Source organism: Aquarana catesbeiana, linkage group LG07 (assembly GCF_042186555.1).
Source record: "Aquarana catesbeiana isolate 2022-GZ linkage group LG07, ASM4218655v1, whole genome shotgun sequence".
In the NCBI taxonomy this organism is placed as follows: Eukaryota; Metazoa; Chordata; class Amphibia; order Anura; family Ranidae; genus Aquarana; species Aquarana catesbeiana.
This window is the reverse complement of record NC_133330.1, coordinates 262,183,037-262,327,215: the sequence shown is the minus strand read 5'-3', so window position 1 is coordinate 262,327,215 and position 144,179 is coordinate 262,183,037.

Genomic DNA, 144,179 nt, shown 5'->3' with positions numbered 1-144,179 from the left:
CCTGATTGTATGCTGTATTCTACCTTTTGAAAAAAAGTTAATGAGCAAGGCTGTAGACAATAGCACACCTACATTTCTCCACCAAGAAGGAAGATGACAAACCCTTCACTCCCCTACAGTCACTCCCTGTCCATAACCTCACAATCCTATAGGGTTTTAGGGATAGATAGCGCCTGACTGCACCTCTCCAGCTGTATCGAGGAGGGAAGTGAACAGTTGCTGCCCAATTCTATATACAGCCTAAAAGAGTTGCTGAGGAGAAGGGCCAGGCCAAAGTGGGACCTTTAGTATTAGGGACAGAAAAGAGAAAATAGTCATTTTAGGGGGGATTGTGAAGGAATGTGATGTAAATAATAATAATAATCTGAAAATGTCTATTTTCTTATGTGTATACATATTTTTCTCCTTACTCATTATATAAGTATACAGGTTTCCTCTGTTCCTATATTTTCTCAAGATGGCGGGTACCCCCTACATCCCACACATCAGAAGAACGCGGAACTGAAGATAAAACCAAGGACAGCCAAACCTCGTTATGAAGATTCTCCATCTTCTTTTCTATCCTAACCAATGAGATTTACCTATTAGACTAACATAGCAATGACGTATTTGTGTGTATAAAACATTAGCACCGCCTTGAATAAATTAGAAGTGTAAGAAGTAACGGTGCTGAGCGTGTCTCAGAGTGTTTACTTTATATGCATGCATATCCACACTTTTCAATTAGAGACAGCAGCAGATAACCTTGGGGTCGATTGGAGCTCTTAATCATTTCCATAACATTACTAGTAAAAAAATAAAAAAAAATAAAAATGTTATAAAACTATATCCTATTTTGTAGACGCTATAACTTTTGCGCAAACCAATCTATATACGCTTATTGCGATTTTTTTTTACCAAAAATATGTACAAGAATACATATTGGCCTAAACTGAGAAAAAATTTGTTTTAAAGAAAAAAAAATTGGATATTTTTTTAAAACTTGTCACTCTTCTTTTGTTTATAGCGCAAAATATAAAAACCGCAGAGGTGATCAAATACCACTAAAAGAAAGCTCTATTTGTGGGGAAAAAATGATAACAATTTCATTTGGGTCGAGTGTTGTATGACCGCGAAATTGTCATTCAAAGTGCGACAGCGCTGAAAGCTGAAAAATGGCTTGGGCACGAAGGGGGCGAAAATGCACTGTATTGAGGTGGTTAAAGATATTTAATTTTATTTTGTTAGTAAAAAGGAATCACACAAACACTACATTATTAGCAGAGCAGCGCCACATCCACTACTCCTTAATCATTTAATAAACATTACCAAAAGTTGAGTATCACCTTCATGGGTGTGGTTTAATGTGATACAAGCGGGTTGATTTACTAAAGGCAAAAAGTCTGTGCACTTTGCAAAGTGTAGTTGCACTCTACAAGCGCAGTTGTTCCAGATCTTAGTAAATGAGCAGAAGCTCTGCTGACTTCTATCATCCAATCATGTGCAAGTAAAAATGCTGTTTTTTTTTATTTTTCCTTTCACGTGATTGGGTACTCTTTGCAGATTGAAGCCTAACCTCATTTACTGAGCTCTGGAGCAACTGCACTTGCAAAGGGCACAAAGTGCCCCTAGCAAATCAACCCCAATGTTCTGTTTTATATGCTACAAGGGGATTGTGAAGGATAAAGTACTTTATGAGCTGAACATGATGACTGCTCTTCTGTGAAAATGACAGGGGCTCACCTAACTAAAATAATAAAAAAACTACTATAACCTCATCACAAAGCATTCTCACATTTCATCTTCATTTAACAAATAACACATCTCTCAGTATTGTCATTTTTACATTGACAAAACTTGTTAGACTCTCTGATGAGCAAAGAATGGCAGAAAGCACAGTTGGTGTAACTAATTCAACAACCAATTCAGAAAAGCAGCAAATGCTTGTTGCATTGCGTAAAGCACAACATATTTGGAATATATATATAGCCCTATTACATACCACTTCAGACAGAACAAAATGTCATACTTACTACACAATTTTTATTCATTGACCACTACATACAGCTCTTTAAGCATATTTGAAACCCACACTGTAATGCAAAAAACTATTAGTGCACCACAGCATAATGCACTCACACGAGCTGAATAATATATGACATTTACAAATACTATCAGCAAGAACACTTGGCTGTGTTTAATAAGATTCCTCAATTTGCCCCTAAGTGTCATTTACTGTAGCTGGAGTTTATGTTGGTATTTTCTTCTGTCTTATGCTCCCATAGGATGTAAAGAGATCCATCCAATCCCTCTGTTTTGTGGATATGTTCCATATGACCTTGTATTTGGTCTTTTTGTATCAACACTCCTATTTTACCTATACTAATATTGATCCCTGTAACCCCTGATGTTTGTCCATTTCAACATAAGGTTCAGTAATTTTTGTTTCCATAGTTCCTGGTGTTGGTGTTTTTCCTGTTAGTATTCCCCTGCTATCTAGGTATATAGGTATATAGGCATAGGATTTGGGGGAAAGTGGTAGAATTGCTCCTGTGGTCCACCAGAAGGTGATGCCAAATCAGCTCTTTATAATAACCTACGTTGACATATGTAACTCAATGTCAGCACTGAATATTTTCTCAAAGTATCCAACTCCTGCCACCCTAGAAGGAAGCAATTGTTCAAAGGAAACCCTACACGTCACTGATTCACCACGATATCCCCATATTATGCCTATAAAAATTACACATGGTGGAGGTGACAGAATTCTCCCCACAATCATGAGCATGCTGAAGAGTTGTAGAACTTTTGAATGCCATTATAGCAAATAACATTTACATTAATTAATCAATTAACTAAGGGAAAGAGATAGCTCTTAATTCAGTTTCATCCTAAATTCAATATTAAAATGTCATCTTAACATTCACTTTTCTCAGGTTTCTGCTTAGAACAGTCTTTTATTGGAATGGTCCTCATAATTACTAAACTTATGTTCTTTACAGTCAACAAATTTCTTTGTAATAGTCGCTTTTTCTCTGTTTATCACAGTGTAGGCAAAATCATTAGGCCACCTTGGGGACAAATAAACCAGGACATCCACGGCTTTTTCAAAACCCACTCATGACAGAACTGAAGGTAATGCCAATAATTTGGTTATTGCTTTTCTGCTCTGTTAGGCCCATTTTATGTCTCATGAATACCACATTTTTCAATTTGACAGATTATCAATTCTGTATTTTAAGAGACTATACTATTACACCTTTGACATGTACAGAATTATTTTTTTGTAAATACCTCCACAAATGAGATCTTGAACATAAACTATTTAAATTATTCCTGAAGATTTCACCAGGTGTTCATTCCAATTCTAGCTGCTGTACTTTGGCTGCATGTTGCACACATCTACTGAACCCAACCAAAAAAGTCAATGGGCTGATACTTTGTTCTTTCTAGGCTTGGAACTCATTAGATGTTTGCCTAACCCATGGATTTATCTAGCAGTAGTTAGTCACATTCAAACTAACTTGTTCAACAATGTTGAAGATGTTTAATTGCTTATCCAAGCAGCTTCCACAGCTCCAATGAGTGTCAGGACATACCCCAGCATTTACAGCCATATTGGTAACTCAATCACCTATTACCATGGAATATGCAAAGGTAGACATTGATTGTCTAGGAATATAATAGGAAATTTAAAAGTTTGTGAGATCACTTTCTTCTAATTGCTTAATTTAATTCCACGGTGCCATGATGTCTGGTACATGTGTTAGTTGTTTAAGATATGTGGCCGAAGGTGTGAATTGTTGTGGAATGCCCTGCATGGAGAAGTTAAAATGCCATTATATGTGGGTGAAATCCGTGTATCGCCTACGGCAAGATCCAAAACGAGGTCCAAGATTCTGTGCACTAACTCACCATTTAAGGCATAGATTAATGCACCTGAGAAAACACTAAAGTTATAAAAAAGGGGACAAAGTCCCCTAAAAATTCCGGTACTTAGCTAATTCCAGGTAGTATTTAAAACCCAGGCTCAGCACTCATTAGTTCGGACCCTGGGTTTTGAATTGATTGACAATGTTGTCAGTTTTTTATGTGTGTGGGGTGGAGGTTAGTATGAATTTTGTTAGTGGTGTTTGTTCCACAGCTTTTTTTCTTGCATTAAAGTGTTACTAAACCTACAACAGTAAAATCAGTCTGTATATGCAGTAAAACATGCTTGTTATACTCACCGTGGAATCTAAGGGGTTATTCCTTTGCATTGTGCAAAAAAGACTGTGTGATCCTGTCTCTCTGATCCTCCTCTTCTTCCATTGACTTCAGTCCATTTTCTGATAGAACAGAGCATGCTCATTTAGGTGTGTAATTTTATAGAGTTTTTTTTTTTCTTGGGAGAGTGCAGGTGATCAGCACAGGGCCAATCGACACTGTCCAGACAGAGGATAAGGGCACTACTGTCTTTTAGGACAATCAGGGGAAAATGAAACCTCCTCCTACAAGCTTTACCCATACACTAATAGAATTTACAAGACTGCTCTAGCTGCTGATGAAAAAAGGTTAGCAGTTTATATTTACTAAAATAATTGCATTTCCATGTTCTGTGTACTGTGGGAGACCGGATATAGTGAATGCAGGGTCTTGGATTAGTAACACTTTAAGTCCTAATAAAGGTATTTTTCTATTTACATAATTTATTTTTCTATTTGTCAAACTACTTGGATTTAGCTAAGCACCAGCTTTTTGGGGGACTGTATGCCCTTTTTTTTATTATATGTGGGTGACAGATGGGGCTTAGAGCCTCCACCTCTGTTATTGTATGGCTGATTCAGTTTATGTAGAAGGCCTTTTTCCTACCTCTTGAAAGCCAGTTATCTTCAATGTTGAAAATGTATCTAACTATACTTGAAATGAGATCTTTTGTAATATACTTATCTACCCAAATGACTAATAAAGCTGGGGTATGCTCTTGAAACTCATTAGCAGTGAAGAAGATGCTTGGACAAGCAGCAAACGTTATGTAACAAGTCCAGAGGAATGTGAATAACTACGCCATGATTTGAATTAATCAGAAAGTTCACAATCAGCCCACAGATATGTACTTGCAATAAAATATCTCATCTTAACAAAGCATATCTTAGTATGTGCAATGCTTTCTCTGGGTAATTGGATCATCAAAGGTTTACATCCATCTTGCATAAAGCTTTATTTCAACTACAGACTCAGATAGTTTTGGCTTTGATTTGTGAGTGAATGGTTATCTTAGTCATACATTTTCCAGATAGTTTCTTGTCTACTCCCATAAGCTTAGTCTTTTAGGGCATGAAATTGGATGTATAAAAACATAAATCTGCAACTCTCTGTGTATTGATTTCTGTTTTTGTGTTTGTCCCTGTAATGCCTGCAGGTCTACAGTATTTTGGAAGCACAGCCTTTCCTTGAACCTCTCTGACTCTATCTCTAACAAGCCTCACTGTGAAAACTTGTTCTCCAGCCTCCCTTTCAAGCCAAGAGCAGGCCTTGCTATCCTCTGGTAAAGCATGCAAAGGTATGGGAGCCGTTACTTGGTTACCAAATGTCAGTATGTGTTTAGGCCTTTGCTTCATGCACAAATGTCACCCTGCCATGAATCATTAAATTCCATTTTCTGAAGATATTTTTTGCAGAGTGGGCTCTGCCAGCGAGGATGAAGGAGGTTAAAAATAACATTAAGTGAGGGCCCATTCTCTGGTCACAGGTGCCATCACAAATATTGTTAACAAGCATAGTGACAGCAATATTTAACTATTATCTTGCTGCACAGTTTTTCCTTCTAACAGCTGTGCACTTGAAAGGGGGCAGTGGTATACTATTTCTACCATTTCACTTGTCTATGCCACCATTCCTGTTTATTACTGAACTATAGAATTTGTGTTCACTCAAAGGTTTTACATTTACCTAAAGTATAATCATAGACAATGTTAAAAAATGACACGAAAAAATGATAATAAAAAATAGTAAACAGCATTGATATTTTTACTTTTCAACTGATTACACATACCCGGTGATCTTGACAGTGCCTGGGATTTCCTTCAACAGGAGGACAATGCAGAATTCCTTTATTATGAAATCACTGCAGTATTGTCACCCTGGTGAGTGCTTGTAAGAAACCTGGATTAGACAGCGGTTCCTGCCAAGTTGGCCCAGGTCCCACCCAGCTTCTTCTCAAGATGGTTGAGGAACGTGGAAAGATAGCGCTGGACCCATAGGCTTATTTTACTGGTATTGTTATCTTAAGGTATTACAGTTGGTGTAAATGATCTGGTTCCTAGGCAGGTGACTTCTACACCCCAGAGGATTTCCACGGTCTCCTTGGCTTGTAGTGTGATTTAAAAAGGACTGAAATCTAAGGACCACGCTACTGCTAAGGGGTCCAGATACACATTTATTCCATTTAAGGTAAGGAGTACATTTCAAAAATTAGCCACAGCATTTTAGGGGTCAGAGTGTCCTCTTTATCAGGGCTTGACTGGCAACAAAGTAAACAAACCAGAAGAAGACTGGCCCTACAATGGTATTTTTTGAATCCATGCCGGAAAAAATACTATTGGTTTGTTCACTTTTTTGCCAGTCGAGCCCTGATGAAGGGGACACTTGGACCCCTGAAACACATTGACTACTTTTTGAATTGTACCACCGACCTTTAATAATATAACCTCTTATATATAACAGACCTCTTAGCAGTGGTGTGGCACTTTAATTTAAAACCTTTTTACATCTTCTCAAGGTGGGATAGTCATACACCTGCCTTTTTAAAGATACACTTTTCTATCTTGTGTCACTCACTTTCCTGGCCTGAGGCCTGCCTTCCTACATATTCCCAATCTGAGGCCTGTTATCTGGAATAAAGAATGTCCATTCCAGATGCTTTTCAATGCTTTACTGCATCGATTTAGGCACACACAGCAACACATCTAAAAAATACACGATCTCAGTGAAAAACACTCAGTAGTAGTACATATCATCCAGCCATCTCTCCGGCTGTTTCCAATAAGTCCCTCAAAAGTGGTTCCACACACAAGGCATTCCTCGGTCTAAAGGCCCTGAGGCTATCTTAAACCGAGCCAAAGAATTGCTAGACGAAGGTCAGGAGTGGCAAGTCTCTTCCACCTTCTCCCTTGAGTGTTCTTATCTAATACTCCTGGCAGTCTTGCTCTGAAGAGGACTCTCTCCCATTTATGCACAGACCTACATGGTGTTGGTTGGGGTGACCTTTTTCAACTCCCAAATTGCCAGGCCCCACCAACAATTGGTATAAAAAAGGGCACTGACCCCACCCACTACCTTACCAGGTGAGTGTCAACTAATTAAGTACACTACACCTGACAACACACTGCGCCATCACTAAGGTAGAAGTGTCAGTAAGACCTGGCCATGCAGGTCTCCTCCCTTAAATGTTGTGATTGGCGCTATATTGCTTCTTGGGGGCAAGAGTAAGGGAACTGATGCGCAGTGCCCTCCTACTCCTCTCCTGTGGCCAAGAGATCATGAAAGCCCCTCTGTGGTGACATTGGTGCTATAAAGAGGGTTTCCAGCATTCCTGGGCCAGGTAAGTAAAAAAAAATTGCTTCAGGTGTGTAATAAAAAAAAATAAAAAGGCTGCAGGTAAGTAAAAATAGAATGCTACAGGCATCAAAATGAGCAGGAGGCGCTGATACACCTATCTAATTTTATAAATATATTTGCAAACATAGTGGGGGTGGTTTACTATGAGTTTTCACAATAGAATTGCTTACCTTGATTGGCATTGGAATATTAAATTGCAAACATATATTGTACACTGGAATACACACAGACGCTGATTGATAAATACTGCAGACATAAAATGAACACAAAGTGGAATAGCTGCTCACAGAAACCCATCAGAATTCTTGTTTTTAAAAAGAAGGGTAAAACTTCATTGATTGCTATTGGCAATACAATACCTCTGTTTTTGTGCTCTATTTTATTCTCTCCGGTTTCAGTAAATCAGCCTGCAAGTATTATGTGTGCAGTTACACTGGCTAGAGAACACAGTAATGTGTAGAGATGAGAAAATCATGTATTTTGCACAGAAGTCTTAATAAACATCCCTGCTGTAATCTGAACCGTTCTTATCTGTTTAATGTCCACTTGCTAATTAATCTGACTGGCCACCAATATAATGAATCCAAAAGCTTATAAGCATTCTGGGCGGCATGGGTTCTGGATTTATGATATCCATGGCCAAGGGAATTACTTGGTGTTCAAACATTAAAGTGGATTGGCACAGTGTGAATCGCAGAAGCAATGAAAGACTGGCTGGCCTTTCTGTGATCTAGAAGAATGTTTGCTCATATGCACATGTGTGTATGTGTTGTGTGTATGATACTATTTTACATTATTGTCATTATACACAGTAATGCTTTACATGGCAGCAAGCAAGAAGCATTGTGAGTGGAAAAGAAGAGAGAGTGGGAACTGGGTCTGAAAATCAGTTGAATTTACCCTTTGGACATGGTTTGCAGCTTTGGAACTTTGCTAAATGGCGTGTAGGGGGAACAGACCCCGGAAGCGTGAGCACCTGTGAGCTGAAGCTGAGGACTGCAAAGGTCTTAGGAGTGGCTTCATCTTTTGTGACTAATATGATTAACAATCATGAGAATCTAGCTGTTGAAACCCTCTACAACTCCAGTTTTATTATATTTTCTGAATTTAGGCCAGGTTAATAGAAATTTTTGTAGGTATCCCAACAGAGGCGGTTCTCTAATTAGGCAAATTAGGTGGCCGCCTAAGGCCCCGCACTCACAGGGGCCTCGCAGCCGCCTAATTTGCTTGTGCTCAATCACTGATGCCGGCGGCTCCAGCTACCCCCGCTTGGGCTTTGTAGCTCAGGGGCTGACTGACAAATCGGGTACTGCCTGAGGAATAGCGGTCCCAGCAGGGAGCGGTTGCATCCCGGTCCGGTGTCTGCAGGTGCGGGGAGCGGGACAGTTAAGGCCTCTAGGTGGCGGCAGCGGCCGGATGACAGGTGCCATCTCTACAAGGCATGTGTGCGGGCGGCGGCATGTCCATGTGGGTGCTGCAGCTGGGCTGCTCCTTCAGCCTGCGCTCACCCAACCTCTGCCTCCAGCTGAGCTGCCCCGTGACTGAAGATGAAGGAGCTCATCCTCCAATCTCCTGATGCTGCCTGACCGATCAGAGAGAAGGTGAGTGCCCGTGTAGCCTTCCTGTGTGCCTGGATAGGAGGAGCGGTGGGCGGCGGCATATAGTGTAATTGATCTTTCTATATTCCTCCTGCAGCCGCTGAAACATCTGCAGGAAGGAGAGGAGAAGTGAGCATTCAGCGGCTGCAGGAGGAATATAAAAAGTTCAATTCCACTTTATGCAGCCACCCACCGCTCCTCCTATCTAACTTCTTCTGCACCCCCTGTGCTCTCCTCCCCTCCTTGTGCTCCCTGGCTTCCCCCCATGCTCTCTAGCCCCTCATTGTGCTCCCTGGCTCCTCCCCCAGTGCTCTCCACCACCCTGCTCTCTAGCTCCCCCTGCTTTCCATTCGCATTCTTTCTGACTCTCCTCCTCTCAAGCTCCCCCGTGCTCTCCAGCCCCCACCCCTCCTATGCTCTCCACCTTCCCCAGTGCTTTCTGCCCCCACACCCCCAGTGCTCTCCAGCTCCTCCCTGTTCTTTGCCCCCCCTCTCCTGCTCCTGCCCAGTGCTCTCACATGGGACATGGAACACAGGAGGGTCTGCAGACAGGTACAGGGCTAGGGAACTCTTTCACCCCCCCTCTTTATCAACCTTCACCTATCTCTCTCTCCCCCCTCCCTCTTTATGTCACCCCTCGTCTCTCTCCCTTGCACTGCCCCTCTCTTTCTCACCTCCCTCCTCTGTGTCACCTCCAGTCTCTCTCACCCCCACTCACCCCTTCCCACCACTCACTCCCTCTCTCTCTCTCTCTCTCTCTTTCCCCCCTCACTCTCCCTCTCTCTCTCCCTCTCCCCCTCTCTACCCCCCTCTCTCTCTCCCCCTTCTCCCTCTCTCTCTCCAACTCTCTACCCCCTCTCTGTCCCCCTCTCTTCCCTTCTCCCCACCTCTCGTCTCTTTCTCTTTCGCACCACCCCTCTCTTCCACAACCCTTCTCTCTCTCCCTCACCCCCTCTCTTTCTCACCTCCCTCCTCTGTGTCACCCCCAGTCTCTCTCACCCCCACTCACCCCTTCCCACCACTCACTCCCTCTCTCTCTCCCCCCTCTCTCTCCCTCCCTCTCTCTCTCTCTCCCTCCCTCTCCTCTCTCTCCCCCCTCTCTCCCCTTCCCCCGCCTTTCTCCCTCCCTCTCTCTCTGCCTTCTCTCTCTCCCTCTCTCCCCCTTTCTCTCTCCCCCTCTCTCCCCCCTCTCTTCCCTTCTCTCCCACCCCTCGTCTCTTTCTCTCTCGCACCACCCCTCTCTTCCACAAACCTTCTCTCTCTCCCTCACCCCCTCTCTTTCTCACCTCCCTCCTCTGTGTCACCCCCAGTCTCTCTCACCCCCACTCACCCCTTCCCACCACTCACTCCCTCTCTCCCTCCCTCTCTCCCCCCTCTCTCTCCCCTCTCTCTCTCCCCCCTCTCTCCCCCCGTCTCTCCCCCCTCTCCCCCCCTCTCTCCCTCCTGTCCCTCTCTCTCGCTCTCTCTCCCCCTCCCTCCCGTCCCTCTCTCTCTCCCCCCTCTCTCTCCCACTCTCCCTCTCCCCCTTCTCTCTCTCCCTCTTTCTCCCCCTTCTATCTCTCCCTCTCTCCACCTTCTCTCTCCCCCTCTCTCCACCTTCTCTCTCCCCCTTTCTCCCCTTCTCTCCCACCCCTCGTCTCTTTCTCTCTCGAACCACCCCTCTCTTCCACAATTCTTCTCTCTCCCCTTAACCCCTCCCTTTCTCACCTCCCTCCTCTGTGTCACCCCCAGTCTCTCCCACCCCTACTCACTCCCTCCCTCTCTCCCCACTTTCTCTCTCCCCCATCCCTCTCCCCCCTCTCTTCTTCTCCTCCTCTCTCTCCCCTCTCTCTCTCTCCCCCCTCTCCATCCCCCCTGCTCTCTCGCCCCCCTCCCCCTCTCTCTCTCCCTCCCTCTCCTCCCTTCTCTCTCTCCCCCTTCTCTCTCAGCCTCTCTCCCCCCTTCTCTCCCTCCTCTCTCTCCCCCCTCTCTTCCCTTCTTTCCCACCCCTCCCCCTTTCTCTCTCTATCCCCGTCTCTCTCCCTCCCTCCTCCTTCTCTCTCTCTCTCTGCACTGTGTTGGGATTCCCCCACTCTCCTTCCTCCCAAGGCATGGGAAATTCTTAGAGGGGTAGGTTGCCACCTTGCTTGGTCCCAGATGTTTTTTTTATCTACGTATGTCTGATGGGGGAGGAGGGTGCCCTGGAAGTGGTGCTAATGAACTGTGTGCTAGATCCGTGCATCTTTCTGCAGCCATTTTTATTGCTTGAATTTTTTTTCCCATTATGGGCATGAGCGGGGCCTCATGTGTAAAATTTGCTTAAGGCCTCACAAAGCCTAGAGCCATCCTCTGTATCCCAAAGGATTGCAGGTCTTATCTCTAAGTGGTCGTGGAAAGCCTGTTGGGGCTTCAATATCCTTATGTTTTGCAGCATTCAAAATGCTTTCCTCTTCATGTATGCATAGCGCTACCCCCGCAATGGCCACTGGAAGTTGCTTGTCCCCAGTGGTTGCCCTGACCTTGCAAGCCCCCCGACACCTCTGACACTCTGGGTTCCGACATACTTCAAGCAGAAGATACAAATGCAAAGACACCAATAATTAGTAGGATTTGTAAGTCAACACTTTACTGTGAAATTAAGACAAGACTATAAAAGCTACAGGTATGACCCAACTCGTATAATATTGCAGTAAAACGAAATCACCAGGATACACAGTGAAATAACAATAGCAATAGGTTAAATGGCTTTAACCACTTATGGACCAGCTGTCGTCGTTATATGTCGGTACTTTGACGTGGAATACCGTTGTTATGGCAGCAGATAGCTGCCATAACCCTGGTATCCTCTTAAATGGCGGGCGGTCTGCTTTCAGATAAAGGTGGTCTCCGCAGCGGATTCGCTGCAAGATCACTTTTATCTATGGTGGGAGAGGTGCCCCCGCCACGCTCCGGTCGTCTCCGACACTTAGTCGCTGATAGCGGCCGAGACGATCCAATCCTATCCCTTCACAGGCCACTCAGCTCCATAACATTGAATGATGAAATTGACGTTAAGACCAATGGTCTTAGAGGGGAATTTTTCTTTTTTTGAAAAAAAAAAAAGACATTTATTTAATTTTTTTTTATTATTGCATTTAAGTGTATATGTGAGATCTGAGGTCTTTTTGAAACCAAATCTCACATTAAAGAGGTCCTGTCATGCTTTTTTTCTATTAGAAGGGATGTTTACATTCCTTGTAATAAGAAAAAAAGTGACCCATATTTTTTTTTTTAAAAAAGGACAGTGTAAAATTAAAAATAAAAAGTAAAATAAATAATAAAAAAATCTATTTAAAGCGCCCCGTCCCACCAAGCTTGTGCGCAGAAGCGAAAGCATACGTAAGTCAGGCCCGCGCATGAAACCGGTGTTTACACCACGCATGTGAGGTATCCCGCAATCGTTAGAGTGAGAGCAATCATTCTAGCACTAGATTTCCCCTGTAACTCAAAACTGGTAACCTGTAGAAATTTTTAAATGTCGCCAATGGAGGTTTTTAAGCGCCAAAGTTTGTCACCATTCCACAAGCGGGTGCAATTTTGAAGCATGACATGTTGGGTATTAATTTACTCGGCGTAACATTATCTTTCACAATATAGAAAAAATTGGGCTAACTTTTCTGTGTTATTTATTTTTAATTGAAAAAAGTGTATTTTTTCAAAAAAAATGCGCTTGTAATACCATGTGACATAAAGTATTGCAACGTGTGCCATTTTATTCTCTAGGGTGTCTGAAAAAAAAAAATGTTTGGAGTCATTTTCTAGCAAAAAAAAGCTGATTTTAACTTGTAAACAACAAATCTCAAAAAGAGGCTCAGTCAAACTTATGACCCCAGAAGCAAGAGGGGAAAGAGAAGACTGTTAGTCAGTCAGCTCTCTAGGCCCTGATGCCATAGGAAATATGAAGAAAACAACCAACCAAATACAATTTAGGTAGGAGTTTCCCTTTAATAAAACGGTTGTGTATTTATAAGAGGGTTTTAAACTCCCACAGGTTCTACAAGCAAAATTCTTAGATGACAAAGGATCCTTGTAACATGGGTATCCGATATCTTCAGCTAGTTATGGTGGGGCACATAGATGTTACTGTGCAGTATCAGGTCAATAAAGCTGAATGGAATATATGTTGTTAGAAGATAGAAAAGGAGAGCTGTGGGACTTTAAACAAGGCGACCGCCATGTCAGATATGGACAAAAACAACATAGAATTGAAGTTACAGTACATGATTTATTGTTACATTTAAGAAAAGTATTGTATCAAATAGATAGGTAGTCACATGGCTTACGTTAAATATGCTACTACATAGCATGCAATACAAATAGGAATTAGACATAATAAATGTACACGAGAGATAAATGGATTAGAAAACATATATTGTAAGAACAAGTAACTTTGGGCATCTAGTAGCACTCAACACGTTTCCTGGCATTACAGCCATTTATCAGGATGTTGTGAAATAATATACTGGAAAGGAAATAGACAGGGGTTAATAATAATGCCCTTAAAAGGGAGGACAGAAAGATTATATCCCAACAAGATGGAGATAAAATGGGATACTTACTAACAGCCTCAAGGCCAGGTCCAGTATCCGCCAAGGAAGACGGGGGTAACAGGCATGATGTCTCCCCTGGGGTTGAGACGGGGGAACCCTTCAAGGACGGAGAACAGCGCCCGGAGCCCAACACAGTGGTCACGGCATGATCCAATAGACTATGTGTGCACGAAAAGTGTATAGTGTTCCTAGAAAAAATGCATCAAAAAGGGATTGATTAAATGTGTAACCGTGTAAAAATAATGTGGCAAAATATCTATGTGTTCCCACAAGGGGACTACATGAGGGAATGTATTTGAAATAAAACCATGGTTTTATGGTCGCCTCATTTAAAGTCCCACAGCTCTCCTTTTCTATAAACTAATTTAGGGATGGAGGTCGCCATGTATGCTATAATGTCTGTGCCAGGTCACATCCAATTCACTGTTTGGAATATATGTTGTATTCCTTGCAGCAAAGACCCTCCAGCTGGTCAGGTGTAAAGGTGTCTGCATGCAGTGTCTTTAAGTGAAGTATCAGAGACAAGATGGGCTTTGGCCCGCTCACCGATCCTGCAGATACATGGGTCCTTGGAGACAGGATGTCCTTGCCAACTCTTGGATGTCTGAAACCAGGTGGGAGTTATGTGACTGGCAACCTGTAGGCCCAGAAGTTCAGTGATGACTGCGTGGGTGTGAGGTAGAGATAGACCGATCAGCAGTTCAGAAGATGCGACAACAACCCTGCACCCAGTGATGCAGCTCTCAGGGTGAGTGCACCCAGTGATGCAGCTCTCAGGGTGAGTGGTCCCTAGCTCTGCCTAGGCCGCAGTGCCTGCCAAACAGCACCCAGAGTGACAGCTTCTCACTCTTGCCTGCTCTGAATCCCATGTCCCAAGAGAGCAAGCCTGCCCAGGACAGTACAATTTATCTGCTCTTCCTCTGTTTCTCAGTGCACTGGAATTCGTCGTTTTTAACAGTATTAGGTCTATTATAACTGCAGGTTACAGGACTACATGTCCCACAATCTTCTGCTATCAGTACATGGCTTCTCCTCCGCAGTCAGGAAGTGATGATTATTCCTCATATTGGGCACTAGAGGGAAGGAGCTCCATGCATAGCCCACAAAGGAGTGTCCCTGAGTGAAGGTAACAGCACAGCCAGCACTTGGCTACATCTGTAAAGGATGCTGTCATGTACCTGGTAGGAAGAGCCTGGTATGCAGAGGAAGCCTTCTCTTACTCAAGGCCCCTGGTAGAGCAGACAAGTGGCGCAGGAGTGCACAGTCGCACATGGGTGAACAGTTGTGCTAGCTGCTGGGCTTCCAGTTGAGTGGTGTGCCAGATGACAGCGGAAGCACTTATGCTGTGGATGCAGGACAGCGGATGCAGGTAAGCTGTAGATGCAGGGCAGCGGATGCAGGTATGCTGTGGATGCAGGACAGCAGATGCAGGCAAGCTGTAGATACAGGACAGCGGATGCAGGTATGCTGTGGATGCAGGTCAGTGGCACCGGAGCTACACAGGCTGGAAGCAGAAGACTGGAGCAGGGTCGGACAAGCCGGGTCATACACAGTGTGGTCAGATAAGGTACAGATGCGGAGACTGGAGAATGGTCAAAGCTCAAGACCGGGGTCGATGCAGGTGGAGAGCAGGAATAGTCAAAGCAAGCCAGGTAAGTAACTGGAATCAGATGCAGATAAACAGGACACTCGCGGGAACGCTGTAGACAAGACAGCACTGGATCTGTGTACAGATCAGGTTTAAATAGACCATTTGGCGCCCTCATCTGTCACAGGATGTGCCGATTCTGGCTCATCTTCGTGCACATGTGCTAACGTACGTTAGCACGTGCTAACGCAGCTTCCCCAAGACAAGTTTGGGGAACAAGAGTTAGCCTGCAGGAAACATTTCTTCCTCTGGTAAGCCTTTCCTGACAGATGCAAAGAACACTGGATGGGAGATATGGGACTTTATAGGTGCATTTTGTACAAATCCATATAACACAATCAGTTAAAAAGGGAAATATTTATTAAATCACATTGAAAAAGATAAAACACTTCATACAGTGCATCAGTGTCCATTAACAATAAAGGGTCACTTGAACTCCTCTCTCATAAACTTTGGAATACATTTCTTTACCCATTATAAGGTAGAAACCAATCCTTAGGGAACTCTTCTCAAGGTTGGAGGGATGCATTTGAGCAGGGCTGATCCTGGGCGGGTGCATGAGGTGCATCGCGCCCCAGTGCTGTAGAAGAGGGGCACCGAAGCTGATTGCACTGGTTGCTCACTTCACTTGCTAGAATCGCCAGCCACCCTAGCTAGCAACCAGTGACGTCAGTCAGCAAAGCCGCAGCTGCCCCAGCATTCAGAGCGCGCCGCGGCCGCGGCCGGCCCAGCATTCTTTGCGCGCCGCCTCCACGGCTAGTGAACAAGCTCCGCCCACCTCTGCCATGTTCTTCAGACAGCGTGGCTCAGAGGGAGCAGAGTGGAGCGTGTCTCATCAGAAGTACTCCTGAAGCGAGAGAGCAGAGCTGCTCAGCTGCGGCTGCCTGCCTTGCTGTGAGTCAAAGTGATTGACTCCCACCTGTCCCTGCACTGCACCAGGCTGGTCAAGTAACTTGGAAGTAATTTGTTGTGCCCATTAAAAGTAGCCACTGTGCCCATCAAACGCCCACTGTACCCATGAAAGCTGCCACTGTGCCCATCAAATGCCCACTGTGCCCATCAAAAGCTGCCACTGTGCCCATCAAACGCAGTGCCACTGTGCCCATCAAAAGATGCCACTGTGCCCATCAAACGTCCACTGTGCCCATCAAAAGCTGCCACTGTGCCCATCAAACGCAGCCACTGTGCCCATCAAAAGCTGCCACTGTGCCCATCAACCACAGCCACTGTGCCCATCAAATGCTTCCACTGTGCCCATCAAACACAGCCACTGTGCCATCAAACGCAGCCACTGTGCCCATCAAATGCTGCCACTGCCCATCAAACGCAGCCACTGTGCCCAAACGCAGCCACTGTGCCATTCTAACGCAGCCACTGTGTCCATCAAACGCTGCCACTGTGCCCATCAAACGCAGCCACTGTGCCATAAAACACAGCCACTGTGCCCATCAAACGCTGCCACTGTTCCCATCAAACGCAGCCACTGTGCCATTAAACACAGCCACTGTGCCCATCAAACGCAGCCACTGTGCCATCAAACGCAGCCACTGTGCCCATCAAAAGCTGCCACTGTGCCCATTAAAAGCAGCTACTGTGCCCATCAAACATAGCCACTGGGCCCATCAAACGCAGCCACTGTGCCCCACCTAAAAGCAGCCACTGTGCCCATCAAACGCAGCCACTGTGCCCAAAGGCTGCCACTGTGCCCATCAAACACAGCCATTGTGCCCATCAAAAGCTGCCACTGTGCCCATCATATGCAGCCACTGTGCCCATCAAATGCAGCCACTGTGCCATCAAACACATCCACTGTGCCCATCAAATGCTGCCACTGTGCCCATCAAACGCAGCCACTGTGCCATCAAATGCTGCCACTGTGCCCATCAAATGCAGCCACTGTGCCATAAAACACAGCCACTGTGCCCATCAAACGCTGCCACTGTTCCCATCAAACGCAGCAACTGTGCCATTAAACACAGCCACTGTGCCCATCAAACGCAGCCACTGTGCCATCAAACGCAGCCACTGTGCCCATCAAACGCTGCCACTGTGCCCATTAAAAGCAGCTACTGTGCCCATCAAACATAGCCACTATGCCCATCACATGCAGCCACTGTGCCCCACCTAAAAGCAGCCACTGTGCCCATCAAACACAGCCACTGTGCCCATCAAAGGCTGCCACTGTGCCCATCAAACACAGCCACTGTGCCCATCAAAAGCTGTCACTGTGCCCATCAAAAGCTGTCACTGTGCCTATCAAACGCAGCCACTGTGCCCATCAAATGCAGCCACTGTGCCATAAAACGCAGCCACTGTATGACAAAACACAGCCACTGTACCCATCAAACGCAGCCACTGTGCCATCAAACACAGCCACTGTGCTCATCAAACGCAGCCACTGTGCCATCAAACGCTGTCACTGTGCCCATCAAATGCAGCCACTGTGCCTATTAAAAGCAGCTACCATGCCCAAACGCTGCCACTGTGCCCATCAAACGCAGCCACTGTGCCATCAAACGCTGCCACTGTGCCCATCAAACGCTGCCAGTGTGCCCATCAAACGCAGCCACTGTGCCATCAAATGCAGCCACTGTGCCCATCAAACGCAGCCTCTGTGCCATCAAACGCAGCCACTGTGCCCATAAAACGCAGCCACTGTGCCCATTAAAAGCAGTCACTGTGCCCATCAAATGCAGCCACTGTGCCCATCAAATGCAGCCACTGTGCCCATCAAACGCTGCCACTGTACCCATCAAACGCAGCCACTGTGCCCATCAAACGCTGCCACTGTGCCCATCAAATGCAGCCACTGTGCCCATCAAATGCAGCCACTGTGCCATCAAACGCAGACATAGTGCCCATCAAACGCAGACATAGTGCCCATCAAACACTGCCACTGTGCCCATCAAATCTTGCCACTATGACCGCCCACTCGCCGTCTGCCTGCCACTTACCCTGTGTCGGTGGTGGCGGGTGGCGACGGTGAGTGGTGGCAGTATGTCAGACAGTGGCTTCTGTGTCCTCCATGTGTCTCCTCCCCTCCTCCCGATAGGTGTCCAATCGTAGTGCCTGTCATTTCAGCCAATCAGGTGACAGGTAACAGACCCAAGCACCTGATTGTCTGAGAGGCAGTTCAGTGTTAGGAAAGCGAATATTCATTATAACACACCTGGGTGAACTGCTTTGCACTCGCAGTTCACCTTTTTTTGAAGCCTATTATAGCCTATTGCTCTAATCAGGTGCTTCAAAAACACCCCCCACCACTGTAATTCAGGAGCCCGTCATCCGAAAAGGGGCCAGGTGCCTGAATAGGGGGTGGATATTTATATTCCAAGTTTTTTTTCTGCTACACTATTTGATTTACATGCACTTGACACAGAATTGTCAATAAATAAAACATTTATTTTGACTTGTCAAATTCGTTAACTAAGTTATTGTCAAACAAAGTGGTGGGGCTTACAGATGGAGAGGTGGAGTTGTTGCCATAGAAACATTAGTAAAGGGGAGGAGTTATTAAGATGACCACGCCATGTGGGTGCGCCAGAAATATATCTGCCCCCAGGAGCCTGTGACCCTAGGATCGGCCCTGCATTTGAGTCTTTGTTTTTTTTTTGGTTTTTTTTTGTATTTTTTCTATTTAGTTTAAGATGTGTTTGTTATGTAATTGAAATCATATCTGTCTTTTTTTACATATGTTTGTGAAATAATTTCTAAAATAAATATTATCCAAGGGTGATATTCCCTCTATTTATTGCATATATGTCTTAACTTGTCTATTCCTATAGTTAGCTAGTCTATTAAAACTCTCTTGATAAGCACAATGATATAAGGTTAGCTATGAAAACAAACACACTGCTTAGTAAAATAACGTCTTATTTATTTCCCAAGAAAATAACAAAATGTTAACATGAAAATACTAAAGGAAAATATTATAGAGCATATAAAAAAAACGCTAGGCAGTCCTCTAGATATTATCTCGTCAGCTGGGCTCAAAAATGGTAACAGAGAAAGCCATGAGGCTCAAAGAGCCATCAGGCATGAGCCAAGAGCAGAAAAGGGATGATTTCCCTTCTGTGTGCACTTTTATCCTACAGTCAGACCCCTCATAACCACACCCCTAAAGCCTCCTGTCCAATGAGAAATTGCCAAGAGACAATCCTTTCAATACATTTATATTACTGTCCGTCCTGCTGTATTGGCCTCTAGGGGCAGTATTCGTCCATGGATCATCGCTATGTGACCTGGGTAATCTTCATTGACTGTTGGTTCTTTGATCTCCTGTAGCAGGACATTCATTAATCATCTCTCTTTGAAGTTTGCTTGCAGAATGCTAATTAAGGATTGCCATCACACCAATTGGTCAGGAGCCAAGTTTTTGTTCTACAAAGCTTTGATGTGCAACTTGTTACATTCCAGTCACCTGGAACCAGAAAGAGAAACTCCAGAAATATGATTCTAAACCATGTTGCCTTCCAACAGTTTGTTTACTCGTGCAGTAGTTATGACACCACACCTTTTCCTGAAGAAGCCTTACATCGAAATATGTTGAAATAAGAGCGTGAAAACGGCGGTGTATCTCAAAAATAGTGTCTTTTATTGTTAATGAACACTGGTGCATTGTATAAGGTGTTTTTATCTTTTTCTATGTGAGTTAATAAATATTTCCCTTTTTAACTGATTGTGTTATATGCATTTGTACAAAATGCACCTATAAAGTCCCATATCTCCCATCCAGTGTTCTTTGTATCAGCAATTAGGGGATGTTGGTGCCATATGTTGCATATATTTTAATCCTGGATTTGACCACATGCCTTACTATTATCTGTAACGGATCGTTCACATCTATGTGTCTTCCTAAGCAGTAGAAAGTGTAGTTCAATTTCTGCCCCATTTGGGAATGCAACCTTTTACAGTCAGTGCCTTCAAATTCCATTATGCAGTGGGTTGGGTGAGCTTTCCATAGGGTGCAGTGATAAATGTTCTTCAAAAATTTGATTCACGTTTTTTAAAAGCTGATATTGCTCAGTTTAAATAGAAATCTAAACTCACAGTGGTACTGTTGTCACCAGGACAGGAGGAAAGGTGAAATCTAAAATGTTAAAGTTGTCACAACAACGAAAGCAAAAGAGGACTTCTCAGTGGAAATACCTTTTCCACTGTCAGCTGTTAAAGATGAGATTTACCCTCACTATAGGGAGATTTTCTCTAAATCTCTGCCAAATCCAAAGCCCATTGAAGTTGACGGAAGCCGAATTTGTCAAAATACATTTTTCCATTTTTAAGGCTAATAACCAAGGGAGTGGTGAATTTATTAATGCTGAAAGTGCAACACTAAAAATGCACTATTTATTTAACCACTTCCCGACCAGTTTTACTGCAGCAGGTAGGCTTGGCTGGGCAAATTGATGTTACCTTATGTCGCTTCCCATAGTAGCCACTAGGGGGGCGCGCACGTGCTCGTGGCTCGCCGCCGATGCGAGTAACCGGCGGGTGCGATGAGCGCCGGGCATCCGCGATTGCTCGTGACAGAGCGAGAACTGGGATCTGTGTGTGTAAACACACAGATCCCGGTTCTTTTTTTTATTGGAGAAGAGACTGATCGTGTGTTCATACAACGTATGAACAACGATCTGTCATCTCCTCTAGTAAGACCCATCCCCCATTCAGTTAGAACACAGTGAGGGAACACAGTTAATCCCTTGATCACCCCCTAGTGTTAACCCCTTCCCTGCCAGTGACATTTTTACATTAATCAGTGCATTTTTATAGCACTGATCGCTGTATAATTGTCAATGGTTCCAAAAATGTGTCAAAAGTGTCCAATTTGTCCACCGCAATATCTCAGTCCCGATAAAAATCAAAGATCACAGCCATTACTAGTAAAAAAAAAAAATAATAATAATAATAAAAATGCCATAAATCTATCCCCTATTTTGTAGACGCTATAACTTTTGTGCATAAGTTATAAACCTGCCTGTGTAGTTGCGCATCTCTACCATGTAAACATAGTAATAGAGCAAAAGTTAAATTTTCAAAAGAAAAAATGCATTTTAAAATGGTGTCAATTCACATTTTCCTGCAAGCTTCCTTTAATATGTAAATAATGCAACATGGACCCCTCAAAACACATACCGGACCCTCGCCAGTAAAGATGGGAGTCTGGTATGTATTAGGGGAGTGTTCCCAGTGCATTATTTATAAAACAAAGGAAGCTAGCAGGGAAAAGTGAATTCATTGATTTCATATTCTATATGTTACTTTTGCTATGCATAAAAAAAGACCCCCCCCCCCTAAAAAAACAAACAAAACAAAACAATACCAGATCAGATTTTTTGGGGGAAAACTCACAACCCCCCCCCCCCCCCCAAAAAAAAAAAGCTAGCTTCCTCCTACGTCGGTCAGTGATGTCATTGGTTGTTAAGAACTTGAAGGTGCCTGCACCTATCAGCATCCTTAACAACCATTGACAGCAGGGAACATTCATGAATAATAGCAGTAGTAATATACCTATTATACATGATGTTTGGCTCCCAACGAATAGGTAAATGTTCAGGTGTTCCTTCCAATGCCCAAACAGCCTTTCTGTACTGTCCTTTCCATTCTGTACAAGCTTGTTTTGAACCCAACCTTAAGGACCTCCCTACTCTCCATTTGGGAGATTTTTTCACTTTCTACTCTGTCTGCTACCCAACAAATAGACAGCAAGTCAGAAGAAATCACCTTAACCAGCTCAGCTCTTTGGACGTCCAAAGAGTGAACTTTTAATCAAAAGCTGATAGCTGCGCCTCCCACCGGCGCACCCCCCCCCCCCTTTTACCGGAGCCCGGGAACACAACTGCTGGCTAAGGGAGAGAGATCGCTGTGAGACTGAGTCAAATCCATGCCTCGATCCCACATGCAAACAATGAAACCGGAAATGATGTCACTTCCGGTTTCAGATGCCCTATTTCCTGGCCAGTACAGCCAGGGGATACATCTAACCAAGCCAATTTGTGCTTGGTTAGATGGTGTGAAGGGCAGGGAAAACCCCTAATGTCTGCATAAAGAGTACCTGTCACCTGCCCAGTCCTATCACATAGGGGTTTATTAACCCCTTGTGATAGCAATCATGTAAAAATATATTAAAAAATAAAAGAAAAAAGATACAAAAAAAATAAAACTATAAGAAAAATATATTAGAATAAAAAAAATGCTGAAACCCCCGTTGCCCCGCACACATGCGCAAACGCAAGTCCAGGGTGTGCACTCATATGTAAACCGCGGTTGTACAACGCGTGTGACATATTCTTTCACAAGAGCTCCTAGTCAACTCTAAACTGATGAGCTGTAAAGGCTTTTAAAGCATCACCTATAGTGATGTTTGGGTACAATCGTTTTTGGCAATATCACCTGCACACGCAGTTTTAAGACATGGAATGTTTGGTATCTATTTACTCAATGCCACCCCATCTTTTATATTTTAACCAATAATTGGTATTATATGGTGTGTTTTTGTGCTAAAATTAATTTTATTATATTTTTTCCTGAAAATTTGCATTTAATAAACAGTTGCGCAAATATAACATAAAAGTTTGCAACTATCACCTTTTTATTCTACAGGGCCTCTGCTTTTAGAAAATATATAATGTTTTAGAGGTTTAAGTAATTTTATTGATAGAAATTATGATTTTTACATGTATGCAATGAATAAAAAAAGTTGCTCTGGAGCCGAACTGGTTATCTGGGACACAGATAGTGATTTAAGACTCTATTTAGATTTTACACTTTTCTCATTCCATCTAAAATTCAGAAAAGTGCTGCCTGTCACTAGGAAAAATGTATCCCTGGTTCACACACTGCAGCTTTGTAATCGTGCTACTTCAGCGCGACTTTGAAGCCAACTATCAGTGCAATTTCATGTGCTTGCTGACATCTGTGCAACAGATGTCAATGCAAGTCGCACTGAAATTGCGGAGAACTAGTACAGGAATGTTTTTCAAAGTTGCTGCGACTTGAGTCGTAGCCATTTGAATGGTTCCATTGCCTCAAATTGGGTGCGACTTGTTATGTGACGTTGAAATGTCAAGTCGCATGAAAAGTCGCACAAGTTGGACTTGGGGTTAGTTTTAAAGGGATCCATATGTATAATAAGTTTTCCATGACCAGATTCCAGTCAACACACAACATATTATCTATACTTTATATATTGAGATAACATAAGATATATTATAAGATATTATCCAATAAAATTATTATATTATTATTATTATAAAAATACTGTATTGGCGTATAACATCCACTTTTTAACCCTGAAAATCGGATGCAAATAGTGTGTGCGTGTTATATGCCGATACTGCCGATATTTCGGCTGCCTAGGAGGGAATGGGGAGGGGGAAGGGACGAGCGCCATCAGATTACATACAGTGAGAATCTCCTGTTCACTCATCGGCCTCTGTAATAGGAAGTCCCTTCTCCTGGGCCGGCATTGGACCAGTGTTCTGTCTATCATAGAAGCCGGTCCAGGAGGCGGGACTTTGTATTAAAGAGGCTGCCGAGTAAACAGGAGATTCTCGCTGTATGTAATCTGACGGCGCTCGCACCCCCCCCCCCCCCGTTCCCTCCGAGGCAGCAGTAATCTGAGGTGAGGCTGCAGATGGGCATTGATCAGGCTGCATTCATGGCAATGGTGAGGATGCATATGGGCATTGATTAGGCTGCAGATGGGCATTGATCAAGCTGCATTGATGGGCAATTGTGTGGCTGTAGATTGGCATTGATCAAGCTGCATTGATGGGCAATTGTGTGGCTGTAGATTGGCATTGATCAGGCTGCATTGATGGGCAATTGTGTGGCTGTAGATTGGCATTGATCAGGCTGCATTGATGGGCAATCGTGAGGCTGCAGATGGGCATTGATCAACCTGCAATGATGGGCAATTGTGAGGCTGCAGATGGCATTGATCAGACTGCAGATGGGTAATGGTGAGGCTGCATTGATGGGCACTGACCCTTATTTTTCTTCAAAGTACTTCCCTTCTAAAATGAAGGTGCATGTTATATGCCTGTGCGTGTTATATGCCGATAAAGACGGTAATACGTTTTAAATATATTATAACAATTAAATACAATTAGAATAATTAAATAAAATATAATAACAATATAAATATTATATTATTATATTTTATAGCAAACACTGGAGAAAAGTTTTGGCTAGAGTTTACTTTAATCTTGTGTTGACCACATATACATAGGCTTTTGCTATCTTCAACTATTACTCTTTTTGTTTTTCTTTAACAAATCTCCTGCTCACAAGTGCCATTAGGCAATGATGACCCGTGCGCTTTTCTAATCTCATTACATTTTTACCTTTCTTCCCTCGCCCCTCAAAGTTCAGCCCCGCTGCTTTCTAAACATGCAATATTTAGGACGCGCTTGACATCAACACAGTATTTAAAAATTATCTCTCCCAGCTGAGGGCATCGTGAAATTTTATGAACGCTCATGAAAAATTCATGCGACGTCATAAAGCTGCCATGATTATTTCATTTGTTCTCCAGCATTAAAACTGGAGCAACAGCCGCTGTGAGCTTAAACATCATGTGTCAGGGTGGCTGTTCCACATTCCTCTACATCACCGTGCTAAATGACAGGTAGATATCTGGTCTGGCTCCCCTCTGTCCTGCACAGGTGGCAAGGTTCCTATCTGCTTTTCACCGCACAAAACTCACAATGTGTAAATAATACATAATCTCCTGGAGTCTATCTGTGAAAGGGCTGCATTAACCCCACACAGAGTGACAGCTACAGTACTTCATCTTCTGCGTCAAAAGGCATGTGAGCTGTTTATTAAACCGTGAAACAAGATTCACCAGGCGGACATTTTTAAATATGTACTGACACCAGTGCTTCACGACAAAACAAATTGGAGAGTTTCAGCGTGAAGAAATATTTTATTGTGAAAGGAGCAACCATTTTTCAATTGTTATGGTTTCTTTCTTGCTGGCTGACACGCGCAACGGTGCCAGGTCCACCTCAGAGCCAGCCGATATGTATAGATCTCTTCTAAATTGCTTTTATTATGCTCATTTATTAAAATCAGACATATCTGAAACAATAAACGCGCGTAGGCCGGCACATTTCGGAGTCGCTGCATCATTACCGCGCAAAATGTAAAGAATTACTGAAGGAAGCAAAATGTCTGTGAGGGGATGAAGCAGTTAGTGCTGCTTCTTAGAAAGCAGAGGGTTATGGACTGTCCTGGTCAAGCATCACATTATGTGTGTGTCAGCCCTGCAGGTCCCAGCTCTCAGAGGTAATGGATGATCCTAGTCAGTCCCTTTCTGCAGGAGATGATACGATCGGACGTTATCTACTCCAAACCAATTCACAGGCCCACAGAAGCTGCCGCTCATTTATCATCCGTGAGGCAATGGATTCAGATGTGCCCGGCCATAGCGAAGTGACGCAGGGCAATTCAGGGGCTCTCCCGCCTATGCTGACAAGGACAGCCTGACACGATAACGCTCTATGTGACAAGTGACAGCGGCTGGCAGGAAAGGGAGGTGGACAAGGGCAGCAAAGCAGAGGAAAAATGTGTCTGTGCAGCAACAGTCCCTCGTGATAAACGGCGGGATAAGTGTGTGTGGCTAGCTTGGGGTATTTGCCTCATGGGAAAGTTGCTGTCACCCGGCAGTTGAAAACTGAGTGCTTTTATGTGTACTATTAACTATATATGTGCAGCTTCATGGTTTCTTTTAATTAAACCCGTGTCTTCATATTTCTTTCTGCAATAAGAAAGTGGGAAGTGATTGCTGTCTCCTTCTGTACATCCAGCTACTTCTCAGGCTTAAAACACAATTTGTATACTCCAAGGATTCTTTCCTAGGCTTGGGCTTGTGCCACATTTAAAGGCTTTGTACACTTGTAAATGTTTTTGTTGTTTTAACTGGATATTATTGTAGTTATATTCGCTGTGCTGCAGTGGCAGCCCGTCCATACAGGGCGCAAGAGGCGCCGCCCTCCTAACCCATGTGCCCGGCTGGAGGCATGAATTCCAATGGGGGCTTTTTAGAAGCACATGATTAGAGCCTGAAGCTCTAATTGGCTTAAAAAAAAGGATGGGCCCGAGCCCACTTAGTTGTGTGGCAATAGCGAATTAATATTCGCTATTGTCTTCCTGATTCTCCTCCCTGAGACCCATCACCCGATTGGCCAAAAGGAGAAGCAATCCTATTGGGTGCCGAGGAGGAGGAGGGAGGAAATGCAGGGGAAGCCGCTGTGAAGCCCAGGAGGAGATGCAGGATGAAGCCGCCGCCCGCCGAGCAGAGGAAGCGCTGCCCACCACCTAAATGGGGTAAGTGCGGGGCTGGTGACCGACCGAGTGGGTGGCTGTTACCTGACCAACCGGGGGGAGGGGGGTTGGCGATGGGTGGATTGTTTGCTGCCCCCTGCCAAAAAAGATACCACCAGCCGCCACTGCTGTGCTGTTTGTTTGCTTTACCTTGTAATGATGGGCTTATATGTTGTGGCTACACTTTTTAGCGCCATGGCTGATCGATTTTCTTATGTTCAAGTATTCATTCACCAAACTTGTCTCTATTCACTAAAGGGCCAGACAACTTCTTTTTCCAGGTCACAGTGTCCATCTATGCCTTGCCATTTCCTCTGTGTTGCATCACAAGTGTGAAAGTGTTAAAAGAGACGTATGTTTTTTTTTTTTTTCCAGAATCATACTTACCTAGGTGGATGCAGCTGCAGCATCGGTTCTGTCTCCTGCTGGCTCTATATCCCCATTCACACCTGCGCGTAGCGTTTTTAGGCAGAAAGTCGCGCGATTTTACAGCATTTTTTGCTGCGTTTTTACCGCGTTTTTTTACCGTGTTTTTGCTGCAATTTTGTACAGGTCAAAAGATCACCAATGTAAAAAGCAGAAAGATGCACAAATCTACCTAAAACAAAGTTCCAGAACTTGTTTGAGCTTCAGGCATTTTGGAGCTTCTGGCTTCAGGCGCTTTGTAGTGGAGATGTGAACCATATCCATAGAGAATAATTGATTTTTTCCCCTCCAGTGTTTTGTAGCTTGAGGCTTCAAGCTACAAAACGCTCAGGTGTGAATAGGGCCTATGAGTGAGAACTGAGGGATCAAACATGGCCGTACGCTCAGTTCTCAGGGCTCCCTGAGCAGAGATCTGGTGACTGTCAGTCTCTGCTCTGCCCCCCTCACTCACTGGAGTGCTGGGCTGTGGAGGGGGCGGGAGTGGCTGGCTCAGGCTCTCAACGGCTCACTGAGAGGCTGAGCCGGATGCCGGTCTAGGCATGTGGGCGGATACCAACTTCATTGTCACGATCTAGACCCAGCCTGGACCAGCTCTGTGAAGTCAGCCAACAGCGGGCTTCATCCTGCTGTCTGCTAAAAACGGGTCACAGGTGTGCAGAACGAACTACACTTCTGTGATTCACAGGAGAAGTACAGCCAAACAAGCTTTGGCTGTATTTCTCCTTTAATGTGATGAAAGACTGCATTATGATCTCTCTGTTGTTTGCTCTGACTGTTTGTGGCTGTATCAGATCTAATTACTGTTTGGCTCTCACATGCAGACAGAAAGCCAGGGATTGTGGAATATGTAGTTTCTTCACAGGAAATGTCAGTTCTTACATGACAAGAGTCATGCATTAACCTTTTACAGTGCCATGCTTCATGCCTCATGTTTGAACACAAACAGAAACTGCTAACAGCGGAATGTGAATTATTCTACCCATGCATAAAGAGCAACAAATAACACCAAATGAAACTACATTATCAATGCTCATCCTATGTAGGTGAAAATCACAAGGTGCAAGTAGGAAGATTTATAATGCCTTTAAAGAGACACTGCCACACTGCTCATTTAGGCATATGGCCAGCATCTGGGTAAACTACCAAATGACCACTTTGTTGCAGCTGCTACTAAAATGCCCATAGAGTTCAGAGAGAGTGGTGATGTCACCCCTTCTGTTATGCAACTGACCACAAGTCCCAAGTATGAATTCATGGAATATGGTCATGTGCTCCCCCATTCTGGAAAGTACAGGGTATATTGCAATGAAAGCCCAGAATAAAGTGCAGTGGTGGAACTCTGGATAGGTCCGGGGGGGGGGGGGGGGGCATTTCACAATTATTGTCACTTTGCTCTTAATGGGCAATGTGACAGAGCCCATTGAAAGGAAATATGTTATAGGAGAAACTGCCATTACAGAATTTGGTTTCAGTTCTTTCTGAATCAGGGACAGAGAACAAGTATTCAGGTCAGTGCTGCAAATATGGGCCAAATAGTTTAACCACCAAAGGACCCTTGCCTCTCTAATCTCCATCTGTTAGACAATTTCTCTAGAGATAAAAGTATTAGTTGTTTTAATGGCAATTGTATGGAGGTTTCCAAGCTTATACACATAACATATGCATTAATTTCATCCAAATGAATTTGTCAAATGCTGTTGGAGCCTGCATACATCAATAAATAGCCAGACTGCTGCAAGCTCCCATGCTTCAGGGCCCTATAGCAGTCATATGGTCTTCTAGGCTGTTATCAAGATCATGAAACTGTTGCCGCTATACAAATCCTGTATAATAATAATGAGTTCTGACTACTCTAGCTTTATGTGTTACATACTCATTTCAGTGACCTAGAAAGTTTAGGGGCCAGAGCCAGACAGACAACTAGCATTTCAGAGGAAGCCAGCAATCACAGTCTATGCTTTGGTTTTCTTGAATTAATGTAATGAAAATATAAAAATGTCACAGACAGTATAATGCGGCATAATACATATAATAAGACATCTTTTTTGTCACATAGGCAATATTAGATATAAATACTGAGAACACATGTTTTAGTAAATAAAGAGTAAGCAAGGCTTTCATTACATAGAATAACAAAATTTTTAGTTTTTCGGTTTTATTAACCCCTTGGCGCCGGTCCCAAGCAAATATGCGACCTCTCGGCGGGTGGGCCTTGGCACCGAGTGGCCACATGTTTTGTGTGAATTAGTGTAAATACAGCTGTGCTGAGAGCGCGCTCCCAGTGCAGTTAGTGGCAGCTAGCAGAAAGCTCCTGATAGATCAGGAGCTTTCCGATCGATCAGGAGCTTTCCGATCATGTGACCACTGTGACAGCCGATTACGGTCATAAACCCCGCTCCGCCTCCTGGAGTCTGGCACAAAAAGGTAAAGTATAACTAAAGGCTTTTTTAAATGTATTTTTTTTTTTAGTTTTGGAGTGAAGAGGGATTAGAACACTTGTCAATTTGAATTGCTGTCTGTGCTCCAGTTAGGCCTGGTTCACACCTATGCATTTTTTAGTGCATTTTCAGTTTTGCAGAAACACACTACTGTCCATTTAACATGGTTTCCTATGAGTCACATTCACATCTGTGCATTTTATGGAAAGGGCCAGGGACCAGCAGGTTGTGTTATTGGTTCAATAGACTTCGATCAAAAATGTGGATCAAAAAGAGCAAAATGCACCTGGAATATGCATTAACTGTGATCTGCATAGGTGTGACTGCATAGGTGTGATTTAAGGATATTCACCCTCTCTATGGGGTTGATTTACTAAAGGCAAAAATACTGTGCAAAATGAAAAAAATGTTTTGCCTATAGTTTTAGTTTAAATTACTTTACTAATGTGATTATCATCACAGGCCAAAGTCCAATACGTGCCTTCTGTTCCAATGACCCTGTTACTACAATAGATTTTTTTGCAGTCACAGTGTGATAGTGTCATTATACTGACTGCAATGATGTCATCTTGCATGCATGCTATCCTCTGATGGGAAACCTGGTTTGTTTACAAAGTACACAAACTAGAAAGCAATATAACATGCATATTATACAGCATGCATAAATAGTAATAACCAGCATAATTCAAGACTGTCCGACATAGGAAAAGTTGACCACTTTTAGCTCTAAGCACATCATAGTCGATTTCAACATTATTGACACTATATTCTGACAATTCTAATATTCACACATTACCGTAGCTCTCTGTTCATTAATAAATCAACATTTTTTTAAAGGCAATTGGTGTGTGTACCTGAATTTGACTTGACTTTAGTCTCATTCTCAAATCAGATCAACTCACTTGCAGCCGGGTACCCATTCCTGTATACAAAAAACACTCATCAGGAAAAACACATTGTTACAGGATTGCAAAATAAATATATTCTTCGTATTCGTACTATATGTGAAATAAGACCCGATATTTCACAGATACCAGGCCAACATATTCAAAACTAGGAGATTTCCTGCTCCTATAATAACCAGAGTTGGAATTTATACACCTCCCAAATTTTAATGAAATGTAACTTGGATAAGTAAAGAGGGGAGAAAAGAAAGGGACCTATATTGAGGAGCATAGCCCTGGATAGTGATGAAAAGGTAATTAGGCCGGGAATGAAAATAAAGCTGAGTTAGGAATAGGTGAGAGGGAAGAACCAGGGGGAAGGAAGACACAAAATCATAGGCAAACAAGTAAAAAAGGAATGGGGCGCCAGACCAAAGGATAAAAGAGTCCAAATGTATTTATTCGTTTGTACTAATAAATCAGAAGTATTAATCATGGTGTCCACTGCCAGGAGGTCACCTCTAAATTCTCCATGTCTACCCAATAGTCGTTGGGTGAAACATTTCTAGATATTCTGGGAAACATCCGTTCAAGGATAAAATGTTTTCTTGGAGTTCAGCCTAATAAAATCCATAGTTTTGATCTTAAAACAAAACTTTTAGAATTGGTTAATGAGCTCTGCATCTAGGGATATTTTACAGCATCTTCCCGGTATTGTACAACGAGTGCCACATACATCCTCCTAGCATGATTGTGTAGCAAAAGAGCCCTCACAACTATTGCCTTCTTATTGTTAAGTCTCTACTGTATACAATCCACTATAATTTATAGAACAAAAGACATTGCAGCATTATTCCCAGAGCCAGATTTATGCTTTCTGCCTCCATATGTCAGTTGTCTTGTCTCATTTTCCTTCCACCCCAATCGACTAGCCAGTCTTAATATCACACTAACAGCATCATATGTCTTCACAGAAAAAATCAGGCAGGGTGGGGGGAGGTGAGCTGAAAGTGACAGTAGGGCAAGCAGTTGTCCTACCCTACAACCAGTTTGGTTCTCGTTGTATGGGTCCATGGTGTACACAAGTACATTATACATCTAATAAAAATGCATAGATCTTTTAGCAGTCTTAATGAGAAACATGCCTGTCGGTTCTGAAAACCAGGTTAGCAGTCCTGAACCTTTTATTATTCAAAGGTATGTTAGAGTCTGCAGCCTATGTAGAAAAGAGGCCTTAGCCTTTCTAGATGTTTACCAGTACCATGTGATAGGTCTAGAAACCCAATGAGATACTTCCCCAGTCTTCATGCCCAGCCAGCAATATAAACATATAAAGGCAGGTGTTGTAGAATAGCACATTTAAAAGAAGAAACTCTATCTTATGGTTTGTGTACAAGGGTGTCAGAGTAAGAAGCAAGAATAGCATATGTATAATAATGCTTTTGCTTTCAGGAAAATATGGGCCATGTTTAATAAGCATCTGTAATGCATCGGCAAGATAAAATACACCAATGGTTTTGGGTTGATGAGTTCTTACTTCATACATAAAGTCAATCAAAGGCAACTGTGGCAGTTGCATGTCATACACACGGGCGGACTTTTTGACGGACTAGGTCCAGCGGACTTTTCGACTGACTTTCCGACGGACTTTCGAATGAACGGACTTACCTACACACGGTCGAATTGTCCGATGGGGTCCGGTCCGCCGAACCTAGTCCGTCGAAAAGTCTGCTCGTGTCTACGCGGCATTACACATTTTTAATACATGTGTCATGATTGCTGATTTACAATGCAAGCGATACAAGAAAAAACAAACAAACAGATGAAATGCAAATTTATAGGACATCTTGGGGTTGATTTACTAAAACTAGAGAGTGCAAAATTTGGTGCAGCTGTACATTGTAGCCAATCAGCTTGTTTAAGTAAGTTATGGCATAAAAACTGGAAGCTGATTGGTTTCTATGCACAGCTGCACCAGATTTTGCACTCTCCAGTTTTAGAAAATCAACCCCCTTGTGTCTTTGCGGCTTGCCTATATACTGTAAGATTTACTTTATTTTCAACTATAATGCTCAAGACTCTTTGAAAATACTTCCAAAAGACAATTAAGCCCAACCCCTTCTGTAAACAAGTCCTTTTTGGAACAACGATTATATAGAAATGAGAGTTTGGAATGTTGGTTCAATATGGCAGAGAGTTGCACAAACATTGCACAATACCAACCATACAATTCTAATGTTCTCTCAAATTCAGATATCACAATATAGTCCAAGGTTTGCACAAAGTGCAATGCAGCAACCAATAGCATGCCTAATATTGGGTTTCTGCAATCAAAAAATGAAAAGATGTTAAATCCGATTATTTGCAATGGGTTACTGCCCTTTGAACATAGTAACTGCACTTTGCTCTCCCTTATCAAATTAATGTAAATAATTGGTCACATTCCTTGAATAGGTAGCACAGAATGACACTTAGGACAAATCCTATGTTTAGATCACCACGGACATGTGGCAAAATATAATAACCCTTTAGTTGATAGCATGGGAAGAGAATAGTTAATCTTAAAAAAGCTTGCACCATCCTTGACCTCTTCACACAAAAGCATCCCCAGTGCAGGTTCTTATTCAACTTCAGCCTGACAAAGTGTTTTTAATCTTTTCTTCCCATCCAGCTTGGAGATTGGGAAGTGAAAATCAATACTTGCTGGCAGCAGCTCAAGCCTCCCTATGACTAGTGGTCAGGGGGAGGGGGGCTCAGGTCGAGGGGCGAGTGTGAATTACAAGACTCCACATTTATTGGCCTTGAGCACCTAAGTAGAGGCACCAGTCTAGGACATACAGGTCATTGAATAGAAGCCTATCCGGTAGCTGGTCAACCAATACAATAAGCTCTTTCCCCAAATGCTTGTCGTATGGAGGAAAATAAATAAATGACACAATAATGTGTAATTTTTTTAAGCGGGAAACAAATGACATAGCGCAGCGGGACGATGCATACATAAAATGCATCTGCTCAGCATAGATACAGCCTGTTAACACAAACACATTACAGTAACCGGCTGTTCTAGTTTATTCCATAGCTGTAACCTCTACGCGCACAAGACACAAATATTACAGGCTTAGTATAAATGATCAAATACAAACCCTTTTACATCTATATCCCTTGCAATGTGCTTTGTTTGTTTTTAGGTATAAATACAGTCACCGTTGATCACTTGCCTTCTCATTTGTAATAGACTGAGGATGGAGAGGGAAGAAGCTTCCATGTCGTGAACAAAAGATAGGCTACAGTATTTGCTGCCTTCATTACAATAGAAAAAATGGGGATATGGGAATAATATGCTACAAGTTCGAAGAAAATACATAGTGGTTTTGTATATATTTTCTTTAATTCATATGGTTCATAAAGGCAAATATTTAAAGCTGTAATATGTTTTTTTTTTTTTTTTTAAGTTAGGTAAATATGTAAATTTACAGAAAAATATTTAGAATTTTCATTTTCAGCCAGCATGTGGAGCTCTGGGTGCCTTTTTATATGTTTTTCTATGTTGTCTTTGTTGTTGTGCTGTATACAAAGCTCAAGGCTGGGTTCACACCTAATACCATAGTAAACTATATATCCTAAAATATAAACTTGCGCTAAATGGTGAAAAAACAGTGAAAAAGAAAACTAAAGCAGCTGCCACACACAAAGTGCTACTCACTAGAAATTGTAAAATATGAAAATGTGGCACTCACAAATAGTAAACGTGCAAAACTAAATATAAGTAGGTGCAGATGTGAATAGACAAAGCAAAATCCATGTGAAGTGAAGTCCAAATAAAATATTCTAAATGTTCTAATCCACAATGGAAAAACTTTTCAGGTGCAGTAAACCACAGATGCTCCAGAACTTTTCAGGTGCAAACCAACACCCCCATATGTGTCCCCACTCACCAAATGACAATGACCCCCAGCTTTGCAGTCTGGGGGTCACTACAGGCTTAAATGATGATATCCAGAGAAGTTCAGGGGTAGTGATGTACACATCAGATCAAAGGATTCCTATTAGAATTTCTCAGCAGAATCGCCAGGTACCAAATCAATCTGGCTATTCACATCTGCACACATTTATATTTAGTTTTGCACGTTTACTATTTGTGAGCGCCACATTTTCATATTTCACACCTAATACTGATGCTGCTCACAGCAGGGGTCCAGTGCTTCCCTGCTCTCCGTTTCAGAGACGAATCAGGCCCAAATTTTTCCCTGAATTCGGACCGGAAATGGAGCCAAAGATGCACAGAACCCCTGTGCAATTCGTTCTGCAGCTGCATCGGAGATGAGTGAACTGGCTCCATTGAGAGCCGGACACACACTCATGTAATGTGAATTGGATGAGGGGAAACTCCCATCCAATAACATTTTAATAATCTTTTAACACAATTCTTGCTTGTATATCAAAAATGTTGTACAAGTGAATGGGAGAGGCGACAACACTAATGGAGCAAGGGAGGAGGTGGAATCCTTATGGGTAGAGCTACAAAGGGAGGAAACTAAGGGGAAGTAATACTGGGAGTATGCTATAGGCCCCCTAACAAGAGGGAGGAGGCAGAGGTGGACCTCCTATTACAATTTGGATTAGCGGCAAGTATGGGAAGTGCTATTATAATGGGGGATTTTAATTATCCAGACATAGACTGGGCGGAAGGAACCACGCATTCATCTAAGGCTCGCGAGTTCCTAAATGTCTTGCAGGACAATTTCATGGGTAAGATGGTAAATGCACCAACTAGAAACAAAGTGTTACTAGACCTGCTGATTACCAACAATACAGACCTGATCACGGATGTGGAAATACGGGGCAATTTAGGAAACAGCAATCACAGTTCAATTTGTTTCAGTATAAATCACACAAATAGGAAAAACAAGGGGAATACAAAGACACTGAATTTCAAAAGAGCCAACTTCCCTAAACTACGATCCTTGCTAGAAGATACTAAATGGGATAAAATCTTAGGAACAAAGAACACGGAGGAAAAATGGGTATGCTGTAGCCACCCCGGTGGTATGATTATGTCAGATTTTTGAATCTCAAAGTGGTACATTGTATTTCATAGAAATTTGGCGTTTTATGTTGTAGGCCTGTAATTCTTAGTAACAACATACTTAAATCTGTCCAAACAAGAGTCTAGTAGACATCCCGAGTATGATAAAGTTTGAAACACGAAATCATAAATTATAATATAATAAATAACTATAAATAATTATAAAAAATAATAATATAATAATAATAAAATTAATTTCCCCACGAATCACTATCGCTCAATTCTGCAAGTGTTCTAATTTACTTTTGCTGTTTTCTAGCTGGTCTAAAACCACTTTTGACGTAAAGGGAAACATTTTGGTTGCCATAGACAATCTCAAGTTTCCAGGCAGAAAGAACAGTATATATAATATAAAAGTGCAGGCAGGGCATTGGACAAAGCACTAAGGACTAAAGGGAGGTGAAATGATTTGATACAGTAAGGTAATCTGTAAGATGACAGTGTATTGTATGTGTTATGTATTTTGTACTTTTTGAATTTGCCGCCGGGCTCCCCCCCATGCGTAGTAATGCTTGCAGGGAACGGAGCCCGGCACACAGAGCATCGGGTGGAGGATCTGGCGGGGAAAATCACAGGATCTTGGTGACAAGATAAGTTACCTGGACCAGGTTTCTGCAGTGAAATCCTGAGTGTGGCTAAATAAATAAAGGTACTAGCCAGTGCATCCCAATGGGAAATAAATTTAAAAGAGCCAATAAAAGTTCTGGGTGGCTTGACTCCAATGTAAGAATGCATAAAGAATGCATATAAAAGCAAAGGAGAAGGCCTTCAAAAAATACAAGGCTGAGGAAACATCATCAGCATTCCAACTTTACAAAAAATACAACAAGAAATGTAAGGGTGCAATCAGGGCGGCTAAGACCACGAAAGGCACATAGCTGGGGAGAGTAAAAAAAAAAAGTAGGACGTAGAAATGGTGAAGGTATTGAATTTATTCTTCTCCTCAGTCTTCATGTGGGAATCGGGGGCTTCAATAACCAAAACTGCAATGTTTTTCCTCATGACACGTCACAGGAAGCACCCTCGTGGCTAACAGAGGACAGAATTAGAAATAGACGTGAAAAACTTAACATTAATAATTCACCGGGACCAGATGGCTTGCACCCGAGGGTCCTTAACCTCCCTGGCGGTATGATTATGTCAGATTTTTGATGCTGAAAGTGGTACATTGTTTTGCATGGAAATTTGGCGTTTTATATTGTAGATCTGTAATTCTTAGGAATAATTCACTCAAATCTGTCCAAACAAGAGTCTAGTAGACATCCCGGGTATGATAAAGTTTGAAACACAAAACTATAAATTATAATGTAATAAATAGCTATAAATAATTATCAAAAATAATAATATAATAATAATAAAATGTATTCAATAATGTAATCAACTCAAAAACACTGAAATGTGCTCAGTTGCAGAATTGTCTCTTTCGTTACTTTCAGTGTTTGATGTTACAGAGCATCGGGCAGAAGACACAGCGGGGAGACATCACAGGATCCAGGGGACAAGGTAAGTTACTTTCCCTGGATACTGCGATGCAGCCCCGAGTGTGGCTCGGGGTTACCGCTCTTGGTATGGAAAATTCACCCCGAGCCACACTCGGGATTACCGCTAAGAAGGGTAAGGAACTCAGTCAAGTAATTCCCAGACCTTTGTTCCTAATTTTTACGAACAGTCTACTGACTGGAATGGTACCAGCTGATTGGAGAAATGCCAATGTAGCAGCAATATTTAATAAAGGGCCCAAAATACATCCCTGGGAATTACAGATCAGTTAGCCTAACATCAGTAGTATGCAAGCTCTTGGAGGGGATGATAAGGGACTATATACAAGAGTTTAGTAATGACAACGGTATCATTAGCAGTAATCAGCATGGATTCATGAAGAATCGTTCTTGCCAAACCAATCTATTAACCTTCTATGAGAAGGTGAGCTGCCATCTGGATAAAGGAAGGCCCGTAGATGTGGTGTATCTGGATTTTGCAAAAGTATTCGATACAGTTTCCCATAAACATTTACTGTACAAAGTAAGGTGTGTTGGCATAGACCATAGGGTGAGTACATGGATTGAAAACTGGCTACAGGGGTGAGTTCAGAGATTAGTGATAAATGGGGAGTACTCGGAATGGTCCGGGGTGGAAAGTGGGGTCCCCCAGGGTTCTGTCCTGGGACCAATCCTATTTATTCTATTCATAAATGACCTGGAGGATGGGCTAAACAGCTCAAACTCTGTATTTGCGGACGATACTAAGCTAAGCAGGGCAATAACTTCTCCGCAGGATGTGGAAACCATGCAAGACAACTGCATGGCAAATGAGGTGTAATGTAGAAAAATGTAAAATAATGCATTTGGGTGGCAAAAATATGAATGCAAACTACTCACTGGGGGGAGAACCTCTGGGGGAACCTAGGATGGAAAAGGACCTGGGGGTCCTAGTAGATGATAGGCTCAGCAATGGCATGCAATGCCATTCTGCTGCAAGCAAAGCAAACAGAATATTGGCATGCATTAAAAAGGGAATTAACTCCAGTGATAAAATGATAATTCTCCCACTCTACATGACTCTGGTCCGGCCGCACCTGGAGTATGCTGTCCAGTTCTGGGCACCAGTCCTCAGGAAGGAAGGGCTGGAACTGGAGAGAGTCTATAGAAGGGCAACAAAACTAATAAAGGGTCTGGAGGATATTAGTTATGAGGAAAGGTTGCAAGCACTGAACTTATTCTCTCTGGAGAAGAGACGCTTGAGAGTGGGATGTGATTTTAATGTACAAATATCGTACTGGTGACCCCACAATAGAGATAGAACTTTTCCGCAAAAGGGAATTTAATAAGGCACGTGGGCATTCACTAAAATTAGAAGAAAAGCGGTTTAACCTTAAACTGCATAGAGGGTTCTTTACTTTAAGTCAGGGCCGATCCTAGGGTCACAGGCGCCTGGGTGCAGAAATATTTCTGGCGCCCCCACATGGGCGTGGTCATTTTAGTAACTCCTCCCCTTTACAAATATTTCTATGGCAACTACTCAACCACACAGATGCTCCACCACAAAGTCTTCATTACCCTGGGATCCTTACAGGTACAATAAACAAAATACATGAAGAGAAGCAAGAGTACTTTATTGGGACCTGGAGGGGGGCCTCTCTGATGGAGACAGAGAGCACTTCTGTTAGAGATTCTGTTAGAAAGAGCCCCCAGAAATACTACAGACATGATACAGGAGATGATCAGAGACTGCAGACATAGTACAGGAGATGGTCAGAGACTGCCGGCATAGTACACTAGATGATCAGAGACCGCATACATAGTACAGGAGATGGTCAGAGACTGCAGACATGGTACAGGAGATGGTCAGAGACTTCAGACATGGTACAGGAGATTGTCAGAGACTTCAGACATGGTACAGGAGATGGTCAGAGACTGCAGACATGGTACAGGAGATGGTCAGAGACAGCAGACATGGTACAGGAGATGGTCAGACACTGCAGACATAGTACACTAGATGATCAGAGACTGCAGACATAGTACACTAGATGATCAGAGACCGCATACATAGTACAGGAGATGGTCAGAGACTGCAGACATAGTGCAGGAGATGGTCAGAGACTGCAGACATAGTACACTAGATGATCAGAGACCGCATACATAGTACAGGAGATGGTCAATGACTGCAGACATGGTACAGGAGATGGTCAGAGACTTCAGACATGGTACAGGAGATGGTCAGAGACTGCAGACATGGTAAAGGAGATGGTCAGAGACAGCAGCCATGGTACAGGAGATGGTCAGAGACTGCAGACACAGTACACTAGATGATCAGAGACTGCAGACATAGTACACTAGATGATCAGAGACCGCATACATAGTACAGGAGATGGTCAGAGACTGCAGACATAGTACACTAGATGATCAGAGACTGCAGACATAGTACTGGAGAGGGTCAGAGACTGCAGACATAGTACAGGAGATGGTCAGAGACTGCAGACATAGTACATGAGCTGGTTAGAGACTACAGACATAGTACAGGAGATGGTCAGAGACTGCAGACATGATACAGGAGATGGTCAGAGACTGCAGACATGATACAGGAGATGGTCAGAGACTGCAGACATAGTACATGAGCTGGTCAGAGACTACAGACATGGTACAGGAGATGGTCAGAGACTGCAGACATAGTACATGAGCTGGTCAGAGACTACAGACATGGTACAGGAGATGGTCAGAGACTGCAGACATAGTACACTAGATGATCAGAGACCGCATACATAGTACATGAGATGGTCAGAGACTACAGACATGGTACAGGAGATGGTCAGAGACTGCAGACATGGTACAGGAGCTGGTCAGAGACTACAGACATAGTACAGGAGATGGTCAGAGACTGCAGACATAGTACAGGAGATGGTCAGAGACTGCAGACTAAGGATGAGCTCCGGCGTGTTCGCAAGCTGCATGTGCCGAGCCCGCCAGGAAGTCGGCAATGCGCTGCGCTAATCACAAGCAGTGAGACATTTCCCGATCTCTGCAGCCGCAAAGCACCCTTGTCCATTGAAATCAATGAGCAGTACCTGCAAAGCGCCTCCGCAGTTGCGCCTTTGAACCCTTTAGTGGGGGTTAAATGTATCTCTAAAGCGACGGTAAAGCGCCACTAAAAGTAGCAGCACATTACCACCAACGCCCCCGCACTGTCAGTGTGAAAGGCCTCTTAGTACATCTCATTAAACAACACATCTGTAATTGAACTACTGAGGTGCAGGAAGGGACAAGGGCTGTGTATCCTATGTAATCTATCATACCATAAAACATCTCCTAGCAGGGGCAGCCCAGAGCACATCTAAAGGTGTGCAGGGGATGCCATTCCTACACACAGCACACTGACCCACCTCAGTTCTCTCTCCGTGCAGCCCGAGACAGAGATGGGAGGGGGAGGCATTCCAACTGGAGTTGGTAGAGACAGTGCGGGATCCCAGTGTGAGGAATTTATTCCCGCACATCAGCAGCCACTGACTAGAACCCTTGTGTCAGGAAGAGGAGCACCCCTCCCCCGAGCACTGAAAGGCTAGACGGGCTGCCCTATGCTCACACTGGAGTTCTGGACGGACACTCACAAGGAGAGAAGGAGGGAGGGGAGAAGTCTGGCTCTTCGGCGCCCCCACCTCTGCAGGCGCCTGGGTGCAAAGCACCCTTCGCACCCTGGGTAGGATCGGCCCTGTTTTAAGTGCGGTAAGGATGTGGAATTATTTTCCACAGGCAGTGGTTTCAGCATCGATAATTTCAAAAAACTATTAGATAAGCACCTGAACGACCACAACATACAGGGATATACAATGTAATACTGACATAAAATCACACGGTTGGACTTGATGGACTTTTCAACCTCACCTACTATGTAACTGTGTAACTGTAACTATGTAATAGGAAATCTATGGTCACAGCATACATTTCAATTTTTTAACATCATCAGCAATATTAACAATACTTATTAAAAAAAAAAAAAAAAGTATTGTGACGCCTGCCTTTAAACGCGCATGAACTTTAATGGCATCCCAGTCCTAAGGCTCGTACACACTATAAGAAAATCGGGCGAACATTTTCGTCCAAAGAATGTTTGTACGATTTTCGTATAGTGTGTATCCGACTTTAGACAGCCGATTCCGAATTTTCGTATGAAAATTCCCGAAGGGACAAACTCCAAAATTTTTCTTGTACAGGTACAGAACGAACGATTTTCATTTAATGTGTACCGTTTTCGTACAATTTTAGTACAATCAGAAAAGAAAGACTGTGCATGATCAGAAACAATAAACAACAACAAAAAAAAAAGCCTTTGTCGTATGAGAATTTTCATACAAATATCCGTTCATCTATTCCGATTTGCTGTGTAACAACGAGAAAAATCGGACAAACGTTCGCCTAATTTTTTTATAGCGTGTACCCCACTTTAGTCCATAGGGTTTAATATTGAGTTGGTACACCCTTTGAAGCTATAACAGCTTCAACTCTTCTGGGAAGGCTGTCCACATGGTTTAGGAGTGTGTCTATGGGAATGTGGCACTGATGTTGGACGAGAATGCCTGGCTCGCAGTCTCCGCTCTAATTCATCCCAAAGGTGTTCTATCTGGTTGAAGTCAGGACTCTGTGCAGGCCAGTCAAGTTCCTCCACCCCAAACGCGCTCATCCATGCCTTTATGTACCTTTCTTTGTGCACAAGTCAAAATAATTTGGTGGAGGGGGGTATATGGTGTGGGGTTGTTTTTCAGGGGTTGAGCTTGGCCTCGTCAGCATACCAAGTCCAATTTTGCACAATTTCATGCTCCCAACTTTGTGGGAACAGTTTGGGGGTGGCCACTTCCTCTTCCAACATGACTGCACACCATTGTGCAAAGCAAGGTCCTCTTTATGAGACATTCGGGGTCTATTAGACCCCGGATTTCTCCTCTGTACTCCACTGCAGCTGATAGAACACAGATAGTGCCTGCTTCCCTATACACTGGTTGACAGCTCATGACCAGGCATACAGTGACGCATACACTCATGCCTGAGCTAAGGGCAGATGGATTCCAGGAAGTAAATGCTGCATGAATCATCTGCCCTTACTAAAGATGACCACTGCTAGAAATGCTAGGTGGGTGTTCTTTAAATTTCTCATAAAAAATAAAGTATGGACACATGGATGGATGGGTGAATTTGCTTTGAATAATAAAAATGAATTAAATAGCATCTTCAGTTTGTGGTGCTGAAGTTGAATTCCGCTTTAAGATGCTTCTAGAATATACAGCGAAAGCTATGCTTCCAGCTTCCAGCCTCACCAGAAAGATGTCTGTGACAGACATCAGTTCTGGTGTTGTGCCTCCACCCCCCTTCCAGTGCTTTGCCATTCGCAATGCATAGCAATAGCATCATCACTGGCTGTGATTCTGGCACAACACCAGGAGGGAGCCAGAATCATGGCTTCCACTGTACTTTCTGGGAGCATCTCAATGCAGTTTACAGACAACTATTCAAGTAAGCAAGTGTTTAGTGACCAAATAGATATAGTAAATATTTAGGAGTGAAAACTGTAAAAATCAGAGTGGCCTGAGTTGGGATTTAAAGTGTTAGTAAAGCCTAATTATAACTATTTTTAAAAATGTTCCCTCCCACTTCCTCCTACCTATGTTACATCCCCTATATAGAGCCATGATGTCACCCATATGCTCTCAAGGAAATTCAATTTTTGACGCTCACTCCTCTTCCTGCTGAAGTCGATCACTGACACAGGGGAACTGGAGCTGTTGGAACACGTGACCAGACTTGATTAGAAAATAAGGTAAGTACACATATTTTTTTTATATAAGGTATGCAGGATAGGTAGAAGGAGGTGAGAGAGAATGTGTTAAGGAATAGTTGTAGTTAGCTTTATCTCCCATTCTAATATTTGTTGCTACACGCCAATCAAACCATTTGAAGCATTTATAAAACTAATTTGCCCTCCACATTTACCTATTATTTAGCTTAGTTGAGGCACCTTTATGTCATGTAAAGAATACGACAAAAAAGTAAAGTGCTTGGCATCAACCAGATAATAATGCACTACATACTCAAATAATCCATGAATGTGATGAGTCCATAAAAAAATCCTCTAACCAACTTGTAGTGATCCTACCCCTTTTCTTCTGAATGGATGTATTTTTCGCCCCAAAGGCTATGTTACTTGCCAAACCACAAGCATAATTTATATCATAATGTGTCAGTGTGGTGCATTTTATATTGGCAAACCCATTCGTGAGTTTTGGAGAAGGACATATGACCATACCCATTTAGCTGAGATAGGTAACATCTATTCCCCAATAGGACAGCATATGGTTCAAGTACACAATTATCATGTTCCCAAGCTCACATTTTGGGCTTTGGAACATGCTGAACAAAACAGTAGGGGAGGCAATTGGAATAAGTTTATATTACAGAGGGAATCCCGATGGATTTTTGGCCTTAAAGACACTAGCCCAGGGTTTAAATGAGATTCTAAGCTATAGACCTTTTCTTGAGGGTTTTACATCAGGTAAACATGACCACTTAATGTGACCATGTCGCATCAGATGATGCATACGTGCTTTGTGGATATTGCCCTGTGTACTGGTTCCTTTTTTTCCCTTCTGTCCTTTTAGTGTTCTGTTTGTCTTGTTTTGTTTTGTCATGTCTATGTTTCTGTTTTTGTGGTTACAATGTAATTTTTCAACATGTATTATTAATTTTGCCATTTGTTGCAATTATATATCTTCAACAATTCAATTATTTTATGCAGACTTCTGTGAGTTCCTGGTTGTCCGGCACTATTAGTCATTCCCAGTGGAGTGGACCTTTTTTTACTCTTCTGTAGGATCTTCTATTTTTCCATCACGATAATTGACTATCAAAAACACTGGGACATATAGGATCTTGAAGTAAGTACCATTGTTAGTCTTTCTTGCAAAATAGCCACCAATATATGCATATATATACCTGGTGTCAGGGAAATAGGCTAGCAAACCAGCACAGGCAAGGCCGCGCTAACGCGCATCAACGCACACGGGTGTGCAATGTTTCTACTAGGCGGACGCCTGGCACCAAATTCGGACGAATGCGCGTGCGTAGCAACGTCGCGATGTTACGAACGCACGAACGGAACGGTGTGCGTACGACGTGATACTACGCCTTGTCTATTTAAACGTCCCACTGATGGTGCCACATTGCTGGATTATCGTCAGCTCTTCCTGTGTTCCTGTGATTGTGTTTCCTGTTATCCTGACTTCCTGTTGTCCTGACTTCCTGTGCACCGACCCGGCTTGTTATCGACTCCTCTGGACCTCCTGGCTTATTCAACCGGCTTGCTTCTGAATCTCCCTGCCTGCTTCCTGCATCTGACCCCGGCTTGGCTAAACGGACTCCGCATTCCTCTGTCTCCTGTACCTGGACTTGTTGCTTTGATTCTCGGACTGCTTACTGTGTTTGACCCCCTGGCCTGGCTTCTGATTTTCCTATTGGACTTCCATTGGTCCCATCCTTGGATCCTAAGCACGTTGCCTCTACGGACTTTCTCTATCAAGCCACCAACACCGGCTCCTACTTCCAGGCAACCCGTGCTTCTGTGAGCACCACATCCCTGTACCATATTCAGGGTTGTGCTGCACTCGGCCGCAAGGGGAGCCCTCTCAGCAACTCGGTCTCCTACCAAGGTCCTGACAGTATAATCCAGCCATGTCAGAGACCGACGGAGGTGACTCCCCGATGAAGGCCATTCTCCAGCAAATCACGGCCTTTACCCCAGTCATTCAGAAGCTTCAGGAGGAATACTTCCGGTTGGAGGAACGTCTGCAGCACCTACCTGAGTCATCCTCCTCCTCGGTTCAAGGTCCACCTCCAGCGGCAGCTGCTGGGATCATGGTCCCTCCAGAACCACGTGTCCCAATGCCAGAATGTTTCCGTGGCGATCGAAGAAAATTTAGGTCTTTTAAAAACTCCTGCTACTTATACTTTGACTTGCAACCACAGACTTTTTGCAGTGAAACAGTCAAGGTGGGGTTCACTATCTCCCTATTACGTGGTGAACCACAGACCTGGGCCCATGGCCTGTTGGAACGAAGCAGTCCCTCCATCAACACTATGGATCAGTTCTTTGAAGTCATGGCTCGGTTATATGATGATCCCCTACGGGTAGCCTCTGCCGAAGCAAATCTACATTCCCTCCGTCAGGGTCAGCGCCCTGCGGAGGACTATACAGTGGAGTTCCGCACATGGTCCATGGATTCTGGTTGGAATGAGGCAGCATTAAAATACCAATATCGAATGGGGTTATCAGAGGCCCTCAAGGATGAGTTAGCCAGGTTACAGGGTCCGGCCACACTTGAAGATCTCATCCAGTTAACTATTCAGCTTGACAGACGTTTACGGGAACGTCAGGGTGAACGTGACCAGGCCTCTTGCTCCACTCGGAACCTGCCCCAAGTTCAGTCTGCATCAGCTCCCTTACAAGTCGGCATGTTCCATCCAGCATTAACTCCTGGGGTGAGACTTTATCGCCGGCAGGCGAGACTTTGCTTCTACTGCGGGGAATCAGGACATTTCATAGATTACTGCCCTATAAGACCAAGAAAACCGACCCTCCGTACTCACCTTCAAGCATCCAGGTCTTCCTCTGCCCATATCTCACTTCCTGTTACATTGCTAGTGGCAGGTAAGGAGATCCACCTCCAAGCAATACTGGATTCCGGGGCGTGTAGTTGCTTCTTGGACTTGGCCTTGGCTAAAGATCTAGCTATTCCGTTAAACTATAAGGAACAGAGACTAACAGTTCATCTGGCTGACGGCTCCTTGCCAAGCTCGGGTCATGTCACCCAGGAAACCATACCTATTCTTACCACTACCAATTCTGGTCATCAGGAGTTTCTCAGATTTGATGTCTTAAGTTCCCCTATGTTCCCAGTCATCCTGGGAATCCCATGGCTACAAGCACACAATCCTCAGATTGATTGGTCCAAGAAGGAGGTACTCCTTACATCTCCCTAGTGCCAACAACATTGTTTGACCCCCGAATTCCAGGACTTTTCCAGTTGCCTGACTGTACAATCCACACCGAGTCCGGATCCTAATGTACCAGCAGCTTACCTGGAATTTCTTGATGTCTTCGATAAAAAGAAAGCAGACACCTTACCGCCACACCGTCCTTACGACTGCCCCATTGAATTACTACCAGGAGCTACTATTCCTTTTGGTCGTATATTCCCCCTCTCCGAGACTGAGCTTGAGACCTTGAGACAATATATTGATGAGAATCTTGAAAAAGGTTTTATCCGTCCTTCTTCTTCCCCTGCAGGTGCCGGAATCTTCTTTGTTGAGAAGAAGGACAAGACACTGAGACCATGTGTGGACTACAGGGAGTTAAACAAAATTACCCTTAAGAACCGCTACCCACTCCCGCTCATCCCTGAGCTTTTTCAAAGGTTCCGCACAGCACACATCTTTACCAAACTCGACCTCCGTGGTGCCTATAATCTCGTCCGCATCCGAGAGGGGGACGAGTGGAAAACGGCTTTCAGAACAAGATTTGGACATTTTGAGTACCTAGTCATGCCGTTTGGGTTGTGCAATGCCCCGGCGACCTTTCAGCATTTCATAAATGACATCTTCCGGGAACATTTAGATCATTTTGTTGTTGTCTACCTTGACGACATTCTTATTTTTTCTGCCACTCTGGAACTCCATAGAATACACGTGAAGAAGGTACTGAGCATCCTCAGAACCCATGGGTTATTCGTCAAATCTGAAAAGTGCGATTTCGAAAAAACTTCAATTCAATTCCTGGGTCTTATCATCACCACAGGTGGAATCGCCATGGATCCTCAAAAAGTAAAGTCCATCCTTGATTGGCCGGCCCCTTCTGACAAGAAGGGTGTACAGAGATTCATTGGCTTCGCCAACTTCTACAGAAGGTTTATAAAGAATTTCTCCACCATTGTAGCACCTATTACTCAGACAACCCGCCAGCATACCAAGTTTAAGTGGTCAGCAGCTGCACAGTCCGCCTTCGATCAGCTTAAGACCTTCTTCACTTCTGCCCCAATTCTGCAACACCCTGACGCTGCTCTACCCTACGTCCTGGAAGTCGATGCCTCAGAAGTCGCCACAGGGGCGATTCTATCTCAGCGTCAGGGTCCCAAAGCACTGCTGCATCCCGTGGCCTTTTCCTCACGGAAAATGAGCCCTCCTGAGAGGAATTACGATGTGGGGGATCGGGAACTTTTGGCAATCAAGACAGCTCTCGAGGAATGGAGGTATCTCCTGGAAGGTGCCACTCATCCCATCCTGATTTTTACGGACCACAAGAACTTAGAATATCTCCGTACGGCCAAACGCCTAAGACCCCGACAGGCTCGATGGGCACTATTTTTCTCTCGGTTTAATTTTCACTTAACCTATCGCCCAGGGTCGAAGAATGGAAAGGCGGACGCCTTATTCCGGATGTTTCCGGACACGCCTGAAGAAATTGCCCCCAGTACAATTTTGTCTCCCCAAAACTTCCTACTGATCCAACCCGACCTAAGATCCTCTATTGAGCAGGCCTCTAGTCAGTGTACTGAAGCGGAAGTCTCCTCCCTGAGAAGCCAAGAGGGACTCCTATGGCACCAAGATAAGATTTTCGTTCCCCAGCAAGCCAGATTACAAGTGTTGAAGACCTTTCATGACCATCAGCTAGCTGGTCATTTTGGGGTTCGAAAAACAACTGAGCTAGTTCAGCGGTCCCTATGGTGGCCCACTTTGAAACTTGATTGTAAAACCTACGTCAGCTCCTGCATCATCTGCCAACGGAACAAAGGATCCAACGCCAGGTCTTGGGGCTTGTTAAGACCCTTGCCAGTCCCAGAACAACCATGGAGGAAGATTTCCATGGACTTTATCGTGGAGTTACCCCCCTCAGAAGAATTTACTACCATCTTGGTGGTAGTAGACCGCCTGTCCAAAATGGCGCATTTTTTACCTATGAAAGGTACCCCCTCTGCCTTAGATACAGCAAAAATCTTTATTAAGGAAATTGTTCGACTACACGGATTACCAAATAACATCGTATCAGATAGAGGGGTACAATTTACTTCTAGGTTTTGGAGAAACCTCTGCAAATTACTTTCTATTGAAATGTGTTTGTCCACAGCTTACCACCCACAGAGTAACGGTCAGACCGAAAGTACCAAACGCTGGAACAGTATCTGCGGTGCTTCTGTTCCTTTTCTCAAGACGACTGGATTCAACTATTACCTTGTGCAGAATTTGCTTATAATAACTCAATACACTCTTCTACCAACCAATCACCCTTCTGGGCGAATTACGGCTTCCACCCCTCATTCCTACCCAACGTCATTCCAGAATCTTCAGTACCGGCGGTTCAGGACAGAGTGGATTTCATCCATACTAATTATCAGACACTCCAGGATACCATGAAGAAGGCCCAAGAAGAATATAAGAAGCAGTACGATAGGAAGAGAAGAGCGAGCCCTACCTTTAAGATAGGGGACAAGGTCTGGCTCTCATCTATAAATCTCAAGCTACCATGCCCATCTCGGAAATTGGGACCCAAGTTCCTGGGTCCTTTCGAGATCAAACGCGAAATCAACCCTGTAGCCTTTGAACTCACTTTACCCGAATCTTTCAAGATCCATCCTGTTTTTCATGTGTCACTTCTTAAACATGTTGTTTCTAGTCCTTTTCCAGGGAGAGAAGAAGTGCCCCCACCTCCGGTCCAGGTTGGAGATGAAGCAGAATTTGAAGTTGAATCTATCCTTGACTGTCGTCGGAGAGGTAGGACAATTCAATTTCTAGTCAAGTGGAAGGGGTATTCTGCAGAAGAGAACTCTTGGGAGCCCGCAAGTTATGTACACGCTCCTAGGCTAATTCAGAGATTTCGCAGTAGGTACCCCGAAAAATGGGCACGTTTAGGCATCCGGAGGCTGCCCCTTGGGGGGGGGCACTGTCAGGGAAATAGGCTAGCAAACCAGCACAGGCAAGGCCGCGCTAACGCGCATCAACGCACACGGGTGTGCAATGTTTCTACTAGGCGGACGCCTGGCACCAAATTCGGACGAATGCGCGTGCGTAGCAACGTCGCGATGTTACGAACGCACGAACGGAACGGTGTGCGTACGACGTGATACTACGCCTTGTCTATTTAAACGTCCCACTGATGGTGCCACATTGCTGGATTATCGTCAGCTCTTCCTGTGTTCCTGTGATTGTGTTTCCTGTTATCCTGACTTCCTGTTGTCCTGACTTCCTGTGCACCGACCCGGCTTGTTATCGACTCCTCTGGACCTCCTGGCTTATTCAACCGGCTTGCTTCTGAATCTCCCTGCCTGCTTCCTGCATCTGACCCCGGCTTGGCTAAACGGACTCCGCATTCCTCTGTCTCCTGTACCTGGACTTGTTGCTTTGATTCTTGGACTGCTTACTGTGTTTGACCCCCTGGCCTGGCTTCTGATTTTCCTATTGGACTTCCATTGGTCCCATCCTTGGATCCTAAGCACGTTGCCTCTACGGACTTTCTCTATCAAGCCACCAACACCGGCTCCTACTTCCAGGCAACCCGTGCTTCTGTGAGCACCACATCCCTGTACCATATTCAGGGTTGTGCTGAACTCGGCCGCAAGGGGAGCCCTCTCAGCAACTCGGTCTCCTACCAAGGTCCTGACACCTGGAATCTCTTCAGATTCCATGCTGACCTCATGCTCCATGCCCTCCTTTGTGGGTGGGGGCCTCTGTTGTTATGTCTTGGATGCTATACTCATTTAATTTATTTCTCATTATATATCAGGATACTTACTCTTGAATTGTCTCTGGGTTTCTGAACTCTCTGGAACCATAGGCGATCCGAGCAGAAGTGGGAGCAGGTATCTGTCAAAACCAGGTACCTGCTCCCCCTTCCCCCCACCTGCAATATTAAAAAGTGCTAAACGTTAAAGAGGAGGAGTGGAGTTCCGCTTTTAGGTCCTGTTCACACATATTTTGGTGATCTGTATTTTACCGCACTGGATGAATGCAGGTCACTGCTAGGACACAAAGAAAACAATTGTTTTTAATGTGTCCTGTTCACATTGCAATGCAGCCCAGAGGCTGCAAACACGCATCACACTGCCCTTTACTGCCCTTTACTACTCATGATCCCAATTTTCCTCCATCTCCCTTGGATGCTTGCCCACCACGTGCATTTTTTTTATACTTACCTTTTTACAGTCAGGTGACATGAATGGTCTTCTTCCCCTTCACCTCTTCTCTGGAGCTGGGTGGTCCTCAGTGATGCAGAGAGCCCAGCTGATATAATTATGTCAGTGCCAATCTCTGCGTCATTGTACATTAAGTGCAAGGATCTATGATGACATTTCTCTAGGAAGGTGGGTAATGCCCCTGCACTTCAAAAAGTAAGTTAAATGAGGCTAGGCATAATTCTACTGCAAAGGGAGTCAATTCTGGATCACAGAAAGTGAGGCCAGCATTTTTTACGAGTGGGGGGCTACTGAATGATATACATGAATAAATAAATAAATACAACTACATTAGACTTCAAATCCCTGACCCTTTGACTCATAAATGGATGTTGGTGTATTGGACATTGATTCCTATTTAACCTTCTCTGTCAACAGCCATTATGAGTTATCTAAAATTGTACCTTGCTTGTACACATGTTTCTGTAGTTGGAAAGGAAGAGTATTGCCTATCAGAGCAATTAAGAGGTATTCTCTCATTTTAAAGTGTATGTTCAACCAATTTGTTTTTTTCGGTATTGAAAAAAATGCCCTCATTTCCATGTTTTCATCAGAGAACACATAAAAAAAGGCTTACTTTCCCTACTCTACTGAATAAACATGATTTTATTTCTCTTTAAATATGAACAGCTCTATTTAAAAGCTCTTATAACATGCTAGCTCTCAAAAACTCCTATAAGGTACTGTCCCAGTGGCATACCTTCCCTCATTCCCTTGTGCTTTCAAGGATGTTCAAATATAGGGGATATGAAGCATATCTGGTGCACATGCTCTAAAGTCAAACACCAATGGATCCGGTTAAAGTGGTAGTAAATGCCTTTTTTTTTATCTTTGACCTAACTACTATAATAAGGCTTATCTGTATATACTGTACATATCGCCTAAACGTGCACAGTGAAGCTGCCGGAGACGTCACCATGAATCTTTCAAGTCAACCTCTGTAAAGCCCTTGTGCACAAACGTATTAAAAACGTTGTGTGCCATGAAAGTACAATCATCAAAACCCATCTTTATGGCAACAATACAAACAATTACTTAGGCACTGAAATCACCCTCTCTCAACTCTCTCAATGGCAATCCTGGATGATACACAAGATAAGTTTCTCAAAATCTGGCAACCATGGCCTGACTACTTCCCATCCACCCAGACTACCTCACACCTACTGGACTTATAGAGTGGCCCTACTGCAACTAACTAGCTCATTACAAGGGCCTCTGGGGTACTTTTGCTATGCCTCCCTCTCCCTTCCTCTTCTTAACCCACTTTTCTTCTTGACGCCTCATCTCTTTCCTCCACTTTCCCTTTTTTTTGGGCCCCTATTGTTGCCACTCCCTCTTTTTTACTTTCCCTTTCTTTATTTTCCTTTCACATTTTTCTAGCCTCTTACTTATACCCAGTAGAATGGGATTCTGACCTCTCTTTTGCCTGTTCCTCCTTCATGTGTGTTCTCTTAATGGATCTATCACAATTGGGAAAGCACTACTGATTTTGATCACTAAAAAGCACTCGCTGTCATGTACCTGATCAGAGGCCAAGGTGTTGAGAGGGCTTCCTTTGCAGCTCTCCTCCCCGGTCTTCTTAGGGGAGTTTCTGTGTGATCCCTTGTAAGGTGCGGTGGCTCGATGCTCGCTCTCCCCCGGGGGGGTCAGTTCACTGTTTGGTGGACGGAGAGGAGGAGGGGGGGGGTGTTGACTTCTCCACACTACGGCCAACCATCAGAAGCAATCTAATTGGTAAATATACACAATACACAGTGATGTAACATGTATAAATATAAGTGGCATGTATTTATTGTATACTACCATATGTATATTTTTTACCACTCTTTGACTGCCAATGTTACATTGAGTTGTATGTTGTTGGTTTGTAAAAATCTTGTGATATATGCTTATATTTCCACAGTTGTTAATTATCTGTCCTCTGAAGATGACTCTCCAGGGTCGAAACGCGTCAGTACATCAATAGTAAAATTTGATCTTGTTGCTTTGGATATATTGTACTATATATTGTTGCTGGCTTTTTAAGAATTTTTTGTACTATAGTTTATGTCTTGACTTTCAATGTCAGAAGTCATCGATCCTATTTAATAATTTCTGTACCAATAAATTAATTTGACTATCCTATTATTCTTTTTCATCATTGGCTGCATTAAAGCCCCACTTAGGGGTTTTTTTCAGTTTTTTTCTAATGCATCGTATGGGGTGCGCAGCCCTGCTACTTGTTGTCCCTCGAGTGTCCCCCCTTTTTTTCCAACTGCCCCGCAGTTGGCTCCTTCCCAGGTGGACACTGCCCTCACTGTCCAGTTATTAATAAAGAAAAAACTCCCGTCCTCCCCAATGGGAACACACTCACACCCATACACTTCGTAAACTGTCACACGCGCGGAGTGGTTTACCTCATGGAATGTGAATGTGGTTCCTACTATGTGGGGAAAACGAGGCAGGAATTCTGGAAACGCATCTCCCAACACATATACAGTATGCAGGTGGGAAACCCATATCTCCCGATTGGGAGACATGTAATCTCAGCACACAACTACAGAGTTCCCAAAGTGACCTTCATGGCTCTCAGTAGAATAATGTTCCCCATGGTATATCCCTGCTCTATATTTGTATTGGTGATGATAATGAAATTGGATCATCTGTAATGTTCCAGTCACATTTTTGATCCTTTAATTCTAATGATAGAAACTGGAGAGGAGTCTATGTCTGTCGTTTAATAATTAATAATCATTTCTATATCCCCATAGGAGTACCATTCCTAAACGAAAAGCTAGTTCACGTTTGTGTCTTATTTTTTTAATTTTATGTCTATTACAACAAATTATGCTATGTTTTATCATCCATGCAATAATATATTCTTGTCGGCAGCAGCGACTGGCAGATAGTGCATGCTCTAGAAGCAACAGAGATGGTTTACTACTTGTATGGAAGTGGATCTCTGTTATTGTCTATGAAGCAGGACATGTGGATGGTTCTCCTTTCCCCCTCCCTCCCCTCTCTCCTCCTACAGCCTCCCTCCGTCTGTCCATCCCCCTGGTGGGAAGATGTTCAGGTGGTTTTGGGATGCATTGGGCGGTGTCCCCGTCCCCGGGGGGCGGGTTCCGGTCACACTCGCCTTCCTGGCAGGGTAAGAGGGTTGGCGCAAGGGCCCTGCGCCTCCTTGATGCGTCCACCGGGTGGCAGCACCCATTGTGGACGCTCTCCTCTTCCCTGCCAGCGGCATCCTGGATCCCCTCTGGGCGCCGCGATTACGTACGCAGTACGCCGTGTGCATGCGTGCGATGTCACGGCGCCCCGCAGTTGCGGCGGAGGCGTCGGGTGTTCCCGGAAAGATTCTTTCTCCAGAACTTTGGGGGGGTCACACAGCAGGCGCCCATTGGCGCCACCCCTTCCTTTGGCTGGGGGGATAGTGAAGGAGTGGGTTAATGTCCGCACTTGCAAGCAATGATTACCAATCAGCACTTAGATAAATTAGGCAGCAGAGGAGGTTCATTTTAACCTCCACTTCCTGCTGAACACTCGCACACTATTGGTATAGACTGATTGGTGAGTAACTTCACATTGTGTTCTACTGATTCCCTGCTACCTTATATGATTGCTATTTTTTATCTGCTATTTTGATTTATTCATTTACCAATGCCATCATGTCCATAATTTTTCAGAGTTGCTGGCATTCCTACTATATCATTGCTCCTTATTTAAGGTAATTTTGATTGCTCTCACTACACTTTTTTTCTTTCTCTTTTTAGCACTCACACTCATCACGCTTTTGTTTGTCACCTATCACTTATCATTTGTTTGTTCACCCTGCTGTGTCACCCTTTTATATCTTCACATTCTTGGCCTCTTTCTTCTCCCATCACTTTTTTCCTTCACTTTTTTCCCCCTAATCTCTTCAGCCATTTGGGCTGATCCTTTTTTCACTTCACTGATTGATCACTGGCCATTTCCCCACATACCCGTTTTGGCCTTGGACGGTCCATACCTGTTTGCAGGAGCCTTTCATCCCCGTCCCCTTTCTTTCCTTCCTTGCCCCACACTTATGCCCTCACTCATTTCCTTCCCTCCCCCCCCCTTTCCTTCCCCCTCTTCCCCCCCCTTTTTTTTTTTTTTTTTCCTCCCCTGCACATCTATGGACCTGCCCACTGACCCCTATGCACATTTATTTTACGTATTGCCAATTCAATACCTGTTTATTTATTTAGGGAATAGGAAATCCCCATTACATTCCTGCTCCCAACCCAGTACTATCGTTATCTAACCACAGGTGCAGTGTGGGCATTCCCTCTCCTCCCCCGGTCTTCTTAGGGGAGTTTCTGTGTGATCCCTTGTAAGGTGCGGTGGCTCGATGCTCGCTCTCTCCCGGGGGGGGTCAGTTCACCGTTTGGTGGACGGAGAGGAGGAGGGGGGGAGGTGTTGACTTCTCCACACTACGGCCAACCATTAGAAGCAATCTAATTGGTAAATATACACAATACACAGTGATGTAACATGTATAAATATAAGTGCCATGTATTTATTGTATACTACCATATGTATATTTTTTACCACTCTTTGACTGCCAATGTTACATTGAGTTGTATGTTGTTGGTTTGTAAAAATCTTGTGATATATGCTTACATTTCCACAGTTGTTAATCATCTGTCTTCTGAAGATGACCCTCCAGGGTCGAAACGCGTCAGTACATCAATAGTAAAATTTGATCTTGTTGCTTTGGATATATTGTACTATATATTGTTGCTGGCTTTTTAAGAATTTTTTGTACTATAGTTTATGTCTTGACTTTCAATGTCAGAAGTCATCGATCCTATTTAATAATTTTTGTACCAATAAATTAATTTGACTATCCTATTATTCTTTTTCATCATTGGCTGCATTAAAGCCCCACTTAGGGTTTTTTTTCCGTTTTTTTCCTTTGCAGCTAAGTGCAGAACACCCTTGGAGGTGGTACAGGAGGTGTAGCACCCAAAGAAGCACAGGTTGCCAACAGGGTACCGAAGACCTAGACCGGTGATCACCTGCTGAATGGTGGAGGTAACAGTATATACAGCAAGGCAGATATCTCTCGGGAAACTCCAGATGTACTTGGCAATCAGTGCACACAGGAAACAGAAGTAGAAGCCAGGCTGGAGGCCAAACATGGATGATCAGTCAGGAGGCAGAGGCAGGTAGTGGAAACGGGAACTTGGCTGAGGTCATACAGGGGAAGGCAAGAAGGTAAGAAGTAACAAAGTCCATAATGCAAGCCGGGGACATGCACTGTTGATCAAACAGGAGCAAGGTCGGTAGAGCAAGCCAGAGGGTCAACGCCAGGGAAAGAAATCAGACAGGTCTGGAACAAGCCGGGTCACAACAGGGAATCTAAGGAATACACACAGAGGCTCAGGAACACAGGAAAGCTGATGACAATCTAGCAATTTGGTGTAATCAGCAGCAGCCATGCACCTGCGTGTGCCAATTCACCATTCTTCTGCTAATGCACATGCGCATGGGAGTGCGCCAGATGCACCCAATATTGGCAATATTGCCAGTTCTTCCACAGCCATTTCTCTGACACTCGCTTTGGCAGTGCAGGGCCTCCAGTGGCATTATCTTGTGAAGACAATTCTGGCATATGCTCTGCAAGTTATACTGTATAGCTTATACAGCAATATCCATGTCTGATGATCTGTTTGTCAAGATCTGATTTTTCCAAAGTATTTTTTTCCATGCAACCCCTATGAACATATTAATACATATCAATGTATTAATATGTTCGAATGACTGTAAGATCAAATCTGTCAACACATTATTTTCAATAAAATTTAAGTGAAAGAAACATGATTTAAATTCTGTCCATGCTGCTCTTAGAGATTTACCCCAATTTCCTTTCTGGTGAAACTGTGATTACATCAGGACAGGAAGTGGAGAGAAATCTTTCTAAGATTGCCCTGAATAGAAGTAAAACTTGACAGGTGTTCCAACTCTTTGCCACTTTATCTAATATTATAAAAGGTTTTGGTTGGACATACACATAAATAAGGTTCTACACTGTGTAAGTATTATACAGTATGTTGATGGTGTATCATACATAATGGTTCATTTTCTGAGCTTCAGTTGAAAATAACAGCTGAGCTTAGATAATATGCTATGAGCAATATCTATAGTTTCTCTGTATACATCTTTCCAGGAATCCATTAGTAAGGACTGCTTGCACAGGTACCCAGCACTGACCTTGCACAATACTGAACTATTTTCATTATATTTGGTAGTTGCCTGTTTCAAATTGCCCTTTCACGCATATGAAGGATTTAGCTGACAGTATTACCTGGCTTACAGCTGAAAATGCTGTGGTCTAAAGACACATTCTCCATCCAGAAGATCTGTCTAGCTGGAGTCCTCCAAAGACATGAGCAAATTTGTGTTGCTTGTAATAACCTGGTCCCTGTGCATTACAGGTTTTTATATTACTATTTCAATTATTATTATTATTATACAGGATTTATATAGCACCAACAGTTTGTGTAGCGCTTAAGAAAATAAAGGCAGACATTACAATTACATTACAATTTTGTACAAGACGAATCAGAGAGCCCTGCTCATTAGAGCTTACAATCTAAAAATGGGGGGTCAAATGATACAAAAGGTAATAGATGTGGGGGATGAGTTGATGGAGGAAGTAAAACAGTGTTTTTAATCTATCCATCTTTAGACGATCCCTGAAAACCCTTCTCTTTAAAGAAGCCTATCCTGCTTCTAATTAATAATAGGATTTTTATAACACTTACCTGTAAAATCCTTTTCTTGGAGTACATCACGGGACACAGAGCCATAGTAGTTACTATGTGGGTTATATAGGCCACCTTTAGGTGATGGACACTGGCACACCCTAAGACAGGAAGTTCACTCCCTATATAACCCCCTCCCATTACTGGGAGTACCTCAGTTTTTTCAAGTATCTTAGGTGTTGGTCACGAGTAAAGATGTGCAATGCTGAGCTTCACTGGAGTAATCCTTGCTGGTGCAAGCTTTGCAACCAGATCCATTCAAATTGTCTTTTCAGGCCAAATTGAATGGTACCCGTGCCTTTTGGCTGAAGAAACAAGGTTTAGCCCGTAACACTTCTCTTTTTGAGGGCTGGACCCTGGGATCCAGTGCTTTGGTTTTTTCAGCCATAAAGCTTCCTGGCGGGGTGCTATATGGGTCACCCGATAAAAAGGGGCCCCCGCCGGTCCTTGAAGGTTTTTTAATGGAGCCTGCCGTGAGGGGTGACGATTGGGTCTGTTTGGTTTTACATCAGAATCCCTGCAGCGGTATAAGGTAAGTGGAGATTCCTAAGGAATTTTGCATTTTCTTATGGATTTTCTCCTTTAAAAGTAAATGTTGTCATGCCTAAAGTCACCACTGGGGGGCTGTATAGAGCACGTACCTTGTTCATGCTTTCCATATCTTGCTCTGTGTCAGCAGAAGCTGCAGGCTTCCTCCAGCTAAGCAGTCCTAAGCCTTCGGTAAGATGTTGGAGGGGGGATTTTTTTCTAAAACACCCCCACCTGGGCAGAAGCTCTTCCCCTCTCCCGGAATAGGTAGGAGGATCCCAGAACGATCGGCGGATGCCGCTCTGCTCTTCCACCGCCTCAGCACAATGGTTCTCCATCTCCTCTCTTCCTCTCCACCACCCCCCCACACATGCGATCCCATCAGATCGGAGGCCCGCTCACGTGTGGGAAATGGTCTTTTTTGAAAAGAAGGGGGGGGCGCGGTGGGGAGACAGAGGGGGCGTGGATTAGCACGGCATTGGCGTGCCTCAACGTCCACAGCGCAGGTGCATAATAAAGAGCTGCAGGCTGACGGATGGACACAAGAGCAGATGGGGGGGCATTGGCATTGTAAGTGGCATTTCCTAGGCACATTTACTGAGCATCAGGCTGGGCATTAATAGCAGCGGCAGTTGCTGGACTATTTGCTCAAACAGTGGGCGCATTTTCTTCTGGCAGTACCTCTGCGGTTGTGCATCGGACTATGGTCAGAAGGGGAGGTGGAAACACCCTAAAAAGGGGCCCAAAAGTGTCTCCCTCAGGCTCTAAGGACCCCAGTCTCATCCTTACAATGTCATCCTCCCCTGAGAGTTCTGGGGTGGCTAGACAGGGTGAGTCTTTGGGGCCGGCAAGTGTTGCAACTGTTTCCAACATCGCAGTCCCTGTCTATATTACTGAGGAGGTTTTTTCATCAGCTTTGGTGGGATTGGAAGAAAGGTTAGCGGCTTTAATTGCATCTTCCCAGAGTGGGAGAAAACATGACAGGTCCCCTTCTACTACCCAGGACCCTCAAACAGAGGAACTGGGGGTGGGAGAAGATGAATTCCCCTCAGGGGACCATGAAGAGGCTGATGACTCCTCTTCTGAGGACCTCCTTCAGCTTCACAATCTGAAAGATTGCTGGTAAAATCTCTTACTGAAATGGTCCGCTCCACATTTATGTTACCCCTAACTGAGTCGGTTGATAAGCCCGCTTCTTGTTTGGGTTCGCTAAAGCTTCCTCAAGCTTTGCATGCCTTTCCTGTCCATTCATTGCTGGAGGAGCTTATGTATTCTGAGTGGGATCACCCAGACAAACATTTTTTTCCTCCTAAAAAATTCTCAGCACTTTATCCCATGGAGGAAAAATTCACTAAAAATTGGGAGATACCAGCAATTGACGCTGCTATATCCTCTGTAAATAAAAGTTTGACTTGTCCAGTAGACAATGCTCAAATGCTTAGGGATCCAACTGAAAAGAAATTGGAATTCCTGTTAAAAAACGCATTTTCTTTGGCAGGTTCAGTGACTCAAAATGCGGTGGCAGCAATTGGTGTATGTCAATCCTTGAAAGACCAGTTAAAACGGGTGCTCAAGGTTATCCCTGATCAGCAGGCCCAGGATTTAGCTGAGCTACCAGGGGCTTTATGTTTTGCAATTGACGTTATGAGAAATTCTATTCTGCAGGCCTTGTGCCTTACACTTGGGCTGGTGCATATGCGTAGAATCCTATGGTTGAAAAATTGGTCAGCCGAAGCCATGCAAAAAACTCCTGGCTAGTTTTCCTTTCCGTGGTGAACAGCTGTTTGGGGATGATTTGGATAAATATATCCAAAGAATTTCTAGTGGAGAAAGTACCCTTTTGCCAGTTAAGAAAAGAAGTAAACATATTTCATTTAAACAAGCTCCTTCTCCAGTAGGGATGAGCCGAACACCCCCCTGTTCGGTTCGCACCAGAACATGCGAACAGGAAAAAAGTTTGTTTGAACACCCGAAGGCTTATATGCAAGTTATTGTCATAAAAAGTGTTTGGGGACCTGGGTCCTGCCCCAGGGGACATGGATCAATGCAAAAAAAAGTTTTAAAAACGGCCGTTTTTTCAGGAGCAGTGATTTTAATAATGCTTAAAGTCAAACAATAAAAGTGTAATATTCCTTTAAATTTTGTAGCTGGGGGGTGTCTATAGTATGCCTGTAAAGGGGTGCATGCTTCCCATGTTTAGAACAGTCTGACAGCAAAATGACGCAACCTAGAATTGTCAAAAACTGTCTCTTGTCATTTTTAACATTTTTGACAGTTTTTTAGTGAAATGGTACCCTTACCATTTCACACAGGAGTGGGGGGGGGGGGCGGGATCTGGGGGTCCCCTTGTTAAAGGGGGCTTCCAGATTCCGATAAGCCCCCCGCCCGCAGACCCCCACAACCACCGGCCAGGGTTGTGGGGATGAGGCCCTTGTCCTCATCAACATGGGGACAAGGTGTTTTGGGGGGCTACCCCAAAGCACCCTCCCAATGTTGAGGGCATGTGGCCTGGTACGGTTCAGGAGGGGGGGCCGCTCTCTTGTCCCCCCTCTTTTCCTGCGGCCTGCCAGGTTGCATGCTCGGATAAGGGTCTGGTATGGATTTTTGGGGGGCCCCACGCCGTTTTTTTTTTTCTAATTTTGGCCGGGGTTCCCCTTAATATCCATACCAGACCTGAAGGGCCTGGTATGGAATTTAGGGGGACCACGACGTCATTTTGTTTTTTTATTTTGGTTCGGGGTTCCCCTGTGGGGAATTCCCATGCCGTTTTTATCAATGAACTTTTATGTGTATTGTCAGACCGGCAATGCAATAGCCGCGAGTAGTTTTAAATTACTTTTTTCCTTTGAAATGTCATTTTGCTGTCAGATTGTTCTAAACATGGGAAACATGCGCCCCTTTACAGGCATACTATAGACACCCCCCAGCTACGAAATTTAAAGGAATATTACACTTTTATTGTTTGACTTTAAGCATTATTAAAATCACTGCTCCTGAAAAAACGGCCGTTTTTAAAACTTTTTTTTGCATTGATCCATGTCCCCTGGGGCAGGACCCAGGTCCCCAAACACTTTTTATGACAATAACTTGCATATAAGCTTTGAAAATTAGCACTTTCGATTTCTCCCATAGACTTTTAAAGGGTGTTCCACGGCATTCGAATTTGCCGCGAACAACCCAAATTGTTCGCTATTCGGCGAACTTGCGAACAGCCGATGTTCGAGTCGAACATGAGTTCGACTCGAACTGGAAGCTCATCCCTATTCTCCAGTGCCAAGGGCATCTGCCTCCAGGCAGTCACGATGGCCTCTGCCGTCAGGTTCAAGAGGTAAACCTCAGGGTCAACCCCAGGGACAAAAGATGTCCTGGGGAAGGAAACCTACAAAACAAAATATTAAAGCCTTCTTATGAAGGGGCGCCCCTGCTCGCTCGAGTGGGGGGAAGACTTCTGCAGTTCTAAAGGATCTGGCAGGAAGAGTTTCGAGACAGATGGGTGATCTCCTCAACAGCTCCAGGTTACAAACTAGAGTTCTGAGAGTTCCTGTCTCCTCGTTTTCTCAGAGCGAACGTTCCCAAGAATCCAGAGAAAAAGAAGTCTCTCTTTCAAGCATTGGACCATCTTTTGTCTCAAAAATTGATCATGGTGGTCCCCATGGAAGAGCAGGGGTTGGGGTTTTATTCAAACCTTTTCACTGTGCCAAAACCAAATGGAGATGTTACACCCATTCTAGATCTCAAGGATCTAAACTGGTTCCTGAATATCCACTCTTTTCACATGGAGTCAATCCGATCAGTTGTCTCCATCCTACAGGGAGGAGAAATTCTGGCGTCAGTCAACATCAAGGATGCATATCTCCATGTGCCTATTTTCCCCGCTCACCAGAAATATCTATGTTACATATTTATGTAAGGTAGAAAATCTGCATTTTCAGTTTGTAGCTCTGGCTTTCGGTCTAGCTACTGCACCTTGGGTGTTTACAAAGGTCCTGGCCCCTCCTCTGGCCAGATTAAGGGCCCAAGGTATAACGATTATAGCTTACCCAGATGATCTGCTCTTGATAGATCAGTTGGTAGCCCGCTTAGACCAAAGTATGGTCACCACAGTCAACTACCTGGAATACCTAGGTTGGATTCTCAACCTAGAGAAATCTTCCTTAAAACTATGAAGGAGATTATAATACTTGGGTCTGATCATAGATACAGCCCAGAAAAGGGTGGCTATTGAGACCCACATTCTGAAGAGGCGTGGGCTGTCAGGATCAGTTGTATCTACTGATGTGGAAATGTGAGGCCTATGATTTTTACCTTCAATGATAATCAACATTAATAAATGGACATGCAATATGGCTTAAACAGTGTGTCAGGAAATTGCCTGGACATTCTGAGAACAGCTGACATCATAAAACAGCTCTAGTTTAAGCTCTATTTATAGTCTCAGTTATACCACCTGGTTTATAGATGTACTGTCCCTTGCCTGGAGGGAATCACTTTGGGGTTGTGAGGCTGACTGAAAGTAGCAATGTTACCAAACTGGTTTTACTTAAATGGGGTTGGGCAGAGAGGGGTTTATGACATGTAAAGACCTCCAGTTGGCCAAGGGTGGCCACCTGGCTTATGTGCAACTCCCCACCCTTGAAGGAATGTGGCAATGCCTTAGCAAAAGGAAGAGGGGGTGAGGAGGGGTGGGGTTTTACAAGTGTGTGTATATACCAGAATACAGACCCCTGGCTCAGTCTATTTGGTTTGTGATCTAAGAAGCATGGGGAAGTAAGGTTTCTCTGTAAGTGTACCTCTTTCACTTTTCTTAGTGTGTGACTTCATATTTTCTGTAACTTTTCCTATCCTACAATTTGTCCTGATGTACTGATAGCACTTGAATGTCCTTTATAACAATATTTCAAGTTTCTTTTCTGTACAATAGTAAGTTTGAATAAATTAGATTGTTATCCTTTTCGCACAGTTATTATTCGTATTTAATTTCATTGGTTATAGCTGCAAGCGCATGGGTCAGTTCTTATATAGACAAGGTTGTATTCACTTATTTGATGTATCAATAAGCGTATGAGGTAGGTATAAAGATCTCCATATCACTACCTTGATTAGTGCAAGGAAGCCGGCCTCCAGAGTCATATATTATAGAGTCTGGAAGGCATATGTTTCCTGGTGTGAATCTAGAGGTTGGTATCCCATAAAGTATGTCATAGGTAGAATCCTTGACTTTCTGCAAATGGGGTTAGAGATGAAGCTGGCCTTGAGTACTATCAAAGGTCAGGTCTCGGCCTTATCGGTATTGTTTCAACGACCACTTGCTTCGCATTCTTTGGGCCGTAGCTTTATACAGGGGGTAGCGCGGCTTAATCCATCGGTTAGGTCACCCCTGAACCCTTGGGACTTGACTTTAGTTCTGTCGACATTACAGAAACAGTCTTTTGAGCCAATACAACATATTCCCTTGGTCCTTTTGACAAGGGATCTAGTTTTTCTGGTAGCCATATCTTCTGCAAGAAGGGTATCAGAGTTGGCTGCTCTTTCTTGTAAAGAGCCATATTTAATTATTCACAAGGATAGGGTAGTATTGCGTCCTCATCCTAACTTTCTACTGAAGGTAGTGTCAGGTTTTCATCTAAACCAGGATATTGTTCTACCTTCGTTTTTTCCAGAACCCTGTTCTATGGAAGAAATGTCGCTACATTCTCTTGATGTGGTGAGAGCAGTCAAGGTCTACTTGAAGGCGACTGCTCAGATTAGAAAAATTGATGTTTTGTTTGTGTTGCCTGAAGGTCCTAAAAGGGGACAAGCAGCATCGAAATCTATTTCTAAGTGGATTTGGCAAGTAATTGTTTAAGCTTATGGTTTGAAGAGGAAGATTCCACCTTTTCAAATCAAAGCGCACTCCACCAGGTCTGTTAGTGCTTCATGGGCAGTACATCACCAAGCCTCCATGGCTCAAATCTGCAAGGCCGCAACTTGGTCTTCAGTTCATACATTTACCAGATTCTATCAGGTGGATGTAAAAAGGCATGAGGATATCGCCTTTTGGCGCAGTGTGCTGCAGGCTGCAGTATAGGTCCTCAGGTCTGATGGAGCCCTACTTTTGTTTGTGTCTCCCTCACCTCAGATGTCATTGCTCTGGGACATCCCACATAGTAACTACTTTGGCTATGTGTCCCGTGATGTACGATAAAGAAAATAGGATTTTTATAACAGCTTACCTGTAAAATCCTTTTCTTGGAGTACATCACGGGACACAGAGGTCCCTCTCCTCTTTTGATACACGTATATTGCTTTGCTACAAAAACTGAGGTACTCCCAGTAATGGGAGGGGTTATATAGGGAGTGCCAGTGTCCATCACCTAAAGGTGGCCAATAAAACCCACATAGTAACTACTATGGCTCTTGTCCCTTGATGTACTCCAAGAAAAGGATTTTACAGGTAAGCTGTTATAAAAATCCTATTATTAATTAGAAGCAGGATAGGCTTCTTTAACCACTTCAATACAGTGCATTTTCGCCCCCTTCCTGCCCAAGCCATTTTTCAGCTTTCAGCACTGTCACATTTTGAATGACAATTGCGCGGTCATACAACACTGTACCCAAATGAAATTGTTATCATTTTTTCCCCACAAATAGAGCTTTCTTTTAGTGGTATTTGATCACCTCTGTGGTTTTTATTTTTTGCGCTATAAACAAAAGAAGAGTGACAAGTTTAAAAAAAAAACACAATAACTTTTACCTTTTGCTATAATAAATATCCAATTTTTTTTCTTTAAAACAAATTTTTTCTCAGTTTAGGCCGATATGTATTCTTGTACATATTTTTGGTAAAAAAATCGCAATAAGCGTATATTGATTGGTTTGCGCAAAAGTTATAGCGTCTAAAAAATAGGGGATAGATTTATAACATTTTTATTTTTTTTTTATTTTTTTACTAGTAATGGCGGCGATCTGCGATTTTTATTGTGACTGCGATATTGCGGCGGACATATCGGACACTTTTGACACATATTTGGGACCATTCACATTTATACAGCGATCCATGCTATAAAAATGCATTGATTACTGAATAAATGTGACAGGCAGGGAAGGGGTTAACACTAGGTGGTGATCGAGGGGTTAACTGTGTTTGCTAGGGAGTGATTCTAACTGTAGGGGGTGGGGACTCACTAGGGGAGGAGACTGATCGGTGTTCCTCTGTACTAGTAACACACCATCGGTCTCCTCTCCTCTGACTGGACCGTGGATCTGTGTGTTTACACACACAGATCCACGGTCCTGCTGTGTTACCGGTAATCGCGGGTGCCCGGCGGACATCGCGGGTGCCCAGTGACACGGCGCGTGCGCGATCGCCGTCGGCGGCACGCGCATGCCCCCTGGTGGGCTGGGAAAGCGAGGACGTCATATGATGCCCGCCCGCCACGAGAGCTGCGCCGCCTGGCCGTCAATTGACGGCCAGCGGTCAGCAAGCAGTTAAAGAGAAGAGTTTTCCGGGATCGTCTAAAGATGGATAGATTAGGCGACAGTTAGACAGATTGGGGTAGGGAGTTCCAAAGGATGGGAGAAGCTCTGGAGAAATCCTGGAGGCAAGCATGGGAGGAGGTGACAAGGGAGCAATTAACTGTATATACTGTATATTAGAATGTAGAACACATAATCAGTAAGCAAAACTACATTTTTGCTATTGTTATTTACATTATGAGATGTTTAATGTGTTATATTGGAATCATACATAATTTTCTGCAACCACCAAAAAGTAATGCTTAGTATCCTTTGCTTTAATGAGATGTGACTGCTGCAGATTTTATTATTTCTTTGGTATCCATTTACATACAGGGTCCGGAACTCTCCCCCTGCCCTACACCCTGTGTCCTGCTAGATGAGGGCTGATAAGATGTGACAACATAAAATGCAACATTTCCTGAAAGTGGGCAAGTTTTTTTTAGTTGAAAAGATCCCAACGACATAGTATAGGGATCTGTACTGTAACTCTAGATGTAAACTAAAAGTCAAAACAGCTAATTTGGAGGCTAAAGAGGACTATCATGTGAGCGACGTACAGAAGACAGATAAAGACTACATGTCATACCAAATGTGTTCATATTTACATAAGTTAAATGCCATAGCAATGTCCTCCTCATTTTAGTTTTCTCTGTTTTTTTCTTATCCAAGTTGATCACCAATCAAATTCTTAGTTTAGAGGTAAAGTAAACAGATGTCCTTTATAGTAAAGACATGCAAGTCCATGCCACAATTGCAACTAATCTAAAAACTGTTTTACCTATGTTAATATAAAGAATTATTTAAATAGCATACTTCAAAAAAAAAAAAATACCCACATGCTTTTATATACTGTAATATACTTCTTCCATACTCCCTTTGCTATGTAATATCCATTCACATAATGCTCTTGTTTACCTTTTCTTACTGTATGACCAATGGTCCACCAATTTAGATATACTGCACTGGTTCTAAATATATTGGAATAACTGAGCAATGAAATCTAGCTTTCTTTGTCTTGGTGCTACAGGAGAAACTTAGCTGAAACTTGTCTCTTTTGAAATCTGGAAACTGCTGCTGCTGACTTGATTTTGGAGGAGAAAGCCTCATCGTTCACCACTTGGTAAGTATTTTGCTTTGAAAACAATGCAACCATTAATAATAGAGTACACTTGTTCCAGTTCAGTTACCACTGGGTAGAGAATAAGGGATGATTATGACAACTTTCAGGGCTTTTACCTTCAAAAGCTAGCTAGAAACGGTGGCCCCAACATTTCTATCCTGACAGGATCCCATAGTGGTCCCAGCAAGTACTCAACAAAGTTCAAAATTCAGCAAGAAGAGATACATGTTGCTCCAGGCCAAAGAGCTCCACTTTTTATTTACCTGAAAAAACATATAAAAATATACAGAATGTAAACCCAATCACTTTAATCACATGTAATCAGGAAATTCCCCCAGAGAAATGCCATGCGACCATTTCTGGAGTACATGCACATGGAGAGGAAGTAGCTGCAGAAGATCAGTAGCACTGAGATGCATCAAAGGATAAAAACAAAAAGATAGATAGATAGATAGATAGATAGATAGATAGATAGATAGATAGATAGATAGATAGATAGATAGATAGATAGATAGATAGATAGATAGATCACACATACTGTACAGTGTGACAGTAATAGAGTCAGAGATTAGGAAGGCTGTTCAGAAACAAAGGGACCATGTGAAAGCCTGAAAAGGTGGGAGACTTTCTAAAAAATTTTGTGGGACATTATTGCTGTTTCATTTGTGTGAAGCAAGTTGCAAGGTTTCAAGATGGCTCCATCGCCATCTGACCTGAGGAAAGCCTTGTAGCTGGCTCTACAAAAAGTGATGGTGCCAGAGGGTGTTGAAGCATATCTTGCAGTATTTTAGTATTTTATCTCAAGAGAGAGAAGAGCTAACCAAGCATGATATTCTTAAAGACTCTGGGGTCTGTGTGGATCCCAAGCCCACCAAGAGATTGTATCGGTGGAGCTTAAAGTAGAATGTTTTGTCATTTTGGATAGAGCAAGAGAGGGTTATAAACCCTGTCAGGTTTTTTTTTTCACCACCTGTGTCCCAGTGCAGAGATTTCCCTTCACTTCCTGTCCCATAGCCAAACAGGAAGTGAGAGGAAATCCCTGCAAAATTAGAGTCTTGGGGACTTCCAGGCCTTCAGATCTTGTGTCCCCATTGGAAGATTTCCCTCCTGTTACTTTTCTGGGTACAACCCAAAATCTGAGCTTTTCTTTTACTTTCAGTGATGATGGTAAACAGGACAAATAGGGAGGCTGAATCACCCTAATGGGGGCACAGACAGCAATAAAAACTGACAGACGTTATAATCCATCTGCACTCTATCAAAACCGGAAAAAAAAAGTTTTGCCTTTAGTTATTATTTAAAAATATGTTTAAACTTGTAAAACCCTCTGTGAGCAAATCAGCCTGCATTTATTTCACAGGCCATTCAACTACCCATCACGAAGTTCAAAAATTGAGAACTTTAATTCACACCTTGAGGTGGGCACTGTGGTGGGGGACATTTACCAATGCAAACATTTTTTTTCAAATATTGCTTGACCCTGATATAACCCTGACACTAACCCAGATCATGTCCTAATCTAGCTATTTTATCTTTATTATTATTTTCCACACACAGTCTTTTGTTTCTATTTCTCCTCTGAAGAAACAAATACATTGTATAATTTTCTCCAAGCCTGAGAAGAAAGAATGTATAGCTGCATGTTTTACAATCATAGGCTATTACAGTGATCATGTGATCTATTAACAAACTGTCAAAACAGTGCACAAAGACACTTCAAAACCAAAGCCCTCCTTTTCCTGAACCCTTTTATATAATTAATCCCAAAATATCCAAAAATAGACTTTAGTTATGTATTTGGAATAAATTGTCCAGTGTCAGGACAGTGAGCAGGCAGCAAAAAGAAATCTGAAATGTGAGCCTTCTTTAATGTATTAGCTGCTTATGGCATGTGTTATGCAACTTCTGCCTGCAGCATATCAGCCATGGTAAAAATAAAAGCTATTTGGTTACTACATGCATGAGGAAACAACATGACTCTGCACCACAGAGCTTGGTGGGAACAGCACTTCAGTTAGATAATTATACAGCAAAAGGCATCTCCTCTTCATTCCTCGTAGCAGCCACTTTCTTTTAGAGTGCTGCTTATGCACCGTTTTCCTTCTCCTCCTCCTGAAGGGCATGCAGAAGCCACTTTTTTTTAGAGAGCTGCTAATGCAACATTTCCCTCTACCTCCTCCTGCAGGGCTCAAAGCAACCACTTTCTTTTAAACTGCTGCTAATGAGCACTTAGTCTTTCTTTCCTTCTCAAGGTTGAAGAGCAGCCATTTTATTTTAAAGACTGCTAATGCGCCCTTTCCTCCTCATCCTCCTTTTCTTTGAAGGACTGCTAATATGCCCATATGCCTCCTCTTCTTCTGCTAATCCCTTCATAGGAGAAGGAGAAGGGTTGGGGTGCTGGTGGTGAGGAGGAGGGATGTGGTTCTGGTATTGAAGAGGAAGAGTCTAGGAAACATAAAAAAGACCACCTGCCCATCCACAGTGCATCATGAAGTGCAAGGGGGAAGGGCAGGCAATAGCAAAAATTAGGTGTACGATCATAAGCTGTTCTGCCTTTCCTCAAATCTTCCCTTGCAAATGACCTGACATAGATTGGGTGTGAATCTGGGCTGTCATAGATTGGATGTTGTGTTTGTGGCTGTTATATAGTGTAAATCTATCCCTGCCCTGGTAAAGCATACATGGTCAAGGACAGCAATACAACCTGGGCCTGTACACCACCTTGTTCCTCTGCAGGAGAGGCTTTGGGAGATGAGTCATTTTTCACCCAGCCTGTGGTGAAAACAACAGCAGTTAGTGAGGTGGCTGACAAACCATCTCTTTTTTTGTTTCTCCCAAGAACTCTTTCCCTCCTCCTCCCCTTCAGGTGTGCATATCAGACATTTTTATCAACTTCTAATGCTGCCTTTTCTTTCTCTCTCTCTAGGGCACATAGGAGACACTTTTTTTTTCATCCGCATATTTCCTTTAACCACTTTTCTAGTGCTGCTTCTGAACCTGTTTTCCTCCTCTGCTAATCTCACCATGCCAACTGGCTATGAAAAGTTGGCAGAATCTTTGTGGCTGCTATCACCAGGGCTGGCCCATAGATCTGTGTTTCGCAACTGCAGAAGCATAGAACAAAATTACCACCAAATCTCATGTCCAGTGTCTTCATGGCAGCTTTGCCTAACACCCCATTTAGGTATTTTTTATATATATAGCTAGTTACTTAGTTGGTCAGGTTGAAAAAACACACAAGTCCATCTAGTTCAACCTATGCATCTAGACAGTGCTGCGCAATTAATAAGTGTCCATAAATGATCAGTTGGTGTGTGTTTATCTTAAACTAAATGGAAAGTGCAGGTGACACACACACAGAAGACAAGGATCTCTGATCCGGTGTCAGTGACCCCTCCACCAAACATGGATGGCCTCTCACCTCAAGGTTTTGACCTGAAACAGGTCACATAGCAGGAATCAATTAGCAGGTGAGGCAGTCCTAACAGAGCAGTCCACAGATGGCAGTTCCAGCGCTCATCCAGATCAGTAATTTCGTATCTCGAACAAAGATACCTGCTGATTCGAAATGGGAAAATTGGCATCACATATATTTAGCAAACTCTTTGAACCGCCTTTATCTGGTAGAGGCTGGGTTGACAAGAAGGCTCCCCTTACATCTCCTGTCCAGTTTTCCTTAGAGTTCGTGACAGGGTGTAGCAGGACTAGACTGGCACGGGTGTTTGTGGTGATTCTATACACAGCAGGTGGTCTGAACACAGTTTGGATACTGCTAAGATGCTGTAGATGCTCATACTGGGTCTTGAACATGCAAGTGGAACACAGGAACTCACAGGTGTAGGAAGAAAAGCTTAGACAACCGTTTAATAGCCAAGTGTCTGCAATTGCATGGATACCAAGGCTGTCACTGGATCAGAGATCCTTGTCTCCTGTGTGTGTGCGCCACCTGCACTTTCCATTTAGTTTAAGATAAACACACACCAACTGATCATTTATGGACACTAATAAATTGTGCTGCACTGTCTAGATGCATATGTTTAATTGAGGTTTTGTTTTGGATTTACCTTTAGTGTTTGCTAGCAGTTTATTTATATCTGTGTCCTGTTTGTTGTCAGCGCTGAATATCCTCTCCATTATACAGATTAACATCTAGTTCAACCAACAGAAAAAAAAACAAAAAAAAATAAACAAATAGAAAACCTCCATATATACCAGGGGTGTCCAACCTTTTGACCTTCCTTGGTCAAATTGGAAGAAGAGGAATTGTCTTGGGCCCAAATACACTAACAATATGGATAGTTGATGAGCAGAAAAAGCCAGGCAGATCACATGTCAGTGATCACTGATATAGATAATGTGCCTATCTGATTAATAAGACTTTTTTTTAATATTTTTTTATTATAAAAGTAAAAGAGGGCAACATAAAACTAGTGGGATATTTTGACACTGTTCTCGATAAACAAATTCAATATCTGGTAAGATGGATGTAGTAGCAATTCTCAATGAATTCTCAAGGTGCTCATCAGACATTGTGATTCTAATTTTGCCCTGTGCATGCTTCAAAATAGTTGCTCACATGTTGGACCACATTGGTAGCCATTTTTAGCCATATGCGGCTCGTGGGCTGTGGGTTGGACACCATCTTATAGCCTGAGTTAGTCCAGGGGAAGGGAATAAAACCCCAATAAAGCAAGATCCAATTTGCTCCAGGCCATCGGATTTTCCCTGGATTAACTACTCCTGGTGTTAATCCTTATAAATGTTAGTATCCTGTTATATTTTGTGCATTTAAGAATGTATCCAGCAAAGTTTTAAAACAATCTACTGAGCTGGTCATAACTAGTTCTTAAGGGAGTCTATTCTACATTTTCATACCTCTTACTGTGAAGAAGCCTTTTTATATGTGGAGGTTAAATCTCTTTTCTCTCAAATGTAAAGAGTGCCCCCTTTTCTTCTGTAATGACCTGAAAGTGAAAAACTTAAAGTGTTTGTTACCCCAACACCTCATATTCCTGATATGTGCCTGTTGTACCATGAACTTGTATGAGAAAGTCTTCTGTTCTCTTTGTATTGCTTCCTTTATGTAAAGTGCCTGGTGTTCCTGCCAGGCTCTCTGCCTTCATATTAAAAACTGACCACACTAAGCAGAAGATCACACCGTGGTCAGTTCTCTAGATATGCTGGGAACTCAGGCTGCTCTCCTCCAATGATTAGACTTGTCCTGACATGCCCCTGCTGCATGGCCCTTCATTGGGAAGCTCAATGTGCTGCTGTTTTCCACCCCCAGCTCTTATGTAGCTGTGAACAGAGGGAATGTGATCACTTAAAAAAAAAGGAAAAAAGGTACTTAGAAGGTTTTCTTTTTTTTATATCTATACAAAAATGTTTTGCCTTTCTTTTCTATTTGAATGGGTTGTTTTACAAGGTAAGGGTTAACCACTTTAACACCAAGTTCACTAAATGAACCACTTATGTATTTATGCATGATGATCATATCTTCCCTTAATTGCCTCTTCTCAAGAGAGAATAAGTCCACTTCAGCTAATCTATCCACATAGCTGAGCTCCTCTATGCATCAGTTTGGTTGCCCTTCTCTGAACTTTTCCCTTTTTCAACCCTTTTTTGTGAACTGGTGTCCAAAATTGAACTGCATATTCCAGATGAGGTCTTCTAATGATTTGTACAGGGGCAACATGATCGATCTCTCTCTCTCTCTCTCTCTGCCTCTCTCCCTCCCTCCCCTTTTTAATACAAGATAGCTTTAGAAAGCCCATCTTGGGTATGAATGCTATTATTAAGTTCATGATCTACCAGAACACCCAGATCCTTGACCATTGATTCTCCTAGCTGTTCTCGTCGTGGGATGTATGATGCATGCATGTTTTTAGCCTGCAAGTGCATAACTTTACATTTATCAACATTAAACCTCATTTGCCACACAGTTGCCCAATGAAATAGTGCATTGAGGTCCAATTGTCAGTTGGAGACATGAAAATTACTCCACTGCATACCTTTGTGTCATCTGCAGACACTGAAATAGTACTTTTAATTCTAAGCTCTACATCATTTATAAATATGTTAAAACGTAAGGGTTCCAACACCAGACCTTAGACCAGTGGTCATTAACCCTGTCCTCAGGGCCCACTAACAGGCCAGGTTTTATGTATTACCTTGGGGAGATGCAGACTAGAATACTGCAATCACTGAACAGCAAATGATATCACCTGTGATGGATTTCAGTTATCTTGCAAACCTGGCCTGTTAGTGGGCCCTGAGGACAGGGTTGATGACCGCTGCCTTAGACCATTCAGAGTATGAATCATTAATCACTACTCCCTGAATTTGGTCTTTAAGGCAGTTCTATCCATTTACAAACCGAATCTGAGCCTGTGGACTTTAACTTACACATTAGTCGTGTGTTGGGAATCGTGTCAGAAGCTTTTGCAAAATCCAAGTATACTTGTCACATACCTTTTTTGGAAGCTGAAATGATGAGAGTGCTACCCCTTGCACCTCTGGTCTGAGCACCACCAAGAGTGGAGGCAGTGACACAGGGCACAAAGTAGTATGGGTGCCAGTATCAAATAGCAGGTAGCAGTAGTCTTTAGACTGTAGTCAGCTGTGAGGGAGGCACAGTAGAAGAGGACTGAGGATGACGATCTGCAGGATGGCACCAGGAAACTGGAACTTGGAAACTCGTTACAGAGACTGAGACGGCACTCAGTCATAGGCAGGTACAGGTACTCATCAAAATCAAGGACGTGGTGAAATGGCAAGACAGGGTAAGCACAGATGGACAGTGAGGACGTAGTCATACATGAAGAGCTAGAGTAAATGTAGTAAAGCAGCAGACCGAAGTTAGTACCAGGAAGATAGAAGAGCATAGTCAGAGTCCAGAATCCACAAAACAAGGTCTGGAGCAGGCCAGGTCAGCAACAAGGGGATCAGAACACAGGTCACAGGGATCTGAAGATCCAGTGATTGGCACACATCAGGGCAGCTTGGCATGCTGGTTACTAGCCAGAGTCTGTCTGCATGTTGGCACATGCACACAAGCATTAGCTGCATGGACATTAGCTGTATGAGTATTAGTTTCCTGACAATACTACCGTGCATCTGGAAAGTATTCACATCGCTTTTTTTTTCACATTTTTTTTATGTTACAGCCTTATTCCAAAGTGGATTAAATGTATTATTTTCCTCAAAATTCTACAAACAAAACCCCATAATGACAACATGAAAGAAGTTTGTTTGAAATCTTTGCAAATTTAAAAAAAATAAAAAACGAAAAAAATCACATGACCATAAGTATTCACAGCGTTTGCTCAATACTTTGTTGAAGCACCTTTGACACAAATTACAGCCTCAAGTCTTTTTGAGTATGATGCCACAAGCTTGGTACAAATATTTTTGGGCAGTTTCTCCTATTCTTCTTTGCAGGACCTCTCAAGTTTCATTAGGTTGGATGGGGAACATTGGTGCACAGCCATTTTCAGATCTCTCAGAGATGTTAAATCGGGTTCAAGTCTGGGCTCTGGCCGGGCCACTCAAGGACATTCACAGAGTTGTCCTGTAGCCACTCCTTTGTTATCTTGGCTGTGTGCTTAGGGTTGTTGTCCTGTTGGAAGATGGACATTCGCCCCACTCTGAGGTCCAGAGCATTCTGGAACAGGTTTTCATCAAGGATGTCTCTGTACATTGCTGCATTCATCTTTACCTCAATCCTGACTAGTCTCCGAGTTCCTGCCCCTGAAAAACATCCTCACAGCATGATGCTGCCACCACCATGCTTCACTGTAGGGATAGTAAAGACCAGGTGATGAGCGGTGCCTGACATGCACTGTTAACTGTGGGACCTTATATAGACAGGTGTGTGCCTTTCCAAATCATGTCCAATCAACTGAATTTACCACAGGTGGACTCCAATCAATTTGTAGAAACATCTCAAGGGTGATCAGTGGATACAGGATGCAACTCAGTTTTGAGTGTCGTGGCCAAGGCTGTGAATACAGCCATATATAATATGGCTATATGGCTATGTATGTAATATGTACATGTGATTTTTTTTGTTTTTGATTTTTAATACATTTGAAAAGATTTCAAACAAACTTCTTTCAGATTGTAAATATGGGATATTGTTTGTAGAATTTTGAGGAAAATAATGAATTTAATCCATTTTGGAATAAGACTGTAACATAACAAAATGTAGAAAAAGTGAAGCGCTATGAATACTTTCTGGGTGCACTGTATATCCACAGCCACCCCTTTTGTCTAAGTTTTTGCTTACTTCTTAAAAGAAAGCAGATTTGCTTGACAACTTCAGTCTTTCATGACCCCATGCTGACTATTGCCTAAAATATGGTTTTATAGTAAAAACTCTTACATGTGGACTTTTATTAAACTGACAAGTGTCTTCCTGACTATAGAAGTTAAACTAACTGGTCTGCAGTTACCTGGTAAAGACTTTGATCCATTTTTAAATCTAAGCACCACATTGGCCCTACACCAATCCAGTTGTACTACACCAGTCATTTTAGAGTCTCTGGAAATTATAAACAATGGCTTTGAAATAACAGAGCTCAACTCTTTGAGGACACATGGGTGTCCTTCTGGTCCAGGTGCTTTATTCACCTTTATTTTGTATAAATGCTTCTGGACCATATCAGTTTTGAGCCATTGTGGATCATTTGGGGCAAAATCAATACTATCCCCATTATAGGATTGAGCCTATTTAATTTCCTTTGTGTACACAGAGCTGAAGAAGGTATTTAATAAATGTGTCCTCTTTTTGTCCCCAGTCACCATCTCTAAATTATCATGTGAAAGGCCTACATGCTCATACCTGACTTTTTTTATTACTAAGCATTAAGCACTTACTACAAAGCATTACATGAATCTAGTGTTTGGATACACCGCATTGCAGGCACCTAAGGGCTGGCCATCCTCACGCAAAGATTTGATTTGACACTTGTTTGCCATAGCTGGCATGACATCCCTTTATTAAAAGGAACTAGGTTATATTTCTATGTGTGTTTTTAAACAGTATTTTGTATTACATTTTTTAGCCAAAATAACTGTACAGAATGGATGCACACTATGTAAGTGGCCTTAGTAGATCGCAGTTTAAGAGGGAGAGCTCAGGTTTAAATCTAGAATTCAAGATTATAGCCTAATATTGTACAGATTTCATGCACACTATGTAAGCTACTTTAGTAGGCCGCAGTTTCAGAGGGACATACAAAGTAGGTTTTAATACAGAAATCATAATTAGAGTGTATTCTTTCATAGCAAAAAAACACAGATACTGCATAGACATGATGCACACTAAATAAGCAACTTCTGTAGGATTCAGGTTTCAGAGAAAGATAACAGGCAGTTTTTATTCAAGAAATCAAAATTAGGGTGTGCCATTTCACAGAAAAAAGGCACAAAAATTGTACAGACTCAATAAATTCTATGTACGCAGCTTTAGTAAGCCAATGATACAGAGGGAGGGGCTAGGCAGGTTTAAATAAGAAATCAAAATTTGAGTGTATTATTTCACAAAAAACCCAGAAGAATTGTACAGACTTAATGCACACTTTGTAGGCAGCTTTGTAGGACCAGTTTCGGAGGGACACAGGTAGGTTTTATTCAAGAAAACAATGTTAGACTGTATTATTTCACAAAAAAAAATCCAGAAATAATGTACAGACTTGATGCACAGTATGTTAACAGCTGATTAGGCCGCAATTTCAGAGGGAAAAGCCGGGTAGGTTTTATCATGTAAAAAAAAATAAAAAATTGAGAATGCAATGTGCAGCTCCCATCAGTGGTTCAGCCTGGACACACGATAGACACCGAAATATCCTTATGACTAAGCCTATTATTGTGGAGTGCATAAAAGAGGGGTGGTCCCTGTGTGGGAATGTTTCATATTCTGTTATCCTATTTGTGGTTGAATAGCCGGGGATGAAAGAGTTGACATTGTTGTGCAGTTTGTGATTATTAGTGTCTTTGGATCATGAGCACATATGGGTTCCTGTGCCAACTCCTGGAGTGTCCACAGTGGAGGGGAGGCACAGGTCTGGAGTGGTGCTGTTCACCCTGAATGCCTAGAAGTCAGCAGTTACAGTGTTTTTAGCTGCTGACTTTTAATTTTTTTACATCCCAGGTGAAGTTACTCTTTAGTAATGAAAAGCTTTATTCTTTAAGAAAAAGGGTAAAGTTTAGCAAACATTCTAACTTTGTATTATGGGCATATTGATTTTCCAGATATGTTCAAGATTTGTTAATTACAAAGTTGAAGGCCTCAGTAAACACTTAATATATCCAATTTCAGCCACACACCATGTTCTCTGTAGATTAGAGGAATAGATTCCAGCTCCATATGTTTTCTACAATAAGGGTTCATGCCTTTGGGATCTCAGACTGACTTTAAGTACTTGCAGGTTAAGCTTTGGATTTTTTTTTTAAACAAAACATACAAATGTATTTCACCTAAAAATGATTTTAATGTTTATTATTGGAAGATTAAACTTTTCTAAAATGACTCATTAGAACTTATAGCAAGCCTCTCTTTGTGACTTAAATAAAATCTACTTATTAATCATTATTATTATTATTTATCACAGATTGTATAATTTTTGCTAAAACAAAAGTGCAGGAGCAAGCTGTCAATCATATGTGGTCTCCTAGACCCATTTAGAGCAAACTGATAGGTTCTATTGAAACATATAGCAGTTTAGTACCAGCTGATACTTACATTTTGCTATGCTTCTGCACTGCTCTGTTGCTGTATTGGAGCCCTTGAGAAATATTTGCTTTGTATAGGGAAGCATGGGACCTCCTAACCTTACCCCCAGATTACAATACCTGGGTCTGAGCGGCATTATGTTGTCATGTTTGGGAGGAAAGGAAGTTTAAAACTCAGTATAAGATGAGATACCATCCATCACAGTGCTCATACAAGAATTGGATACCTGGTTCTTATGGTGCTGCAGGGGTTGTTCTTTCAAGAGAACCTGCCATTTTTCCCTACATGGGCAAAGTGGTGGACTCTTAAAACAAACTCCACAGGGTCAGTAAAATGACAGAGTATTACACCCCTGGTGGACCAGGTTGTCTTTACAGGAAGTGAGTAAGCAGTGACTGTAACAAGCACACTCTCATCCTTACCCTGCACAAAGATTTTCCAGTTTACAGGACAGCAGATTAAGAGTGACCATCACTGGGACAGGTTAACTAAGCTGTTAATACTTAACACACATACACATGGTAGTCACAATGTATTTTAACTCAAAAATGCACTGTTTACAGAATTTACTATTGTGGTTCTGACCTTTTTAAAAATGTCTATATCACTTGCTGCAAGTAATAGTGTTTATACTATAGTAGCTTCTTTAGAGAGGCAGAGTTACATAAACTCCAGTTAGAGAATTCAGAGATGCAGCCTAATGATTTTTAAATATTGTTTATTGAGAAGAAAACAGTGCAAGAAATATTTACAAAAAAGGTATTACAAAACAGACATAAGCAACTGTAACATTTAAAAAAAAAAATGAAAAACATACTTAACTTCTTCAATACAGGGCACTTTCACCCCCTTCCTGCCCAGACCATTTTCAGCTTTCAGCTGTCGCACGTTGAATGACAATTGCGCGGTCATGCAACACTGTACCCATATGAATTTTTAATAATTTTCATCACATAAATAGAGATTTCTTTTGACAATATTTAATCACTGATGGGTTTTTTATTTTTTACTAAAAAAAAAGAAAAAGGACTGAAAATTTTGGGAAAAAAAAAGTTTTGCTTAGTTTCTGTCAGTAAATTTAGTAAATAAGTAATTTTTCTCCTTCATTGATGTGCGCTGACAAGGCTGCACTGATGGGCACTGATTGGCTGCTCTGATGGGCACTGATGAGGCGGCACTTCTGGGCACTGATTGGGTGGCACTGATGAGAAGGCACTAATATGCCGCACTGGTGGGCACTGATGTGCAGCACTGCTGGGCACTGATAGGTGGCACAGATAGGTGGCACTGATCGGCATTGATGGGCAGCACTGATGAGCAGGCACTGATGGGCACAAGAAGGCAGCACTGACTAGTATCACTAATGGGCACTGATTGGTGTCACTAGTGGGCACTGATTGGTGGCACTGATGGGCACTGATTGGTGGCACTGATGGGGCTTTACTGTAATCAGGGCACTGATGATCAGTGCCCTGATTACCTGCCCTGGTCTCCCCTGCGAGGAGATACCACAGATTGGCATTCCTCGCCACACACTCTGTCAGTGTGAGGTGCGGATAGCATTTACATGTGACCGCTGTGATTGGACACAGCTGATCACATGGTTAAAGAGCCGTGTCATCGGCTCTTTACAGAGACCTGGGTCGCGCCATGTCCTAGGAAGACAGCACTATCACGATCGCCGCACTGTGCACCCCTGCAGATGTGCGGGAGCCGCCGTCCTGGGGCGCTGTCTTATGACATCCTCCCAGAACAAGAGCCGCACCGCTCCTGCGCCATTTGACGGTGAGCGGGTGGCAAGTGGTTAAGTAAAGTCCACTTGGCCTATGGTACAGTGCAGAGTTCAGGTACCTTGAAGAATAAAGTTTTACTAAACCCAAGACCCTGCATTCACTATATCTGGTCTCCCACAGTACACAGAACATGGAAATGCAATTATTTTAATAAATATAAACTGCTAAATACTTTTTCTCATCAGCAGTTAGAGCAGTCTTGTGACTTCTATCAGTGTCTGGTTAAAGCTTGTAGGAGGAGTTTTCATTATGCTCTGACTGTCCTATAAGACTGCAGGACTCCTGATCCTCTGTCTGGACAGTGCTGATTGACCCTGTGCTGATCACATGCACTCTCCAAAAAAAAAAAAGAATACTCTCTAGCAATACACACCAAACTAAGCATGTGCAGCTTGTCTCCAAGCCTCTGTTCTATCAGGAGATGGATTGGGGACAGTGGAAGAAGGGGAGGATCAGAGAAGGCAGGATCGAACAGCCTTTTTTACACAATACAAAGGATTAACCCCTTTAGGTTCCACAGTGAGCATAACAAGTATGCTTTACTTCATATACAGACTGATTTTACTGTTGTGGGTTTAGTAACACTTTAAGTCCATTTTGATATTGCAAGAGTCACTAGCCCTCATAAATTACTTTTAGTATTTAAAAGTTCCAGTGGTAAAATGTGAGCTGCCATCTGCTCATACAGCTATCTTTCTTTGTGCCTAGACACGGTTTTGTAGAGCTAATCTGACCCAATCAAAAAGTCTATCTTGGGTAAGTCTATATTTTCATAAGGAGCTCCTTAATCTAAAAATCATCACAACCTTTATCAAGATGAAATTATGGGTTGTAAACCCGATTCATGAAATTTAAACTGGGCACATAGCTGTAGTGTTTTCTTATCTCTCTTTAAAGCACTATGTCCTGTAGCTTTCTCCTTCTCAGTTCTTCTGTTATCAGCATGATAACTTTTGCCAAGTTCTCGAGACATCAGCCTGAAGTGTGTGTCGGGGGAGGTTGCTATAAATAGATTAGCACACAGCTTGCCATCTCAGAGCAAAGCTCTGCACATTCTTTTCTTTCTTTGCCAATGTGGAGGGAGGGTGTGTGCCTTTCCTCCAAAAAGCTGTCTTGGCTGTATACCAAGAATCCAGTCCCAGTGGTGAACAGGAAAAGAAAATCTGTAACACGAAGAGCACTTTCTAAAGGATGTATACGGCTGAAGACAGCAGATATACATGTAAAACTTATGTAGGGAGATTGTGAGTGTGTCATTCCTGTGTATCATCTGAGGCTGTTCACTTCACTGGGCATATGTGAGGGTTTACATCCGCTTATATATATATATATATATATATATATATATATATATATATATATATATATATATATATATATATATGGATGGGCTGTCTGTTCGAGCCGAACATCGGCTGTTCAATCGTTCGACGAAGATCGAACATTATGGGCCGTTCACGCCAAATTCGAGCAGTGCATCACAGCACATAATGCACTGCGTCATCGCAGTGCATTGCTGGCTGTTGATTGGCCAAGCATGCACTATGACCCACATGCTTTGGCCAATCACAGCACCGTCAGCGAAGAGAGCCATAATTGGCCAAAGGCAGGGTGCCTTTGGTCAATTATGGCTCAGGGGGTTAAATCCACGCCCCATACTATATAAGGCCGCCTGCACGTCAGCCTTGTGTAGTGTGTTGCTGGTGGAGAGAGACATAGAGAGAGAGATAGAGAGAGAGAGAGAGAGTGTCATTTCATTTACTTTGAGCAGGCAGTTTATTCAGTTAGCTATATCTCACTGCAGACCGTTGCTGCTGTACTGTTTCTAATATACTTCAGGCAGGCAGTTAATTCAGTTAGCTGCAGTGTATTTAAAATATATATATATACAGTCAGAGAGATAGAGAGAGAGATAGAGTATGTCATTTCATTTACTTTGAGCAGGCAGTTTATTCAGTTAGCTATATTTCACTGCAGACCGTTGCTGCTGTACTGTTTCTAATATACTTCAGGCAGGCAGTTAATTCAGTTAGCTATATATAAATATGTATATATATACAGTCAGACTGTTATATATATATATATATATATATATCAACTGTATACAGTTTAGCTAGATCTCACTGCAGACCGTTCCTGCTGTACTGTTCCTAATATACTACAGGCAGGCAGTTGATTCAATTAGCTGCAGTGTATTTAATATATATATATATATATATATATATATATATATATATATATATATATATATATATATACTGTCAGACTGCTATATATATATCCACTGTATACAGTTTAGCTAGAACTCACTGCAGACTGTTCCCAGTGTACAGTTTCTAATATACTTCAAGCAGGCAGTTGAATCAGCTAGCTGCAGTGCATTTAATATATATATATATATATATATATATATATATATATATATATATATATATATATATATATATATATATATATATATATACACACACAGGCTTGTCAGACTCTGATCGGTTCCAGCAACCATTGCCAGTGTCTGTTGTACATGGTGCAGGAATACCTAGGGGCAAGATCAGACTTGGAGACCTTTCCAACCGAAAATCCACTGGGTTACTGGGTGTTGAGGATGGATCACTGACTAGAGCTTGCACAGTATGCAATTGAGCTACTGGCCTGTCCTTCATCCACTGTTCTTTTGTAACACACATTCAGTGCTGCTGGAGGCTTTGTAACCTATCACAGAGTGCGCCTGTCCACCGACTCGGTTGATCGGCTCACCTTCATAAAAATGATCAGTCTTGGATCACCAGCTACCAAGCACCTGATGCTGATGTAACCATTTATTTTTTATGAATGTGAGATCCCTTCAAGACTGCCTATGCTGATGCTAAATGACTATCCTGTTATGCTGAGTGACTATCCTATTCCTCCTAAATGTTCATGTTGATAGCTTCTAAGAACATTTTTGGTTCTGGGCACCACCACCAGTGGCTAAGGCCCAATTTTTCTGCCCCTGTTTAACAGGAGCGTGGATTACAATTTTTACTGTAATATTTTGCAGCAGGGCTCGTTCCTACATACAACAAGAGGATCTGTGAGGGGTTGCAGTGTTGCGGCACCACCACCACTGCCTAAGGCCCAATTTTTCTGCCCCTTTTTAACAGGGGCATGTAATTACAATTTTTGCTGTAATATTTTGCAGCAGGGCTCGTTCCTGCGCTCAACTAGAGTATCTGTGAGGGGTTGCAGTATTGTGGCACCACCACCGGCGCCTAAGGCCCAATTTTTCTGCCCCGATTTAACAGGGGCACATAATTACAATTTTTGCTGTAATATTTCACAGCAGGGCACGTTCCTGCACTCAACTAGAGTATCTGTGAGGGGTTGCAGTGTTGTGGCACCAGCACCAGTGCCTGAGGCCCAATTTTTCTGCCCCTGTTTAGCCAATAGCTGCCCTAGCGTCGGTTTTTGTCCGTCGGACTAGCATACAGACGAGCAGACTTTTCGACCGGACTCGAGTCCATCGGAAAGATTTGAAACATGTTTCATTTCTAGGCCCGTCGAACTTTTGGGAAAAAAAGTCAGCCGGAGCCCACACACGATCGAATTGTCGGACGGACTCCGGTCCGCCGGACCAAGTATGCCGTAAAGTCCGGTCGTGTGTACGCGGCATAAGGCCCAATTTTTCTGCCCCTGTTTAACAGGGGCGCGTAATTACAATTTTTGCTGTAATATTTCACGGCAGGGCACATTCCTGTGCTCAACAAGAGTATCTGTGAGGGGTTGCAGTGTTGTGGCACCAGCACCAGTGCCTAAGGAAAAAAAGTAGAACATGCTGCATTTTCCCTGCACGAAACTGTTCTGGAACTCTGTAAAATGCATTAAAATTTCACTGGAACGCACCAGAACACACCTAAATGCACCAAAAATGCACTGGAACACACATGTTCTTATTTATGGTTAAGAAAAAAGAGGGGGGGGAAATGCACTGGACTGCATCAAAAACGCACATGCAGAAAAGCAGAAAAGATGGGACGCATCTAGACTGCGTTTCTATGGTGTGAACTGGCCCTATGAGTTATGGGAAATTTATAAAATTTAAAGTGGTTGTAAACCTCGGTCATGGAATCTGAGCACAGATATCTGTAGTGTTTACTTATCTCTCTCCAAAGCTCGAAGCCTTGTTTCTCTCTGTTGCTTTGTTCCTCTGTTATCAGCATGAGTCCCTTCTGAGAAGTTTTTCAACACATGAGATTTGTGTCGGGAAAGGGAGCTCAGCACACAGCTTGTCTATTCAGAACACAGTTCTTCTTCCAATCAGCTCTTACACACTGTAACTGCAGCCTCTCCACCCCCTCCTCTGTGCTCCTGACAGATGAAGAAAGATTTTTAACACAATCTGCGAAGGGGTGTAGGGAAGAGAAGACTGCAGGTAAACAAATAAAACATATGTAGGAGGATTTGTTTAATCCCTGTGTATCATCTGAGACTGTTCACTTCACTGGGTATACAGTATGTGAGAGTTTACAACCACTTTAACTCTGTGGAGTTCAGCTGTAGATCAGTATAGCTTAATTTTCCAGTCTAATAGATGTACATTCCTAAATTGCACACCAGACCAATAATAGCTTGAAAATATATGACAGTGCTTCATCAGAAGTCCTTTAAACAGCATGTGCTAGTGGAGGTTTATGACGTCCAGCATTCCTGCTAGGTGGGTTGTTTTTTTGTCAAATATGCTATTTTCCTTGTTGGCTTAGCATGGGAAGAAGTTTCAACTCACTGTCTTGTTACCAACTGGAATTTTGGGGAAAATGAGGGTGGTATTTTGTTCAATGCCACTTCCCTATTTTTTCTACAGAGTTTATGGTTCACCAAACTTCACTATCATCACAGTGGCTTTCCATCAATGTCTGTAATTTCTTAATATTACTTTGAGGCATATCCCAGGCTCTAGAACTGATTTTTTTTTCACATTCCAAAAAAGTTATTACAAGATACTATCGCTATTGTAGATAGGGTTGTGACAGGTTTATGTTAAGCAAATCTATGCCATTTAAACATAAAGCTGCTGCTTACAAAAATAACTAAAAAGCAACAATGCAGAAGCCGTATGTGTGTACCAGGAGCAAGAATTGAGACCGCACAGCAGTCTTCACAGTTTCTGGCTTGTATTATTTATTGAGAATTGTTCTTGTAGCCTTTATAATCCTAAAGTCTGATTCTTTTCAGCTTCTCAGTATGAATTTCAACAGTGTTGTAAAGCCTACATTAAGCATTTGCTTAAAAGTAAAGGTATAACTTTAATGTGAAAGGAAAAAAGGGGAATATCAATTTTTTTCAACCGTTTCAACAGAAATACCTATAACTGTTTACACTGTCCAGCAACTCAAAACATGGCTTCCTTTTTCCCCAAATTTTTCTTTAACAGATACCTTTTTGGTATATATTCACACAGCTGTGAAGCTGAACTTCAGGACAACAGCAAAATACTCCATTGAAATACAGAAAATGGGAATTGTTTTATCTGTTAAAGGATTTGTATTTCTGCCCATCTATCCTTGAGATTTACAGTACATAGCCTTACTAACTACTTAACCACTTCAAAACCAGGCCTATTTCTGACACTTGTTGTTTACAAGATAAAATCTGTATTTTTTGCTAGAAAATTACTTAGAACTCCCAAACATTATATATATTTTTTTAGCAAAGACCCTATAGAATAAAATGGCGGTCGTTGCAATATTTTATGTCACACGGTATTTGCGCAGTGGTATTTCAAGAATACACTTCGCTGAATTAAAAAAAAAAAAACTAAACAGTAAAGTTAGCCCATTTTTTGTATATTGTGAAAGATGATGTTAGGCCGAGTAAATAGATACCTGTCGCTTTAAAATTGCACGCACTCGTGGAATAGTGACAAACCACGGTACTTAAAAATCTCCATAGGCGATGCTTTTAAATTTTTTTACATTTACCAGTTTAGAGTTATGCCCTGTACACAAGATAGGATTTTCCGATGGAAATTGAGTGATAGGACCTTGTTGTCGGAAATTCCGACCGTGTGTAGGCTCCCTCACACATTTTCCATAGGAATTTGCGACACACAAAGTTTTAGAGCTTGCTATAAAATTTTCCGACAACAAAATCTGTTGTCAGAAATTCCGATGGTATGTACACAAATCCGACGCACAAAGTGCCAAGCATGCTCAGAATAAATTAAGAGACTAAAGCTATTGGCTACTGCCCCGTTTATAGTCCCGACGTACCGCGTTCAGAACGATTGGATTTTCCGACAACTTTGTGTGACTGTGTATATGCAAGACAAGTTTGAGCCAACATCCGTTGGAAAAAATCCATGGATTTTGTTGTCGGAATGTCCAATCGATGTCCGACCGTGTGTACAGGGCATTACAGAGGAGGTCTTTTGCTAGAATTATTGCTATCGCTCTAATGATTGCGGCAATACCTCACATGTGTGATTTGAACACTGTTTACATTTGCGGCCGCGACTTATGAATGCGTTTTCTTTGGTGCGCGAGCACGTGGGGACGGGGGCGCTTTCATTTTTTTTCTTATTTATTTATTTATTATTTTTACACTGTTCCTTTAAAAAAAAATCTGATCACTTTTATTGCTGTCACAAAGAATGTAAACATCCCTTGTGACAGTAATGGGCAGTGACGCGTACTCTTTATGCAGGGATCTGGGGTCTAAAAGACCCCAAACCCTTCCTCTGCACTTCAAAGTATTCAAAAGTCAAGATTGGCATTTTTGAATACCTTGGATTTTTTTAATTTCAGCGCCGTTGGCTGCTGAGTAAACCAGAAGTAACAGTTACTACATCGGAGACCTGTTCAAAGCCGATTGTTGGAGACTCCTGCCAACTGGTGGACATGTTGGATGGTGGCTCCGGTCTCCCAGTGGGATGGGAGACCCTGGCGGAGCGGCGGAAGGCAGCGGGAGTGAGGAGGGGGACATCCCATCCCCCTGCTTGTAATAATGGGCGAGCGGCTGCTTAGCCTCATCGGCTGTTATTACATGAAAGCCGACTGTCCACTCTAAAAAACGGTACCAGGTTGATGCCTCTGGCTGCAGGCATCACCCTGGTATAACCACTTCAACAAAATGATGTACAGGTTGCGTGAAGTGTTTAATAAGTACAGCCTGCTTAGTGACCTGGATTTTCTCTTCGACAGTTAAAGTACTACTAAACCCACAACAGTAAAATCAGTCTGTATATGCAGTAAAGCATGCTTGTTATACTCACTGTGGGACCTAAGGGGTTAATCCTGCATATTGTTTAAAAACGCTGGTTGATCCTGTCTTCTCTGATCCTCCCTTTCTTCCACAGTTCCCAATCTATCTCCGGATAGGACAGAGCCTTGAGGGCACGCTGCCCATGCTCAGTTTGGTGTGTATTGCTAGACTGTTTTTTTTTTTGGCACAGAGCCTGTGACAGAACCCACTGTCACTGTGTATTTTGGAGGGGGCTGTGGTCTAGCCTCCTATCCACAGACTATGGCCCAGCAGAGAACAGGAGATTTGGAGGGATTTGCCATCTCCTGCAACCAGGACAAGATGCCACCTCCAGACATTTGTGTCCTCGGTCGCCGGTTAATCAGAACCGGATGAACGCGCTGTGGCCTGGATTGTGGAGCCGTTTCTGGCTACTTAAACCTATTGACCCGGCTGGGCTAAATATATACTTTTATTCCACAAACAACTTACTTTTAGCGGATAAAGGCATTTACAAGATGGCAGTATGCCCAAAGTGTCGGGCTACAAGACTTGGGGACAAAATGGCGTGGGGATAATGTAGTAATGTCCCTATGTAAGTTGCATCCGTTCTCCGCATCCTCCCCCTCTTGTTACGGTGTTTAATTCTGTAATGTCATGGCACGTAGACAAAAGGTGTGGAGACACATCCCAGCAGGGGATGTGTAAGGAGGGGCTGCCTGCTTGTCATACTGCTTGTCCCCTACCCCCTCTATGACAAGGCTAAGGGGCGTGTCCCTAAGTGTGTTTAAAGGTGCATGTTTTGTACTACTTAATAAACAGTTTATGCTCTGCATGTTTAACCCTCAACACCTGTGTGGTCTGCCTCATGATTGGGGGCTAAGGGTGGTTTTGTTGAATCTGCCGGCTGCGGGTGCATTTGGAGAACAGGAGACACAGGTCTGGCGGAGGTGCCCAAACGGGGTATCCAAGATCCATCACAGGGCCAATCAGCACTGCCCAGACAGAGGGCAGAGGTTCAGGAGTCATGCAGCCTCATAGGACAGTTAGAGGAAAATGAAAACTCCTCATACAAGCTTTAACCACTTGCTTACTGGGCACTTAAACCCCCCTCCTGCCCAGACCAATTTTCAGCTTTCAGTGCTCTCACACTTTGAATGACAATTACTCAGTCATGCAACACTGTACCCAAATGATTCTATTGTCCTTTTTTTCATACAAATAGAGCTTTCATTTGGTGGTATTTGATCACCTCTGGGTTTTTTTAAATTTTTGCACTATAAATGAAAAAAGGAAAAAAAATGCTTTTTTCTTCGTTTCTGTGATAAAATTTTGCAAATTAGCAATTTTTCTTCATAAATGTTGGCCATAATTTATACTGCTACATATCTTTGGTAAAAATAACCCAAATTAGTGGATATTATGTGGTCTGTGTGAAATTTATAGAGTCTACATGCTATGGTGCAAATCATAAAAAAATGATCACATCTGATCACACCTGATGTACTGAGGCCCATCTCATTTCTTGAGACCCTAACAAGCCAGGAAAGTACAAATGCCCCCCAAATTACCCCTTTTTGTAAAGTAGACATTCCAGGGTATTTAGTAAGAGACATGGTGAGTTATTTGAAGTTGTCATTTTTTCCCACAATTCTTTGCAAATTAAGGTTTTTTTTTATTTTTTATATTTTTTTCAGAAAATTGTCATTGTAATAACTTATTTCTCTCACATGGAATGTGCATACCACAAATGACACCCCAAAATACATTCGGCTACTCCTCCTGAGTATTACAATACCACATGTGCAGGACTTTTTCACTAACTGGCCACATACAGAGGCCCAACATGCAGGGAGCATCATCAGGTGTTCAAGGAGCATAAATTACCCATCTAACTTGTTGACTACCTATTACACTTTTGAAGGCCCTAGAGCACCAGGACAATGGAAACGCCCACAAAATAACCCCATTTTGGAAAGCTAATACCCCAATGTATAATCTATTAGGCATAATGAGTCTTTTGAACATTTCATTTTTTTCCAGAAGTTTTTGGAAAATGTGGAAAAAAATGAAAACGCATTTTTTTTTGCACAAAGTTGTCCGTTTATAAGATATTTCCAACACATAGCATTTACATAGCAAAAATAACACCCCGAAATACATTCTGCTACTCCTCCTGAGTAAAACGATACCACATGTGTGAGATTTTTACACAGCCTGACCACATACAGAGGCCTAACATTGAAGTAGCACCTTCAGGTGTTCTAGGAGCATAAATTACACATCTCATTTCTCACCCACCTATTACAATTTTGAAGGCCCTGGAGCACCAGGACAATGGAAACGCCAACAAAATGGCCCCATTTTGGAAAGCACACACCCCAATGTATAATCTATGAGGCATAATGAGTCTTTTGAATGGTTCATTCTTTTCTAGAAGTTTTTGGAAAATGTGGAAAAAAATGAAAACGCATTTTTTTTTTACACAAAGTTGTCCGTTTATAAGATATTTCCAACACATATCATTTACATAGCAAAAATAACACCCCGAAATACATTCTACTACTCCTCCTGAGTAAAACGATACCACATGTGCGAGACTTTTACACAGCCTGACCACATACAGAGGCCTAACATTGAAGTAGCACCTTCAGGTGTTCTAGGAGCATAAATTACACATCTCATTTCTCACCGACCTATTACAATTTTGAAGGCCCTGGAGCACCAGGACAATGGAAACGCCCACAAAATGACCCTATTTTGGAAAGCACACACCCCAATGCATAATGAGTCTTTTGAACGGTTCATTTTTTTCCAGAAGTTTTTGGAAAATGTGGAAAAAAATGAAAACGCATTTTTTTTTACATAAAGTTGTCCGTTTATAAGATATTTCCAACACATAGCATTTACGTAGTAAAAATGACACCCCAAAATACATTCTGCCGCTCCTTCTGAGTATGGCAATACCACATGTGTGAGACCTTTACACAGCCTAGCCACATACAGAGATCCAACATGCAAGGAACACCATCAGGTGTTCCAGGGACACATAGCATGCACATACCAAGAATTACACCCCAAAATACATTATGCTGAGCAAAGAGAAACAAAAGATTACCTGTGGTTTTAGTAGTACAGTTGTCCACAGGAGGATAGCACTGGTCCAGGTCAGCAACAGCGAACACAATTTTTCAGGCAGCAGGCAGGAATACTGTCCATAGTCAGTACAGGCAGCAGGCAGGGATACTGTCCATAGGTCAGTGCAGTGCAGGGTCAGTGCAGGCAGAGATTGTCAGCAGTGCCAAAATATTGGTCTTGGAAGTAGGCAGGAACATGGTCCATGTGCTGTGGTCAGTGCGACAAACAGAGGCATGACGGCAGTAAGTCATACAGGCAGCAGGCAGAAGTAGGGCCTCATTCAGGACAGAATGGGGACAGGGGTAGAGGCTTCTCCCACCCAAATCTCTTTGAAGCCTCCGAGTCTCCAGACCCTAATCTAGGAATGAGAAAACAAAGAAAATTGTTTTCTTCATCCAGAAAAACTATTCTGGAGCCCCTCACATATGTGACACCCCTGTGTTGAATCCCACTAGTCCAGTTGCAGGGTACAAGATCAGTCCAAGAGGCAGGCAAGAGGCATGGTCAAACAGTCCAAGGTCAGTTCCAGATCAGGCAGAGGTATGTACAGAATCGTTAGGCAGAAGCATGGTCGAATAATAGTCCAGGGTCAGTTCCAGATCAGGCAGCGGTATGTACAAAATCGGCAGGCAGAAGCGTGGTCGAATAACAAGCCTGGGTCAGTTACAGAGCAGGCAGTGGCATAAGGGGTGTGAAGGCAGGAACTGAGGATTACGTTTACCATACTTCACTAATAATTTAGTGAAGTATGGTAACGGCGGAAACATTCACCTATGCAGAGGCCTGGTTGGAAAGGACATTGTGCACAATAATAAGATGTGTCTCTTCTGACTCCTGCTCTGGTACCTTATATCTTTTTTGACATCTTTGGCCTGTTGGTTTGGGAGGGAGTTTATCTGGAAAGTGGCGTTCGGAGAGTCGACTAACAACATCTGATCAGATGTTTTCTGGTGGGCTGTTCAGGAATGTAAGGGCAGTGTAAATTTCCTCCTGGTAGCCAAGAAAGGGTTGGGGGTTTTGGGTGGAGTTGCAGTAAATGCTATAGGAATTGAATATGGCCAATTGAAAAAAATACATTTCTACTTTTTTGTACCAATGGTATGTCCATCTTGTGGCAAGGTATGGTTCCAACATTTGATCGTTGAAGTCGACTCCCCCATAAACAAATTGTATTCATGGATGCATGTTGGTTTCTGGATGGGGCCATTCCTTCTGGGGATTTCCACATAGGTGTTATTGTGGATGGAAGACAACATGTACACATCCCTTCTGTCCCTCCACTTCACTGCCAGAATGTTTTTGTTATGCAGACTTGCCGTTTCTCCTTTTCTCAACTTCTTATTAACAAGACTTTGAGGAAAGCCCTTCCGATTCTTTTTTACGGTGCCACATGCTGGCGTCTTCTTCCGGTGAAGGTTGTGGAACAGGGGCAGAGAAGTGTAGAAGTTGTCTACATACAGGTGGTAGCCTTTCTCCAGTAGGGGGTATATGAGGTCCCAAACAACTTTCCCGCTGGATCCCAAGTAGTCCGGGCAATTAGGGGGGTGTCCTTCCCTTCGTAAACTATGAAGGAATATGTGTACCCTGTGGCTCGATCACATAATTTGTACACCTTCACCCCTTAGCGGGCCCTTTTGCTGGGGATAAATTGCTTAATTTTAAGCCTGCCGCTAAATTTAACAAGGGACTCATCCACACTTATGTGTTGGTCCGGGGTGAACAGCTGGGGGAATACTTCAGAAAAATAATTTAATATTGGCCGAATTTTGTAAAGCCTGTCATAATTTGGATAATTTCGGGGAGGGCATTGGGCATTGTCGCTGAAATGTAGGAACCTCATTATCATCAGATACCTGGTTCTGGGCCTTACCGCGGAGAAGAGCGGCATGTGGTGGAGGGGGTGGGTTGACCAATAGGAACGGAATTCTGTTTTTTTTGGTGAGCCCCATATTAAATGTGAGGCCCAAAAAAAACTTGAACTCCTCCACTGTCAGGTCTCTCCACTCGTAGGGATGGGCATAATATGATGTGGGATTTTGCAAAATAAATTGCTGTGCATACAGGTTGCACTGGGTAACAATTGACGCCAACATGTCCTCCGTAAAAATTTTATTAAAAAAATTAATTGGGGTAAAATTCTCTGTATCCACCTGGACTCCTGGCTGGGCAGTGAAAGGGGGAACGCTAGCTTCTCCTGAATTAGGAGGAAGCCACAAGGGGTTCTGGAGGGCATAGGGAAGGCTGGCATGGGACCTAACCCTTTGGGGCTGAGGTGACACCCCACTGGTACTTGGCCTTTCTTGCCGAGGTACTGCAGTGCTGGTGGATGGCACTGCGGTGCTGGTGAATGGCACTGCGCTGCGGTGCTAGTGGATGCCACTGCGGTGCTGGTGGATGCCACTGCCTCCTCACTAGAACGCCTTCGTTTGGCGGGCCGAGTTTCTTCCTCCTCTGAGTCTGTTAGTGTTCCACTACTGAGGACTGGCTTGTAATTTACATCAGAATCCGAATTGGAAAGGGAATCCGAAAAAGAGAGCTCCCTGTTGCTCTCGTCGGCCGTGGAAAGAATTTGGTATGCCTCCTCGGCGGAAAAGCTTTTTTTGGACATGGCTGCTGGTGGTTATGAGATTGCACAGGTGTGTGCTAAGCCTGCACTGATGAGGTGGCACTGATGAGCACAGATGTGCACTGATTGATGGCACAGATGTGCACTGATGAGGCGGCACAGATGGGCACTGATCGCACAGATGGGCACTGATGAGGCGGCACAGATGTGCACTGATGGGGCGGCACAGATGGGCACTGATGAGGCGGCACAGATGGGCACTAATGAGGTGGCACAGATGGGCACTGATGAGGCGGCACAGATGGGCACTGAGGCAGCACAGATGGGCACCGAGGAAGCAGCACAGATGTGCACTGATTGATTGCACAGATTTACACTAATGAGGTGGCACGGGTGGGCACAGATATGCACTGATGTGGCACTGGTGAGGTGGCACAGGTGGGCACTGATAAGGCGGCACAGATGGGCACTGATGAGGCGGCACAGATGTGCACTGATTGCACAGATGTGCACTGATGAGGCGGCACAGATGGGCACTGATTGGTACAGATGTGCACTGTTGAGGTGGCACAGATGGGCACTGTTGAAGTGGCACAAATGGGCATGGTTGAGGTGGCACAGATGGGCACTGTTGAGGGGGCACAGATGGGCACTGATGAGGCAGCACATTTGTGCACTGATTGCACAGATGTGCACTGAGGCAGCACAGATGGGCACTGATTGGTACAGATGGGCACTGATGAGGTGGCACAGATAGGCACTGATGAGATGGCACAGATGGGCACTGATGAGTGGGCACAGATGCGCACTGATTGCACAGATGCGCACTGATTGCAAATGGGCACTGATGGGCACAGACGGGCACTGATGGGCACAGACGGGCACTGATGGCACAAGTGGGCACTGATGCGCACAGGTGGGCACTGATGGCACTTGATAGATGTCCCTGTGGGCACTGTTGGGCACTTTTTGGGCACACTTCGCTTTTATACTGCCAAAAATGTACTCACAGAAGCTCTCTCTCCTCACACGCTGTCTCTGTGTGAGGAGAGAGAGCCGGCAATAAGAGATGATCTCAATTGTTTACATTTCAGATCATCTCTCATTGGATTGGCCGTTTACAGCGATCTGTGATTGGCTGTATCCAAGGGACACGGCCAACACAGATTTTCCCCGAGGCGCGCTCATGAGAGCGTGCTGGGAACGAGGAAAGGGGACGACGTCAATAGACGTAGTCCCGGTAATGTAGATCCGCGCTGTTGCTGTCATTTGGCAATAGCCCGGATCTGAACAGGTTAACCAGACACTGATAGAGGGCACAAGACTGCTATATACTGCTTATGAGAAAAGGTATTTAGCCAAATATATTTACTAAAATATTTACTAAATATTTGCATTTCCGTGTTCTGTGTACTGTGGGAGAATGTGGTATAGTGAATGTGGGGTCCTGGGTTTATTAACACTTTAAGCAACACAGCTTGCCCCCTTTCCTGCCTCAGAATATGCTTGTGTAGCAGAGCATGACTGTTCTTTAGTGTTCTTCCAGTCTGAGTGCTGCTTTGCAGGGGATTATAAGTGGACAATATCAAGTCAAATGCATGTATTTATACTAGTTGCATTTAAAATATATTTTGTTTTTATGTAAATGCAAAACTGCATTTATTGGTGTTTTTTTTTTATATCTGCTTGTTTTTCAGTTTTAAATTTCACCTTCCAAATACATACATTCACACAATTGTGACACTCACAACACACAGTACATGCAGACATGTCTCTGTTCTCTTTCTTTATTTCAAAATGCACATCCTTCTCTTAAACGCTTACTGTTGCTACCCAGGCCACACTACACCAATATTTGTCTGACTTTTAAAAAAAAAAATTTGACTATCATACCAAGTGAACCATAATGGCAAAGCTCTGATTCTTTGGCCTTCTAGCGAGCACCTCACCTTTGTGGACTGAGTACATGCTTCTTTACAAAGGAACATTGTTGCAGCCACTCCTAACTACTGGAGCAGAACAGACAAGCAAGTGCTGTAAGTTTGCTACAACCCTGTAATAAAAATATCAAACATAGCAATTAGGACACATAAATGTTTTCATGAAAGGGTAACAAAATGACATTTTCTAGCTGTGCCAGTAATTTGCTCTTAGGCCCCATTCACACCTAGGCATTTCAGGATTGCGGCAGAATAGTTGCGATTCTGCCAGTGATCTCAAAATGCACTACAATCGCAAAACACAGGTTTTATTTTTAATGCCACCTAAAACGCAGTGCAGTTTTGCAGCAATTGTAGCCCGATTTATCTCGCAATCTCAAAAGGCCCAGGTGTGAGTGGGGCCTCAAAGCAGTATTAAACCCGAAAGCAAATATTTATTATATTTCAGCTTACTAATTCTTAGATGTGATTGTTATATTAGTTTCTTTTTAGGCTTTCTTTCTTTCATTTTTATTTGGTGAACCAGCCAGTAAGTCTGTGTTTTTTCATCAGGAAAACCTTCAAATGTAGCAGTTTAGAGTTTTGAGACAAACCATTTAACAATGGCAAGGGTGCATTTAAAGAGGTTGTAAACCTCTGTAAAAAATCCCCCAAAAAAAGAAAATCTGCAAGACAAAGGCATAATGAGCCAGTGTGCATCACATACTAGCTCATTATGAAACACTTACCTTAAAACAAAGCTGTTGCAGTGGTCCCCGCACACCGCTGTCACGACCGTCATCTTTCCCTAAGCTTTTTCCGGGTTCGCGGGCTCCGGCGCTGTGATTGGCATGCACGCGGAACCGCCGTTCATGGCACAGGCTCGGAAGGAAAGGCACCTGTGGGCCGTTCCTTCAGAGCGCATGCACTAGTTATGTCACTGGCTGCGTGCACTGGAAATATCTCCTAAACTGTACCTATAGGTAAAAGTTTGCAGAGGAAGTTTACTTTAATGTGCAGGTTTTATTTATTTATTTATATAAAACCTTTATCCAAAAGCAAACAGTTTATAAAGTATTAGATGGAGTTTGGCTTCAGTTTGTTAGTGCAATTAAATCTGCTAGTGCATCTAACAATCCCCTCCCATTGGACTGACAATGCTGCTGTCCGCCTTCATCTAGAGTAGGGGCACTGTAATACAGGAGGTATATTACTGGCCAGATTACCGGGTGAAAATAGAGGTGGAAAAGCCTAAAAAAATAACTAATGCTGCCACCACATCTAAAGATTGGTAAGCTGCAATACATTATATTTTTTTTCTTTGGGTTTAATACCATTTTAACATCTGTTAAAACTGCTCACATAATGTTCATAAGAAGATTTTGTATGTCCCCCTCCCTCACATCCAAATAAAAATGTTTACCAAAGAAAGAATGGAGGCTACCACTAAGGATTGGTTCTTCCAAAGATGCCTGCCATGCTGCTCCAGCACTTTTGCAAACTAAGACATATTCTGACTCCACATCCAAAGGAACTTGGAGTGGAGTACTTGATAAAAACTTAATTTGGAATCTCTGGTATTATACAGAACATTCCTCTAAATATACAAACACCTGTCCTATAGACTCTAGAAACCAGTAAAATTTGACATCATTATAAATCAACCCAAGAGACTCCCACATACCCATGTACTGTATATTTATTGTATAAAATCACATAGTTAGAAACTGTGACGGACCACCTGGCACCCAGCCTGGGTGCCTCTGCCAAGATACAGCTTCCTCCACTCTGGAACCAGGAACCAGGTATTATAGCTAAGAATCGCACCCAAGAACTAGACAATGCTAGCTTAGGTGCAAACTGGAACTGACTTTTTGTAAATTCACACAGATTATATACCACACAAAATCAGATAGGAGCTTGATCACATAACCCTAAACAATAAAAACTGTAAAAAGTAATCTCCTCAGTACATCTAACAGTACATCTCAAGAACAGCCAACATAAACAGTAATCTAATTAAACTAATTAACAAATAGTCACCTAGACAAGCCTAGGTGACTCAGGTCAGTGTCCACCCCGACAGTTTGGCACCAGTTGTCCAAATCTCATTAACCAGCTTTTACTTGTGTAATCTGTCCACTAGACAAGTCATCATAACAAAAAACTAATTCAAGGATCCAGCAGTTTAAAAAGTGGAATTAACTTATCTTCATAGATTTCTTGGGGGAGATTGTTGATAAATATTTCTGCCCCAAGTGAAGCTTCTCCAACCCAGTTTGCAGGAGGACCGCCATATTTCCTCGGACCATTAACCTGTACAAGCTTAATATTACACCTTCTCATCCACTCCAGAAGGTAAGCCTTATAGTCTTTATTCAAAGAATTAATCCAAGCCTTGCTCTCAGTTCATCACATTATTGTCCATCATTAGAGAATGATCTGCTCTCTCCATGGGATCAGAGCTCTTTTCTATGCTCTGACTGGGAGAAGCAGACTAAATCCCCAGTCTCCTCCATGGGCCATAATCAGTGGGTAGAAGGCTAGCCCCTAGTCCCCTCCGAAAGCCCCTGTCCCAGGTTGATCTGTCACAGAAACCATGGTCATTTTTAGAAAAAAAAACAACTCTCTAAAAAAAACCTTCCACACTCCAATTGACAACACCATTCATGGACATATGCACTGTATATATCACAGAACCCGTGGGGTAATTCTATCCTGTCATGGAACCCCAAACAATACTCCAAAATCTTTTTCTTTGCTGTGAATATATTTTGCTCAGTAAGCATAATTTTCTCACTTTTCACGAGTCCACAATTATGAAATGACACGCACTGTGCCCTACAGGTGTATGTCTTTATCCATCAAACAGTCATTTTGTTGTATGCCTGTCAAATACACTGGAACTAATGTCCAATTATGTCCAAGAAAAGCATACATGTGCTTTGCTCCTAAAAGTGTGTCTAAGGCCTCATGCACACAGGATGTTAAAATAATGTTATGAAAACGCCAGTATCTTTGCAGTGATTTTTTTAAAACTTTTTTCAGCTTTTTTCAAAGTTTTTGCAATAGCGTTTTTTAGCGTTTATTAGCGGTTTTTATCGGTTTTCTGCGTTAGCGTTTTTTAGTGTTTCTTTTTTTCAAAAATTTTTTTTTTTTCAATGGATCAAAAACGTTAAAAAATGTTGGTGAGTGACGTTTTTGAGCGTTTTTGAGTGTTTATCAGCGTTAGAGCATTTTTACAGCTGAAAAACGTCTCTCAGAACCCACTGGTCCTGGGTTTTTTTTACAGCTTAAAAACGCCTATGACATTTGCAGCTCAAAAATGCCTAGGTGGGCATGAAGCCATAGACTAACATAGACAGGCCTTTTTAAGCTGCAAAAAACGCTCAAAAAAGCAGCTGTAAAAACATCCGTGTGCATGAGGCCTTAGTCTTCATTTAGAATGCTGTAGAAACTGGTTATATGTGACATGGCAGATGTATACTGTATGCTCAGGACTTGCTCAATGATGTCATTCATTCAAGGCCCAGGTCATCATTAAATGAGAACACTCTTCCAATAGGCTTTTTAAAAGAAGTACTATCATTTTTAAGTATGTGGGGTTTGTGCAATAAAAATGCAGCCAGATGTTTGTATATTGAGAGGCATGTGAATCACTGCCCTGAAAACAGTTAACTAAACACCTTCTCTAATCACCTTTATCAAATCACTCCTTTTATCTGTTCTTGTTACCATAAAGATTTTGAAGAAGACATATTGACATGTCTGACATTTACCTGTCCCCATTTCGTTTACGCTTCGCTGTGTCCGCTCATCTCCCAAAGCCTTGTCTTTAAAATCTTAGTGGTTGGGTCTTACTTCTCCCACATAGAGCCTCAGCAGAATGGGGACAGGTGTATATTTTGTCAGAAGTTATCAGGAAGGGGTTTCTGTGTCACAAGGCTTTTTCTTTTCAAATTTGCTAGAGTAAGGAAGGGTTATAGACCTGTCATTTTTTTCTTTTGCCATCTACATCCCATATGGGAGATTTCCCTTCACTTCCTGTCCCATAGCAAAGCAGGAAAGGAGGAAAAAAATCCCTTAAAAGTGAGGGAATTCCAGTGTGTCACCAGGGTCACCAGAACAAGTGTTCCCATTAGAAGATTTCCCCTCTTTTACTTTTACTTTAGATGATAACGGTAAACAGGACAAATAGAGAAGGTGAATCCTCCTAATGGGGGCACAGAAAGCAACAAAAAAATGACAGGTAATCTAATCCCTCTCCAATCAACCCAAGACAAAAAAAAGAAAAAAAGTTTTGCCTTTTAGTTACACTTCAGTAAAGCTGAATTCCACATATTGATTTCGTAGCATAGTTATATTTTATGACATATGCAAGCTGGACCAATGCTATAAAATCCATATCTGGAATTCAGATTTAAAAGGGGGTCCACAATGAGAGCCCAGGTATTTCTTGCAAAATAGGTTTACTTCTGCATACAAAACATTTCACACAACTGCAACACACACAACAGACATGCCTCTGCACTACTGTATCAACCTTCATCCAATCTTCCATAGTTAAACTCTCTGTTGCAATACAAGACACTGATACTTTTCATATGGTTATTCTTGTAAATTTTAGTAGTGTAATAGCTGCAGTCTTGGTGCAGCTCTTCTTCCTTTGACTTCCTACAACTCCACTTGTGGGCTGACTGCCCACTTCTTTAGACACGCTGTCCCTAATGATGTCATAGAAATCATTAAAAACCTTTCATAAGTTTTCGATCTATCCAGTGCCAGGACAAGGTCATTTGGAGCCCAGGGCGAACATGCCAAACTGCACTCCCCACCCCCCAAGTTGCATGAGCAATATGTGTCAGCAAACCCCCCCCCCCCCAAAAAAATAAATAAAATTGAGCACTAGTCTGCATGCTTACCACCTCAGTATAAGGCCCCCTTCCTCCCAGTAGAAATCTTTGCCCCCATCCGCCCTCCCAGTTCAAATACTCTCTCTCCCCAATCCCCCCTCCTAGCATAAAATAAGGGAATTGCAACTCCTTTCATTGGATCCTGTCCTCCTCTTCATCCCCTGCATCCTCTGCATTTATAATGCCAAAATTAGGATAACAATTGTGCACGACATCATTACGTTGCGTGCATCGTTACCCAGTACGCCGTGATGACATTACTCATCGGGCTTGCGCATTGGTGCTGTAGGCAGCCATTTTGATGGTCATTTATGACACATATGGAAAAACCATGCACGTCTATTTGTTTGCCTCTGAAGAAGCCGGGGTGACCAGCGAAACCGGTCAGGCTTCTTTGCTCAGCCAGAGGCGTATCTAGTGAAAATGGCGCCTATGGCAAGCACTGAAACTGCGCCCCTGTCAAAAAAAAAACAACAAAACAAAAAAAAACAGCTAACAAAACTACAAGTCAAGCTCTTTAATCCTTCTATTAACAAATTAGTACTACATAAACTGCCCAATGGATCAGTTCGCCCCTGGTCATTAAACATTCTACATTCAGTGAAAGTTAGTGTACTGCAAAGTTTGCTCTGCATGAACTTTCACTGAATGTAGAATGTTTAAGGAGCTTGTTGCACAAATCACTTTATTAAACTTTATGATATCTATTTATTTAATCCATATTGAGCACTATTTGATTGTGTGTATATGCCAAGCACAAGCAGCCAATCAAATATGGTGCTCAATATGGATTACATTAATATGCATAGCCATAAATATCAGAAATAAAAGTGTAATAAAGTGATTTGTGCAACAGCAGGTACTACTTTTAAATAGACTGCGAATGTGACTACAGCAGATGACCAGACTGCGAATGTGACTACAGCAGATGACCAGACTGCGAATGTGACTACAGCTGATGACCAGACTGCGAATACAGGAGATGACCAGACTGTGAATGCGACATACTACAGGAGATGACCAGAATGCAAATGCGACATACTACAGGAAATGACCAGACTGCAAATTCGACATACTACAGGAGATGACCAGAATGCGAATGCGACATACTACATGAGATGACCAGAATGCGAATGCGACATACTACAGGAGATGACCAGAATGCGAATGCGTCATACTACAGGAGATGACCAGAATGCGAATGCAACTACAGCAGATGACCAGACTGCGAATGCGACTACAGCAGATGACCAGAATGCGAATGCGACCACAGCAGATGACCAGACTGCGAATGCGACTACAGAAGATGACCAGACTGCGAATGCGACTACAGCAGATGACCAGACTGCGAATGCAACGTACTACAGGAGATGACCAGACTGCGAATGCGACATACTACAGGAGATGAACAGAGACTGCGAATGCGACTACAGCAGATCACCAGACTGCGAATGCGATATACTACAGGAGATGACCAGACTGCGAATGCGACTACAAGAGATGACCAGACTGCGAATGTGACTACAGGAGATGACCAGAATGCGACTACAGCAGATGACCAGACTGCGAATGCGACTACAGCAGATGACCAGACTGCAAATGCGACTACAGCAGATGACCAGATTGCGAATGTGACATACTACAGCAGATGACCAGACTGCGAATGCGACATACTACAGGAGATGACCAGAAGGCGAATGCGACTACAAGAGATGACCAGACTGCAAATGCGACATACTACAGCAGATGACCAGACTGCGAATGTGATTACAGCAGATGACCAGACTGCGAATGCGACATACTACAAGAGATGACCAGACTGCGAATGTGACTACAGCAGATGACCAGATTGCGAATGTGACATACTACAGCAGATGACCAGACTGCGAATGCGACATACTACAGCAGATGACCAGACTGCGAATGCGACATACTACAGCAGATGACCAGACTGCGAATGCGACATACTACAGGAGATGACCAGACTGCGAATGTGACTACAGCAGATGACCAGATTGCGAATGTGACATACTACAGCAGATGACCAGACTGCGAATGCGACTACAGAAGATGACCAGACTGCGAATGCGACTACAGCAGATGACCAGACTGCGAATGCGAAGTACTACAGGAGATGACCAGACTGCGAATACGACATACTACAGGAGATGACCAGAGACTGTGAATGCGACTACAGCAGATGACCAGACTGCGAATGCGACATACTACAGGAGATGACCAGACTGCAAATGCGACTACAAGAGATGACCAGACTGCGAATGTGACTACAGGAGATGACCAGAATGTGACTACAGCAGATGACCAGACTGCGAATGCGACTACAGCAGATGACCAGATTGCGAATGTGACATACTACAGCAGATGACCAGACTGCGAATGCGACATACTACAGGAGATGACCAGACTGCGAATGCGACTACAAGAGATGACCAGACTGCGAATGCGACATACTACAGCAGATGACCAGACTGCGAATGTGACTACAGCAGATGACCAGACTGCGAATGCGACATACTACAAGAGATGACCATACTGCGAATGTGACTACAGCAGATGACCAGACTGCGAATGCGACTACAGCAGATGACCAGACTGCGAATGCGACTACAGCAGATGACCAGATTGCGAATGTGACTACAGCAGATGACCAGACTGCGAATGCGACTACAGCAGATGACCAGACTGCGAATGCGACTACAGCAGATGACCAGACTGCGAATGCGACTACAGAAGTTGACCAGACTGCGAATGCGACTACAGCAGATGACCAGACTGCGAATGTGACTACAGCAGATGACCAGACTGCGAATGCGACATACTACAAGAGATGACCAGACTGCGAATGCGACTACAGCAGATGATCAGACTGCGAATGCGACTACAGCAGATGACCAGACTGCGAATGCGACTACAGCAGATGACCAGATTGCGAATGTGACTTACTACAGCAAATGACCAGACTGCGAATGTGACTACAGGAGATGACCAGAATGCGACTACAGCAGATGACCAGACTGCGAATGCGACTACAGCAGATGACCAGACTGCGAATGCGACATACTACAGCAGATGACCAAGTAGCCAGTTTAAAAATCTAAGCTTTCAGCAATGCACAGCTATACGGGGGATAAAGAACATTGTCAGGGAGGGTTTAGTAACACTGAGTCTATAGGTAGAAAGACCTACCTGACCAGCCGGGCTCACCTCTCAGAGGTCCGGAGGCGGAGCTTTCCGCGGTAGGGGCGGGGCTTGCTGCGGTAGGGGCGGGGCTTGCGGCGGTAGGGGGCGGGAATATTCGTGGTCCAGGAGAGGCAATGCCAGTGCTCTGAGCACATACAGAGTACATGGGGCGGGGCGGGGCGGGGCGGGGCAGGGCAGGGCAGGGTCAGAGCGTCAGTGGAGCTCCCTGCCCCACCCCTCCCTGCTGACAGAGCCTCCCTCAGCCTAAACCGAGCCCGACAGCCATCTGATAAAACACCAGCGCCGCAATCCTGCAGGCTGACCACGGTGCCGGTGGCTATATTAGTCTGGGAGGACAGGTGGGGTTTTTTTTCATGCAGAGGGCGGCTTTTTGCCGCCCCTTCCCCCCATGGCGCCCATGGCACTTGCCATGGCTGCCATACCTTAGATACGCCACTGTGCTCAGCTGCCTACCTCCACTCACTGCGGACACACTGGACATGGAGTATCCTTTGCTGATACGATAAGTAGCTTGATTTATACTTCTGATACGGAGAGAGACTGATTTGAATGCAGCTATTTGATCCTTAAATGAGATCTGATATTTGCCATGCTGGAGCATATGGGGCTCATGGAGTACAGCAAGGATCCTCTGGGATATCTCAGAATGCTATGCTGAATTGTTTTAAATGCTTTTTGGACTTGGATTGTCAGAGCCTTGTTTAATGAAATACCATTACAATAATCTCAGTCCCATGGCTTTGGGACATTAAATGGATTAATAACTACACATTGATTGTGTATATACTTGTGCGAGAGAAGGAATGTATATCTGTGGATGTTATATGCCATAATAACTTCCTAACCTCCTCTGGACTAAAAGTACCATTACACACATGATCTGGAATACCTCACTACATATATACTATGCATATACATATATACACTATATTAATTCAAAAATAAATGGGTCACTTCTCAAAAATAACAAAATGTGTCAAATGTTACTGAGTTAATAAAGACACATAAATCAATTTACTCGTGACGGAAAAAATTTCAAAAAAAGTTTTTAAAGTGCTCACTAGATCAAGTTGACTAGTATGTGATTGAGATCCACAAAAATGCTAAAACATATAATGGTAACAAATATATGATTAAAGTCCATAAACCAATCAGATCATCGGAGACAATTTCGTCCTTGAAGAATGATTAAATCCAATAGTGCGTGTCTAAGTGGTTGATCAGTGTCCAAAACGACAAACAGAAACGTAAAATCGTGCTCTTGTGAATGCCTTCCCAACATAGACCATACACCTCTTACCAGAAGATTATGATCTCAAACTATAGAAATCTCAATCGCTATGTATGTATCCAAAAGACGACGCAGCAGAAGGGAGACACGCCTCGATCCGTTTTTAGCAGCACGGCAATCTGAGAATATCAGGAAACTTTTGAAGAATCTAATCAGCGAGACACAAACAATTGCTTGATAAAAAAAAAGTGGTGTGCTTTGTGCGCTGCAATGAAGAGTGGGCATGGTTTTCATTGTGCCAAGGGTTTTGCTAGGATTATAAAAGTCCTGGAGTTCCTTTGAGAAATTAGAGTAGCAATTCGGCACATTCAGCTTGCTGTGGTGAATGGTGGGTGTGGACAAATTGCGTTAACATTAGGAGGGGTTTAAAAGGGCGTGGCTAAATTAAACAAAAGACTTCTTGTAAAATATGCTTAGGTTGCTGTGTCACAAGAGTCTTACAAAAATGTATAAACGTTAGAACAATCACTTTTTTGAAAAATGAAACATTGCCATTACATATGATTTTGTGTACACTGAAAGAGCTAATACTTTATCTGAGCCTACTTTACAAAATAACTTGACTAGAATAGTCAGGGACTGCTTGACGACCAACAACTGTTAGGACATTGAACACTTTGGTCAGCCATATGTAATGTACAATATAGTGAATATAGCACAATAGTATGTAATGTACAATATGGTGTATATAGCACAGGAGTATGTAATGTAAACTTATAGTGTAAATAGTGTAGGAGTGTGTAATGTGCAACATAGTGTAGGAGTCTGTAATGTACACTATAGTGTATTTAGTGCAAACCAGTATAATATGATTTTGGTTGCTATTTATTATTGAACTTAACAGTCAAGAATAAGAACCCATTTGTTGAGACAGACTGTAAAGCCGCGTACACACGAGTGGAATGTTCGAAAATTCTGACGGACCTAGAAATAGAACATGTTCTAAATATTTCCGACGGAACCAATTCCTCGCTCGTCTATATGCTGTTCCGACAGACCAAAACGACGCATGCTCTGAAGCAAGTACGAGACGGAAGCTATTAGCTACTAGCTATTGAACTTCCTTTTTCTAGTCCCGTCGTACGTGCAGGTATGTCACCGCGTTCTGGATGGTCGGACTTTGGTTTGAGCGTGTGTAGGCAAGACCGCTTGAATGGAATTCCGTCGGAGTTCCGTCGGAGAAACCTTCGGAGTTTATTCCGACGGCAAAACCGGTCGTGTGTATGAGGCATAAGAGATCTATCTTGTGTACCATAAGTGGAAGTTTTGTGGTGCAGTATGGGCAAAGGCCTAACAATCACTATTTTGAAAATATTCTTAAAAATTCCACTTTCTCCCCTCCCTCCATGTGGTAATTCAGATTGATAATGCCTCAGTACCTAAAATGATTTTTTCTAGCATTTTGGAAAATCAGTTAGTTTGATATCTGCCAATGTATCAGTTATGTATGATCATTTTATGCATATAGTGAACCAAATATTGTGGAAGTTATATAGGTTTAAATTTGTTCTGCTATGATCAGCATTAGGTATGTGTGTATCCTAGTAATTTTTCTATTTTTTTTTCACCATACCTGCTGGATTAGACTTAATAGCAAGGAGTAGTGCAGAAATATCTGGGGATGTCTGCATGAATAGCATATAATGACTGACATTTAAATTAGATTTGTACAGGAAGATATTGCAAGGTTGGCATGAATAGCTGTGCTGGCATTTAGGTTGCAACTTGCATGATAAACGAAATATCCAAATATATCTGTTTCTGACAGTATTTGGTATTTGCTTAATCAGATGTTGTAGATATCAGATGCTCTGCATTCCAGACCAGAACAAATTGCTTGCTAGGTATTGTTATCCATTTGACTCTTTTGCATGATTCAGTGGAAGAGTTGCATGACTCACCTGTTAACACTTCTTACTTGAAAGTTATAAAATACAATTGTAAGAAGCATAATATATGGGCTCTTTTTTGGCCCTATCACTGGGTCCCATCTCCTCTGAAGGGGCAAATATAAATTTTCTTAAAAAAGATTGAATCCAGGTGTGTGGAAATCTCAGATATTCAGTAATATAATGTATAAGAGTCCCTAGAATATTTTTTACTGAGCAATAAAAGTATATCCAAGTTTTTTTTTCATAATTTTGGACAGATTGGAGATTGATTAAACCCCTATCACTTTTAGGAAATCTCTCAGTCAGGAGGAAACCCCACTATGTAGTCACCAAAACAGGTATCCTCATTGGAAGATATTCCCTCAACTCCTGTTTGGGTGACGAATGTTAAATGATGTATTTTCCATCACTTTCATTTCCAGTGACAATGGTCATCTGTACAAATGGAGAGGATATCCCCAGTGGGGACCCAGCCAGCAATATAGGTCTGTCAGGGTTCCTAACACTTTCCTACTCCTATCCCAAAAATGTTTTGGCTTCAGATAAACTTAACCTATGGTAAGCTATGGCCGGTGATAGATATGTCCAGTGATAGGATTGTTAGAATAGAAAACAGCACTGGGTATTGTTTTTTTCATTTATGATCAATAACACAGGTCACTATAATGTAGTGACTGGTCACCCCCAAATTACAATTTTTTTTCAGAAACCTTTGGACAGTTCCATAACAATCTGTCAATGTATTGTTCCAGGGGAATATTTTTACCCTTGAGACAGCACTTAATAATCTTCTCTATTTTATAACGTATGAGCTTGCGGTACTGCGGTTCTAGAGTCGCTGAAGCTTGAAGGGCATCTCAAGTCAGTCAGCTCTAAAAGGACAAGGGAGGACAGAAATCATGGTAACACAGCTGCTGCAGTGCTACATGGGAGCATTCTGCAGGTGAAAATAAGGAAAGCACCTCCCGCTCTTCACTCTGCACTGAGATAATTGAAATGTTCTGGGTACTGGCACCAGCACTTCAGCTTGTCGTAAAATCAATGTCATTTCCGTCCTTCCATCTCTCGGCCAAGACTGTTTTTCATCTTTTATCCATCTGAGAGAATACGGTATATCATCTTAATTATACTGGCCCTTTATCAGAAAGGTCAGTTGAGAACCTGAATGCAGAATCAGAAGATTGCATAGCGATGATGTCATTCCAGGGACCAATCCATTTTGGCCCCGAGCAAAATACTTGAGCAGTTTTTTTTTTTCTTTTTGCTCGGTTTCTCGAATTATAGAGAATTTATGTTCATGGAAAAATAAAAGTCCAGGTGGATCTTGCTTCCATTTTGCTTAATCTTTTTTTAAATAACTGAGTGTTCCTGAGTGTCAGTTCAAAGCATTGTAATGTGTAGAACTAATATCTACCAGGTGACCACCCATGAGTGATCACGTCAAGGAATCCCAGCTGCAAATAGCTTGCAATTTTACATCTCCTTCTAGAGGAGCGAAATGAAGCTAATCTTTAATCATAGACCCTGCCTGGCCTCACACTTCAAAGGCCCGGCTGCACGCATTTGTAGGCTGCTCTCTTTTATTGACGCAGCTATCTGAGATGATCCTGTATTCCCTTTAGACTGGCAGGTAAATTAAAAAAATAAAGGCCTAGCTGTCTGTGTCCAAGGCTCTGACTTGGGGGAGTCCCAGCCCAATACATCTCAGTAACACAGGAAAGCTGCTCATTAATAAACTAGAGAGCCTGCACGGCTCCCTCTGAGGATTGCTCACCTCCCATAACACAGGCTGATCTTATTATGCTCCAACACTTCCCAATCATCACTGCTAATGAATACTTAACCAACACACTGCCAAGGGAGCGTGCCATAAACGCCACATGGCTGGCAGCGAAAGAGTGTGACCCTTACTCTTCCTTCTTTCTATTTCTGCAATGATATTTTGCACGTACCGTCAGCAATGACACAGATGGGTGGCAGGGTAGATTGCATTACAGAGATTTGGATCAAAATTGCCAGTTTAACACTGCATTTATTTCTGATTAGATGTAGATTTAAAAAAAATCCACATTCCAAAAAATAATAAAAATGTACGACACAATCTACCGCACTGGAGTTCGACAAGTCTGATCCAGGATAGGAATAAAAACAATTGCTTGTGACAGACATAAGGGGACCTAAACAGGGAAACAATGGGAATAAATATACAACAAGTAGCTAACATGACCTGACTGTGTTAAATGGGCCTTATCAGCCAGCCATTTGTGTGCTTGTGCTGCTGTTCTGCTTCTACCTCGGCCAGCTGCAAACCCAGAGGTTCCTGAACCTTGCCAGTGCACGCTAGGCTTTGTTTCTCATTTACATTTGCATATTAAAGTGTTTGCCTGAAATGGGCTATTGAAATTAATTCAGGATTAATTGGTGTCTTTATCTCATTAAGACGATCTAATTTAGGGATGATGAAATTGTTTAGCCTCGCGTTTGCATAATTAGATTGCTTTGAATTGCTGTCATTATAGTCTCTTTAGCATCATCTGTAGGCCTCAGACAGACGCACACGGTAACCTCATAAAGACCAATCATGTGTTACAGGCAAGACGCTGTTAACCCCTTTTAACCTGAGCTTGACAAAATTAGCTTTTAAATAGGGAAGCTTACTGTTTCTGCATGTTAGGGAAGGTGAAGGAGGTCCTGGGGACATAGCCTGATTATCTCCCTTTTTCTCTTTTATTTACACTTGTAATGTTAGTTTGTAATTAACTTCTCAGCATTTTCCCTTCTTAACAGAGCTCTCCCCCTCTGGACGTCGATTAAAATATTCACAGGGGTTTAAGATGGAAGCAATATCAGCAGATACAATGTTCCCTGAAAGAGGTTTCTGCCATGACCTCAGGGCCCTCGGACACATGCAGACCAGAGTATAATTGTCCATATATCGGGCCTGGTGCTTGGTAAGAGTCCCCATTAATAACATAAGGCAATGTGCTATTATTTTCAAAACAAAACGTGTATAGGAAGAGCACTTATCACGTCACATTTTTAAAGGGTTTTTCTTGTATACTCAAAAATAGATGATCCTATACCTTCTCAGATAAATACGTGGGAGTGGCTTAACTGTATAGGCGTCACTTTTCCTGTTTTTAGTATTTAGGCCAGTGTTTTTGGACAGAGCACATACTGTATAGACCTAAATTCACAGCAGTTTACTAATGTGAAGCAAAAACACGGTGTTTAATTACATGAAATGTATACTTAACCACTTGCCTACTGGACACTTTTCCCCCCTTCCAGAGAAGCCCGTAGCTGAGCAGGAATGTAGTCAGCGAAGGGAGACATGACAGGGTGTTAAGGCAAACCAGCAAGGTCAGGGTTAAAGGTGTGGCATAAAGGTGTGGCATATTGTTTTAATTAAGTGGTCATTATTGGACGGAATTTGGTGCAAAGGGGGGGAGCTAGTAGCTAATAAATTAATGAGAAGAGGGTGGGGCTGTAACAGTTCTTGTGGAACCTGTTGAGAGCATCATCTTTTTAGGTGGAGTTCTGCTTAAGACAATGAGCGAACTTGAGCAACTTTTAGCCCAGCTCAGGGCTGCTGCTGGGATCCATGGAGCAGACTGGATCCAGAGACAAGTGACTGCATCTTTACAAGGGGTCCAGCAGGGTCCTACCCAACCAGGACCTGCTCCACAGCGCGCTAGGAGGTCTAAGCCCCCTGAGCGGTTCACCCCTGATAGGACTCCTCAGGCTCGGCGCCGCATCGGGAGCCCGCTTGCGGAACCTTCAGGCCCCCCTGCCAAACGATCGCCCGTGTTGGTCAGGGGTGAGCCTGGGAGGAATCCCCACCCTAGGCGGAGCCTGCGGGGGATGGGTTCTCCTAGGCGGACTGCGTCTTAAACATCCTCCTCCGACCGGATTCAGGATCAAGTGGCTGGCGTGGATGGCGATGTCCCTGTCGGCCCGGCGAGGAAGAGAGAACGGAGCGGGCCTCGGCCCGGATTGGGAGGCGGCCGGTGGCTCTGGCAGCCGAAGGGAGGAGCGGCGCTGCGAGATGGGCACGTCTGCCCGAGGAAGAGCTTCGGCACCTGCGCGCATCTCCAGGCCACAGGTGGCGCCTTTGAGCCTGGGTAAGGCCGGGGCGCAGGAGAATGACGTCAGGGCGGTCGGACGTGCTGAACGGCGCAGGCCGGCGAGCCTGTCGGTGGCGAGAGGATCGGCAGTGGCTGAGGGGGAGAGAGGATGGCCAGCACACAGGCTTCTTACAGTTCCTGGGACGCCAGCGGAGAGACTGAGAGTGGAGGACAGCAGCGTGGAAGAGGGAGAATTGGAAGAGGATGTCGGTGACGCCGTGGGGGAAGTTCCTGGCCCCATGCAGCCTGGTGAGTGCAATGCTGCTATTCTTCCTTTCGTTTCTCCCTCTGTATTGTCGGGTTTGGGGGCCCAGGGTCAGGTTGGGGGGACTTCTGGGAGTGTGGGGTCAGAGGTGCTTATGAGGGAGGTATTGCAGGGGTTAAGAGAGTTGCTGCAAAGGCTTGGCAGTGGGGGGGTGCCAGGGGGGGCGGCTGTGGTGGGGGATAGTTTAGGGAGACAGATGCAGCCAGTGGAAAATCCCTTCTGCCCCTCCAGCTGTTGTGATAGCGTCGGATGTGCCCCAAGGAACGAGTGGAGAGGCCTCGGGGGAGAAGCCGCCGGACGAAAGTGACAAGGAGGTGGATAAGGTAAGATTGGCGGACGCAGCGAAGTGCGAGGTATATGTGTGTTTCGAAGGCCCTTTGGGTGCGCACCTCAAACAAGAAGTGAGGGAACGTATTTGGAAAGGGGAGTACGTGGAAATATTTTCCCTGTTCCCCCTTGAGAAATTTAATTTAGATCGCGTTAAACCTGACGAGAGTAAGAAGGAGGACGAGGAAAAAAGGCGGTATCGCCTTATTCCTCGCACGTTCAGTAATTGGTTGCAGGCATTTGCAATCCTAGCCAGCGTGATTGGCGAGAAAGAGCCGGCGAGCTGCTCGGCCTTGTTTTGTTATCTGGACGCAATTGGGGAGGCGAATAGGGTCTATGGCGGCATGGCGTGGTTACGCTATGATGAACAGTTTAGTCAGCGGAAGGCGGTCAGACCAGCTATTCGCTGGGATCACAAGGACATAGGGCTTTGGATGAAACTGATGACCCCGGCTAGGAGAGGGAGCCAGTTTTTTCCAGGAGGTGCTGGCGGTGCTTCCATCTCAGGCTCGTCGGCCGTTAAGGAAAAGAGGGTTTGCTGGCAGTTCAATGACAGCTCGTGCCGATTTGGAGGGTCCTGTCGCTTCAAGCATGAATGCTCAGGATGCGGGGGCAGTCATTCCTTCATTAGGTGTTTCAAGGCGGGAAAAAACAAGGCGGGAGATGGGTCTGGAAAAAGGGAAGACACCAGTGATGGTGGGAAAGATGTTTCCTTTCCTAAATAGGTATCCGGACTGGGAGTCGGCTCGACTCCTGTGGGAGGGATTCTCGGTGGGTTTTAGAATCCCGTGTTCTTTGACTACGGTTCCGCCGATTTCCGATAATCTGCAGTCAGCTCGCCTTTTCCCGGAGGTAGTAACGGAGAAACTGCAGAAGGAAGTTTCTTTGGGTAGGATGGGCGGTCCGTTTTCTTCTCCGCCATTCGAGGGGTTAATTGTGTCTCCGCTGGGTGTGGTTCCCAAAAAGGAAACTGGCAAGTTCCGTTTGATTCACCATCTTTCTCATCCTAAAGGGGCATTGGTAAACGATGGTATTGATCCACAGGCCTGTGCAGTCACCTACACATCGTTCGATGCCGCGGTAGCATGGGTACGTAGGTACGGACGGGGGGACTTTGTTGGCGAAAGTTGATGTGGAGTCGGCTTTTCGTCCTGCTTCCGGATAGTATGCACTTCCTGGGCTGCAGGTGGCAAGGGTCGTATTTTGTCGATTGTTTTCTGCCGATGGGGTGCTCCATATCGTGCGTGCTGTTTGAGACCTTCAGTTCCTTTGTGGAATGGGTAGTGCGGGATGTGTCCGGTCTAAATTCCGTCATCCATTACTTGGATGATTTCTTGTGTATGGGTCCTTCGGATTCTAACGCGTGTGCGGTGCTGCTGGGCACGTTACAGCACGTAGCGGATCGTTTTGGAATTCCCTTAGCACCGGACAAAACAGTCGGCCCCACGACGGAATTGGTTTTCTTGGGGATAACGATTGATTCTGTAGCCATGGAATGCCGTTTGCCGGAAGCGAAGTTGGTGGCCTTGCGGCAGGAAGTCAAGGATGTGGGGGGCAGACGCAAGGTGCGGGTTAGGGAGCTGCAGTCCCTGTTGGGCAAATTAAATTTTGCCTGCAGAATCATTCCAATGGGCAGGATATTTTGCCGACAGCTTTCGTTGGCCATGGCAGGGGTCAACAACCCCAGACATTTCATCCGTTTGACCCAGAATCACCAAGCTGATCTTGGGGTCTGGGATGATTTCCTGGCAACTTACAATGGGCGGTCATTGTGGATGTCGGGCCCCGTTAGCAATGCGGACATGGCGTTGTTTACAGATGCGGCTGGGTCCGGAGGATACGGAGCGTTCTTCCAGGGTAAGTGGAGTGCCGGTGGTTGGCCCGATACTTGGAGGGAGGCCGGGTGGTTGCGTAACTTAGCGCTTTTGGAATTGTTTCTGATAGTGCTGGCGGTGGAAATTTGGGGCAGGGCGTTTCAGAATAAAAAAGTGCGTTTCCACTGTGACAATTTGGGAGTGGTCACTGCCATCAACACCCTGTCGGTCTCCTCCCTTCCGGTGGTGCGCTTGTTACGACATTTGGTGTTGTTATGCCTTCGCCTGAATGCTTTTGTCTATGCTGTGCACATTCCGGGGGTTTCTAACAGGATTGCGTATGCCTTGTCTCGTTCGCAGTGGAAAGAGTTTCGGATCTTGGCACCGGACATGGAGCAATGTGGTACCCCTGTCCTCCAGGGTTATGGACGATCGCATTGGAGTCGTCACAGGATTGATTCGCAAATCCCTGAGTGAGGCGACGTGGGGCGCGTACGCTGGTGTGTGGAGGGAATGGAATGCTTTGCTGGAGGAGGTAGGGGGGTTTGAGCCCCGAGACGACGTGTCGGTCTTGGTCCTGTATTTTATTGTTCAAAACTTTCTCTGGGGGGCATCTGTGTCATCGGTGGACCGCAAGTTAGTGGGTTTGGCCTTTTGGTTTAAACTACAAGGAGGTAAGGATGTCACGAAATCTTTTATAGTGAGGTAGGCTATGAAAGGATATCGTAGAGGGAGCAAGTCCAGAGATCTCCGGCGCCCGGTTTCCTTTGCCACTTTATGGTTGATTATGGATAGCATTCTGGGGGTGTGCGGGGACGGGTACGAACAGATATTGTTTCAGGCGGCTTTCCTGTTGGCTTTTTTTGGGGCTTTACGCATAGGGGAATTGGTTAGCTCTGCTAAGCAGGTTGCTGGGGAACTCTTCAGAGAGGATGTAACTGTAACGGAGGTGTCCGTAAGCTTAGTGATTCGTAAGTCTAAAACAGATCAGGAGGGAAAAGGTGTAAAACTGGAGTTATTTCGGGGTGAAGTAGCCGGGCTGTGCCCGGTCTCGGCGGTATCCCGACTTATTGCGGTCAGGCCTGATAGTGCAGGACCATTCTTGATGCACAAGGATGGCTCGTATTTATTGCGTTTTCAGTTCATTTCGGTTTTTCGCAAATGTCTGAAAGCGGCAGGCCTGGATCCCAGGCAATTCGGTTCACACTCTTTCCGGATAGGAGCCGCAACTGAGGCGTCCAGATGGGGGTTGGGTGCGGAGATGATTAAACGTATCGGCAGATGGGAGTCGAATCGTTTCAGGCTGTATGTTAGACCTCATTTAGTGTAAGCATGGGGGGGGGGTCTTTGTCGTTATGTTTGTGGTGACACTCATGCTAATTCTTTTATCTGTGTTGGTCTTATTTGTTCTCGTTGTTCTATGTCCAGGTTGGTGGGGCAATGTTTTCTTTATTTGTTTCAGGTCGCAGATGCCTAGTGTGGATCCTCGGGCCATCATTTGTTTATTGGGGGGCCAGGAGGGCTGAAGTTAGGCCCGATGCTAGGCAGTTAGGTTTACCCTGGGAAGAGGGTAGTGTTCGTTGGATAGGGGTAAGGGGCATGATGTGGAACAGGGTTGTTCCCGAAGTGCATAGATTTGCACGCTGGGACAGGGCCCCAGATATTATGGTAATTCACACTGGGGGAAATGATTTGGGTGTCAGGCGTTCTAGAGAACTGATCAGAGACATTCGGTTCGATTTCCTCAGGCTTCGCTGTGACTTCCCGGGCACTGTTTTTGTTTGGTCAGAGATCGTGGCACACACTGTTTGGAGAGAGGCCAGATCTGTGGATCGAATAAATAAGTCCCAGGTTAAAGTCAATAAGGAGGTGGGGAGGTTCTTTTGTCAGGAATGGTGGCCTGGTCATTAGGGATCAGGATTTGGAGTCTGAGACGTGGCGGTTCCTCAGGGGTGATGGCGTTCACCTCAACGCAGTAGGGACGGATATGTGGTTTTTGGGCTTAGAAGATGGAGTGCAGAGGGCCCTTCGAGTGTGGTGGAGAGCTCAGGTATAAGGAGTCATACCTGTGCGCTGTGGCATTTTAGGATCCTTGGCGGTGGTAGAATGTGGTGCATTCTGGGTAAGCGGTGGGGAACCATCAAGTATGGTATCCTCGAGTGGGAACGGTTCACTGGCTAGTGACCGTGCAGCTTAAGGACCCTGGGGTGGCTGAGGTTAGCTGGGTTTAGGCCCTGAGTCTTCATAAATAGCAGCTGGGGTGGCAACTCAGTTAGATGTGCCTCTGACACAAATAAAGAGGGTAATGGTTACATTGGTACCGCCTTGGATCTTAAAAGATATATATATATATATATATATATATATATATATATATATATATATACAGTTTATTTGAAATAGTGTAGTTAGGTGGGTTCTTACAGTGTGTGTTGTTAACAAAAAGTTGTTTTATTAATAAAAGGCCATGTTGGCCATTTAACCCACCTTAGGTGTTGTGGGTTTATTTTAAGTTATGGTAAAATTAGTCTAAGGTACAAATGGGTAAACGGTCACTGCAGGGTAAGCTCTTGGCTACCCTTGTCAAGAGAAGCCCGTAGCTGAGCAGGAATGTAGTCAGCGAAGGGGGACATGACAGGGTGTTAAGGCAAACCAGCAAGGTCAGGGTTAAAGGTGTGGCATAAAGGTGTGGCATATTGTTTTAATTAAGTGGTCATTATTGGACGGAATTTGGTGCAAAGGGGGGGAGCTAGTAGCTAATAAATTAATGTGAAGAGGGTGGGGCTGTAACAGTTCTTGTGGAACCTGTTGAGAGCATCCCTCCCTCCCGCCCTTAATCTTGGGGTAGCATGGCATGGGTGGTTGGTTACGGGTTGGTTTCATGCGTGGGGTCATTTTAGGATCCTTGGCGGTGGTAGAATGTGGTGCATTCTGGGTAAGCGGTGGGGAACCATCAGGTATGGTATCCTCGAGTGGGAACGGTTCACTGGCTAGTGACCGTGCAGCTTAAGGACCCTGGGGTGGCTGAGGTTAGCTGGGTCTAGGCCCTGAGTCTTCATAAATAGCGGCTGGGTTGGCAACTCAGTTAAATGTGCCTCTGACACAAATAAAGAGGGTAATGGTTACATTGGTACCGCCTTGGATCTTAAAAGATAGATATATATATATATATATATATATATATATATATATACAGTTTATTTGAAATAGTGTAGTTAGGTGGGTTCTTACAGTGTGTGTTGTTTTTGTTTTATTAATAAAAGGCCATGTTGGCCATTTAACCCACCTTAGGTGTTGTGGGTTTATTTTAAGTTATGGTAAAATTAGTCTAAGGTACAAATGGGTAAACGGTCACTGCAGGGTAAGTTCTTAGCTACCCTTGTCATGCACAGACCAATTTTCAGCTTTCAGTGCTGTCATACTTTGAATGACAAATGTGTGTTCATGATATACTTTACCCATATGACATTTTTATAATTTTTTCACACAAATAGAGCTTTCTTTTGCTGGCAATTAATTACCACTGTTTTTTTTTTGTTTGCTAAACAAAGGAAAAAATACAGAAAACCTTGGGGGGAAAAAAACGAAAACCTTTTTCATAATTTGTTATAACATTTTGTGAACTGATAATGTTTCTCCTTCGCTGATAGGCTGCACTGATGGACACTGAAAGGCTGCACTGATGGACACTGATAGGCTGCACTGATGGGCACTAATGAGGTGGCATTGGAGGGCACTGATGAAGAGGCACTGAGGAGGCTGCACTGATAGGTGGCACTGATAGGCACTAACAGGTGGCACTGATAGGCACTGATAGGCGGCACTAAAGGGCACTGATAGGCAGCACTGATGGGCACTGATAAGTGGCACTGATGGGCACTGATAGGCAGCACTGATAGGTGACACTGATGGGGACTAATAAGCAGCACTGATAGGTGATACTGATGGGCACTAATTGGCAGTACTGGTAGGCACTGCACTGGTGGGCAATGTTGGGATTGCACTGATAATCAGGACACTGATAATCAGTGCCCTGATTATCAATGTAGATGTCCCTTTAACACAAGCCGGTTATCGGCTCTCTTTTCCTCACACTGCCAGCCAGTGTTTACATCATGATCAGCTGTCACTGGACACAGCTGATCACGTGGTAAAGGGCTGCTGTGATTGGCCCTTTACCCCGATCTGTGATCAGCTGCACCCTAAGGACACAGCAATCACAGAGCTTGCTGCCCACGTTGCAGGGGGCCTACGGGCAGCATGATCATGGACGGACATCCTGATGAAGTGCAAAGTCACATGTGCGAAACGACGTAGGCAGCTCTATCTCCACCCTGCACTCCACCATATGTACCATATGCTCCGCTCGCATGGACTGACTGGATGAGTACATGGTAAATTTACTGACGGGTTCCTGGATCTGATGTCTGCACGTCTGACTGTCTAGTTGCTGTTTAAGACTCAACATGAGGATACACTTAGGAATTGCCGACCGCTGACTGCAGCGTTTATGACGGAACATACAGTGGGGATGGAAAGTATTCAGAACCCCTTAAATTTTTCACTCTTTGTTATATTGCAGCCATTTGCTAAAATCATTTGTTTATTTTTATCCTCATTAATGTACACACAGCATCCCATATTGACAGAAAAACACAGAATTGTTGAAATTTTTGCAGATTTATTAAAAAAGAAAAACTGAAATATCACATGGTATTTAGTATTCAGACCCTTTGCTCAGTATTTAGTAGAAGCACCCTTTTGATCTTATACAGCCATGAGTCTTTTTGGGAAAGATGCAACAAGTTTTTCACACCTGGATTTGGGGATCCTCTGCCATTCCTCCTTGCAGATCCTCTCCAGTTCTGTCAAGTTGGAAGGTAAACGTTGGTGGACAGCCATTTTTAGGTCTCTCCAGAGATGCTCAATTGGGTTTAAGTCAGGGCTCTGGTTGGGCCATTCAAGAACAGTCACGGAGTTGTTGTGAAGCCACTCCTTCATTATTTTAGCTGTGTGCTTAGGGTTATTGTCTTGTTGGAAGGTAAACCTTTGGCCCAGTCTGAGGTCTTGAGCACTCTGGAGAAGGTTTTCGTACAGGATATCCCTGTACTTGGCCGCATTCATCTTTCCCTTGATTGCAACCAGTCGTCCTGTCCCTGCAGATAAAAAACGCCCCCACAGCATGATGCTGCAGCCACCATGCTTCACTGTTGGGACTGTATTGGACAGGTGATGAGCAGTGCCCGGTTTTCTCCACACACACCGCTTAGAATTAAGGCCAAAAAGTTCTATCTTGGTCTCACCAGACCAGAGAATCTTATTTCTCACCATCTTGGGGTCCTTCAGGTGTTTTTTAGCAAACTTCATGCAGGCTTTCATGTGTCTTGCACTGAGGAGAGGCTTCCGTCGGACCCCTCTGCCATAAAGCCCCAACTGGTGGAGGGTTGCAGTGATGGTTGACTTTCTACAACTTTCTCCCATCTCCCGACTGCATCTCTGGAGCTCAGCCACAATGATCTTTGGGTTCTTCTTTACCTCTCTAACCAAGGCTCTTCTCCCCCGAGAACTCAGTTTGGCCGCACGTCCAGCACTAGGAAGGGTTCTGGTCGTCCCAAACGTCTTCCATTTAAGGATTATGGAAGCCACTGTGCTCTTAGGAACCTTAAGTGCAGTAGACTATTTTTGTAACCTTGGCCAGATCTGTGCCTTGCCACAATTCTGTCTCTGAGCTCTTCAGGCAGTTCCTTTTGACCTCATGATTCTCATTTGCTCTGACATGCACTGTGAGCTGTAAGGTCTTATATAGACAGGTGTGTGGCTTTCCTAATCAAGTCCAATCAGTATAATCAAACACAGCTGGACTCAAAGGAAGGTGTAGAACCATCTCAAGGATGATCAGAAGAAATGGACAGCACCTGGTTTAAATATGAGTGTCACAGCAAAGGGTCTGAATACTTAGGACCATGTGATATTTCAGTTTTTCTTTTTTAATAATTCTGTGTTTTTCTGTCAATATCGCAACGCATAGATGTGAACGACTGTTATTGAAAACAATGACTTTTTGGATGACATGCGAATCTAGGTTTTTTGTAACGCATCACATTCGTTATCAACTCGCACAAGTGTGAACCAGCACTTAAAGATACTTTTTGTGCTTTGATTGAATAAAAACTAATTTATGGATTTGCGCTATGACTATCAATCTTTTCCATCCATCCTTATATGAATGCATCATATGATCCAACCCAGCGTAAAGGAGGTAACTTTATTGGCACTAAGATCAGAGGCAATTCTGCTTGTATATGCTTTACCCCTGAATGGGTGAATCTTTCCGGTGAATGTGGATCTGAGGGGGGGGCACAAGTGGAATTCACCTATTTTGCACTTGCACTGTATTTGATCCAGGCACAAGTCACTTTGGAAGCTACATTAGAGAGACACAAATGTTGTTGCTTTTGGACTGTGAATTACTTGCACTAGAGCATATATATTTTTACCAAATGAATTTAATTCAGCTTGATTATTGGAAGTATTTGATGGTCGCTTTTTGCACTACAATGCACATTGCACTGTTCTATATATGAATATTTGTATTTGATGATCTTTTATCAATTTATTTCACATTGAGCGTGTATAGGAATTTATTATGTAAGGCACTATACACCTTTTTATTACAATTATTGGCAGCGCCACTTACCCCTCCCCCATCTTTCCACACTACCTACTATCAACTCCACCTAGTGGAGTTTTTTTGGGTATGCGGCAACCATATTTATTTATTTATATCTATTCACTTTTACCAAAGCGCGGAATTAACGTTTTTTAAAATTCCAGCTAGAAAGGTCTCTGGTAACCTCCAATCTTCAAACAGTATATAGAGAAAGCTGGTGCTCCAGTGCAATGGCTATAATCAAGTGTTCTTTTTTAAAGTTCATGTAGTACAGTCATAAAAAGGCATAAAAGTCTGTATCCTGCCTCTGCCTGATGTTCCTGTACCTCTCTGCCCAGCTGTTGATGACCTTCTGAAGCTGACTTATGCCACGTACACATGATCGGAATTCTCGTCGGAAAAAGCTATGATGGTTTTTCTGACGGAATTACGCTCAAGCTTGTTTTGCGTACACATGGTCACACCAAAGTCCAACCGTTCAGCACGCGGTCACGTACAACACGTATGACGGGACTAGAAAAGGGAAGTTCAATAGCCAGTGCGCCACCCTTTGGGCTCCTTCTGCTAATCTCGTGTTTTTATCTTGTGTTAGTAGAAGTTTGGTGAGAGACGATTCACGCTTTTCAGACTCATGCTTTTTCAGATCATTTTACTGCTGTTCAGTTTGTGCTTGTGGGTTTGTATCTGCTTTTCAGTGAGTGAAGTCAGTTCATATCTGTTTTTCAGTGCGTTCTTGTCCGCTCGTTACTGATTTTCAGCTCGCTCTTAACAGGCGTTGCTGTTCTTCAGTGCGTTCTGTTAGTTCGTTCTGACCAGCCGACCGTTTTGAACCCATGTTGCGGGTACGTACTCGTGGTAGAGTTCGTGCTGTGCGGGGCTTGGTGTTGGGGTTCTTACTTTGACCCAAACCCAGTCCATGAACAGGGTGGGGAGGACATCATGGACCAAGAATTGGTTTCTCCAGCGTGACCAATTCTCTCATATGCCTTTGTTGAGGGAGATCCAGGAGAATAACCCTAATGATTTCAGGAATTACAGTATCTGGATGACGGACCCCATTTTTCACCGTTTGTTGGCTTTGCTGTCCCCTTATATCAGCAGGCAGGACACCTGCATATGGCAAGCCATCACTCCCAAACAAAGGCTAGTCGCCACATTGCGGTATTTGGCGACTGGGAGAAGCCTGCAGGACCTCAAGTTCTCGACAGGCATCTCCCCCCAGGCTCTGGGGATCATTATTCCATAGACCTGTTCTGTTATTATTTAGGTCCTGCAGAAGAACTATATTAGGGTAAGTTTTCTCCTTTAACATCACATTCTATGTATTTAATGTTTGCTAATGTATTGTATTTCTTTCATCATTCCATAATTACCATGATTGTAATATGCTGTGAATGTCCCCTTTGTCCTCATGCATGCTGGAAGCTTAAAAATTTCTTTTTTTGGCCTACATGCTAATTTGCCTTCGCTAACCTCCCCAGCATGCTATCCTGGGCCCATATCCACCTAGCCTAGTCACTTAACAATGTATTTTGTCGGCTCCATTGTAGTGCTTTACCCTAAACACCCCCTAAAATGTGTCCAAATGTTATTTGTGTGCTTAAATTCATGCAGAGTGCCAGAGGCTTTTTTTTGTGTGGTCCAAAATCATTTGGAACCCTCCCTCACCCCCAACCGCTAAATCAACCAATACCAATCCTCTATCTGCTGACTTTGCCAAACCTATACTATACTTACCTCTTTTGTGGTCGTATTTATGGATGAATTCACCAAAGCATGTAGCGAAAGGGCCTGCCCCCTTAAAATAAATGTTATACTGATGTTGGCCAAGAATGTTTGTGTCTAATCTGCTTGCAGTGTTTATGTGCAAAATGACTAATTTTTTGTTCTTGTTTGACTCCACAGTTTTCTTCAGTGCCACAGGAATGGCAGACTGTGGCATCCCAGTTTGCCCAGAGGTGGGACTTTCCTAACTGCGGAGGGGAAATCGATGGGAAGCACATCCACATCGTCCCACCACCCCATTCGAGGGTCATACTATTATTATTACAAGGGGTTTAATAGTATTGTGTTGATGGCATTGGTGTCGGCGACATATGATTTTTTATATGTGGACGTGGGGAGGAATGGCCGAATGTTGGATGGTGAAGTCTGTGCCCTGACCGAGTTCTATCGATGCCTCGAGAGTGGTGGCTTGGAACTGCCACCTCTGGAGAAGAACGTGGAAGGACTGCCATTTGTCTTCGACGCAGATGAGGCATTCGGTCTAGGTGACCACGTGATGAGGCTGTTCCCCCAGAGGACCCTCACCCCGGAGAAGAGGGTTTTTAATTACCAGATGGCCAGAGCCAAAAGAGTCGTGGACAATCCCTTTTGAATCCTGGCCAGCCGGTTCCGTCTCTTTCCAACAGCTAGAAATATGGTGCAGTACAAACTAAACCATATCATTTTATGTTGCTGCATCCTGCACAATTTTTTAAAAAGACATAATGCAAGTTATGTTGCCTCCGTTGGGCCTGAAGCCGGACTTTCAGAAACTCCAATGATGGCCCTGGAAGCTGGCCATCCTAGCTAGCACCCATGAAGTGCGAGAAAAATATGTTGAATATTTTACGGGTAGGGGGGCCATTGCTATGCCAGCACATTTTGAATACATTTTCTCTTTTATCAGATCAAATCTTGATTTTCATTTACTGCTTGGGTTTATTTTTGCTGTCTCCTAGGTTCTTCTAGTGCACTTGTAGTGCCAAGTGGTTTTTCCATTATTAAATAACACCCATTGTCACTGTAAACACCAACTTAACACATAAAATGATATTGATCATTGAAAGAAGAAGCCACACATTGTTGAGTATAAAACCTTTTACTCCATGCACATTCATATGTGCGTTTTATAAAACATTTGGCAGTAAAAAACCCACGTTTTACCTTGAAATTTCTGAAAAAATACAGAAACAGGCATGTTTACAAACATAACATATTGAATCAAAAAGAGTGCCAAATTTCAGCACAGGATGGATCTGTAGAAATTTTTTAGGTAGAGCAGTGCCACTTTATAGGCACCAATCATAAAAATATATATATAAATTTTATTATACACATAATACAAAAAAAACAACATATTAAAAAGGTCATGGGACCCCAGAAAACATACCCTTAAAACAAGGACATATCCCTACAATGTAGTATAAAAGACAACAAACTGTTAGCTCTACATGTTTCATAATTGAATGCTTCTTCAGGAGCTTGTTTGGTTAGTCTTATAATAGTAGATTAAATATATAAAGCCTTTAGATCAAGCATAAGAAGTGCTCACTTCAGAGGACTACCAGCAGGAAAAAAGGGGAAGCTTAATAGAGGTTTATATGCAACGGCACAGTCAATTTGGCAGAAGCCATGTAAGAGCCATCAAGATGGATATGATAGCGAGAGTAAATATGTGCAAAAATGGAACGCCGTTGGAGAGGAGTAGGGTATGTCTCTGGGGTCCATGACCTTTATGAGAGAGTCTTAGCTAGCTTTTTGCACTTCATTTGCAATGTTTTAATATGTTGTTTTTTTTTGTATTATGTGCATAATAAAATTTATATATATATTTTTATGATTGACACAAACATAACATACACAACTCTGGAACTTACAAAGCTCAACATTGAAAAAAAGAAGGCAATATCAGACATTTTATAGTGTGAAAAAGGTCTTGATCTTGCCTTCAACAGATGGGGTGAAGTCACCCCTATAAAAGCCAAATTTAGAAGATGCACACAAATTGTGAGTCAAAATGGGTATTTCCTTTCTGATCCCATACCTAATGTCAACATGTGCTATCTCCCATCATGGGGGATCAATGGACGTGTTTTGAGGGTGCAACCTCTTCCTCTCACCTACTAGAGTTGGGAGGAAGGGGTTGCACCCACAAAACGCATACATTGAAATCCCCTGATGGCAGAGCACATGTTGACACACTATGTGCATCTTCCAAATTTGGCTTTTAAACTGTATTAAAACTTAGGTAAAATAAAAAAAAAAAAAAAAAATTCCAGAAATCTTTTTAGGATTTAAATTCTCCCTAGTACATCAATCATGTTCTTCAGTCTTTGTTCAATCTTCTTGGTTTTTTCTTTGATAATGTCCAAATCCTGACTACAAAACATGATTTCCTGGATCATCCGTTGGGCACTGTCACTGGTGAAATCATTGGATTTTGGTACCACAACCTGAACATCACCTAAAATAAAAATACACACCATGCATGAAACAAAAGGTATACTTAGCACACAGATATTTGAGTCCAGAAATAGGAATATGAAACATTGCTTGGAAGTGGGGTACAATTGTCTGTTTTGGTAGAGTTCCAAGCTGAAGACATTATTTTTTCCCTTACCAAAGCTGGAATACTTACCTTTTTTGGACAAGTTTCACACACATGTAGACACCCCAAATATCCACTGGAGCACCTGTGTGGGACACCCTAAAAAGTTTGTTCTTGTGTCCCACACTGGTGCTCCAGAGTCCAGAAGTGTAAACAGCTGCTGAGTGTTCTCTCCTTACATTACACTGAATCAAGTTTGTAATTCATTCTAGTTTGAAGCACATCTAGACAACAATGTCCTGAACTTCTTTGAATACAAATTATCATGACCAAATGTAGTTAACCCTGTATCTGGCAAAAACATTATATATATTTGCAAACGAACGATGTTTACTACGACCGATTACTGTGCCCCGAACATGAAAGTAGCCATTTTAAACTGTCCAACAGTAAAGAAAAGCACATGGCTCAGCATGCATGTAATAATAATAATCGTAACGCACAACTACTTACTTTTTAGAAGCACTTTCTTGATCCTTCTGTACTGATCGTGCTCCCTTAATTTGAAGTCCGATCAACATTTCCTTAATTGTTCCTTGGATCGTCCTACCCCAAAATTCAGGCGCAGACTCAAAACTTTAGTCATGATCTTGGCCTTTCTCTCATTAGGGTTGGTGTATGGTCCATACTTCCCATCATGGTAGGCCCTCTTGAATATATGTCGACCATCTCCACCATCTCTACAAAGGACATATTGTAGGCCTTAAATCTCCTCCTCTGGGATCGTGATGTTTCGGGCTTTCCTCCTCCTCGTTACTGCTATTATGCACCTGCTGTGTCTCCACCATGTTCCTCTCCCACTGCGACGAAAGACACGGGGCGGGGAATATTCTAGAAAGAACGTCAGGGGCGGGCGATGCGGGCGGATTTCACGCATGCGCAGTGTATAAAAATCTAACACGCGTGTGTCATACCTACGTTCTGTGTGCGGAGGAAGGAGGAACGGAAGAGACAAACGTAATAACAAAGGTAACATTTTAACTTGGGACATAAGTGACCTATACTGATTCTAGATTGAGGCCTATATTGGGATAAGATTAGGAGAGTTTAGCCTGATATTAGTGTTTTTTTCTTTTGTTTGGTCTTGCAGCAAAAATGAAACAATTTAAAGACCCAGACTTCCTCAGCGAATTCATTGACAGATACAGGGATATGCGCAATTTGTGGGAGGTGAAAAACCCATTATATTGCAACAAACCAGCAAGGAAGGCATTGATGGAGAAACTGCTGGAATTTGTGAAGACTTGGGTCCCCAACGCAGACCTCGAGTTTGCGGATAAGAAAATTGGTAGCTTGAGAAGCATGCATAGGAAGGAGCTTCAGAAGGTCCATAAGTCCATGAGGTCAGGAGCAGCAGCAGATGTGTATGTAGCCAGTCTGTGATACTACAGCAGGATGCATTTTCTAGAAGACCAGATTGAAGCCAGGAATCACTTTCGACTCCTCCGGCCCCCCTTCCATCCAGACTTCCCTCAACCCATCCCTCAACCCCAGCTGAGGCTTCCGAGGACCAACCTGGGCCTTCCATACTGGAAGAAATTGAGGAGCCCAGATGGAGCCAGGTATAGTATATTGAAACATATTTTTTGTGGGAAAACAATTGTTGTTAACTAGATGTTATTATTGATAACAAATTAATGATTTAACAAAAAGTGTTTGACATATCAATAGACAGTAGGGGCCAAAAATGATTGGGACAAGAATGAAAAATGCTGGGGTCAGAATTATAGTCTTTTCTAGTTATTAACATTCAATTTGCAACAGTCATGAGCTGAAAATTGTGTGTGATTGATGAACCAAAAACTAAAACTATGTCCCTTTTTCATACACAGGAAGACCTTAGCCAGGACAAGGCTCTGGAATGTGGCAGCCAAGAGGAGGCGGGGGGAAGTGTCAGCCAGGAGGCGGGGGTTAGTGTCAGCCAGGAGGTGGCGGGGCCCAGCCTCACCCAATCCCAGGTGCCTCCCCTCCGCCTTTCAACCAAAAGGCCCAGGAAGGGGAGGAACGTGGAGGAGGCAGCACTTATCCTCATTAAGGAGGCTAATGACGCCCTGAAAGCCCCCCTCGACACTGGAGAGGCCTATGGCTACTATCTTGCCTCAAATATGCAGAAAATGGAGGAGGGCCAACGCCTCAACTGTGAAAAGATTTTTTTGAGGCCATTCACAAAGGGTTGAGGGTGCAAATGACTGATGATGTCCACTTATGTACGCTCGCCCATCCTCCTCCTGCCACAAGTCCACCTCCAGAGCCACAGCCTGCAGGAAAGTCTGCAGGGAAGGCTGCAGGGCAGCGTGGAGGGAAGGCTGCAGCGAAGAGAAGAAATTGATTGCCTGGGTTCAGTCTGGTCTGACAGAAGATGCAGGCTGTTGTAATACCACAGCCTGGGGACATACATGTCATCTGCTGCTGTTCGTGGTCTCTGGGAGTCCTGGACCAGATTGTGCTCCCTTATATATGAAAAATAGATATTGCGGCGCTAAAAAACAGTCCAAAGAGGTCTGAAGAGTAGGAGGAGTCAAATCACCAGATACAGTGTAGATGTAGAAAAGGCACTCGTCACCACGTGATAATGTAGTCTGCTTACCAGAAGGTAATATGGATTAGGCATGAATGGATAATTCTCAATGGCATCCAGCAAATCCAGCTCCATGGAACCCCTCGACAGACAACAACCTCCGTGTAACTTCCCTCACACATCTACAACTCCCAATAATCGCATCAGAGATGGGGCTTTCCAATATGTAGTCATCAAATACCCAGGAATAGAATCGAAGGACCCATAGTGAAGCCCTTAATGATATTTAAAACAACTTTAATGTAGTAACTTACAGTTAGAAGTTCAAGTTAGCATGCATCAGTAAAAGGACAATCGGCTGCAGCAATCAGCGTGCGGATGTCAACCTGCCTGACATGTTTCTTCCTAACGGGTGCCTTCAGAGGCTCCCTCTTTGGGAGTTGTAGATGTGTGAAGGAAGTTACACGGAGGTTGTTGTCTGTCGAGGGGTTCCAGGGAGCTGGATTTGCTGGATGCCATTGAGAATAATCTATTCATGCCTATTCCATATTACCTTCTGGTAAGCAGACTACATTATCATGTGGTGACGAGTGCCTTTTCTACATCTACACTGTATCTGGTAATTTGACTCCTCCTACTCTTCAGACCTCTTTGGACTGTTTCTTAGCGCCGCAATATATATTTTTTATTTGACTTTTTGTTTGATATCAACGAACTTTGCTGGCCGCTTGCTCATATTTAGTTCAGCGCAATTTTTTTCCTTTTTTTGATTGCCTTATATATGGACTTCTCAATCTACCAATTTTTTTATCCACAGAGATGATGTCTGCCCTGGGGGCCAAAGTCTTCGCAAATTCCAGCTGTTTCTCCAGCGTTGCCTTCCCTCTTTATTTTGTTATTATGAGCCAGAATAAATGGAGATTTTTTTATATGAAAATACTTGCCGATGTGTTTTTATTCAAATAGTTTTTTGGTAAGTAGGCAGGTACATTTCAAAAGTACAATGTCAAATTAACAAGGGACACCAAGCAACCTCCTTGAGGTTTACTAATACAAGATAATAATGGTGTTGTGGAAACATGACATACAAAAAAAATAAAAATATGGAGATGACTATAAAATAATAAAAACAAAAAAAAAAAATACAACAGGAGATCTTGATGAAAAAAAAATTACTATAAAAAAAAACATTATTATGAAGATCTGGCTTTAAAAACAAAAAAGATTAGTCAGGAGACCACGAGAAATAATAAAGAAATATGTTTGTGAAAAGTCTGTGTGAATATGAGCAGCAAAACAACTTAATTCTTCTAGCATTATAAAGAAGAAGAGAATGCGCCGCATTGAAAGATTTAAAAATTTGCAGTGTGACGAATGTGCCATCTCCATTAGGACCGGTTGTTTTACCTGACTGAGCGGCTCCGTCTCGTACTTGATTCTGAGCATGCATGTTTTTTTGGAATTGCATACACATGAACGGAATTTCCGATAGAAACTTTTTCCATCGGGAAAATTGAGAACATCTGAGTGTTCAGGCACCTGCTGCTAGATGTCAAAAGCTGGCCATAGATGGATCGAATCACGGCCAGTTCAGCAGTGACCAACCAAGATTCAGTCCATCTATGGGCAGTGTATTTCAGGCAGGCTGATTGTTCTGAAGTTGATCCATAGATCGAGTTCAGTACACCCAGCCTGTCAATTCTTTTTATGCAATCACTGCCAGTGACTATAGCTGCCAGCAGTAATCATTGTGTTCCTCTGGCAGGGAAGACTCCCCACTGGAAGAACACAATAGCGCTGAGAGAGTGATTCCGGCATCAACACTGACTATCAACACTGAAAAATTGTATAATCTATGGGCTGCTCAACATTCGAAAAAGCATGGGAGCTTCTTTTCTGGTAAATCAGTGCATTATTGGCTCCATAGGCTTCAATGGGGGCATGTTTTTTTTAAGGTGCTCCCTTAATAAAAGTCTAAGGGGGCAAAACACATGATCCTGCCCCAAAGAAGTTCCTGTATTGCACATTGCTCCTAAAGCAAAAGTCCGATGGAGCATACACACACGGTCGCATTTTCCGACCAAAAGCTCTCATCGGTCTTTTGCTGGCCAAATTTCCGATCATGTGTACGCAGCATTAGGCTACATTAACCTCCCTGGCGGTATGATTATTTCGGATTTTAGGTGCTGAAAGCGGTACAATTATTTTGCATTGAAATTTGGCGTTTTATATTGTAGGTCTGTAAATCTTAACAATAACACACTTAAATCTGTCCAAACCAGAGTCTAGTAGATATCCCAGGTATGATAAAGTTTGAAACACAAAAACATAAATTATAATATAATAAATAAAAATAAATAATTAAAAAAAAAAAAAAAATAGTAATAAAATAAATTTCCCCACAATTCACTATCGCTCAATTCTGCAAGTGTTCTAATTTACTATCGCTGTTTTCTAGCTGGTCTAAAGCCACTTTTGACGTAAAGGGACACTTTTTGGTTGCTATGGACAATCTCCAGTTTCCAGGCAGAAAGAACAGTGTATATCATGTAAAACTGCATGCAGGGCATGGGACAAAGCACTGGGGACAAAAGGGATGTGAAATCATTTCATACAGTACTGTAATCTGTAAGATTACAGTACTGTATGTGTTATGATTTTTACAATTTTTTGAATTTGCCGCCAGGCTCCGCCGCCGTGCGTCGCGATGCTCGCAGGGAACGGAGCCTGGCACGGAGAGGCTTCGGAGGAGGACGGAGCCCTCGGACACTGCGGGTGACATCGCAGGATCCCGGGGACAAGGTAAGTAAAGCCGCCCCAGGATCCTGCAATGCGATCCCGAGTGTGGCTCGGGGTTACCGCTAATGGTACTGAATTTTAACCCCGAGCCACACTCGGGAATACCGCCAGGGAGGCTACCACTTGAGCATAGCATATTTGGGTGATTTTAAAGGCTTTTTTGTGTCTTTTTGCATGCTTTTCTTCCCTGCTGGAGGAACACAGTGATTACTGCTGGCAGTTATAGTCACTGGCAGTGATTGCATAAAAAAAATTGACAGGCTGGGTATACTGAACTCGATCTATGGATCAACTTCAGAACAATCAGCCTGCCTGAAATACACTGCCCATAGATGGACTGAATCTTGGTTGGTCACTGCTGAACTGGCCGTGATTCGATCCATCTATGGCCAGCTTTTGACATCTAGCAGAAGGTGCCTGAACACTCAGATGTGGACAGGCACCATTTATAACAATGAGATTTTTAATGTTGAGCGTTTTGTAACTTCAAGTTTCGATCAGTGGCAGCCCGTTCATAAGGGGCGCATGGGCGCCCCCCCCCCCCCAAGCTATTCATAAAAAAACAAATAAAAAAACAAAAACAAAAAAAGTGGTCACTTTAAGAGTGACCAGGCGCTGGACACACAGCGGTCTATGGGAAGCTTCCCAGCTTGCAATCAGCTGATTGCAAGCTGGGAAGCTGATTTGCCCATGTTTAGGGAGGGTTTAGGGCACAAACAATGAGCCCTGAACACTCCCCACTCTACACTCATTTGTCCCTTTTGCTCCTTCTCTGTGTTTGGTGGGGACCGGAGGACAGTGGGCAGTGCTTTTTGAGGCGTCACTTTCGGTTTCCTGGCCATCACTCACTATGCTGTGTGTTGGACTGGCGTGAACTGTGCGTGCGGACCGGGTGCGGGGGATGGAGGAACAGGAGCAAGCTCCAGTATGGTCCGTCAGCCACCTATGTACTGCATTGCACTTCTGATATCAGCCGATTTGTGATCGGCTGATATCAGAGTACTGGCAGTCTGTCTGTCTCGCTGCTGGATCCCCTCCACCTCTGTATATAGTGCGCTGTGTGTATAGTGTTCTCTGTGTATAGTGTTCTCTGGGTATAGTGAGCGCTGTGCATAGTGTGCGCTCTGTGTATAGTGTGCGCTATGTGTATAGTGTGTGCTCTGTGTATAGTGTGCTCTCTGTGTATAGTGTGGTCTCTGTGTATAGTGTGCGCTGTGTATAGTGTTCTCTGTGTATAGTGTGTGCTGTGTATAGTGTTCTCTTTGTATAGTACGCACTGTGTATAGTGCGCTCTGTGTATATGAATGAATGAATGATTTGTAGAGCCCTCCATTGTCATTTCTGAGTCTAAGATGACTCCGAGACTCTTGGCTTTGGTGCTTGGAGAGATGGTCTGTCCAAAGATGGTGGGAGGTGTCCACAGAGTCTTAGTTTTGAAATTTTTGTTAGCGTGTAGGAGAAGTTCTGTTTTTGAACCATTGAGTTCGAGGGAGCTAGTGGTAATCCAGTCATCTATCAAGGTGAGGCATTTCTCTAATTGCTGACGATGGTCTTTTTGTCTGGTGATGCGAAAGTAGAGTTGGGTGTCATCAGCGTATGAGTGGAAGCAGAGGTCCGATTTTCTGATGATTTTGAGGAGTGGGCGGATGTAGATGTTGAATAGCACTAGTGACAAGGGTGAACCATGAGGGACTCCACAGGAGATTGCCCAGGTTTCAGAGGTGAATGCTCCTAGTTTCACTGTCAGAGAGCGATTCTCTAAGAAGGATGCAAACCATTTTAGACCAGAATCTGTGGCTCCTGCTACTTCTGTTAGGTGAACAAGTAGAGTATTGTGGTCCACTGTATCAAATGCTGCACTGAGGTCCAACAGTACCAGGAGACATGATTCTCCGTCATCTGCTGCTTCCAGGGCGTCGTCCCATATTTTGAGAAGTGCTGTTTCTGTGCCATGGCCTGGGCAGAAGCCTGATTGCAGAGTGTCCAGAAGATGGTGTGTCTCCAGGTGGCGTTGTAGCTGTTGTACTACTGCTTTCTCCATAATCTTGGAGATGGTGTTGAGGCTTGTTATCGGTCTTCGGTAGTTAGGGTCCTTAGGGTCAAGATTGGGTTTCTTTAGCAGGGGTTTGACGATGCCTTGCTTGAGGGTGGTTGGAACAATCCCTTCTTTAAACGACTGATTTATGAGGTGTGTTATAGTAGGGGCCAAGATGTCGGAACATTCTTTCAGGAGTTTTGTGGGGATGATGTCGTTTGGTGATGTGCTGTCTCAAAGGCTTCTGATAATGTTTTTTGTTGTGTCAGTGGTGATTGGGGTCAAAGAGAAATTCGGTGGTTGTGTGATGTTAGTGTCGATATCCTCTTTTTGCTTTGGTTGAGTGAGGTTGGTTGTTTTTTTCTGTTGAGTTGATTTCCAAATGTTGTCGATTTTGTCGATGAAGAAATTTGATAACTCATTGCAGAATTCTTGAGAATCGTTTGCTGGGGGCTCTATGCAGGTTGGGTTCATTGACTGGGCAACTATTTTGAAAAGTTCCCGCGGCCGATTTAAGGCAGTTGAGATGGTGTTCAAGAAATGTTCTTTTTTGGCTTTGAAGATTGCTTTGTGATACTTCACAGTGAGTGCTTTGTAGTTTGAATGGTTTTCCTTGGTAGGATTTCTTCTCCATGCTCTTTCAGCTCTTCTACGTTCTTGCTTGAGTAGTGTAAGGATGCCAATAAACCATCTCAAGTTTTTTTTGCGGATGAGTGTTCTGCGTTTTGGCGCCACCAAGTCTGCTGTTTGTAGTAATACCTTGTTTAGGGAGTTGAGTGTTTGTTCCGTTGAGAGGTTTAAGTTTAGTGATGGTATTTTGTTTGATAATGTTGTTTTGAAGAGTTCAGAGTGTAGTTTCTTCTGAGATCTGTTCCAGTGTGTTGTTGTTGCGCGTTTTTGTTTTTGGAGGGTGGTGTTGGTGGTGATTTTAAATTTGATAGCGTGGTGGTCCGTCCATGAAAGTCTTGAGTTGTCATACCAAGATGGCCGCCGGCTAGGCCCGAGCCGTGGGCTGTCCTAGCGCTATGTGCCTGGTCCATCAACGAAGATGGTTAGAGGATGGATCCGGTGAGAGGATGGATCCGGTAGGAGGGGGGAGCTCAGACCAGCCGGTCAGGCTGCCGATCAGTAGTGGGAGGAGAGGCGGTGATTCGGTGCTGGCCGGAACTAGCTGGCCAGAGCTAGGCCGGAGCCGCAGAGTGTCCTGCGAGCGTCCTGCGGGATGGGCCTGTGCGGCCGGCTGACTGAATGCGGCGTCCGCTCAGCGGGCCAGCCGGTCAGGCTGCCGATCGGTTATGGGAGGTGAGGTGATGATTCGGCGCTGGCCGGGGTTTGCTGGCCGGTCGGAGCTAGGCTGGAGCCACGGAGTGTCCTGCGGGTATCCTGCGGAATGGGCCTGTGCGGACGGCGGGCTCAATGCAGCGTCCGGATGGTGTGGACGGCGTGATGAATAGGTAGGGGGGCCCCGATGCACTTCTGCTGGGGGAGTCCGGGATGAGTCCTAGGTGGCTGGGGGCTGGATGGCCGGAGCTGTTGCACAGAGGTCTGCTCTCCACAGTGTCAGCACTCAGACTGACACTGTGTTTTTGTTGGTATAGTGCATGATCTGTGTATAGTGCACGTTCTGTGTATAGTGCGCTCTGTGTATAGTGTGTGTGCTCTGTGTATAATATGCAATGTGTGCTCTGTGTATAATATGCAATGTGTGCTCTGTGTATAATATACAATGTGTGCTCTGTGTATAATATACAATGTGTGCTCTGTGTATAGTGTACAGTGTGTGCTCTGTGTATAATATACAATGTGTTCTCTGTGTATAGTGTGTCCAGGTATTGGGAGCCTTGACAGCCGAGGATGGGCAGGTAAGGACCTGGAGGGGTTTGTGCCCCCCTAAAATTTTTATCACCAGCCGCCACGGGCTTCGAGGTACAAAATGCTCAGACATGAATGTAAATCCTGGCGTTGGTGCAGTTCTTGGTTGTGCTTACAAATGTTTGGCACAGTATCCCTTCTGCTGCAACCTCTCAACGTGTGACTTACTACAAAGTTACAATGTTACAATCTGATCACTCTGAAGGATGGGAGAGGGGGGCTGGTGGCATAGTGACATCATCTAAGTTTAGGAAAAGTCATTTGCTTGGAGTTTGCTTGGAGTTTGACTGCTTGATAAAAGGTAGAATTTTCTTCTTTGAAAAATACCATTGCTGTAGCTACATGTCAGGAATTTATTCATGCAGACTTGTAAAATTACTGAAATGTCCACTTTACTCAGATTTCAAAACATTGCTGTCAGTGATATAGCAAAGCAGATAATTATGAGGCACCAGTTTCATCTACATTTGGAGAAGTGGAACATGGGTTACTACTCATATAATAAGATATGTTTGAGTTCCCTTCATCATTTGGTAACATCTGTGCTACATTATATATGTTTTTCTTGACCAGCAATCCAAACCAGTTCTTGCTAATTTGTATCACTTGCTTTAACTGCTCTCAGCTTCAGTTAAATTATAGCGATCCAAAGTAATGCTCCTGGTCTGGTGTGTGTATTCCAGAAAGTAGTAACCATAAATTAGTAACTTCTTGAAATCTAAACTCTATGGGTGAATTTTTAAAACCTCTGCATAATAGAATCATGCTTTGTTGAAAGAATTGTAAATGCTTGGAACACATTTTAAGCAGTAAATTAATATAAACTGTAACAGTTTGGCAAACAATAGTAATTATTTTCCCATGCATAGGAGATCTTCAAGATGTCTACTGTTAAAATACGCAGATAGGCCTGACTAGTTGGATGCTGTACATCACCAAAATGCCACATTTTTTATATACTGCCAGAATAAAAAGTATTTTGATTTAGTTGGTGTTCAGGCTTTGTTGTCTGGCTTCTGTATAGGACAATCTCTAAATCAACCTGCTCCCACCACACTGTGACACTGAATTCTCTTATGGTGACTTGAGCCAATCTAAGTTGCATTTCTGTCCAATGGTTTTTCGTACTGGAAAATAAGGATTACGAAGTCATCTTCATGCTTTAGGGCCATTGACTCTGATCTCTGTACAACTGTTCTTATTTTGTTATTTGAAATGTAGAGGTTGATATTTAGGACTTCCTTCTGCCATTGATGGCCTTCATGACCATGTGATAGCCCACACCTTTCTTTGATTGCAAATTTTCCTTAAGCTTTGACATTGACATGTGTCTAAGGAAATAGTATAAATGGTTAGATTTACATAAACACTGTTTCATAGCAATAGTTTATTATAAAAAGCTGAAAATGAGAATTATGTTTTATTTTTTAATTAAAAATTGCGATGAGCAGGTACAAAACCATATCCAATGGCACTAGGCCAAACATACTGTAGGTCATAAATGTACAAAACAGTTGCAGTTGGAAAGGAGATGAATTTTACAAGGATATTTACAAAAGTAACAAAAACATACGTCCCCAGTAAATGGGACCAGAATATACAGGCACATGCTGCACAGTGTAACAATTCTTTCAACATTTAGAGGGCTTGAAGACTCAAGACTAAATGGGGTACTTAGAAAGAATACAGCACAGTAAACCAGCTTGGCTCAATGCAATGTTTTTTTTAAAAAAAGTATTTGCTACAGATATATCAACATATTCCAAAAAATTCCATAGCCTGTACTCCCAACTACAGGGTGTCAAGGGTCTTGGATGTAAGGGAGTCAAAAAAGTTAAAGGAGAATTATGTTTTAAAGAAAAAAATGCAATTTTCGGAGAGCACTGAACCACCCATGCTCAGGTCATTTTCAGAATGCATCAATCTCCATATAAAAGAGTAATTCAATCATAATGTGAAAAAATAAAAATAAAATGAAATGATATGTTAATAGTCCATTTACAATAATTGATGATCCACCACCAAGTGAAAATTCTTGCAAGGAATAAGTGATGGGAATATAGCGTCCTCACTCCTCCAGAGTCTAGATCTCCTCTAGATCAGTGTCAGCATCCAAGTAAGTCGATGTACATGTAGAGATGGGAAAAAAATACAGCCAATCTAGTTCTCTCTGTATCAAATATTTATTAGGCTTAAAAACTAAGAAATCGAATTATCGGCCTATCTCTCTCTGTTAAACCTCGATATTAAATTATTAGCAAAAATAATAGCAAAACGCCTCAATAGCATTATAGGAAAATTAATACATAGAGATCAAGTAGGCTTCATGCCAAATAGACAGGCAGGCGATAATATACGCAGGGCAGTGTTATTGGCACATATTGCTAAAAAACGGAAAATCCCTTTATGTTTTCTATCTCTCGATATTAAGAGGGCATTTGACACAGTATCCTGGCAATATATGCAATATTCATTACAAAAATGGGGTTTTGGACCCCACTTTTTAACATGGATCAAAGCATTATATAATAAACCCAAAGCCTATATAAAATATGCTGGATACAAATCTGATGCCTTTAATATCGAAAGAGGTACCCGACAGGGTTGCCCATTATCTCCCTTATTATTTGCTCTTATACTCGAACCCATGGCCCAATACATCAGAACAAACCAAACTATAACTGGCATTGAAGTAGGAGGTATTACACACAAATTATGTATATTTGCAGACGATATATTACTTTTTCTATCATCACCACAGGTCTCTGGTCCTAACTTAATACCAGCTCTTGATGGATTTGCAGCCCTATCCGGCCTTATGATTAATCCTAAGAAATGCCTAGTGCTTAATATTTCACTCACAAACATGGAATTGATCCCGGCTAGGGCTGCACTCCCATTCACATGGGCAGAAAAATCAATCCCATATCTTGGAATTCATTTAACAGCATCTCATTCTGACTTATTCTCAACCAATTATCCTCCTGTATTAAGACAGATCACAAATCTAATAAAACAATGGTCGCAACTTCCTTTATCCTGGATAGGGAAGATTAATGCAATCAAAATGACTATTCTACCCAAATTGCTTTATCTATTCAGAGTCCTCCCTATTCCAATTGCTTCCTATTTTTTGAGAATAGTACAAAAAAAAACAACTTCGTTTATATGGGGCTCTTCTAAACCACGTATACCTATACACACACTACATCTTCCCAAAAATAAAGGAGGCCTGGGATACCCTAATTTTACTAACTACTACAGAACAGCACATTTGACCAGTCTGTCCAAATACCATGCAAAACAGGAAATCCCATTATGGGTATTTATAGAGGCTTCAGAAAATGACCCTCTATTAATATCAAATTTATTATGGCTTGATCCTAAAGACCGCTTTAAAATTCATAATCCCATAACTAAACACTTCTTATCTCTCTGGGATAAACTAAAAACCAAATATCAGTTACAATCTCCACACAATCCTCTCCTTTCTTTTATCAGAAATCCGGCCTTTTATCCAGCATGGATCTACCCAAATTCTTTTAAAGCTTGGACAACATCAGGCATTCAGACACTAAATGACTTCATAGCATCTAAATCATTCCTTTCATTCCCATCGCTTAGAGAAAAATATGATCTACCAAACTCTGAGATATTTAGATATCTCCAAATCAAAAATTTCTATACACCATTCCTAAAGGGGGATACACCATTATCCCAATTATCCATTTTTGAAGCAATCTGTACAAAAGATCCATTTGCTAAAGGTACAATTTCATCACTTTATAATCAATTATATGAAGTAGCAAATCTTAATAGACCCTCTTACGTTCAGAGGTGGGAGGAGGACCTGGGACGAACTTTAGAAGACACGGACTGGTCTAACATATGGCTCACATCTAAGTCATCTTCACCCAACATCTTAGCACTGGAGACAAATTATAAAGTCCTAACTCGCTGGTACCTTGTACCCGCTAGAGTGGCAAAATATTCACCTAATACCTCAGCTCTTTGTTTTCGAGGATGCCCAGAAATAGGCACATATTTACACATATGGTGGACGTGCCCAGTAATCCAAACCTTCTGAAGGAAGTCTTCGTGATTGCATCTAAAATATTTAAAAAAATAATACAACCAGATCCATATTTAACTTTACTTAATCTAAAACCGGAATGGTTAACACTCTCTCAATTCAAACTTATGATCCAACTAATAACGGCTGCAAAACAAACAGTGGCCAAGGCATGGAAATCTCCTACATTGGTACTAGCAGAAACAATTCACAGAATGAATAATACAATGATTTTAATAATGCTTAAAGTGAAAGAATAAAAGTGTAATATTCCTTTAAATTTCGTACCTGGGGGTGTCTATAATATGCCTGTAAAGGGGCGCATGTTTCCCGTGTTTAGAACATTCTGACAGCAAAATGACATTTCAAAGGAAAAAAAGTCATTTAGGCCTACACAGAGGGATCCCAGGATCAGAGGCAGGTCTTAGCCCCAGCAACCCTCACCTACTCCCAGGTGATCCATGGAAATACCCAGCTCCCCCTGGCTCCCTCTCCAGCCTCCACAGAGTGTCTGCTGGGCCGCTCCATGGAGGACTACTCACTTTCTTCGGTCGGGCCTTCCCAAACCCATCTGCTTGTGACCCCATCACCAGGCTTCCCAGGCTAGGTCCCAGCTACACTGCCAGTGGACCTATTCCTCAAGCTCTCTGACCTCCTAGAAAGGGGGCTAGCCAAACCAGTGGCTAAAATCACAAGGGACAATAAATCTGATTTTCTAAATCTGGGAGCCAGAATGGAGGCCATAGAAAATAAACTGGACATCACAGTATCCAGAATCAGATTTCAACACACATTCAGGCCCTCCAGGACTAGCTTGAAACAGCCCTTTCTAGAATTGATGATTTGGAAAATAGGTCCAGAAGAATCGGAGGCCTTCCTGAGACCATCACGGACATTTCCCCTGCTGTCCAAGAGCTTATCAAGGATCTAATCCCCAATACTCCTCCTCACCGCCTGGAGTTGGACAGAGCTCACAGGGCCCTGGGACCCCCCCCCAGAAATGATGGATCCCCTAGGGACGTAATCGTGAAGCCACACTTCTACTCCATAAAGGAAGAAGTCATGCGACAATCACGCTCCAAGCCAAAGGTGACATGCCAGGGCCACCAAATACAAATTTTTGCAGACCTCTTACCCTCAACAATTCAAAAACGGAGAGCTCTCAAACTGTTGCTGACAGTCCTCTCACAACAGGACATTAAATATCGATGGGCCTTCCCATTTGCTGTGAAATTCACACTGAAGGGCAAGACTCACTCTTTCTCAAACTTGCCGGATGGTGAGAAGATCTTCCTAAACCTCAAGATCATTTTGCAGAAAGCACCCATGGACCCAACTCAACCATGGGCTCTACAAAGCATCCTCCCCCAGCAAGCCTGGAACAAAGGAAAGACCAATAGATCTAAAGATGGCAGGCCTCCTTAAGACTGCAACTCGAATCAACATATACCCTACTCTCTTATGCCCTCTTCTCCCACCTAATTGCTCCTAACCTACATGGCCAAGTTGTCTCCCCCCTTTTATGCCGTCCAAGATTTCCTCCCGTTGCTTGTTACAAGCCAGTTACAGGACAAGACAATGAGCGTTTTTTTACTTTTTAAAAAGTTGTCCTAAGTGTTTTCAATGATTATATGCGACCTCCATGGCCCTAGACAATGAGGAGTTCAGAGCTCTCCTTTGGAACTATCCGGCCCCTCTCGGGTTTTCCCATGGCCTGGGGGTTAGTAATTCCACATGCATTTGGGGCCCTAAACAGGCAGTATCAGTGCCTTGAGCCCGTTTTGTGCACTTTGAGGGGGCCCTCCCTTTCCCCCCAACTGAGGAGGGGAGAGAGACACCCCTGATGGAGTCCTGGGGATCTTTTATCCCCCAATGTTTTCTAGTTATGACATTATTGGTTGTGTTTATTTTTTGTTAATGTTTCACAAAGAAGTCGGGGTCCAGGGTGACCCCCTTGCGCCTCCACCTATCTCATAGTTGCAGTTTCCCTGTTTCTGTGGGATGGGTTGTCGGCCCTCATTTTGAGACAGACAATTTTTTTCGGTAGGAGTTTGGCAGCAGTGTTCCGCTCCAAACCCGATTGGTCTTCCTAAAAGACGCTTTTCCTTATTTTGTCTATTTTTCTCTTTCTCTCTCTCTCTCTAACTCTTCATCCTTTTCTAGTCAATCCGCAGGTTGTGACCTGGGCCCGCTTCCAGGTCCGGATCAAAACCCGACATGAACACAGATCTATTTCAAACGGAAGAAGACGGCAGTGGGTAAGTGATGGTAGCTTTGACAGCTTTCCACCCCTTTGTTCTCACGGCTAACTTAAATCCAAATTTCAAGATAGCTACACATAATGCCCAGGGACTAAACTCCCCTCAGAAAAGAAGGAAAGCATTTGAAAACTACCACTCTCTCAAACTAGACATAGTTATACTCCAAGAGACACATTTCCCAGCCCGATACAACCCCAAATTCCTCCACGCATATTACCCAACATTTTACCTAGCGAATGCAGTAAACAAGACCAAGGGGGTAGCAATCTTATTCTCTAGGCACAGTAAATTCTCCCCGACTGAAGACTATAGAGACCCGGAGGGAAGATTTCTCCTAGTTAAGGGTACTATGGAGGGACATTTACAGTATCTCACAAAAGTGAGTACACCCCTCACATTTTTGTAAATATTTTATTATATCTATTCATGAGACAACACTGAAGAAATGACACTTTGCTATATTGTAAAGTAGTGAGTGTACAGCTTGTATAATGGTGTAAATTGGCTATCCCCTCAAAATAACTCAACACACAGCCATTAATGTCTAAACTGCTGGCAACAAAAGTGAGTACACCCCTAAGTGAAAATGTCCAAATTGGGCCCAATTAGCAATTTTCCCTCCCCAGTGCCATGTGACTCGTTAGTGTTACAAGGTCTCAGGTGTGAATGGGAAGCAGGTGTGTTAAATTTGGTGTTTTCGCTCTCACTCTCTCATACTGGTCACTGGAAGTTCAACATGGCACCTCATGGCAAAGAACTCTCTGAGGATCTAAAAAAAAGAATGGCTTTTATACATAAAGATGGCCTAGGCTATAAGAAGATTGCCAAGACCCTGAAACTGAGCAGCAGCACGGTGGCCAAGACCATACAGCGGTTTAACAGAACAGGTTCCACTCAGAACAGTCCTCGCTATGGTCGACCAAAGAAGTTGAGTGCACGTGCTCAGCGTCATATCCAGAGGTTGTCTTTGGAAAATAGACATATGAGTGCTGCCAGCATTGCTGCAGAGGTTGAAGGGGTGGGGGGTCAGCCTATGAGTGCTCAGACCATACACCGCACACTGCATCAAATTGGTCTGCCTGGTTGTCATCTCAGAAGGAAGCCTCTTCTAAAGATGATGCATAAGAAAGCCTGCAAACAGTTTTCTGACGACAAACAGACAAGCAAGGACATGGATTACTGGAACCATGTCCTGTGGTCTGATGAGACCAAGATAAACTTTGGTTCAGATGGTGTCAAGCGTGTGTGGAGGCAACCAGGTGAGGAGTACAAAGACAAGTGAGTCTTGCCTACAGTCAAGCATGGTGGTGGGAGTGTCATGGTCTGGGGCTGCATGAGTGCTGCCAGCACTGGGGAGCTACAGTTCATTGAGGGAACCATGAATGGCAACATGTACTGTGACATACTGAAGCAGAGCATGATCCCCTCCCTTTGGATACTGGGCCGCAGGGCAGTATTTCAACATGATAACGACCCCAAACATACCTCAAAGATGACCACTGCCTTGCTAAAGAAGCTGAGGGTAAAGGTGATGGATTGGCCAAACATGTCTCCAGACCTAAACCCTATTGAGCATCTGTGGGGCATCCTCAAACGGAAGGTGGAGGAGCACAAGGTCTCTAACATCCACCAGCTCCATGATGTCGTCATGGAGGAGTGGAAGAGGACTCCAGTGGCAACCTGTGAAGCTCTGGTGAACTCCATGCCCAAGAGGGTTAAGGCAGTGCTGGAAAATAATGGTGGCCACACAAAATATTGGCACTTTGGGCCCAATTTGGACATTTTCACTTAGGGGCGTACTCATTTTTGTTGCCAGCGGTTTAGACATTAATGGCTGTGTGTTGAATTATTTGGAGGGGGACAGCAAATTTACACTGTTATACAAGCTGTACACTCACTACTTTACATTGTAGCAAAGTGTCATTTCTTCAGTGTTGTCACATGAAATGATAGAATAAAATGTTTACAAAAATGTGAGGGGTGTACTCACTTTTGTGAGATACTGTATACTCCATAGTATCCTACTACGCCCCCAATAAGGGACAGACTAAAATCTTCCAGTCTCTATTCGACACCCTGAACCCCCTCTTGGAGGGCACGGTCATCTTTGGAGGGGACTCAAACGTTGCTTTTGACCAGGGGCTAGATAGGTCCAGACCCCCTATAACCCAAGGCAAAGACGAGTCTTAAAATAGCTAGACTCCTCAATTCACAGTGCCTGGTAGACATTTGGAAGGAAATGAACTGCTCTAAATGAGACTACACTCACTATTCCTCCCCCCACCAGTCATATGCCAGGATCGATCATATCCTAGTTTCCCCAAGTCTCATTCCATTCGCCCAAAAATCGACGATCAAAGATACAGTCTGGTCAGATCACTCAGTGGTAACCTTCTCCCTACATAACACCCTTACAAGACAACCGGGTACGCACTGGCGAATAAATTAATCACTCCTTAGTGACCCCCTGTCAAAACTTAGGAAATAGATGACTCCTTAAAGGAATACTTTAGCCTAAATGACGTTGACGGTATTTCTCTGGAGACTTTGTGGGTAGCCCACAAAGTGACCATTAGAGGGAAAATAACCCAACTGGCAACCCAAATCAAGAGGGAGCGACAGATGGACATCAATCTAGCTCTCACGACAAAAGCAGAAAACACATTAGCTGGAGTGGGGCCTAATTCTATTCTCAGAAAGACAAAATTGGCCCTATATTAGCCTCACGGCCAAAATAGAACACTTATTATATCCCTCCCAAGTACCAGAAGCTAGAGTCTGACCTGAAAAATTGGGCTAAAGGGGAGCTATCCTGGCTAGGTAGAATGCATTCCATAAAAATAACGTTCCTCCCCAGACATCTTTACCTATTCAGATCCCTCCCAATCAACATAAGGAAGGATCATTTAAAATCTTTCCAAAGTCACTAAATTCATCTGGGGGGTTCAGGTCACAGGATATCCCAAAAAACCCTATGCCAACCTGGGACACGGGGTGGGTTGGGTCTACCATGCCTGTTATGGTATTTTCAAGCAGCAAGAATAGCTCAAATATCCACCATTTACTCCAGACTTGAGAAACCTGACTGGGTTCAAATACAGAGACACGCAGTCCCCACCTATATCTCAGATTATCTGCTATGGGTCCCCTCCAAAGATCGTCCCCCAATATTATCACCCATCCTATCACAAAACCTGACTCTCTGGAACAAAATGAGATCTGAGACCTCACTGACCTCTGAATGTCGGCCCCTTTCACATATCTTTCACAATCCAGAAAGATATGTGAAAGGGGCCGACATTCAGAGGTCAGTGAGGTAAGACATTAAATCCTTTAAATGGTTGCTGGGTAAGACATTAAATCCTTTAAATGGTTGCTGGACAAAGGGTTGTATCGCATTGACCAATTCTTCACTCCCTATGGACCAATTTCCCAGAGCTACTGTGTTCAGAAGCTTGAAATTCCGACCTTGGAGCACTATAGATTCCAATAAATACAACACTTTCTCCATAGGGTTTGGAAGGGGAAACCGGTCCCTCCCAGATTCACCTTATGAACTATGGTGTGAACAGGCAATGGATCAGAGGAGTGGAATCTCCATAATTTACCAGTCGCTTGCTCACCCGTTGTGCAAATTACCTTATATGTTGGCTTGGGTAAACGACCTCTAAACGACCAAGAACCCCTGCCATCGCTCTCCTGAACTTGAACCTTCCAAAGATTTCCAAAGCCAACCGCAAATTGATCCATTTTATGCTGCTAGGGGCCAAGTTGACCATAGCCAAAGCATGGAAACAACTGAAGGTCTCCTTCTTAGCAACCAAATGTAAGATCTCCTGGATTATGTCCCAGAAGAAATTAGCTAGCATCTTAACGGATACGGTTTCGTCATTTGAAACTATCTGGGGACCTTGGGCCCTGCACGTGGGCATCTCTTTCATACCTGGAACCCAGGTCTGACAAATAGTTGCTTTCATTTAGCGAACATCTCCCTTCCTGTTGATTGGCTCTTCCTCTTTTTCCTTTCTCTCCTCAAGACCAGCTTTTCTTTTCTTTTCCTCCCCTTTTCTCCTGCACTATAGTCCATTCTGACATACAAAGTGAACTTATGGGTTTGACACCTAAATGAGAGTATGACAAGAGGCCCTTTTCACTAGGCTTGAAGGTTTGGTTCTAGTGCTCATCTAACCACCATAAGGCTCTTCACTTCCTCCTGGATTAATGGGGTGGGCCCCGGGCACAGTATGTTTCCACTTGGGGTGCCGGGAGCATGGGCGTCCACAGAACTTTTTCCAAGGGTGGCATCATTTTAAGGCCGCCCATGCTCCACCCCTTTTTGACAATCTCATGAAAATCTTCCCACTGGAAAGATATATGTGTGTTATATAAGAGATAATTCATCTTCACTTTGTATTGGAAGTTACTCAGGCGGCTGCGTACCATGCCCATATAGCCTAGAGAATGTACATCTTTTTACATTGCAATACATCTGTTGTGGCCATATTTTGATCTTCATGCTGTCACTGTATAGCTGTTTTCATCAAGATCAAAATATGGCCACAGCAGATGTATTGTAAAAAGATGTACAATCTCTAGGTTATATGGGCATGGTACACAGCCACCTGAGTAACTTTGTGGACGCCCATGCTTTCAATCCAATACAAAGTGATAAGTGAAGATGAATTATCTGTTAAACTGTACACACACATATCTTTCCAGCAAATTGCAATTATAGTTCATCTTAGCTGTCCCACTTTCCAAGCAAAGCAATGTATTATTATATATAAAAATGTTCCTCCTGAGTCTTGCTGTTACCTGTGGTTCTTCACTGTGTATGCCTCAGTATTTCCTGTCTGTGATGATGATCCCTTAGGCCCAGGGCAGCACTGGCAGGCAGCATCGTATCACTGACTCTGACTCGGCCACTTGAGTGGGCGAGGCCAGCGCCACGCCAGCCAGATCTACACAACACAAGCAGGCTGGCAGCCAATGACTGCTGCGGAGCAGCCGAGGTGAGCATCACATTGGATGATTGGGCCAGGGTGAGGGGGAGGACATCAGATGATAGATGTCAGAGACACAGAGAGCAGCCAGCCGACTCAGAAAAAGTCTGCAGGTGGCGGCAGCCGCAGCGGACCATGCCAGCTGCTGCAACACCTTGACGATTCAAGGGGGGGGCACTTGACCCCCCTGCCCCCTCCTGTGGACGCCCATGGCCAGGTGTTCCCCCCCAAAGATCCTGCTACACTAACCAAAATGTGGGAGGGGTTCTCAGGGATTGCCATAATAGGAATTTTCACTCCTAAATAGAAACAGTGCAGCCGTTTTCTCTATGACATCTGTGTGCCCTGTTATTTAAATGTGTTCTGTACCAGTTGGGGAGTGGTAAAACCACACAGTTAAGTCATGGTTTCCAACCCCATCACTTCCCCTTTAGCTAAAAGAGAAGCTGAGGGGTGGTTTCATATGCAGTGGAAAAAATTATTCTCTTTGTCACGTTCAGCAGGCCACTGAGTGCAACCCATTCGACTGAATGGGGGCGCCCCACAACATCAATGCAGGGTTCAAGGGGTTAAAGCAGGCACTGAGTAGGAGATACAATGCCTCCTCACCCCCTGTCAAATGCTCTCTGAAGAGCATTCTAAGCATGGATTGCTCTTCAAAGAGCAGCGCTATTGTAATCTAGCCCTTATACTGGAAGACCCACAAGAGGCTATCCTAATTTATGGCTCATTCTGGGCTAATATCCATAGTGCTACTCCCATAGGAGCCACTGATTACGATGGAAAATTAGGCCTAGGTAAATTAATGAGGTTGAGGTTCAGTCTCCAAAAGTGAGATCTCTCAACCAAAGAAATTGCCCATGAGACTTTTGAAAAGCTGCACCAAACACCATCAAATTAACAATTATATATAAAAAACAAATTTTTATTGACATACAAAAGTTAAAACCATAATTAAAATTCCATGAATCATAACAGAACATAGTAAATGATTACATAATACCATGTATACATATCAAAGTAACCAATTGGTAGCCTGAGACTCGACACATTTTGTGAAACAAAGTCCACTTCTTCAGGAGCCAATGGGGCTTCATAGGGTATCTGTAGAGAGGCCATATCAGCAATTA